Raw genomic sequence first — 123,720 nt, 5'->3', positions numbered from 1 at the left:
ACACACACAACAACCACCCACACACAACCACCCCCCCATACACACCCCCACACACACAACCACCTTCACACACAATCACCCCCACACACACACAACCACCCACACACACAACCACCCCCCCATACACACCCCCACACACACAACCACCCACACACAACAACCACATACACACAACAACCACCCACACACAACCACCCCCCATACACACCCCCACACACACAACCACCTTCACACACAATCACCCCCACACACACACAACCACCCACACACACAACCACCCACACAAAACCACCCCCCCATACACAGCCACACACACAACCACCCCCCCCCCCCCACACACACAACCACCCCCCCACACACACAAACCCACACCAACCACCCCCACACACAACCACCCCCCCATACAACCACCCCCACACCCCCCCCCCCCATACAACCACCCCCCCTCCATACAACCCCCCCCCACAACCCCCCCCTTCACACACACCACCCACAGCACACAACCACCCCCCCCCGGGGCAGCAGCAGCATCACCACCATCATCACCACCACCATCATCACCTCATCATCACCACCACCACCATCATCATCACCAGCATCATCATCACCACCACCACCATCATCATCACCTCCATCATCACCACCACCACCATCATCACCACCACTATCACCACCATCACCACCACCATCATTACCACCACCACCATCATCACCACCACCACCATCACCACCACCTCCACCAGCCATCTGAGAGGCGACAAGGAAAGGAAGTGGTGGCTGGGGTATGGTGGTGTTATTATTGCGGGTGAGAGAGAGAGAGACAAGAGAATAAATAATAACATCACAACGCAGCAGCAGCAGCGACCCTGCTTGGATATCCGCCAGCAATAGCGCCCGGAGCTGGCACGGCGTCAATTCTTGTCTCGTTTAGCGGCGGCGTTTTGATATTATTGGTGCGGGCATCGTAGATGTGGCTGTAGGAGCGGGCGATTCGTGGTGTCTTTGTGTGTTGTTGTTGTTGTGAGTGGCCGGGACATGCGACATTAAAACAACGATAACAACAAAGGAGGGGGGGGGGGGGGTAAACAACTCATGGTCATCCACCTCTGGGGAGGGGGAGGTGGTTATCTTTTTTGTTGTTGTTGACAGCTTTGTAAGAGTTTTTGTTGTTGTAATACAGAAACTGCTGTAGGTTAATTGAAATATTTTAAGGGATGGGGGGGGGGGGTTATCTTGTGGCTGGTATGGAGAGAGAAGTGTTAAGAGAAGTAATATTTAATCAAATCCACCGACATTACACAAATTAAACTCCGTGTGTGTGTTGTGTGTCTTTGTGTGTGTCACACGCAGAGTTAAGCGATGAACAAAACAACAGCAGCAGCGCCACAGCTTGCGTGACCCCGTCACATAAACCACCATCACCACCATCATCATCACCACCATCACCACCACTACCACCATCATCACCACCATCATCACCACCATCACCACCACCATCATCACCATCATCACCACCACCACCATCATCACCATCATCACCACCACCACCATCACCACCACCATCACCACCATCATCACCACCATCATCACCACCACCACCACCACCATCATCACCACCATCACCACAACCATCACCACCACCATCATCATCATCACCACCATCATCATCACCATAATCACCACCACCATCACCACCACCATCATCACCACCACGACCATCATCATCACCACCACCACCATCATCATCACCACCACCATCATCATCATCACCACCATCATCACCATCACCACCACCACCACCACCTCCACCACCACCATCACCGCCACCATCATCACCACCACGACCACGACCATCATCATCACCACCATCATCATCATCACCACCACCATCATCACCACCACCATCATCATCATCATCACCACCATCATCACCATCACCACCACCATCACCACCACCTTCACCACCATCATCACCATCATCACCACCACCATCACCACCATCATCACCACCACCACCATCATCACCACCATCATCACCATCATCGCCACCACCACCATCATCATCAACACCATCATCACTATCACCACCACCACCATCATCATCACCACCACCATCATCATCATCAACACCATCACCACCACCATCACCACCACCATCATCATCACCACCACCATCACCACCACCACCATCATCACCACCAACACCACCACTACCCAACCACTACCCCCACACCAACATCGCGTTTCGCCGCCGTCTCTTCCGATCGCCACCAACGTGGCCGCCGCTGTCCGGGGGTGGTGGGGGGTTAAAAACAAGAGAGAGAGAGAGAGAACGAGAGAAAGAGAACGAATCCAGGGAGCCACCGCCACCACCTCCACCCCTCCCTCCTCCATCTTCATCCCGCCTCTGAACATCTCTCAGCAGCAGCAGCAACAACAGCAGCAGCAGCAGGAGTGTGGAGTAGCAGCAGCAGCAAGAGAAGCAGCAACAACAGCAGCAGCAATAGAAGCAGCAGCAGCAAGAAGAAGAAGAGAGAGGGAGGAGGATGAGGAGGAGCTGAGCTGTGCGAATCGTCGCCGTTTCGCAGCAGCAGCAGGAGCAGCAGCATCAGCAGCATCATCAGCATCAGGAGGAGTGTGGAGTAGCAGCAGCAGCAGCAACAACAGCAAACAGCAGCAGGAGGAAGAAGAAGAGAGAGAGAGAAGGAGGAGGAGCTGTGTGAGTCGCTGTTTCGCAGCACCACCACCACCACTGCTTGTGGTGCTTGTGGTGACGCTGCTGCTGCTTGGCAGGGCTCGCCATGGCGAGCTGCCAACAGCAGCGGCCACGGCGGCTCCCAAACCTCCTCCTCCTCCTCCCCACCACCACGGGGATCCCACCACCACCACCGCTGCTGCTGCTGTTGAGACACATGCTGCTACTGCTGCTGCTTCGGACAGGTGAGACGACGATGGGACGACGATGGGACGGTGAGGACGACTCTTGACTCTGTGGGTCGTCGTCTTCTTCTTCTTCTCCGTCGTCGTCTCGATTCGCTGTCTGCGTTGCGCTTCTTGGTAGCGCCGACTTTGACAAAGCACGGAGACGTGCTCGCATACAGCAGTCTTGTTACATACTACTACAGTACACACACACACACAACTATACAGTCTATACACAACAATACAGTACATACACAACAATACACACACAACTATACAGTCTATACACACTACTACAGTACACACACACATACTACTATACAGTCTATACACACTACTACAGTACACACACACAACTATACAGTCTATACACAACTATACAGTACATACACAACAATACAGACTTTACACAATACTACAGTACACACACACAACTATACAGTCTATACACAACAATACAGTACACACACACAACTATACAGTCTATACACACTACTACAGTACACACACACACAACTATACAGTCTATACACAACAATACAGTACACACACAACTATACAGTCTATACACACAACTATACAGTCTATACACACTACTACAGTACACACACAACTATACAGTCTATACACACTACCACAGTACATACATACAACTATACAGTCTATACACAACAATACAGTACATACACAACAATACAGACTATACACAATATTATACAGTCTATACACAATACCACAGTACATACACAAGACTACAGACTATACACAATACAGATTGCAGTCCTGACACAAGACGACAGTCCATACACAAGACTATACAGTACATACACAATACTACACAATCTATACACAAGATAGGTACAGAGACTTATCCAGCAGTCAGATTACAGTCTATACAGACTGCAGTGGGTACGCAATGCTTGGAGAGAGGGAGTATGTGTGAGTGTGTACACAGTGCTGTGTGTGTGTGTGTCTGTGTGTACACGATGTGGTGTGTGTGTACACAGTGCTGTGTGTGTGTGTGTGTGCACAGTGTTGTGTGTGTGTACACAGTGCTGTGTGTGTGTCTGTGTGTGTACACAGTGCTGTGTGTGTGTGTGTCTGTGTGTACACGATGTGGTGTGTGTGTACACTGCTGTGTGTGTGTGTGTGCACAGTGTTGTGTGTGTGTACACAGTGCTGTGTGTGTCTGTGTGTGTCTGTGGGGAGCGGTGGTGTAGCGGTTAGCGCGCTGCGCTATGAACCTGGCGACCCGGGTTCGATTCCCGCTCACGGCTAACACCAGTGACGATTATCTGAACCGGTCCTGGGCCTCCCCTAGGTCGACTCAGCCTTAAACGAGTACCTGGTGCGGTGTGTAAACATCGCCACTAGGGAGACAAAGGCGGTCGGGCGTGGTGCTGGCCACCCACCCCCTCGTGTGCCGTTCCGGCCTTCATAGGTGCTCGCTAACAGCACTTGCCCCTACAGTCTGTTCAGGCTATACGGGGGATCTTTGTCTTTGTCTTTGTCTGTGTGTACACGATGTGGTGTTTGTGTGTGTGCACAGTGTTGTGTGTGTGTACACAGTGCTGTGTGTGTACACAGTGCTGTGTTTGTGTGTGTGCACAGTGTTGTGTGTGTGTGCACAGTGTTGTGTGTGTGTACACAGTGCTGTGTGTGTACACAGTGCTGTGTGTGTACACAGTGCTGTGTGTGTGTGTCTGTGTGTGTACACAGTGCTGTGTGTGTGTGTCTGTGTGTGTACACAGTGCTGTGTGTGTGTCTGTGTGTACACAGTGCTATGTGTGTGTGTCTGTGTGTGTACACAGTGCTGTGTGTGTGTGTGTGTACACAGTGCTATGTGTGTGCACGGTGTGTTGTGTGTGTACACAGTGCTGTGTGTGTGTGTCTGTGTGTGTACACAGTGCTGTGTGTGTGTCTGTGTGTGTACACAGTGCTGTGTGTGTGTCTGTGTGTGTACACAGTGCTGTGTGTGTGTCTGTATGTGTACACAGTGCTATGTGTGTGCACGGTGTGTTGTGTGTGTACACAGTGCTATGTTTGTGTGTACACAGTGATGTGTGTGTACACGATATCTATGTGTATGTGTACACGATGCTATGTGTGTGTGTAAACGATGCTATGTGTGTGTGTGTACACAGTGCTGTGTGTACACAGTGCTATGTGTGTATGCACGGTGTGGTGTGTGTGTACACAGTGCTATGTGTGTGTGTACACGATGCTATGTGTGTGTGTGTACACAGTGCTGTGTGTGTACACAGTGCTGTGTGTGTGTGCACGGTGTGGTGTGTGTGTGTACACCATGCTGCGTGTATGTACACGATTATATCTATGTGTGTGTACACGATGCTATGTGTGTGTGTACACGATGTGATGAGTGTGTTGCACGCACTATAGTCGTGTTCTTTGTTGGGATAAGCTCGCCAATAGCACAGCAGCGACTCGCTTCCCAAGTGGGTCCAGCATGGAAGCCTTCACTTCCTTTGTCTCCACGTGCAGCAAGCGTGCGGGTCGTGCACGGCACACGTGTCGTCTCCATGTCGTGCACAACACGTGTGTCTATGTCGTGTGTCCTTGTTGTTGTGTGTCCGTGTTGTGTACGGCACCGTCTCTCCTCGTGGTGTGTGCTCGTTGTAACCTACTGCTCGATGTTCCACATTCGTGTTGTACTTTGTCCCCACACTGGTCCAAAGCTAAAAGGGGAATCTGTAATCGTATCGTCATGTACCGGTGGTCAGCATAGGGCAACTTCTATGCTTCCCCGTGTGTGTACTTCCTACACACACACACCCCACCACCACCTTCGCCAACCCCGCACTGACCAGCGTGGATGAAGTATGGTCAAATAACTCCCCGACGAGACCTGCCCTGCACCACCAAGGGGCAATGACATCGAGCATTGGATTGACAAAAGGGCTTCACTGCATGCCACTGTAAAGACCTATATCGACAGTATAATATAATGTTGTATACCCACAACGGTGTAGGAGAGAACGTGTTTACATAATGTATGGGGACACTGGCAGACAGCACCATGCATACTAAATCAGGGATCTTTATGTGTGTGTGTGCTATGCTGTGATCTAGTGCATGTGCATGGAGATGTGTACACGTGTGTGTATGTACACGTGCAACACTATGCATACTAAACCATGGTTATTTACGTCTGTGCTTTGGTATGTGTACACACGTGGTAGTGCACAACACGTACACGTGTGCTAGGGAGTGTAAGGTGATACGTGAAGACCTTTGTTTACAAGAACAATACTTGCCTATGAGTATGTGAATATATCCAAGTATGTGTATAGTACAAAGTATATCCTGGGATGAAGAACGATGTACACTGGACTTGATGGACGTGTTGCTGAACTATTACAGAGCGGTGTGCATATGCAGTGTACCATAATGTCACTCCCACAAAGCCTACACATAGTGTGTATATATATTCACTCTACACGATGGTATGGACCAGTACCTTGCCATTAGGTTAGGCAAAGGAAGTTCGTTAACAACCGATGGGTTCTTGCTTTACTGCCCTCTACTGCCCGCCACGTAACCCCATCACCCTTTGTCACTGGAAATTTCTGACACGTTTGGGCCCTCCGTGGTTACATAAGGGTGGCAATGCAGCAGGCAGTGTGCGTGTGTGGCTACAATGCATACAATCGTGGACATATCCTGTGACCATGAACCGTTCATATATTAAGTCGCCCTATATTATTAGTATTATTGCCCAGAAACGTGCCCGGCATTTGTCACGTTTCGCAAGCTCAGCAGGGTTTTAATTTTGTGTTGAGCCTGGATAGTGCTTCGATGGGTGGGTGACTTCACAACAATGCACACATGCACAGGGCTTGTTGGCGTAGGGGTTGTTTGGTGGCTAGGAGATGTTATCTCCCTCGCTTGGTATGCAGGGGGGTCGTGGGTTCTGATCCTGACCCGGACGACGATGCCTGTGTATTTGTAGTTTGCGTGTTCTCTCTTTCTCTCTCCATCTCTCTCCTCGTGGTCGTGTGGATTTCTCTCCCGGTTCCGGCCGGTGTTTCCATCCACATTTCAGAATCGTCATTTCAACTGGAGGAATCCGACGAGATGTAAAACTTCTCACGGACAGGAGCTTTTCGTAGATGTCCATTTAGAAAAATGCGTTTAGATGATTTGGCTGCTACAGATTTCCACATGATACGCCACTTCCTTGAGTTGGCATTTATGGCCAGGTCGCTAATGAAACAGACTGCTTAAAAAAATAGCAGAGATCAGCGCAGCAAAACTTGATTATCCATGCACTGACATTATTTCAATGCTCCCTAATTCACTTTGCTCCCCCCCCCCACCACCACCCCTCTCAACATAAAGTATCGTGAGACGACCCCTGCCGGCCATGTGCAGACCCCCTCAACCAGCAGTGGATTTTACACGAGGGCCCTTGTGCATAGTGCCACACACCACACACCACGCCATGGTTTGATTTGAGTGTGTGCACGGAGGAGCGGTGGCGCAGTGGTCAGCGCAACTGCTGCTACGAACCTGCTGTCACACCGAGTTCCATTCCCGCTCACGGCTATCATCGGTGTCGAACATCTTTAACCGGTCACTGGCCTCCCAAACAAAAAAGCCAAGCGTCACAAAGACAGCGGATGAGTGTGGTGCCGGCCACACCTCCCCATATTTGTGCCTTGTGCTTCCCATGATCCCTTTTGTGCCTTGTGCTTCCCATGATCCATTTTGTGCTTTTTGCTTCCCATGATAGGTGCTCGCGAGCACAGCACTCGCCACAACAGCCCGTGGAGGCTACACGGGTAATGATCTTTTGCCGGGTCCCCTATCTGGAACTCTTGCTGCGTAAAGGCGGGAACACCACATGGGCTGCGAAAGAGAGAAGGAATATAAATAATTAAACTCGTCTTTTGTTGTGCCCGATGCTGCTGCTGCTGCTGCTACTGCAGCAGCCCGAATGTCCGTGTGCTTTTTGTGTAACCATCATTTGCCTTCCCCCCCCCCCTATCCCGCTGTGCATAAGTCACGGCTGAGCTATGGCCGCCTGTCTAGCAGTGGATAAATCATGGTCGACGATGATGGCTAATGATGCAGATGTCCACATGCTGTGCACACGTGCTATTATTGTGCGTTGTTTCATTTGCATGTCATCTTCATTAGTCATGATCTATTCTGCGGTGGATGGATGATGGGAATGCATAATGTTGCAGATATTCGGACGCATTACAAACGTGTTATTGTTGTTGTACATGGGTACACACCGTTATCGTTAGGCATGGTCTATGCAGCCGTGGATAGAGCATAGCTGAGGATCACAATGCAGATATTCACATGGTGTACGTGCCGTGCGAACATCATAATCATTGGCCATGATCTATTTCGCAGATCATGACTCGTGATTGATGTGTATTTAATACAGTGCTGCGGTGCACACGAATGATGATCCCATGCTAATGTGCATGAACTGTGTGTGTGTTGAGGCATATTTCTGTGTTTTCTTCTCCACCCCTCCATGAATTTGGTCATGGAGGGGTTAGTTGACCGTATGTCACTCCACTTGATGCTGGTCAGTGTGGACTGAAGGCGTGGAGAGCACAGATGCACCTTTCATTAGCACGGTTGGCTACGTACGGCGCAAAGGAAGTTCTACTTACATGTCGACGGGGGTGCCTAGAAGTACAGTGCAACAATGGATTTTTCTGCACTGAATTCTGCTGCCCACAACACAGGCCTGCAGGCCCTCATCCAGCAGTGGATTGTCAAGAGGACTGTACATGTGCATGCATACACGCACCGTCTTCCCAGTCACGCCCATACATCCACACACACACCCACACCAAGAGTACACACGCATGTGTACACACCCTACACTTATATAACTGTATCTGTAAGGGATGGCTATTATTGCTGATTGTGCTTAATGTACCACTGTCGTAGTGAATTGCAGTCGGGGGTTTGTATTGTCCGCTTTGCATTGTGTCGATGGTTGCGCTGCATAGGTGCTACGCGCCGTGTGTGATGCACAAAGCCCTGCGTGTGCTGACCCACTCGCACTCTTTTGTTTACTGATAGCCAGCCTCATGCGAGTGCTGCTGACCACTTCGACTCACGTTGTTCTCTCCAGGGGCTGAATTTTGTCTCTCGATATTTTCCGTAATGCTGCTAGGTTGACTTGGAGGAGGGCTTCTTGGCGTAAGGCACTACTACCAGTACAAGGTTGCACCCATGAAATAATAATACGATTGAGCCCTGTATTTGGGAATGCCGCATTATTGAAGCATATCATAGAGGCAAGATAACACTGGATGAATGTGTTGTGCCAATATATTTTCTCGAATGGCTTTACGGACTGGCTGAGTGGAAATTGAACACTGTCTCTTTCCCCAGCCCATCTTGGTGGTGTCTCAGGTTCTAAACCGCTGCCACGACGTTCATAATTGACACTGATGAGGTGGTTACGAATGTGGAATTGCTTTATTTAAAAGGGGAAACAAAACCTAAAAGGATAGTACTGCATTAAACAGCCCACATAATGGCATTTTATGGTGACCAATTGGTACACACCCATAACAGGGAGAAAATAGATACATTTTATTTCAAAGCCTCCACGTGTCTCCAACGAATCTCGATACATGTATGAAAGCTTTTTTATACTTGTCCAACACAGCCAGTTTGATTTGATGACGACATTCCATAATGCCTACACCGAATGGGAAATAAGGTAATTAAAAATCAGTGGGCTATATATAAATCTATCACCCGTTGTTATGGCTCGTTTTGAGGTTATTGTTGTTACTATTGCATAAGAGCTAAATAATGCAGTATGGTAGTAACACATGCGTGTGTATTTGAGCATGTCGTATACAGTACTGTACTAATATTTCTCCATACGTCTGTGATTTGGGGTGGAGTACTGGTTGGCATACGGTTCTTCCTCCACCCCAGTTCTTCCCCTGCCAGCGTGGTGAAGTATGGTCAAACAGCACAGGAGACGTGGAGAGAGAGAGAGAGACACGGAGACAGCCACAGAGACACAGAAACAGAAATACATGAAGCTACACACACACACAGATGCATGGTAAAACTGAGATATTCTCACACAGACGTACCTATAAACTATTTTTTTTTACCAGGTAAGGCCCACTGAGCTATATAGCTCTTTTTAAAAAGCGACCTGGCCACAAATGATAGCCCCAATGAAGTAGCTTATCATTTCGAGGTTTATAGATGCCGAATACTCTTAGAGCATATTTATGAATGTGGAGGGGAAAACCAGAGGACCCGGCGAAAACTCTACTCAGCCATGGGGAAAACATGCAAACTCCAAATATACAAATGCCAGGGTCGGGATTGAACCCACGACCTTCTGTGTTCCAGGAAAGGTAGATAACATCTCGCCCATGACTAGATGAAGGCCTCCCAAAGCTGTCTCTCTCGATCCCGCGATGTCATAATCCACTAAACACCTGCATATGAGGTCTGAGTCGATGGGCCCCTCTCTATGCGAGTATATGGGTCTCTATATTTTTTTGGGAGCGCTTGTGCATACTTGATCAAGTGCATGTGCCTGTGGCTGTATGTGGGATTATTAATTTATTTCAGGTAATGTATCTGAGCAGTGGCAGCCCTTTTGCAGTCTATTACTTTCACAAGACCCATAATATAGTCTTGACAGAGTGAAAATCAAGAAGGCTGCAGCAGCCAATATAGTTTTGGAAAATAGCTTTAGTACAGTGTTGTAAGCTTTTTGGAAAAAAACATTTGCCTGGTATTACATGTCTGGATATGTCAACCAAAAGTAAACCAGCATGAATAGAGATCTGCAAGAAAAGTGTGATCGTGCACACGTGTGTGGTCTTATGTGGATTTGTATGGTTTTACATGTGTACTTTGTCCATAATTTTATTAGTTTATTTAACGTGTGTGGTCTTATGTAGATTTGTATGGTTTTACATGTGTGTGGTCTTATGTGGATTTGTATGGTTTTACATGTGTACTTTGTCCATAATTGTATTAGTTTATTTAACGTTTATATTTAATCAGGTGAGAACTAAAGAGACCAGGATACTACATTTTGCAAGACTGATCTGGTACATTAGTCTGCCATTCAGGGGTATTCATTGCTATGTCTAATTCCAATTGAAAAAAATAGTGACAATTTTTCGAATTTGCCAAATTCTGGACCCTGTCTCCGGGATGCAATGGCCTACTCCTGCAAATAACTTCAGGGGATCTTTAATGCCCACTGTGAAGCAAATGGCGCATAGTACTGCTGTGTTATGGTTATTACAACCACAGTATTAACCAGGGCAGTCGCTGGATTCGAAGTGGGAACTTTGCAACAAGCAGCGAACATTGCTACCGCTGGGCCGTGTCGCCACACATATTGTACGTTTGCTTATGCTAGTGCAATCTTAGAAATCCTGGTTTCTGGGCAGCACATTGGCTTTTGTATTTTTGTTTGAAAGGCGTTTGTAAAGGTTTTGTTTAGTTTTTGATCTGGTGAGGAAATATTGCACTAAAGAAGGCATTGAAACCATCACATTACAAAATGACAGTGCTTACACTATGAGATCTCTTTTACCAGTGGCAAAATATAGTAGTAGGTTTTTACCATTTTAAACTGGTACAAAACTGACACCTTTATTCAAGGCATCATGTTTGCAATAACCACAATAATGATAATATTATTATCATTATCAGAGTTGCTTCTTTTTGTTTGCTTTTTTGACTACTTGTGTTGTGGTTATTGCAAACATGATGCCTTGAATAAAGGTGTCAGTTTTGTACCAGTTTAAATGACAGTGCTTGTCAGTAATTGTCTTTATATTTGAGTGAATATAGTAAACTGAAATGAATGTGTTTTGTAAAGGCTTCATCATCCAAGTTAACATGTTTAAAGTCAGTGTCTCCATATTCAGGCCTGCATTTGGCTGGGATCACCTACGTTAGTGCCCCTGAACCTGGGGTGGAAATTCCACATTCATCTGGACAACCACTGGATTTCCCAGGGCATGTACGGAAAAATGAAGGGCTTGGTCACCCTGAACCAGTATTTGAACTTTGGACTGCCACAATGACATCTGCGAGATTAAATTAATGTAAATATGTATTTTTACAATTTTTATACATAGTTTGTATAAGGCACATAACAGTGCATCAATTCATTGTTTAAAATCAACCTGTTATGCTCACGATATTGCCATTGAATCATTCGTGTAAAAATCTATTCCTTATATTTTATGAAAAGTGTATGCTGACTATATGTTATTGTTTCATTTAGGCATATGGAGCAATAAAACATTATACAAATAAGAATAATCAACGAGCTGGTAATAACAAGACAAACAAAATCAGTTCTTAGTACAAATCATGACTGAACAGTGACAGCTCATTGAATTGACGGGGATGTTTTTGATGTATATGTATCGCATGCATAGCATATGCACATCGACAAAGATGTTTATGACATCAAGGAAGGCATCTCTCAAAAGCAGGTCCCTTGTGTGACCATTGTACTCTGCAGATAAATACATCTGCACGAATAGCTTTTTTCACGGAGCAGTTGCATAAGAAGCAATTCAAGTGCGACCGACATTGTGATTAATTGGCTGTCCCTCCCCCCACCAAGACCTTCTTTTATTATTTATTACGGTAATTAAAGTCGGATTAATCACCCTCATCGTCTTTGGCTGACGGTGGCCACAATGTGTGCGCGCTACACCGTGGAAGCTCATCGGGTGACCTCTCGCCACACGCTGCGGACACCGCACTTCATTTGACCTTTCGGCTTGGTAAATCGATGAATCTGGAGACACTGAAGTCTGGTGCTGTTTTTCGTGCCATTCACATATTATGCGACCACCACACCGCGTCACTGTTGTGTACATTTTCGATTATGGCTCCTGTGGCAAGTTGTGGAGAAGATAAAAAAAAATCCAGAAATTGCGATTAGAAAAATTGGACCCTCCATTGTGTTTAAAAGCAGCTAATTTTTTGCTGTTTATCTTCGAGTGCGCCATTTACATCCAACAATTATGGCACGTAGCACGTAGGTTTGCGCAGCCACTACAGTATAAGCAAATAATAGTGTACACATTTTTTTTGCTAGCTGACTGGCTCGCTGGCTTTAGGGGACAGAGAGACCATTGGTCACGTCTAAAGAATCTGCATGTTGCTAGTTCGAGTAAAAATCCAGGAAGTAATTCTGACTTCATTCTGACTTCTTGGATTTGTATTCTGACTGCCTCGATTTTATCCTGATGATGTTTGACGTAGAGATTGAATTGCTGCATTTCGTTGTGAGAATTGTCCTTCAACTTACTGGTGAGCTGAATCAATAGTGATAAGAGGCGCGTTAAACGCTTGCACTCGTGACAATTTCGTTTTTCTTTGGCTACGTTGGGTGGTGGAAGGGCTTCACGACACTTTTTGCCCGATAATTGCGTGGCCTCTCCAAAAACCAAAAAAAATCAACGATCAATTTCGCCATTGTAATAGTTTTGATTGCTCCCTTGCCGGAATTGGTGTACAAATGTAGGCACCAATGTAACGGTTTCCTTTATTCAAACGCAGCCTTCTGTTGACAATTGGCAAGTGCTACGGCTTGTGCCTCTCTCAAGTCTAATTGCTTCATCATTAACGGGGTTTGCAGGAATGAGTGCTCTTAGTCTTTGTTTCTATGCATTTTTTTTGCTAAATCCAGATCACGATGGACCCGTTTGTGCGTTTATCACAAGATGTTAGTGTGCTAAATTAAAATATACTGTAAAAAAGGTATTGATGCCGGATTTATTGGGGAGAAAGCCTTTCTGATTATGGGGGTGCCTGGCATACTGCAAATAATGAGTTACTAAATACGCACATTGAAATGTCAATATTTAAAACGTAATAACACTTCAAACGGCACTGCTATACGATTAAGTCTGAGGCACTTACGATGGCCATGAAGCGGAGGTGGAAGCCCTGACGTTTACTAGATGGGGGAAGGTCAAAGAGATGTTTTGGACAGGTATGACGAATGCATTTATTTGTAAAATAAATGTCCAATATATGTGAAAAACAACCTTACTGACCAGCATGAAGTATGGTCAAACAACTGCTGCGACTGACACACTATGCAGAGGCCTTAATCGAGCACTATGTTGACAAAGGGCTGTAAGTTATTATTTAGTAACAGTAGTTGGTAACCATAGTTAGCTGCCATTGTTCATACTATTCGAGTAACATTTTACCGGACTGTACTTTCAGTACATTACTTAAAATGTGCCGCTTCTCAATGCAAATGCAGCATTGGATAAATATTGACACAAAGAGGGGAATATATAATTGTAGGAAATTTTCACGGGAGGTATTAAATGAACAATAACAGCCCGGCAAAGGTTAAAAAGGCAAAGGCCTTTATTGTTCTTGTTAATAATGCAAGCACTGTGTGCCCCTTGCACAAACACTGAGACGTAATGTATAGCACGTGTGTATGGTTTTTTTTCTCTCTTTCCACCGATGAATCTGACCAAAATAGAGAAAAAACCCACCAGGAAGCATCTTAGCCCAGTGAAGTGGATTAGGCTAAGAGTGATAGCCGCGTGTTTTGGGGTTGTTCGTGGATGCGTGGGGCATGAGAGGCAATTCTGGATGAGGGAAGCGTTGCACACTCTCTGCGGTGGCATTCATTCGCACGCACACCGTGCTCGGCATTTAGCATTTGGAGTTCAGAGCCCCGGTGGAGAGGTTGAACGCAGTCGGTGCTGTCATTGTGGACACGTTTTTGCAACTGATCAGAGCCGTGGCAATGCACTCGCTGCCAAGCTGGTCACCAGGGGCCTGGCACTGGCTAGTCAACCCAATTATCTGAATCGCACTACTGGAGTGTACCGTTCATAGCACTGCCCAATGCTGATATGAGAAGGAGGCAGCAAAGAGGTAAGCTCAAGCTATGTCTTGCGTTTGTTACTTTCCGATGTGCTGTTGCTCTGGAGACGGCGAGATCGACAATCGCTGTTTGGTCGCCGCGTTGATAGCATTGGTCGTGATTTCTCACTTAACGGAGTGGCCCGTGTGAATGCTGCCATCTTGCAACTCGCTTTCCTATTGTTCACGTTTAAATCGCTGTACTCTATTGAACTGATAGAACAGTACTGTTTCTCCAGTTATTGTGCTGAAATAATTCAACGTGTTACCATTTCACACCTCCGATTAGCATTCTTGGCTACGTACGGTGCAAAATAAGTTTAACATACATACATTTTTTGAGATTTTTGGTTGTAACATTTGAAAACTCCATATATCTAGTTTACTATTACATGATATGAAGTAAAAAAGAAGTAAACTATTATCTATGCTCATGCAATCATTGGATCATTGGGTATATCAATTGGCCCTATAGACTTCCCAAAAAGTGGTCCTTGTTTTATCCACTCCAGAGGAATGACGTTTTGTGGGTTGACAAGCATTTGAATTTTCAACCTTTTCATTCTGAGTTGAATGCTCAAACTACAGCCCTTGTTGAGTTGAATGCTCTCATCCATCCAGTTGCCCAAACCAATATAGTGAGTCTCTGAATGTATGTGCAGTGATCTGTGAACGTTTTTCCACCCTAGTATGTGAAACGGAAATGTCTGAGCGTGGTTCTATAAATCATCAAAAGTCAACATATTGCTCACTGGAGACACGTCGATAGTTTTCTAAATAAACTACATGCCCATTGTGTTGCCTTTTGACCGTATGATTAATAGGAGATGTTCATCTCCATCCACGGGCTAACAAACGTAAATAGCTCCTGCTGGGAAATGTCAATGCTATCAGACTCAAGGGATACATGCTTAGTGAAAATCTCTCTGCGTCGATGGTAGTGATGTCTAACTAGACCCAGTGTGGAAGTTATTTTGAAGCACAATGAAGAAAAGTTAGCTCCTTCCACCGAGTTGCACCATTGTTTTAGTGCAATTGTTCTAAGGGATGGCAGCAAATTGATTTGCAGAACTTGATCACAATATTCAGGCACAGGAACTTTGGTAAACAAATATACTACATCTAAACTGACAAGCAAATCACCTGGAGATAGTGAGATGTCCTTAATTAAAGATACCAAGTGAGCTGAGTTAAGTACAGCTGAGGTGGTCTTACCAGTGAATGGTTGTAAGGTCTCAGACAGAAATCAGGCCAGTTTGTAGGTGGGTGAGTTAATGGTGGAGACAATAGGAGGGAGTGGTGTACCTTCTTTATGGATTTTGGTACGCCATAAAATCTGGGTGGTCGAGCAGCAGAGGGTTTTAAGGAAAGCCGCTTGGTTGGTTCAATTAATATGTCGAATCAGTGATGATATTGTTGGTTTTCATAACCAGGCGGTTGGTAGGATCTCTATTGCTTTTGGTATAGCTGCCATCATTAAGTAGGCCCTGAATTTTGTTATTGTATGTGGTTTTGTCCATGATGACAGTGGCATTGCCCTTGTCGGCCGAGAGGATGACTATGCCATCTCTCTTTTTTAGTTGAGAAAGCTCAAAGCGCTCATCTTTGCTGATGTTGCTAATATGTGTCTTTGCGTTTTTGAGGATTGCAGCGATTTCCGATCTCAAAACCATCACCTTGCCATACATAGCAGGGGTCACCAAAAATATTTCTAAAATCATGAGCAAACACAAGATCCAGATTCAATTCAACACAGTACATACAATTCGTGATCTGATCCCATCTGTGAAGGATGTGATCCCTGACATGCAATACCCCGGTGTCTACAAACTAAGTTGTGTCTGCGGCAGTAGTTACATTCGCGAAACTAAGCGACATGTCTCGGACCTTCTTCGTGATAATAAGGCAGATCTGAAACATGGTAGGACCACCACCTCAGCTGTGGCTAATCATTGCTTTAACGCTGTGGGCACACATGAAATAGATTTCTCTAAGACGAAGGTACTCTGCAAACCCACTGGCTATCAGCAAAGATTCGTCCATGAAGCCATCCAGCTATATAAACACAGACACAATTTCAACCAAGAAGATTGGAAGGATGTTATTAACCAGTTTAAGTCATAACTGGCTGTGATGTTTCCATCCTACCTGCCGATGTTAACAGTTATTTTCGACTCTCTGAGTTACATTACCAGGTTAAATGTCTTTACATTAACAGGCTAAATGTCTCCAAAACACAGCCACCAATGCTCGTTGGCCTCAATGTGGTGTTGGTTTTCGGTTTTCCTACATTGACATGCTAATCTCTCACAATACAATGGCCACCTCCACAGCTTCGTCGTTGTGGAAGAGCTCAGCTCTCCGATCTTTCATTTACATGTAAATTTAATCTCTAGCCCCGTTCACTTCGCTTATGACCCTTGGGCTACACCCATCTCAAACCTTTACAGCACCCTGCCTCAGCAGCGCTCCCGCTATAAAAAAAAATTCCTGCCTCAGTAGCTCTCCCGCTATTTTTTCAGCTGATGACGATTGCTTATGTTGCGATCGAAACATCGTGATATTATATTATTTTTTTATCATTATTTTTCTATCTACGTGGCTTTACCAAAAGACCCAAAGAATATGAATTACTGCAGTCACGAAAGCTTTAAGTCAAGATTGATAACAATAGTTTCCCCACTGATGTATTTGAGGGATATGTACGGGGGGGTGGGGGGTGTGTGTAACCAGAGCACCCAGAATGCACTTGATCTTGTCAAATTTTGCAAGCCAAGCAGACCGGAGCCTGGATAGTGCTGGGAAGGGTGGGAACTGGAGAGCAGTGCAGCAAATCCATTGTTGTCTATGCTCCCATGTCTATGATGCACCCTGCCCTCACCAACCCCACACTGACTATTATGGTGAAGTATGGCCCATTAACCCCATGGCATAGGGGGCCCTCATATAGCAGTAGATTGACAAAAGGGCTGCACATGGCATGGATTTGTCAAAAAGATGATGGAAATACAGAATCTGAAGGTCATTAACTCAAATCCTGACCAAAGGTCGAATGACCTCACCATCTCTCAAGGGTTTAGTACAAAGTAGGGCCACTTTGTGAAAAATCAAAAGTGGTTGTCCTGTGCATAGACTGGCCCTGCCACAAGAATGTGGAATGTTCACCATTGCTTGAGGGCCATCGACAGCACTGCTCCCAGCAGAGTTGAAAACATTCTCTTGTCTTGTTTGTGTTTTTTATGTTACATTAAGTAATGGGCATCTGCAAATTAGAACAGTTGTCTGAAATGATTGTTACGTGCCATTCTTATACACTTATTCTTTTAACTTTAAAAGTTTTATTTTAACACACGAGGGGTGTGGGCGCGGAAGTTCACTGCTCCGTCCTGTGACACGCTAGTAGGGCATGGTAGTTGAGTGCACATCAGACTTCATTTGGATTCCCAGCCATGGCTAACATCAACTGAAATCTGTATAACTCCTGACCCCACCCCTAAAGACAAAGCAAATCTGGCTGTGACGGTCCCACCTGATGACGGAGACTTGTGTTGCCTCCGAAACGTCGTGATTTTTATTTTATTTTTATTAATTGTAATTTCATTTTTTACCTACGTGACTTTACCGAAAGAACTAAGAGTATGAATCCTTGCAGTCACGAAAGCTTCAAATCTAGAATCACCCCATGTAGCCTATTTAACAGACTGATGGGGCAAGCGCTATTGGTGTGCACCTAATGATGGCCAGAATGCCACACGAGGGGTTGGGTGGCCAGCACCATGCCTGGCCACCTTTTGGATCCTTTGTGGCGATGTTTTTTGAGGCGAAGTGTACTTAGGAGAGACCCAGGACGGGTTCAGATAATCGTCGCTGATGTTGGCCGTGAGCAGGAATCTTAACTCGGGTCGCTGGGTTCGTAGCGCAGCATGCTTTCAGTTTTCATTTATTAGGTATAGCCCTGTGAGCCATTCGGCTCTTGAATCGGGTGCAACCGCAACAAACAAAAAACAAAAACATGAACAAGAAAACATCTTAAAGTGACTATGTGACTATGTGCAAACAGAAAATCCAAGAAAAGACAGCAAAATATTGCAGAAAAAGCAACCTACACCAACGTTGTGTGCAAAATGCTAACCACTGCACCACGGTTGCCCACCACCTCCCCTTCACCAACCAGCGCTGGACCAGCTTTGTGAAAAAAGCTCAATCAACCCCTGCAACCAACATGGCAGGAAGAGGCCTTTATTCAAACAAAGGACTCTAATCAATTATTACATTTTATTTCTTGAAGTAATGTTTTGGTGACATTGCATATTGATTTTTCGTGGAACCCAGGATGGATGAGACGAAGCTTTCAGTCTGGTAGACTGGGTTCCCAACATGGTTGGGGAAATGGAGAAATGAAGTTTATGGGAACCATTACCTTGGTAGCAGTGATTGAAGAGTGATTGCGCAACGTTAAAAAAAAGACCGAAAGTTATGCCGCATAAAACTTTCTTCGCTGTGCATAGTCTAGTCCACCTCCGGCTCATGGTCACGAAAGGAGACGAGTGCAAAACATGCACGCTTGGGCAGTGAAAATGCTGATGTCAACATTTCAGACTTGCGGTGTCAAACTCCCCTTGACCGCGAAACATATGTCAACGATAAAACTACTCTTGTTTGGGAATATTACCCTGCGCACCGTTTTGTTTTTTGAGGAAAACAAGCTGCGAAGTGGGCTTTGTGTGCACCAGCATTGCCAATCGCATCACTCTTAAAAGGCTCTGCCCGCTGGATATTTGAAACCATCTCATGCAGAGCAGCGCAATAAAACTACCCGACTAGCATTTTGACGTCTTAGCAAAAGGGGGTTCGTCATCCCGTGAGGTGAGGCCGTTCACAAGGGAGAGCTCGTGCCGCCTGCCGTGGAGATGGCGATCTGCTGCGGGAGCCACGGTGATTGGCCCCCATTTCAGTCACAGCACCCCCCCAACCCCGAAAAATGGCATGTTTGTGTGTGCAGGGGGTAGCGAAGAAGTGTTTTAACGAGCCCTTTCTGTTCCCACTAATGTGTGGTGGTTGGAAAAGTAAACATTCTTTTCCATTAAATGTGACATTTTGCTGCTCTGTGTAATGTTGAGTGGTGGGGGTGGGTGGGGGGTACTTGTGTGTTCAGGCCTTAGAACGGTGGGCAACATTTGCTTCCTGATGAACCTTATCCCAGCCATGTGCAGCCTCAATGCTGGCTCCCTGTAAAATCGCACTTTGCGTCCATGGAAACAAGCTTTTGCGAAATGCCCGTGGTTTTTTGAAAACAAGCGTAATATGTATCGCGGCAACCCTTGACCTTGTTTTAGGGGGTGGTGGGGAGGGGGGCCATACAAAATCTCGGACACAGTCATGTTAAACAAACTTTTAAGCAAATATTAGAGGCTAAACCGGCACAAAGTGGGGCTGAGCATTCAGCAGGGGGGCTTGACTCCCTCCAGCCCCCACAATGCTCTGGTGTTCGATTGGCTGTGTTTGGTCATGAGAGCAGATTCGTCACATTCCTGAACAGATAGGTTTTGTTGCTGCCATTTGCATAATGAGCTCACCATTTAGTTGACTGCTCCCTCCTGTGTGCTGCACATGCATCCCGCTGCCTTGTCCGCTCAAGCTGTGGTGCCCCGCATACTGATGTTTGCACGTGCGTAAGACAAATGTAATTAAGTATTAGCATTATTCCATTTGCATGTCCCCCTTACTTCTTTGTGTACGAGGTAATTCATGCAGCGTAGTAGTTCGGTGAAATGGCATCGAAACGATGTTCACCTAAAAACACAAACTCCCAGGTAATAATTGTTGCTGAAATAACTAATTTTGCAACAGCTGCCTATATGTTTCAAAACAATGCAAACAAATGTGGCCCTATTTACTTACACTGCCCCATGCATTTCGACACTCGGAATCAGATGTAATGTTCGATGTTTGCAGGACACTGCGGGACAATGTTGGTTAAACCGCCCTCTATTCGGACGTTCGCTCGATACTCAAACCACCAGAAGAACATCAGGGGAGTGCAATTTAGGGGGCTACCAGTTGAGAGGTTTTCTAAAATGGTATCTGGGCAGCCACGGTTTTAATAACATCGTTTTTGTTACTGCCCGGCCCGCAGGGCCCCGCTGCCTTGACAGCTCGCTGACACGCAGTGGAGATTTGCGACGTGCGACTACGGGCCCTCAACAAACTCGATTTCATCCCCCATTTTGTCCCGTCGGAGGGAAAGGCAAGGCAGGGCCAGTGTTCCTCACAAGCCTACCCTGGCTTTTGTGGGGGGGAGGAGGGTCAAAATCCCCTGCTAGAGCAGGAACTGTGGATAAACATGTCAACTGGGGGTATTGATCACATAACAGGGCCCGGTGCCTTGCCTATGAAGGGGATGGGGAAAAGATGGTGGAACAGTTTAACGGGGGGGGGGGGGGGGGGGGGGGTTCTCGTGTTGCATTATTGATCACCTTGCAGGCTGAAAACTGCAGATAATGAGGCTGGCCACAGCAGCAGCCGCACAGGGAAGCGGGGTGCTGGGGAGCGATGTAAAATAACTAATGACCCCAATTCACTTGAATATTTGCGGATTGGGAACAGTAAAATAATCGTTCATAAATCTCAAAAGTCTGGATCGTGCAATGGCGAAGGTTGTAAACGGTAAATAAAAGTTTCCATGGATTTTGTAGCCACAGGCGCACTGCTAGAAGTTTTTTTGTGGACGTCGTCGCGAACGCACCGTGGTGCTACACGTGAGGTTTGTTTGTCTCGCCTATCAGTTATGTAATGCTGGAAGACAAGCCTGCGTATTCAGTCATGAAATTTCAGTCATGAGTATGATATAAATACTGCTTAAACCTCGTCTGCTTTGTTTTTTTTTTGCTCTAGCTTGCTCTGAGCAGTAAAGTGCAGCAGCACATTCCCCGAGCGCAAGGGCTATTTCAGTTTATTTTTTAAGAGCACTATTTACTTTGGGGTTCTTGTTATTATTTGAGTGAGCTATTGTTGCTGCTTTCCTTGCCAGTTGGGAACGTGTGGTTCCTCCTCGTGGGTAGGCATGCGAGGCTATAAATGTGCACAGCCAAGCCATGATGGGGGTGAACCCTCTAAAGCCTGCAGCTTAAACAAACAAACCCACTCCGGTTTGATGAGGCCACAATTCAGAGCACGGCTTTAAAACATCTCTGAACTCTTGCCGTTTTCTTTCTCAGTGAAGCAGAAATCCTTGGGCCACTTTTCTTCAGTCACGTTAAAATTGCAACGGAGCGTGTTTGATGTAAGCGCTGCTCAAAGTTGTAACTTCTTATTCCCACAAAGTGCACCGACTAGCAACTGCTGCAACCGCATGCGGTCCAACCCGGACAACTGCACTTGAAGGTGTTTGATCTGTCCTTTTTTTTTGCCGTTACAATTTCAAAGTGGTTTAAGGAAAAGAAAAGCACCGTCACAATCTCGCTCTTGGTACAATTTGACATGTGTTGTTGTAAAAAAAGTTATGTTTCCCTGAAAGTCTTAACAAAAGCTTGCTAGCTATTACAGCTTTGTGGAAACAGTTGCGGAATTCCTACAGTATAATCTGCACTACAATAATATCATTTGCAAGTCACGTTCCGTGCTTCCCCCGAAACATGCGAGCTGAGCATCGACTCGCGGATTCGCGCAGATTCTGTAGCACAAATCTGCCACTACCATTGGCCTTCTCGCTGGACTTGGATTGGACGTCCGTGTGTTGGATGAGCACATTACACTTGAAGCAACATGTGAAACTCCTGACTTAAAGCTTTCGTGACTGCAATAATTAATATTCTTTGGGTCTTTCGGTAAAGCCACGTAGATAGATCAAATAATAATAAAAAAATATCACGACGTTTCGATTGCAACACAAGCAATCGTCATGAGGTGAGAAATATCGCGGGAGAACTGCTGAGAATATATGGTGGGAGTGCTGCTAAGGTAAGGAGTTATTAAGGTTTGGGATGGGTGTAGCCTAAGGGTCAGTGGGAGGGGCTAGAAATGAAATTTGCATGTAAATGTAAGATCAGGTAAATCTTGACAAACGAAGCTGTGGGGGTGGCCATTGTATTGTGAGGGATTAGCATGTCAATGTAATAAATTTGCATGTAAATGTAAGCTCGGAGAGAGCTCGGAAAGAGCTTCGCCACGTGGAGGTGGAAAAGGATGGCAAGCCGCCATTTACTAATACAGCTAACGGTGGCTGTGTTAGTGAATGTATCTCGGAGAATTGAAAATAACTGCTAACATAGGTAGGTAGGGAGGGAACATCACAGCCAGTTATGACCTAAACTGGTTAATAACATCCTTCCAATGATTGCTCAGTTTATACCCATCTTCTCAGTTGAAATCGTGTCTGTGTAATCAGATCTGGTAAATTTTGTCTTTGTTTGTGTTTCTTCCTTGTGATGGGACTAAGTGCCATGAATGTTGAGATTTATAAGGGCACGGGGTGACCAATAAAGTCTGAATTGATCGGTAATAAGGTAGGCACTAATAAGGGGTTGACAGATATGCGCTTTCTTTGCACGTTTGGTCGGCGCTGCATTATATGCCTCGAACGCTATCCGTAACCCATTGTGCTTTTCATGTTTAGTTTGTTGTCCTTCCCCCACACCTTTGATGAGCACGGTTTGCTGAGTACGGTCAGAAAGAAGTTCAACATAAATGCATAGCAATTTATTCTGTACAATCCTACTTTCTAAAGTTAATATGATGTCTTTGTTCGTTCATTTATCAATCCGCTTGTCCTGGTGAGGGTCGCAGCGGCAGCGTGTTGGTTAGGGCGGTCCAGACATCCCTTTCCCTGGTGACAAAATCTGGCTCTTCTTGGGGATTTCCCAGGCATTCCCAGGCCAGCCGAGCGACATAGTCCCACCATATTCTATGGTTCTTTCGGTAAAGTCACGTAGATATAAATAATAATATAAATAAAATAATAAAAATAAATATAAAGTGAATAAAAAAAGTAATAAAAATATCACGACGTTTCGATCGCAACACAAGCGGTCGTCATCAGGAACAGTGAGGTTAGCCTCTGAGGGCAAGCTGTTGAAAAGGTTTAGAGATGGGGGGGGGGCAGCTAATGTTAATATAGGAGAGGTCTCCGACACCGGCAGTAGGTCTACACCAATCAAAGAGCTGTTTATAAAGGTTTAGAGATGGGTGGGGCAGCTAATGTTAATGTAAGGGCCGACTGGCTGTCAACAAAGATTCGTTCATGAAGCCATCCATATATACAGACACAGACACAATTTCAACCGAGACGACGGTTTTAAACTCTGCAATCATTGGAAAGATGTCATCAACCACTTTGGGTCATGACTTTATTTGTGTTTTCTTGTCCACCTCCACCGTCAGCAGTGTGGGTGTGTGGAGCGAGGTGCAATGCTTTTATTTGTGTAGACCTACTGTCGGTGTCGGAGATCTCTCCTACATTAACATTAGCTGCTCCCCCCCATCTCTAAACCTTTTCAACAGCTCTTTGATTGGTGTAGACCTACTGCCGGTGTCGGAGACCTCTCCTATATTAACATTAGCTGCCCCCCCCCCATCTCTAAACCTTTTCAACAGCTTGCCCTCAGAGGCTAACCTCACTGTTCCTGATGACGACCGCTTGTGTTGCGATCGAAACGTCGTGATATTTTTATTCTTTTTTATTCACTTTATTTTCATTTTGATTATTTTATTGTTATAATTTTTTCTATCTACGCGACTTTACCGAAAGAACCATAGAATATGGATTCCTGCAGTCACGTAAGTTTTAAGTCAAAATTTATAGTCCCACCAGCTTGTCCTAGGCCGGTCCCGGAGTCTACCAGGGGGCATCCTTACCAAGTGTCCGAAACACCTCAACTAGCTCCTCTCGATCAGGAGGAGCAGCGGATCGACTGAGTCTCTCCCAGATTACCGAGCTCCTCACCCGATCACGGACAGTGAGCCCGGCAACCCTGCGGAGAAACCTCATCTTGGCCCCTGTGTTCCTCTTTCTTTCTCTCTCTCTCTCAGTATAATCTCAAGCGTGCACCTCTCCGTGCTCACCACCATCATTATCCCCAAGTCTCCCAACTTCCTGTCAATAAACCTCATGTCCAGATAAGCCCTGACCTTGAATAGGAATCACTCTGAATTTTTAGGGATCATCCCGAGTGTTTTTGCTCGTCACTATTAGTTTTTGCTTAAATATGCCATCAGATACTGGTGAACAACGGCCAATGTTCAATGATCTTGTTTCTGCCAAGCACGGAGGAACACAACATTTACACTATACAATATACTGCATAGCCGTTAATGTACTTTAATTATTACAGACTTTAATTTACAGTATACTGAATAAAATAACTTATTTCATAGGGTATTCTCTGGATTAAAGGCTACGCTTGCACCATTCTGACTGGCCGCAGAAATAGGTAATTATTGGGCCTGCAAAATTGCACAGAGTATGTTCGTGCATAACTTTCACACATCACGGAATGCAGTGATAAAAAAAAGGTTGTAATTAAATAAGTGGAGTTTGCACTTGATGTCTGAAATTTATGAAATCATGTTCGGTGGCTCTTTTTGCACATGCAGCCTGGCATTGTTGCAACCAGAAGCTCTCGGCAATCGTTTCGCATGCCACAGGAAGAGGAATCTGCTGGAATGCATCCATCCTGCTGTCATTGTTAACGCTGTTTTCTACGTGGACTCTGGAAAAATTGTGCTAGCATCACCTTGACGGTACATACAATGGCGAGATGTTAACTCCCTCGCCTGGTATAAAGGAAGTCGTGGGTTTGATCCCGGCCATGACGCCTGTATATTTGGAGTTTGCATGTCTCTCTCCCTGTAGTCGAGTTGATTTTTCTTCGGGTCCTCCGATTTTTTCCTCCGTATTTAGAAACGTGCGTTGAGAGTGTTGGGCTGCTATACATTTTCACATGATAAGCCACTTCATTGGGTGATGAATTGTGGCCAGATCGCATTCTGAAAAAGAACAACCTATCTCAGTGGGCCTCACATGTTAAAATAAAAAATAGTTTTGTTTTCGTTGAATTGATGTAGGACATTTCCGCAACGTTAATGCTGCTCCATTAATTTCCATTTGGAATATTTTATGAAAAATTAATTTGAATGCACCACCCCCCCCCCCTGCCCCTTTAGTTGCATGAATTGCTCGGGCAAGTACTGTTAGCGAGCACCCGTTAATGGGTTGTATTGTCGGCATCACACATTGCCAGCTGTGCCTTTCTCTCCACATTGTGCTGTCATTTACACACTGTAGTCAGGGTACTCGTTTCAGGCTCGGGTAATGTATAAGAGCCCTGCAGGCCACAGGTCCACACGCCAATTGCTCTTGCTGCTGATGATAGTCATGATCCCAGCTATTACACCATCCCCCTCCATATGCAAAGACAAAGATCCCCCTGTGTAGCCTTTAGCAGACTGTAGGGGTAAGTGTTATTAGTGAACACCTATGACGGCCGGCATGGCACACGAGCGGGTGGGTGGCCAGCACCACGCCCGACCGCCTTTGTCTCCCTAGTGGTGATGTTTACAATCCGCACCAGGTACTCATTTGAGGCTGAGTTGAGCTAGGGGAGGGCCAGGACTGGTTGAAATAATCGTCACTGGTGTTGGCTATGAGCGGGAATCGAACCCGGGTCGCCGGGTTTGTCGAGCAGCGTGTCAACCACGGACACCCCCGCTCCCCATATACACACACACAGACATATATAAACACCGTAAACACAAGTGACACTAATAGTCACAACTTGATGGCCTATAGTTATTTTAACCGTTGCAATATAGGTGATTATTTTTCCACAGTCGTGAAAGCTGTTGTTTTTCCTGGAGATGGTAATGACATTATAGCATCTTGAAGTGGCACGTTCGGTTGCACCTTTGTGTACCCTCGCACCGCCACTTGTTTACACCCTATGGAGGTGAATCAAATGATGAACGCACTGCGGCACTGTTGCTGTCAGGAATTATGTGTTTTTAATGGAACGAAAGAGTTTGCACGAGATTATATGTCAGGAATTATGTGCTTTTAATGGCACGAAAGAGTTCGCACGAGATTATATTTGCGTGTATAAATGCAAAAGCCAAATCCGTTTTAAGTCGTCTGGATGTTTTGGTTGGCTTCTACCTAGGGTGTTGGGCTAAACACTTTTCAAAAAACATACAGTGGAGTTCCCACCCACACGTGTTTTATTGTTATTTCACTTATTGTAACAAATGTTAAAACATTTCTTCTATGAATTCATGCTTGAATTATCTTTTGACATTAACTTTGGACTTTAAATATATATATATTACAGGTATAATGTTTTAATATTCATCAGTGATGTTTCGTCTCAATTTATTCGGGGTTCTTGGTTGAGTTTTGTAAAGAACGGATTTGAGGTGACCCCTACGGTATGAAGAAACACATTTTAATCATGGTAATAGATACAATATTCACTTAAAGAATACACTTTAAAAAAATTGTGCCAGTGTTGGATTGAATTAAATAACCCCATGTATCGTGACTTATGGGGCCACCCTGTCTATTAACACTAGGCTATCGGTAATCTACATCTAATGCAAGTTAAAGTGTGTTCCGGCTCAAACGAGCTGCTGCCAGAGCTCAACCCCATTGACAACACTGAGCCACTGGAGGAAATTCCACGTTGCTTGTGGCAGGAAGCAGTCTCTCCGTGGGATAGCCACTTTTTTTTTAATACAAAACTAGCGGGAAGTACCCCGCATTGCCCGGGTCTTAAAAATATTTCAAAACTACTCTTAAAAATCTAACAGCAGTGCGTACTGACTGTGGTGGTACCTGCTATGATTACAGTAGTGCATACTGTGGTGGTACCTGCTATGATTACAGCAGTGCATACCGACTGTGGTGGTACCTGCTATGATTAGAGCAGTGCATACCGACTGTGGTGATACCTGCTATGATTACAGCAGTGCATACCGACTGTGGTGGTACCTGCTATGATTACAGCAGTGCATACCGACTGTGGTGGTACCTGCTATCACTACAGGAGTACATGCTGACTCTATAGCAGTATTTATCGACTCTATAGCACAAAGTACTCACCTGAGAGAGGCGTGGTGAGGCTTAGTCCCGTGGAGAGCCTCCGGCCTCGCCTAGATTGTCCAGCCGGCCGAGGTGGCATCTTGGCAGGCTGGGGCTGGACTGCTACCCCTGACCCCCCCCCCCCCAGCCACGATCTCCCCGGCCGCTCTGCAGTAATATCTACGGCCTATAGTGGTAGCATCTAGCGACTGTATAGTAGTAACTGCACGCATCGGGGTGGGGGGGGGACATCACACAGTGAATAATTTACCTGAGCGTTTAGTGTATTTTTATAGCATTTTTAACGCGAAAGAAAATGTCCCCCTCACTCCCACCAAAGGCGTGCAACTTGGCATGGGCCGTCCCCCGCACCAAAGGCGCGTGAGTTGGTATGGGCGTGCACGCGTCATAACCCAAATAAGTAAAACTAAAGCGCACAAAAATTGTACTAAATCGCTAATTAAACTAATTTAAAGTTGACGGATGTGAAAAAGGAATAGCGCTTGCGTACCGCGGGGCTTACGGCGTGGAACCTGTTTTTTTACGTTAACCCCACCGTTGGAGAGGCAAATCGTTCACAAGCGTGCGAACACACACAAACCCACAAACAAACCCACAAGCTTGGCGGTGTTTCATTCTTCACCTGACGACGGCTGCTTGCGTTGTGGCCGAAACGTCGTGAGAATTATTATGTTTATTTTAATTATTTTATTATTTCCCTTCTACGTGACTTTACCGAAAGAACCAAGAAGATGAATCCCTGCAGTCACGAAAGCTTTAAATCGAAATTTAAACCCACAAACAGACAATTTTTGCCTTTTATATATATAGAAGAAAGATATATACACGCACTTTAAACATTTCTACACATAATATACTCCCTTTAAACCATTTCTAAAGGAATTTCGGGCTTATCACTGTGATCTTGGTAAGCAGCTTAAGAAGGGTAACGCTGACAAGTACAGTAATTGCGGAGTGGAATTAACAAAGTGAGAGTGATTTTTGTATTTTAACTTTAGAAAGGAGATTCATTAACAGGGCTCACGTTCTATCAAACGTCTCTTGGTTGTGCTAGTCTGGTTGGTCTTCAGTATTCCAAATGAAAGGTTCGATCGCTTTAAACTATTGACGTTTAGCGGTGTGGCGGCAGTGCCGTGCCTCTTGTAGACATGGTGCTACTCGCTATGTATGTCGAATTTCTTTGGCACCGTATGTAGCCAACCGTGCTAATCGGACGTGTGTTGGGAAGGACAACAAACTTAACACAAAAAGCAGTTCTACAGAAGTTAGTTTTCAATTTGGATTCAAAAGTGCATAGCTCCAGTGGCTTCCTAATATCGGAAGGAAGAGCATTTCAAACAGCCACAGAAGCGCATCTGAAAGCGCGGAATGCAGTGACCGACTTTCTTCGATGGCTAGCCAAAAGCCGCTGCGATGATGACCGGAGTTTGCGTGGTGGTTTATGCTCCTTGACGAAATCAGCAAGGTATTGGTGGTTCATTTGTGGAAAGCACTTTGTGTGTAATGAGTGCTACCTTAGAATGTATTCATTCGGCAATGGCAGCTGTTCAGTGGTGGCGCCGCTGGTTCCACCAGCATCCTCTTGCTACTGACTCGCTCCCCCTGAGGGCTACTTTTATGTGTGATTGACATGTGACAAATGCAATTGATGCACGAGCAACATCCAGAAGTTGGATAGGAAGCCGATTGAAGTGACTCCAGAAGTAGATCTGTGACATCATTTGGGGACATTCCTGACATGACTTGATGCTCCGCTGGCAGGAAGAGATAAGGAATGTACTTCATTAGTTCCATGACATCACTAAATTGGGGTGCAATTGCTGCTAAGAATTCAACAACAGAAGGTAGAATAAAAAAACTAATGTTTTTTCCGCGTTTTATAAACGTGCATCACATAGAATATTAACGGCTCCGACCAAATCCCATCTTGTCAGATCTCGGAAAGCTTAGCAAGTTCGAGCCTGTACAGTGCACAGGAGGTTTTTCTTATTATAGACCGTGTGTCACTTTGCAGTGGGCAGCCGAGAGCGGTGCAGCAATCTCCCAATGTGCCGCATGCTCAACTTTTTTTTTATCGCTGCATTACATGATGTGTGAAAGTATTGCACGAACATACTCTGTGCAATTTTGCAGGCCCAGTAATTTCCCATTTCTGCGGGCAGTCGATCCCTGCCTCCGATAAACCGAACTGACCGGCGTGGTGAAGTATGGTTAAATAGCCACCACGACCCACAATGGTGTGGAGAGGCCTTCATCCAGCAGTGGATTGACAAAGAACGGTATGTGCAATGATTTCATTGGCAATACAGTATTACTCCGGGGTTGCTTCCTGTTTTGGCAAAAGTCAATTTGTTACACTCAGAAATGATGGCAATTTCCTGTTATGGTGGCATGCATATTTTGAACGGCCGAAATATCACACGAACCTGTAATGTTAAAGCCTGTGAGACTGGTTAAGATTTCAAAGGGCAAAACTCGCAGGGGTACAGTGAGTGTTGAGCAAGGTGTGAGTTTACTCGGATGCATATATAGCCTTGTAATAATGGCACAGCTGCAAAAACAGTGGGTAGCCCCCTCTCACGAGGCATTGAGTCCTCAGTTTGCTAAGCAGATCGCACATCCATTGCTGCAATATTTCTGAGTGTTGTGTCATTTGTTCAGAAGTTTTGGTGTAAAATGCCACACGTGCGGCGGCAAAAAAATACAGAACACTGCATGTCATCTTACGAGAGTATTCGTTCATAATATGAAGAATTTTGAGTGCAATAATGTAACACACATGCAACAATTAATGTTTTGCTCTGCACGCTTGCTCTAATGATGTACAAGTGCCGCCTATGCTCAACTACATGTGCACAGGCAGGCAGTGCTTTCGGCCTGCTGTGGGTGGCTATATAAAGCTCTTAACCCTAGCCGACTTCACATGTGTAGGGGTACTTTACTGAAAGGAGCACTTTAAGGAGGTCTAGAGGAATATAATGTCTTGGCTGAATGCACTCCCCCCCCCCACCTCTCTATGCTCTGCTCCTTACCCATTCCCCCTGCCCCACCCCACAAGCTTTTGTCCCCCCCCCGCCACCCCCGGGACGCTACATACCATGCCCTGGCCACCACTCTAAAGAGGACGTTAGCCTGCCATCGTGGCTACTTGTAGACTCTTAAGTTGATTCGTGATACGTTTCTAAATTTAGGAAGGTGAGGTGGCGGGGAGCGGGAAAGACAGAGAGAGATGACCTCCCAGAAGCCCACAGCCATAACTGGTAACAAAAGGGCCAGCGTGAAATGTCGGGAGGCCATCTACACCAAGGGACGGGGTCAAGAGCACGGTAAGAACTTGGGGCCGGCTCCGATAGCATCGCGTGGAGTAGGAGCGGCACAACCCGCGAGGAAACCGCGATTCTTTGAAGCACCGCATGCCTAAATGGGGGCGACATAGCAACAGCTGACGCACAAGCAGCCGGCATGGGGGGTGTGGGTGGTGGCTTATTGACGTGGCGGCCAACGTAGGTCACTTGCAGCAATCATTGGGGGGGGGGGGGGCAGGGGAGCTTTTCCCTTAATGGATCCGGACTCCAGAGTGCAAGTTGTCCCCTTTTTAATCAGCTATGCCACTTTAAAGGCATTCAAATCGTTTGCACATTTTTTTTTAATGGAATGACAAAGAGGTGTTTGATTTAACGCGCAGGGTATTGCAGCTGCCGCTTGGAATCCGAATGTGGACTTCAGGGCCTCGGCCTCAGAAGATCTCTGGGTTTGATCTTGCACGAAGCTCATGGTGCACGCGAAGCCGCATCCACTGCACAAACCATGGCAGTCGATGCGGTTACCTGATGCACAAATGGAAAATTAAAAACTTTTCAGCAGTGTGCGACTGCGGTCATCTAGAACGGACCGCCATGCCGATCCACAAATACGAAGCCGACATCACAGCGATACCACTCCGCTGCTCCTTACGCGGTTATCCGGCTTGACCACCTGAAATTGTAGTTGTTGCTCTGCATCTACATCAGCCGTACGAAAGAATAAGAATAAGAATGGCCTCGGCCACACGTTAAATATTCCTTAAGGACCCCGTACTTGTTCTCTGCAATACCGATGCCTTTGTCTTGTTGTTGCCGTGCTCACGCGGCACCACGAATCTCCCTTATAAAATAGCCAGGGAACTGGCTGAACGGCATCACCGTCCGCGTCGCTGTGGGGTGGGGGGATCATCAGGAGTTCCTGATGATCGTCCCCCCTGATGCCAAAACCCAGCAAAACTAAACTACGGTGGTGTTTTTACTTTTTTTTTGGACCACCCTTCTGCCAGATGTACGGCCGTTGGTGCGCAAAGAACTGTTAAAAATGCAAATTGGTTTCGGCAGAATAAAATCACATTGACCGTGGTGCCCTTGTTACAATTTGGCACGTGTAGAGTAAAATATCAATTGTTTTATCTAAAGTCGAAACAAAAGAGTTTCAAGCTTTTACAACTTTGTGGAAATAATTGCTAAACCTGTCTTGCAGAGTTAATAGGAATGTTACATTCAAAGATAAATGTGCTAATCCTCACCCCCATCGCGCCACATATGGAGTGAGATAGAATTACACTTCACATGTGTACTCAGGATCAGTTTCCAGTAGCAACACGGTATCCCGTGTCTGCTTAATTTATTGGTTTGTTGACTAAAATGTGTTTCTGCTCGTGAGTGCTATGCCGAGTATGATGTTGCAGGCCTGTAATGTGGCTCGTTGTTGTGAGGTGGGTGATTGTGTGCCAGGCACTGACTTGCACTCCCCATGGCCTGCAAAGTGCAGTACAGAACGTAGGATGAGAATAGGGTTTCCCCCTTTTTTCTGGCAACAAAACAGGTGTTGAGATGTAAAAACACCAAACTGAAACCTTTTACAAGGAATCATGTATGCATTAACCACAATACTTGTAATCAGAATGCAACCAAAAAACATACTCTGATAATATATGCATTGTCTTTGAAACTGATTGGTCTGACATCGTTTGGGACTAGGCTCCAAAAGAAAGCTGTCTCTGGTGTGGACCAATCTGTTTCAAAGACAATGCATATATTATCAGAATTCGTTTTTTGGTTGCATTGACTACAAGTATTGTGGCTAATGCAGACATGATTCCTTATTAAAGGTTTCAGTTTGGTGTTTTGTTGCCAGAAAAAACGGGGAAAACCTCTTCTCACATTTTGGTACTGGCAAAGGAGGTCCCTTATCCCCTTGTAAGTATGGATTTTCTCCAGGACACTCACATTTCTCTTCTGCATATACAATGAAATAGAAATTAATGGTTCGACCAAACATCCCAAAAATAGGCTGTTATTAATATCCTATATTAATGTTTTTATTTATTTAAAGAGTGGGGTTTTAAATTTGTTTATCGCCAGATTACTTGTGGTGGGGTCAATTGTTGATACTCCCAACTCTTCCAAGACATCTGGCCAGCATGGAAGAGTAGGCCAAAAACCATCGAGCGGCTCTCGATCACCTTCCTAGTGGAGGCCTTTCTGCTGGCAGAGACGTGCGCAAGACTTTTCAGGGCTGTAACTTTCCCTTGTTCTTTATACCATGTTCAAATTCAAAATACAAGTGTCCTCCCCCAGCTCAAACAATAAGTGGAGTGTTGGAAATTCTGCTTCACAAAAGTCTGAAATATTCCCCACCCTGGCTCAGTCATTCAGAAAGAATGTGTGGGCACGGTGTGATTGAAATGTGCACGTGGCCAACTGAAGCTCTGCTCTTTTGCCGCGGATTCCCGTAAAGCACGGCGGTGTAAAGCCATCACAGCATTTCTCTCTTGTAAATTGCATTTAACCCGACATGCGTGTACATTATTGTTGCTGTAATTGCGTTTTATTCCGTCATTGATTCTCGCAGCGCATACAAAACTCGCGGCACTAAATTGCGGCTGTGCCAGATAAACTGACTCAAAGCGCGAGGAGCCGTAGTCTAAAGTACTGCACCGGTGACCGTTATTAGCAGAACAGTTAATAACGCATTAGCTGGCTGAATTGGCAACAAACTTGCTTTGTGTGCAGCTGCTTTGCAGGTTGAAGGACGTGTCTATGGGAGCTTGTGGCCTGTGGTTAAAGTAGGTAACGGAGTGTTGGGCCTTCGGATAGCCCAGCGGTTGGCAAAACTGAAACTTCCTCAGTTTTTACTGGCGGTTTGGTCGGCCACTGAGACAATTTGCACAGTTGCATTCCTCTCATCCCCATCATATAATTGTAGTGGGACATTTTTCAAGCAAGTTTAGAATTAATTCAAAATAAGCCATTGTGTGTGATTGTCCTGTGACAAGCACATATCTGAGGGTGCTTTACGGTCACACGTGTGTGCCGGTCAGGATTTACATGAGTGCGAATTGGTATATCTGTACCGCATTTCCACGACCAATGGAAATCCTGCTGGCTCTGTTCTCAAACCGGGCTGCCCCGCGAGGCTGCATTGCCGCGCCAGCCCACTCGGGCCGACCTTAACCCCAAGTCGAGCTCGGCACGTGAGATGCAAGGCACGGCCATCAAATGGCGCCGCATACTTAGCGCCAGGCCGGGGCCAAAACCAGTCATGTGATGTCTTCCAACGTCAGTTACGCTTTCTGTCTTTTATGGTTTTCGCTAAGTTCTCACCACTGAACAATGCAAATTAATGAAAGGCCAACTCATTCATACATTTCTGAACATTAAAAAATTACATAATTGCCAGTAAAAGCCCCCAACCATGAAGCCAGTTTGTGTGACGTTTATGGTTCAATTCCCACAAATGCTGTAATGATTGGTAAAACTCCACAATGTTCTGTAATGCACGTTACGTTGTGCTGTCGAACAAGCTTCATTTGTCGGGAAGTCTGTCACAGCACTGGAGTTTATATTTTTTCGTCCAGAAAAGTATTCTAACAACGACTTATGATGTTGAAAGTAACCTGTTTACGACCTATGACCTTTGACTTCGTGTTGAAAAAACTCACCTAGCGCTAATCACAATCCGTGATGTGCCACCTGACAGACAGCTATTGGTAATACATACAGAGATTGTATTGCATCCGAACGCTGATGGTGGATTTTGAAGCCTATCCATGCTTAGGTCATTCATGCCGAGTGGTTTCATTAACGAGTGTCAGGTGAGTTTTGGTTGTGGAATAATTGATCAGTGTGTTTGGTGAGTGGTTTGTAAGTGTGTCCAGTGAGGGTCAGGTGATTCCTGGGAGTGTGGAGAGGGCGATTGGGCAAATAATTAAAATATAATTACAGGCATTGCAGTCAACCACTTAATCATTTTTTCTTCCCCCCCCCCAATTATTTAACCTAACGTAACTCATAATGACAACATCCCGAGGCCTTGAGCTCCATTACTGGACATCTGTGAAATACTGGACTTTTGTGAAAAAGAGCTTTATAGCTCATCGGATTCCTCCAGTATGAATACATATCGTGATTCTGATCGTGATTCGTATGACCCCTCTTAGCTCTATGTGGCAAGATTGCGGTGTCCAAACACACACTGTTGTCGCTGCGTTGATTTGCAACGGGAGATCACGCTTACAGCTCTCGGTGCCACGGGCGCTATCGTGTGCAAGCTCTTGGCACGTGCGCCATGCTGTTCGGCCTCTGGCATAGACGGAGAAGTACAGCTCTTTCTTGCCCCTATTGTGGCCCTCAATGGTTTGTGAATGGAGCCGTCCTTGAGAGTGTTGCGCTGCTGGCTGGCGCACCTCCTGCCCTGGCGGAAGCCACCACCGCAGTGTGGAATTGCGCTCTCACTGCCAAGGCCACCACATTCATTTGTGTTCAATGGCCCGGCCGTTGATGTGCCAATTATTACACCGTGAAAGTGGTGCGCGGAGAAAATGTCTCTCTATTACCCGTATTACCGTTAATTGATCCAATCTTTCGAGTATTTGCCAATGCTTTGGGTTTAAAGCCATCCGTTGTACTCGGAAAATAATGAAATCGTCCACAGTTGTTGCTCTTGCAATGCTCATGACATTTAAATGCATTCTGTCAAGATTTGTGCGCTGGCCCCCATGTGTAACCCCTCTGCTAAGAGAGGTCTCGCGTAATCCTAAGTGATCCAAATTTAATAAAACCTGTTGAGGGATTTTCCACTTTGAATTTCACTTGTATAGAAATGGACCGTATTGCTTTGGAATTCCCGAGACCCTAAATCGCGTTATTTATTGCATTCATGTTCCGGCCTTGCGCGTGGCCGTATTTAATGCCGCCAGGTCTTTGCCGCGGAATTCTGCCGGAGTGTGCAAGTCCCCCTTTTTACCCCGTTTTATTTTTTCAGCTCTGCGGCTCGGCAAGTACAAGCTGAACAAGTTCACCACATCGCTGACTAGAAAGCAGATCTAAGCTTCTGTTCATCCAAGCCCGGGGGCAGCACAGTGCTCTGAATCTGTGCGAACTAGGGGAGGGGGGGGGGGCCTCCCTCTGTGCGAGTCATGTGCCACTAGGCTGCCAGCTGACTGAACAGCCCTTTAATCCATTCACAGTTTTCTTTTTTTTCCGGAGTGATTTAGAAATCAAGCCTAAATAGGATGAACAGCTGTTGGCGGGTTCGTAACCACGCTGACGGGGTTAAGAGAGCGATCGGGGAGCGCCAAACAATTGCACGTGTGCACTTCGGAGTCGAAACCTCATCGCCCAGTGGTCCTGACTAAACCCCACAATCCTTAGTCCCCTGGTCCTTAACCCGATCCGCAATCCGCTTGCCCCCGTACAAACGTCGTGCCGCGCGGAGTCGGCTGTCATAAGTAAGCTTTCCACGTCTACGAAAGAAGACCGTCAGTGTTAGGAAAATTGTGCACTCGGGCCCAATAGTTTCATCGTCAGCCGTGATAACTACTACTGCTGGATGAGAGCATCTGCACGCCACCATCATCTCTCGCGATCCTCCGATATGGGGCTACACTTAGCACTTGTGCACGAGCTGATTTAAATCGCACCATCGTGGTGTTCACAAAACCTCAATGTGCGTATTCACCAATGCCTCCAATATTGATTACACAGTCTGAATAATACGCTTGCTTCTGCTGTCGCCACTCAAATAGGTCACTTGTCAACTCAACATCCCCGCTGCTCTCTGTCCATGGTAAACCCAAGCTGGCGACGCGGTGAAGGGAGCGCCACAGTTGGAGAAGCTTGCCTCAAGCCAGGCGTGTTGCTGTATCACATTACTCCACATCCTTTATTACTCAATAGGTTGACGCACAAAATTCCGCTACAGCTCTCAAGTCTTGTCATCTTCCCCCTTGATGTCTTTAACAACACTGGTTGCAAATTAACAACACAATGGGGCTGATCGATGTCGCTTGGAAGAACCGCTACGGTGTCCGTGGTGAGCCCTAAGGGGCCTACTCCATGGCACTGCCTGCCCATTGGTGTTTGAGTTGCTACGGTGCCCAGTTGTTGTTGATATAGTGACATCTTTGCTACAGGATGAGTGTCACGGTGGGTGGGCTTTGGATTGATTGGTGAGTGTGTTACCATTGTCAGTGTGTCTGGTTTGGGTGGTACACTTGGCCCGTGGGTAGCACACGGAGTGCACAACCCCAGCACGATCCCAATTCATTTTCCCCCACTTAATTTCTGTCAAATTTCTGCTGAGAATTTTTTATTTTGGATTCAGTTGATATGCGAAGAAAAATCTTGTGATCGTGCGCATACATGTTTGCGTGCAATAAGAAAGTCCTTCAACTTGCGGTTTGGGTTATTTATGTACCATATTTCACCAAACTTGCCCGTGTAGGTTGATTACGGGGACAAAGATATGGCGAGATTAGAAAGCACAGTACAGAAGATTTTGCTGTACTGCCCTCTGCTGCCCACTGCATAGCCCTGAGGCTATAACATCTTTGCGCGCACAGTGGTATTCCAATCAGAGAATAGTCAGGCCAAATCCTGCTTAGCTTCCTAAATCTTACTGTATCAGGTGCGTTCTGGGTAATGTGGTCTCGGGCACATTGTTATTTTGAGTATTCAGTCTTTGTCAATGTGGGAGTTTAAGGAAGTGCCTGGAGAAAACACACGTGCCTTGAGCTGGTCGTCAACAGTTGGCTTCTGAGAACATGGCTTGGCAAATCCACGGCCTGCTCTGATGTTCCGACCTTGATACAAGGGCTTCTCACCTGATATCTAAGAGCAAGTACAGCAGAGACCGTTGCTGCTGATATATAAATTTCTTTAAAAGTGAAGACATGGAGTCCTGTCTGTCTTTGTTCAGCTTTTTTTCTACGTTTGCTCTGTTGAAATAAAACATATAATTTAAAAAATAGGAGATGTAGAATACATCCAGGTGCAGGGAGAATTTGAATGATGTCCATAGGTGCTCACTCAGTGTCGCTGCGATCAGAGATGCAGAGAGTGTCCCAACTGTATGTCCCGGGTTCACACATCTGAAGAAAACAACACTCCTTCTACATTCCTCACTTAAATGGGTGCGTGGGCGCATACGTGCAGACGCGTTGTTTGCATTCATTCGAAAATATTCCCATCTCTTCTTAAACACGTCGCATAAGCTGCACGCACTAACGCAAAGGTCCCTCATTCGACTGAAGTCTGTTGTGACATGTGCTGTTAGCGAGTATCGATATGTAGGGTGGCATTGTGCTTGAGTTGGTGCTTAACAGTAAGAGTTTATAATTTGTATTAATTACTGACAGATAATGCTCAATCTTTCAACAAAAAATACGACTGGCCAAGACAGCCTCGTGCAGGATGGATGAGAGTAATGCATCTGTAGCGAGTCCAACTGAGTCGCAGATGTTGTACCTTTTAGAGGCAACATATTTATTTGTAACATGTAACACAAGAGGTAACTGTCCCTTCACCTGATACAGCCTAGGGTGGTGACCACCCAGCTAACGACTCTATACAGGGGAGTTACTGCCATGAAGGGTCGGGCCCTCACTCGGGTCCGCAACCACGTGGCTGCCCTGTAGAACGTCCAGCTTGAGACGTACAGCTTCCAGCTTGTAGACGTAGAGCTTCCAGCTTGTAGACGTAGAGCTTCCAGCTTGTAGACGTAGAGCTTCCAGCTTGTAGACGTAGAGCTTCCAGCTTGTAGGTGTTGAGCTTCCAGCTTGGAGATTGCAGCGACCCCGGGACCCGCCTTATATCCCCCTACGGTCGGGGCCGCTCCGCCCTCGGCCCCGCCCGCCTTCTGGAGCCTTCTAGCTCCCTCTCGATCCCTCTCGAGAGCCCTCCCTGGACACGTGATCACCCCCTCGTCCCCCCACCTGGGGGCCTCTCTGTGGACACTCTAGATCACGTGTCTACGGGGTCAAGCAGAGTGCGATGACCCGGGGCAACCCTGCCCTTGGGCTGACACTCTCCTACTCCTTCTCGTGGGAGTCCCCACCGCACGCTATGCGTGGTGCCCGCGCTATCCAACGCTCCCCAAGCCCCGCTAGGGCTGGTACTACACCCGCTCACAGGGTGTACGCGATGACGGTGCATCGCGTGCCATGGCCCTCTCAGGCCGGCACCATACAGGGACATCCCTGATGTCACTACACATTTAATGTCACCCCCATCACGGCTCGATTCAGAAATATTTTTGGTCTGTCCCATTTGTTTTTATTATCCTATATAATTTGCATAATTTACAATTAAATTTACAATTTTTACACAATTACATCTATGTAACATGAGAATAGAATATATAGATAAATACATTATTTGTGACATGCCTAGCATATGACTACCATAAAGGACTCCTCAGCATGCTATAGCTGACCACAGTGGTGACCTATCTTCTGTTGGATGGTTTCCCAATTATGTTGCCATTCCTCATAATCTCACTCCTGCCCATGAGCTGATCTCATACCATAGCTGGCCCTGGCTCGCTGATGAGGCCTCGCATGGGTGAAACCCATTTGTGCTTTCCATGCTCGACAGCCCCCCATAACCGCGGACTTCAAGGCCTGCAAGCCAGAAGTTTGAGTGGTGTTTGTAGAGCTGTACCTCAATGCTCTTGAGTGTAGACATTTCATTTTCTCGGGCAGACCATTGCCCTATTACACACTCTCTGCCTGGCGGAGGAATATGTCCGATGCATTGATATCACCATTTTGTTTACTTGATTGGAATGAATCACGTGATATGCTCTCACACCACTGGTAGTTTTCAGTCACATGACACTTTAGTTTTGACTTAAAACTTTCGTGACTGCAGGAATTCATATTCTGTGGTTCTTTCGGTAAGGTCACGTAGATAGAATCTATTTACGTGACTTTACCGAAAAAACCATAGAATATGACACTTAAATTTGCCTCTTTGGGGGAAACCGTTTGGTGTATTAAATAGTGAATGTTGTACTGCCTGTAAATATATTGCCAACCACAACTAATAGATATTGATTCACTTGATGCATTTTCTGCACATCAAGCCATTTGACAAGTTGATTGGCAAAGCAAGTCCATTAAATAAGTAAACCCTTCGCATATTTTTTCCATATATTTTTTTGCGTGTTATCGTGTCTTGGCCATTTGTGTTTTACATAATCATAATAATATGCCAGCTGTGTGGTTTAGTGAATATATTATTTCTGGAATATTAATGAATGAGTGTGTCCATGGGCAAACTGGATGCAATTACAAATGAAGAGATATATTGGAAGACGTGGATAGTTACACACTTGAAGATATTTTGAGCAGATTTCACCCCCCTAGAATTTCCTAGTATGCTTTCAGTTTCTGGTCACCGCACGCAACGGAGGACCCGATCGCCATCACGGTGTCGGCTGCATTGACAACTCACATTGAGTGTCGTCGCATTGCACACTGGCCGGTAACCCGTGCTTGTCTCGGCACGACTGCGTGCCACCGACATCGAGCCATGCTGGGTTTTGAGCTATGAGGGGGAGAAAAACAAGTGACCACACAACAACCCCTAGGTCATTGCCAGATGTCGGGAATTAGTGTAACTGAGGACACACATGCTGCGGAAAAGCTCTTTGTGGGGGCACTACGGCTGTGGCTTTGTACGGACAGGCTGTCGGTTTATTTTTCAGTGTTTTATATCCACTCTCGAGAGCTTATAAGTGAAGCCGTTTGTAGCCGGGCCCGTGCGCAGTGAAGGTTGCAACCGCGACTTTTTGACCCGCGCCGTACGGGGAGTTGAAGTCACTCCGCCGTGGCGGGTGATTGGTAATTTGCGCATTGGAAGTGGAGCGGGAGCCTCGATTCCCCTTGATCCTCGTGCTTCTCTCTGACAGTGATGCTGCACTGTCACCCACAGCAGTCGCACTTAAAACGACAGGCTGCGTTTCATCCAAAACAAGAATAAGAATTCGCACACCTTCTGATGTTGAGTTGAACGTTCTGCCACGGCGCTAAAGTAGACGGCTAATACAATATACACAAAAGTGACCTTTGAACCCAGTTATAGCGCACACTGGGACAGTTCTCTTTGTGAGAAATATTTGGGGTGAAATGCAACAAGCATGCTCTGAAGGAGGGCCAGTGCCCAATACATTGGTGTCTATATTTTTAGGACAAATGGCATTGTTATTGATGACGATTAAGTTTTGTGTATCATTCATGTACGCAGAGATCTGCATCACATTGTGGCCGCAACAGTTAATAAGGGTTTTGGCATCACCTGGCCGGGTGTAATGTCTCTGTGGCATGACTTCATGCTGGAGGCACAGGGGGATGAATTAATGTCAAGTTGAGCCTAGCACATGAGGAAGCAGTGGAAAGTAAGGTAACGCTTTACTGTAATAATATGGGTAATCTGTTATTAGATTACTGTAATGTAGCACTTAACGGTTGTTTACTTTTATGGTTCATTTTATTGTATGACTGCAATGTTCATTAAATGGTTAAAATAATATTCGTTTTTAAAGAGGTCCGTTATTGCCCCATCAGGATGAGTTGATGCAAGGACAGAAGTCGCTAGTGCATGTTGAGCAGTGGCAGGACAGTACTTTGATTAATGAGGTTAAATATAAATATGTTCAATATAAGTTAAGTCGACCTATGTTATTTTGGAGGAGGTAATCCGTTTATGATATTTCATGATACAAATTAAGAGATTTTGTTGAAACCTCCAGTAAACGCTTATCAGAGAGTGCTTGTAACCCAGTAATGTGCACAAGAATTGGGCACACACACATTCACAAAGACACGGACAAAGATCCCCTTCATAGCCTTTAACAAAATGTTGGGGAAAGTGCTGTTAGCGAGCAACGATGAAATCTGGCAGGATGCAAAAGGTGGTGGGTGGCCAAAACCACGCCTGACCACCTTTGTCTCCCAAGTGGTGATATTTACACGCCATACCAGGCTACTAATTTATGGCTGAGTCAACCTAGGGGAGGCCCAGGACAGGTTCAAATATTCATCAGTGATATTGGTCTTGAGCGGGAATCAAACTCGGGTAGTACACTAACCACCACTATTATTCCCCACACACACATACCCGCACGTTAACAAGCCTGGTGATTATCACCGTGCATTCCAAGTTGCACACGTGCACTTACAAAGACATTCCAGACATGAGCACCAACTGTGCATTAGCACCCTATTAACAAATGGTTTATTTAGTATCTGATTTTCTCCCAATTTCATTCAACTGGGAGAAAAGCATGTAATTAGATGAAGATATTTTCATTCGGCCCTTGAAATGGGGACGCCTTGGAAGTTGGCATCGCAGAACTGCTTCAGAAGTTCTTTCAGTAGCTTCTTGCTCACGATAGTACACATTTTAAAAACTGATTTTACAAAGGTAGTCTGCCCCAAGAAATTCATTTTTTTATTGCAACCACACATTGCAAATGTCTAAAGCGATTCTAATATGTATGGAGTGTAATATTTTAGATATTTATCTATTGTTTCATAACATATGGATTCATCTTCTTGGTTCTTTCGGTAAAGTCACGTAGAAGGGAAATAATAAATAATAAAAATAAAACCTAATAAAATAATTCTCACGACGTTTCGGCCACAACGCAAGCAGCCGTCCTGTTCTTCACCTGAGGACGGCTGCTTGCGTTGTGGCCGAAACGTCGTGAGAATTATTTTATTATGTTTTATTTTTATTATTTTATTATTTCCCTTCTACGTGAATTTACCGAAAGAACCAAGAAGATGAATCCCTGCAGTCACGAAAGCTTTAAATCAAAACATATGGATTATTTATGGAATGTGTTGAGGCTTTGTTTGACACGTGCGTGAAACTGCCATCATCATCTTAGCTTGGATGAAAAAGTTATTTTATTGTGAGTACATATGACACTGTGCTACTCACAAGCGTTTATCCATTAATAACAATGGGGGACAAATGTCAGTATTTTCATCTGAGTTACAGTCCTAAGTAGTTGATATTTGTTGATATATTATACCCAAAAAAAAATCCACTTCATGATTTATACAAATTATTGCCCAAAATGTTTCAATTGTCAGGAAAAGTACCGTCTAAATTCTTGGAAATGTGCCTCCGTGCTAAATCAAGTGAAAACCTACATTTTAATTGGATGACTTTATTTTCGCAGTTTTATTGGTGACCGGGTTAAACCCATCAATGCGATTTAATAATGAACGGCTGAGACCCAGATTAAAACTCAGCAGTGCCAGCTTAGTGCTCTGATTTGGCACTATCCCCCTGAGCCACCCATCCACTTCCAAGCAACGTACTCACTCAGCGCTTGCTTGATGATTTCTGATGATGGTGCCTGTTTTCATTTTAGCTTGCAGCATTTGCCCTGAACTACTATTGATTTCCTGCTGTGCCATACTGGATGCTTTGCTCGAACAAAAAAAAAGTATTACATTAAACACGTTATTCTGTTTTCAGACTAGGTGTATTTATTTTTAATGTGCGTGACTTGTCGAGATGTAAGCATAATGCAAAATTAAGAGTTGATATGCTGACTCTGGGTCAATTTGGCTCCATCATCATCACCCTCATCAGCAGCTTTCTCTGGCATTGGTAAAGTCAGCACCACCTGGTGAGACAGCGATTCTAGGGATAGACTGATCCTTGCCAAAATAATGTGGAATGTATGTTGTGTGTTTTCTGTTTTGTTATTTTAAGCGAAGGTGCGAGACCGTGTAATTTGAGTGAATATTGTCATGTAAATTAGGAATCGTGACATATGCCTAATGCAAAGGTCGTAGTTCTTACACCATCAATTCCATCTTCCACATCCACAGTTCATCTCACAATCCCACACAAAGACAGAGATCCCCAGCATAGCCTTAACAAACCGCACCAGGTCCTAATTTCAGGCCGAATTGACCTAGAGGAGGACCAGGACTGGTTCAGATAATCCTCACTGGTGTTGCCTGTGAGTGGGAATCGAATCCGTATCGCTGGCTTCATAGCCCGGTGCGCTAACCGCTGCACTACCGTTGCTCACACACACATCTGCTATTCCGCCAGGCCCACGTGTTTTTCTGAAGAGCACACGCAGCTCTTTGCGTTGTCGTGATCCGAGGGCCACTCGGTTGCATTCCTCCGCACGTTTCTGTTGAGTGCATGCGCGCGCGCGTGTGTGTACAGGGGGAGCGCACCGATAATCAGAGGAGCGTCTGAAAATGATCACTGCAGCCCTCGTATTGACGCGCGGCGCGATGAATAATTGAAGCGGAGTACTTTGTACTCTACTGGGAACTCGGCGTTGGCCTCTGGTTGTTTTGCAACAAACTGGTGAGATGGGGAGCAGCGATGGCTCATTGTGCTGCGCTCGGATGTTCTCATCGATTTCATACAACATTAAATAAGAGCAGGCTGCACGTGCCCTCTAATGAAACGGCTGCATCTCCAGTGTGGTGCAGTGCGAGTCGCCGGCGTTTATTATCCGTTGTTACTGACGCCGACGGCGCGAACGTGGGTGATCGAAGTAAAATTAACAGAAAAAGGTTACGTGTTTGCACCACTGTGGTGCGGTATAGCACACGCATGTGTGTTGATCAAATGGGATTCTAGTCGGCGTTTGGTACCAAGTTCAGCACTTAATAGCGTGTGCACGTGCTACTGAAACTGGAATCCAGTCAGTGGCAAGTGACAGGAGGCACATTTGTTGTGAATGCCACTCCAAGTCCGAGTGCCGGAACGGATATAAGAAGTTCGCCCTTCTCTCAAAGTCTCCATTTTGCCGTCTCCCTGGGCAGCCTCTCCCGAGCAAGTACAACACCGCTAAAGTTACCCATCGCACATTTCCAGGCCATGAATAAGTGATGGTGTGTGCCACGAAACACAATGTCTCTGCCATCCTCTCAATTATGCTGAAGGTACTGGGAGGAAGGGACGACCTGCTCTGAGAATGGCAGTGTGCATCGGTAGGCACGGTGAAAGTGACTCCGTCAACACCACGCGCGGCAAAACCTTCGACGCTCAGAAGCCGTTCTCACACGAAAAACACAACAACCATCTCTTAAATGTTTAATTCGACACGAGTGCTATTTTAAAATGAGATAACGGGCTTCAGTTTACTGCCATGCTCAAGCTCGGTGTGAACATGCAGATCATATTTGTTGGTGATCGGAACATATTTTCCAAAGTCGACGGATTTCCAATGCGACAGGCGGGGACTTCGTGTTTGGTACGGTGGGGGACGTGAACTAAAAATCTAATTATAAAATGACACGACTGAGCGGGAACCTTGTTGGAAAGACATTGATGGGTTGAGCATTCGTTTGGGCTGATTGTGCTATTTCCATATTAATATGAAGCGGATGGACCCTGTGGCTGACTCAAATCAACAGATTGTGAATTCAAATCCCAATTAAGTATCGACTTATGCTCTTATCCCTCGGCTTGAGCAGGGAAACGCTCGAACTTTTTGTTTACTTTTGACACTGATTGTCACGTAGACCGATTTACCTCTCGTCACCGTCATCATTCACCAATAGAGTCACCAGCAACTCTCGTGGGTGACAACGATGTGCGATATACACATGGACTTGTTGATGGGCCAGTCAACAACGACAGCGATATGCCACAACGCCACGCACCTCGCCATGCACTCCTTCCGTTATGAAGGGACACCACAGACAGTGACATTGATATGTGTGCACCAGTCGTGGTCTGTTGAGACCTGTGATTGCTGAACTTGGTAGCTCTTAGAGATCATCTAAAATAAGGTGGCAGGGCAAGGCCCTTTAGTTGTTATGGTGTTTCTCTGGCTCTGGAAATATATTTCAAGTCATATCAGGAATGATGGCAAAGTTAAATAAATAAAATGAGTCAACTTATTTTTTGCTTGTATTATCAGGTCAATTAGTTTTTCAGTGATGACATCACTCACATCCTACATATGTGTTCTGTGACATCACCACCGCGCGCCAGCAAGCCAGGCAGGCAGGCCACCAGCCAGCCAACCAGCCAGCAAAATAAAATAAAATAAATTGTATGAAGTGCCCTATGCAGCTCTGCATGAGGAGCACGCTGTACAGTATAACAATCGAGATCCTCTTGCGCTGCATCGTACACCGCCGTCCACCTTCAACTCTTCTACCTTTCCCCATCGTCCCCCGTCTGTTGCCCCACTGCAGGGCCGTGTGGCAGCGTGGCGGAGACGCGGCAGTGCGTTTACTACAACGGCTCGCTGGGCTGGGACGGGGAGGCGGCCGTGGCCTCAGAGCTATGTGATGGCGAGCGGGACAAGCGCCAGCACTGCTACGCCACCTGGCGCAACTCCTCCGGCACCGTGCGGCTGGAGCGCCGCGGCTGTTGGCTCGACGACTTCAACTGCTACGACCGGTGACTGCCCCCCTCCCTTCTCCCCCACCCCCATGCGACCCACTCTCTCTATCGCCCCGTCACCTCGTCATGTTAACACTTTACCGCTTCGATGACGTACGCGTACATCATCAGTTTTTCTTTCAATTCCGTTCTGTTGACGTACGAAAATAAAATAACTTTGGCACAGTTTGGCGCCAGCTGTCATAGAGTGTGGTCGTGTCGCTACCGTTCCCTGCTGTGAGTAAAATGTCTTTTAAATACAACGTCGCTATGCCTCTCAAAAACTCCCGCTGAACCGCTTGCGCGTTCCGTGATTCAGCAGTGAACGGGACCCACCCAGTAACTTGCAGTTGTCTCGGAGCGGGAAAATGGTTAATTGAAATTCGCGCTCGCTATGTCATGTGGAACGTGTTTAGCAATCGGCATTCCCTGCACCCTCCCCCTGGGGGTTGCAAGTTAAGAGCCAAGTGTGTTGCGACTCACAACAGGTGTGGTTGGCAATATAAGCCAAGGGTAGCAATTCCACATTCCCGCTACGTACGGTGTGAAAAAAGTTCAACACACGGAAAACACATACAGGAACCGTTACTGTTGAAAGTTTCACAAAGCGAAAAAGCATTTGTGTTTATCCGGAATGAAACGATGCGAGTGTTGGTAAGCGCTCTGTGCTGAGAGATCCCGGCAATCTGGGTTCAATTCCCAGCCGTGCACATCCGCAGTGGCGGTGTGGTGTTTGAAACTGTCCTAAGTAATTGGCGCGATTTCTGCGGAGAACCACCAGGGAGGCAGATATGTCTGGGCATGATAGTGGCCACAACTACACCCTCGTGTGCCCGCGGCTCAGCGAGGCACCGCCGTCTTGTGTGTGGGCGTGCGCGTGTCCCTAGGACGGAGTGTGTGGAGACCACCGAAAACCCGATGGTGTTTTTCTGTTGCTGCAACGGAGATTTCTGCAATGGAAACTTCAAGTACCAGCCCTCGTTTCAGCTCCCCATTGAAGGTAATGCCATGCGTGCGATAACTTCACGATGCCAAAGCCCAACGTTTACGTTTCGGAATAGAGGTTTCTCTCCTCTTGCGTAATAGGTTCCTCAAATGTTTGTCGAGCAAAGGGTCAATTTATCTTTGCGTGTGGTTACAATGTAGCCATTGTAATTGCTGAACACGTCTATTTATTTATTGAGCTCCCTGAAGCGACTTTAACACCGAAGTCTCCTGCGAACACCGAAGTTCGCAGTTCGAATCGGGCAGGCCACTGCGGTGCGTATGAGCTGTAAAAAGACACGCCATCTGCTTCACGGTGGACGTTAAAGATCCATGTGACGTCGTTCCAAATAAGTAGGCCACTGTGTGCTGGATTCATGGTCCAAATCTGCCGAATTTGACAAATGGCCTTTCAAATTACTCAGTCAGGTTTGCACACGGCAACATCGCTTCGTGAAACGCAGCACCTTCCTTCGTGATAGCATTGCACGATAAGAACAATCTCACCATTACCAAATTTACTAAGTTATTATTGTTACAGCTGTCTCGAAAGCACATTGTGGGTGTGCAATGGAGTAAGTGGCCCCCTTCAGTTGAAATGTGAAATTTGTAATGCTGACACGGGGCCCCCCTAGGGAGATGAGCATTATCCATTGCTCTTTGTAGTGTGGAGACACTGACATTTGATGCGTGGCGATGTATTCATAGTCGTAGTCATCGCTCTCCAGGCTTTTTACAATGTGCTCGTGCCGTCGAACCCCACTTGCGAGTTGGACACCATTGATCCGACGGAGTTACACCGTGCCACACGCTGTGCAATACAACCGCCGCTGTCCCCCCTCGCTGTCACGCGTGCGTGCTTTACAGCAAATGTTACTGGAGAGTAAAATTTGCACGGGAGGGGCGCGGAAGGACCCCCGTTCAATTCGAATCGAGCCAGCGCGCATGCCATTTAGAGCATAAGTGGCGATCGCTTTCTCCGAATTTTGCGTACAAGCAACGAAACCCCCCGAGCCGAACGTTGTTGAAATGTTCACGTCGAATGTGCCAGCCCTGTTGTTGAATGCGTTTTGAAACTGTTTCAGATGTACTTGTCAGTCGTTGCACTTTTTTTCCCCCAGTAACTTTGCCCAAAATACAAGAAGAATTTTTTTACAGAGAGCATTATATTGATGTGTACAATACACGGTTGCAGTTCATCGGTTTCAGAAGTATTCATGTTAGACGTTTGGAAGGTTTAGTATCGTATTGCTTCGTGGATCATCGTCCCAGTTGTATTGCTGCTGTGTTTCACATGTTCGACAGGTTGACGCTGTGGTAAGAGCACTTGACTCATGGTTGGAAAGGTCCAGGAGTTGTAGTCCCCCAAGGCATCGACTTTACTCCATCGTTTTTCAGGGGTCGATGAATTAAATAACACTCTGTGGGCAAATAAATCACGGTTGCCATCGTCGTCATCATGAACAAACTTACGCCCACCATTGGAATGTGGAATTTCCACAACTGGCTATGAAAATGAGCAGAAATTGTTGCTCCATTTGCATGAAACGTATCGCGTGAAGTTCTCGTGATTTGATTGTGAATGCTCAACTGTAATTTTCAGGGCGTGGGGGTGTCCTTTCCAGTTCACAAAAAAAAAAACTGAAGCACGACTCTTTTTCCCTTGGGTAGAATGGGGTGCCACGGCGGCGAGATGTTAACTACCTCGCCTGGTATACCGGAGGTCATGGGTTTGATCCTGATGCTTGTGCATGTGGAGTGTGCATGTTCTCCCCGTGCTTGAGTGGATTTTCCTGGGGGACCTCTTGTTTTTTTTCCCACCATATTTATAATCATGCGTTTAGATCAGGGGTCCCCAACCCTCGGGCCGCGGACCGGTACCGGTCTGTGGCCTGTTAGGAACCGGGCCGCACAGCAAGAGGTGAGCGGCGAGCCCGTGCGTGGCCCGCCCATTATTTTATTATTTACCACTTCCGTCCGCACCTTTTCCCGCACTGCGCACTTGGCTCAGTCACAGTGTTGGTAAGCCCACGAGCTAACCCCTAGTAGCCAGAATTAGTAAAAAAACAAACGTCGCTGGAGAGCTTCTTTGAAAAGGGGGAAAGACCCAATGATGACCCCCCCCCCGCCCAGTCCGTGAAAAAATTGTCTTCCACGAAACCGGTCCCTGGTGCCAAAAAGGTTGGGGACCGCTGGTTTAGAGTATTTGGCTGTTATAAATTTCCACACGATGACAAACCACTTAGTTGAGCTATAATTTATGGCCAGATCGCTTCTGAAAAATAGCTTTATCGCTAAATGGGCCTTACCTGGCAAAATAAAAATTGTTTAGTTTTAGTTTAGCATATACAAATCCTGGGCAACTCTGTGACCCCGAGCTCCCACAAATCCATTACGGGAAATAATTGATGGCATTAATAGACCTCTGCCAAGCTGAACGTATCTAAGCACATCCACAGTAACCAGTGCTGTGTGAATATACAATTTGTGAAATAAGGTTACTGTTTTGTTCTTCACTAAATTATCCATACTGAAGGGTTATTGAGCATTCAACTCTAAGTCGTTTCCTTATTTAATGTAGCACGGGACATTTGTCGTATTCATTGAGGCAGAAGTGTTCGTGAGGTCCTTGTGAGAGGCTGGTGATGCTGGCCACCGGCCCTTCCCTGTCCGAATCATGCGCCGGGCTGCACAGTGACCTCTTTGTTTGTTTTCGCTCTCTGACTCATGCATGTGTCATTAATAGCGCCTTCTTCTTGGTTCTTTCGGTAAAGTCACGTAGAAGGGAAGTAATAAGTTATTATGTTTTATTTTTATTATTTTATTACTTCCCTTCTACGTGACTTTACCGAAAGAACCAAGAAGATGAATCCCTGCAGTCACGAAAGCTTTAAATCGAAATTTAATAGCGCCTTCTTTATCTTTGGCTTTTCCATTGGACATTGGTGACCTGTGTTTATTCCCGGTCTAGGCCATGCTTGTTTACGCGACTGCAGTTTTGCTGGGGCAAAAAGGTGGGTCGGGGGAGGATAGAGCATGCTCTGTGGGTCTTTCGGTAAAGTCACGTAGATAGAAAAATTATAATAATAATAATAATCACGACGTTTCGATCGCAACACAAGCAATCGTCTTCAGGTGAAAAAATACGGCAGTCCGCCTAAAGATATATTTTATTATATTATTTTATTTTTCTATCTACGTGACTTTACCGAAAGACCCAAAGAGTATGAATTCCTGCAGTCACGAAAAAAAGTCAGGATAATTCATAACTGATAAAATATCTGCTTCATGACATGTGAGGTTTGGAATGGATGTAGGGTTGATGAATCATGTTAAGATAATGTGTGTGCGCTTCCAACTCGCTGGGGGTAACAGTGTCTATAAGGGGTGGTACATGGAAGAGGTTCGTTAACATTTCTGAGTGAAGTTACAGTGAGGGAAAAAAGTATTTCATCCCCTGCTGATTTTGTACGTTTGCCCACTGACAAAGAAATGACCAGTCTATAAGTTTAATGGTAGGTTTATTTGAACAGTGAGAGACAGAATAACAACAAAATCCAGTGGTTGCCCTTTGGACAGACTGGTCCCTGCCACTGGACTGTGGAATTTCCAATGCGAGCGCAACGTCCGCCAACAGAGATGAATGCCACCCAACGCTTGTTTGACTACGGAGGGACCCAAGATGATGACTTGATGAAGCTGGTTGCTGTCGACGCTTGGACACGGCGCGTGCCGCATTGTAGACTCCGCAAGGAGTGACTAACCCCATATCTGCATTTGTCATCAATATGCTAAATTCCTCTGTTTATATGTAAACTCCTTTGTCAAAGCTCTCTCCTCCTCCCACCCAGCTTAAAATACGCTGCTAAGCTTAGCAGTGTTCATTAAGACGCTGTCTTTCCGACAGCTCTTTTTCTTCACCGGAGGGTGGCTGCTTGCGTTGTGGCCGAAACGGCATGAGAATTGTATTATATAAAACATTTATTATTTTATTATTTCCCTTCTACGTGACTTTACCGAAAGAACCAAGAATATGATTCCCTGCAGTCACGAAAGCTTTAAATCGAAATTGCAGACTCTTATCGTCGCATGGGTGGCAGCGGGAAACAAAATGAAGCTTGGGTTTTTTGAGGCTTTGGTAGCAGAGGGGGCCACTTCCAGGCTTGCGGTGGAACACACAGCAGCACTGCAGAACGTTATGGTCAAGAGCCGTTGTTATCAACAGTCACCGTCTCCATGCTTCTATTGTCCTGGATAAAGCCCGGTGTCCTCTTGCAAAATCGGCGATGAAGGTCTGTAGAGATGGAAGATTACTCTGGAAGCTGCTAATTTTTCTACTAAGTCCCGTTGGCAGGGTTAATACATTCACCCGAAGAAAGTTGGCGTGCATGACCTCACGTGAGCTTTTGGGCAATACTCATCTTCATCGGTTGGCCTGAGCCACTGGTGGCAATTCCATGTTCCTATGACAGGGACTATTTTCCACAAGGCAACCAAAACTGACTTCCTGCCAGGTTGTGTAGCTTTACCAGGCATCGGCAGTTTAACGAGACCGATTAATGAGGATGATTTTGGTGATGGGCTCGGTGAACCCTGGGCGGGATGTGAACTTGATGAGCTCACGATTGGGAGCCTTGCCGTTACACCATCTGTGTGCTACATCACAACCATGAAATTGTGACGATCGCACTCGTACTGTTGAGTGCTTTTGTCGTCACCATCATTATCTTTTACATCACCTTATCAGAACATCCATTTTGTGTATTTCTGCTTTAATCAGTGTGCGTAGCAGTGGTCATCGCAGCTGGAAGCGCTGCCCGCCAGTGGTGGAAATTCCACATTCCTTGGTGGTGGCCAGTCCCTCTACAAACAAAACCGATATTAGTTCCTGCAAGGTGGCACTCATTTTCTCGACAACGGAAGGTTTAATTAATTGAGTCAACCAGGTGTTTGAACTCGTGAACTTTTGACCGCAGCGCCAATTGTACGTGCGTATGTTTAACTTATTTCGCACCGTACATCGCCAGTTATGCTCATCGGAGGTGCTATTAGTTAGTGAATATGGTTAGACCCCGATTTACATTCTCCCCCCTTTTTACGTCATTTTACAAATACGTCGTCACTTGGTTAATACCGTGACCTGATGTTCCTCACCTCAAGCTACACTCACGTGGCTGACGGCATCTTCCGTGCTTTTTCGTATCTGTCACCTCGGCATTCGCCTCCACCTACCCAGTAAATCGCTTTGCTTTACGTCGTATAAGAAATGCGTCGTCGCACCTTTCAGGAGCTTTTGACACAACGATGACACTATCTATTTGGGTTCATAGCGCCCTCCTCTGGACAAAGAACCATCTCGAAGCGCCACCTGTCTGCCGAGGACCACCACGATTATCGTCCTGCGATTATTCGCACGTCCACGTGGTGCGAGTGTGTGAACACACTCCCACCACGTCCACGTGGTGCGAGTGTGTGAACACACTCCCAGAGTTCTTTTCCCATTCCCCAAAACCTCCTTTCAAATCGGACAACCGGCTGCGATCCCGTACAGATTAACACAGCAGGATGCCACACAGAAGCAGCACCTGGCAGAAACGTTTGGTGTTTTTTACTCCCCCCCCACCACCACATTCGCGTACGTTGCATTTGCAGCATCGTACGCGAATGTACATTATCAACATATCGGCTATTGAAAGGTACCGTATCGGTCACACAGTCAAAGCACGTTGGAAGTTAGGATTGGTGGATCGCGTAGACTTGTGGAACTCCCCACATACCTGCCGGGCTGCATGGGGTGTGCGAGGAGACGGCCCGTACGAAGACATGCCGCGTGATCGACACTTAACGTTAGGATCGCGCGGTACGTCCCGATTGCTTCAGAGCCCTCGTTGTAGCCTTTGTTTAATATGGAGATGAACCAAGCGCATTGAGACGCGTGAAACAGCCGAGATTGGCTGTGGGTTCTCCAGTCTTATTTGTTTAAACAAGGTGATCTCAGGACCAATGTTTACTTATCTGAGTGCCATCAGCAGGGTGGAGTGTAAATTAAAAGTGCAGTACTGAAATATCTGTCGATTGTGTTGATGTGATTTGGGAATGTCAACCGGGTCTAGAGTTTGCCTTTTTTAGTAAATCCTGGAAAATAATGGTCGAGGAGGCCCATTTAGTCATGAAATACATTTGATTTTGTTTCACTGATGAAATGGGTAGCTTTCCTCTTGAGTTCATGCATGTAAATTAACTTTGATTTGTGTGGTGTTTAGTAGTGCCAATGGAAATTACGTTATTTATTATCCAAGAAAGAATTCTGTGAGTCCCATGGTACTTTTAAAGGAGGGGTTTTTTCTCACCCTGTTCAAACAATTCCTCATAGGGTTGTTTTTTTGTTGCACAGAGGAAAACGAGAGTTACATGATTGACCATAGCACCTGGACTCTTTATGGGATGACTGCCAACCGTAAATTGAACTCAAAGCCTTCCGGCCCATGGGTGCGTGGTGCTCTGACCACTGCACCACAACCGACACTGGCTGTCAGACTGTAACCTATTGCTCGTCATAGAAATGTAGAATTGGCATCGGTTACTAAGTCGGCAGCAGTGTTGAGCCACCTTCTCGTGCTCCTTGGCGCTGGGTAAAACCGACGAGTTTCTTTAACCCTTGACATTTTATCGCTGCAGTAATTGCATAAGATTTATGTGTTTCATTGTCACAGTTATCCTCTGGTGGAGATAGCCGGGCCGTTTACGCCAGCGGTATCTCGTAAGTGTCTGGGAAGGTATATTCTAGTGCCCTTAATTCTGTGTTGATTCCACGTTAACATTAGAGGTTAACTGGGATGTAAAAAACCCTAATAATTTTCACCGTTTAATTGCCCTGTAACATCGATTTCGTAATTACATTTTATTGCGTCATTTGGTGATTAACCTAAACTGTCCGTTAAAATGAAATCCGAATACGGAAATGTATCCAGAACTACCCTCTCTATTGAATTAGCCGAGCCAAGCTACATTTTATGTTACAATTTTCTTTGCCTTCATGAGGATAAAACATTATTCCCATCACAGACTCACGAGGAATTACCACCAAAATATGAACAATGCCACCAAACTGCGGTTGAAAAATACGTGGCGGGTTTCCCCCCCCCCCCCCCCTTCATGTACAGAGGCCAAAATCTGTGAAGGAAAAAAACACATGATGAGTGACGGACACTGGGACTGCTGCAAACTAACCACAGACTTCCGCCCCCGAGTTTCAGGGAGACCCAACATGCAATGCCGTATTTATTTTGGATCAAATGGAGCCTACAAATTTCTGATCATATGTCCACTCAGTAAACATCAAACATCAAACCTGACCGAGTGAAACTAGACTCAAGCGAATATAGTGGCTCTGTTCCCGCAATCTGTTTCCATCGGCAGTCGTCGGCATGCTCCCAAGTTTGACATATTCTCCCCTTGCCCAGCACTAAGAATCGACTCAACCGAGATGTTAACAGGAGCTTGCCCTGCGGGGCGTAAACACGTGTCAGTTCTGCATCACATCCAAGCATGTGACCAACCCCACGAGAAACCTTCATTGATGTTTATTTGTGGGATTTGATGCGCAAATGTTTAACAGAACTCCTTACTAGAGTGTTAAGTTTAATAACAACACTTTTTTTTCATCACATCCAGCAGTTCAGGGGGGGGGGGGGTGGCGTTTTAATGAACCAACTTGCCTGGCTTAGGAATAGAGTCACGGCCTCTATTCCTGGACACATCATGGGAAGAGGAGTTATCACACAATTCCAGAAGAGGGGAGAGCAATCTGTAAATAAACTGTCTTGAGCGGTGTATTGTTATGAAACTGACAATAACTGGGACTTGTCATCTCCCGAGAAGACTTACAGATTTCCCAGAGCAGCTACATCATCAAACACACGACGATCATGGGAAAACTAGGAGAGATGGCAGCCCAACTGTCAAACATTGCAGCAGGGTCACCGCATGACCACTCGGCCGGCATGACGGCATGTCGAGTGGATTTTCGTGTTTTCAGATGCGTACGCTCACACCGTTTATACTGCTCAGAGCCGCAACGCATAGCCGCCCTTGAGCCTGGCGCCCCCCTCCCATCCTCAGGCCTGGCGTCCAGGCTGAGGCCAGAAGAAATGGTGCGATGTGACTTGCACTTGTGCTCAGAGTGCTCAGTGATCCACCTATTAATCTATTAGCCACTTACTTGTTAAAATGTCTCATCGTCATTCCAGGGTTGATGCAATTCACACAACTGCAGCGGTAGTTGTCCTATTATTATAGGGCGACTGCTCCCCTCAATTGGAACGTGGTATTTTAACACTACCTCATTCATGCTCAACTCAGCAGGAAGATGCTTGGGCTCCTAAGCACATTTGCTCTGTGATGCGTTTTCAGGTTGTACCTTGCATTGTTGAACATGATGTCCGACGTTTTGCTCCACATGCTGGTGGCTTCTGCAGGAACTGAACACCCATCGGAGAGCCAGACAGAACAACTGAAAAAAAAACTACTCTTTTCCCTTTTGTGTGGATAACTCCCCACCCCCGATGATCCATCTCCAACAATGTCCCATTGCCCGAAGCGTCGCCTGTTATATATTGAATCCTGTTAAGGCCACAGAGTTATCGATGGCTGTGAGTTTTCTGTTAATTGCGCTTGTGCATCCCACTGTCAGCGCAGCACCAGTAATATCACCAAATAATTGACGATATTATTATTGCAATTGCGTTGTTTCATGCTGCCGCCGCTGCTGCTGCTGTACCGTTGCGGTGAACATTACAGCACATTGCGCCTGGGCGCTTTGCTGTCTCCAGATTCCAAGAAGCCTCCGGAGCCGCCCCCGCTGGGCAACGTGCTGCTCTACAGCATGGTGCCGCTGCTGGGCGTCTCCCTGCTGCTGCTGCTCGCGTTCTGGCTCTACCGCCACCACGGGCTGCCCTACGCCCACCACGAGGTGCCCACGCAGGAGGTGGGCACGCACGGCACAACCCCCTGGGGCTTGCGCCGCGCCCACGTGCGCGCCTGGTGGGGGCAACCGATGGGCGTGTCCACCTCTCTTGAGATACAACAACAACAAACGGAGAGATAATCATGGGAAGAGGAATCTATCGCAGCAGCGTACCAGTTTTACCGACGCAGAATATCTCGCAGTTCCAGTAGAGGGAGAATACGTGTAAATGCATCGTATTGAGGAGAATATTGTTACGTAGCTGTCAAAAAACAACAACTTTTTACTGCGCCAGGAAAAGACTTGCAGATTTCCCAGGGTTATCGACCTCTAAAGAGAAACCAGGACGGATGGCAACCCGAGTAACTGAATGGGGGGGGGGGGGGGGGCTCCTCATTGCCTCTGTGCTTCCACTGCACAGGTGGTGGAATTGAATGTTGAGAATGAGAAGACCCATGTGCATTCATGCGCCCGTGTTGATGGGCTGTTGTTGCCAGGCTGGTTTTCCTTGAAAGCTGCAACTGGAATGTGTGCGTGATTATGCAGGCGTGTGCGTGCACGTGCGCGTGCTTGTGTGTGGTTGAGGGCAGCAATGTCTTCGTGGATAGTACGCTGTGTCGCGAACCCGGTGACCTGGCTTCAATTCCCTGCCACAGCTAACATAAGTGGCAATTGGTATATGAACCAGCCCTTGGCCTCCCTTAGGTCAACACAGCCTTAAACGAGTACCTGGTGCATTGTGGAAACGTCAGCGCCGGTGCTGATAAAACCAAGTGCTCGTGCGCCGTAACTGGCCTTCATAGATGCTCACTAACGGCTCAGACAGTCTGTTTACAGTTTAACACATAGGCCTTTGTGACCAATATTATCCATGATACAGGTTTGTTATGTTAAATCGCGTAAATATATAAATGTGTCGTTGAACCCGCCACCACTCGACACAGCCAATTAGTAAGGGTTGTCACGTTAACAGAATTCGTTACAGCACTAACCAGTGTGTTGGAGAGCAAAGCCATTGCGAGTGGCGGCCTTGTATTTTGTGCACTGTATTATGATCCTGGTGAGCTGAGTTTAATACTCAACCGTGCACGTCAGTGGTACTGGTCGCTCCATCCGGCAATAATAGTTTGCTCATGAGCGGTGCTTGCCCTGCCTCTAATGCTCATGAGGCTAAACAGGGGGATCTTTTGTGCGTGTGTGTGTTGATCTGTGTGGGGAACGGTAGTGCAACTGTTAGCGCACTGCGCTCCGAATCCGCCGACCAGAGTTCGATTCCCACTCACGGCTAACACAGGTAACGATTATCTGAATTGGTCCTGGGCCTCCCCCAGGTAGAACCAGCCTCAAATGAGTACCTGGTGGGATGTGTAAACATCGCCATTGCGGAGACGAAGGCGGCCGGGCTTGATGCTGGCCACAAAACACCCTCGTGCGCCGTAAACGGCCTCCCTAGGTGGTACTCGCTAACAGCACTTGCCCCAACAGTCTGTTGATGCTATGAGGAGCGGGCGGGATCATTGTCTTCTGTGTTAAATCTATGTACCGTGCGGCTAGCTGTGTATGTGGAGCCTAACCAGCGTGGCGTTCGTGTGCGTTCGTGTGCGTTCGTGTGACCTCGGGGCAGGATGTGGAGGCGGCCCCCGCCTCTCCCCTCCTGGGCCTCAAGCCTCTGCAACTGTTGGAGCTGCAGGCCCGCGGGCGATTCGGCTGCGTCTACCGTGCCCAGCTGCCCGGCCAGGAAGTGGCCGTCAAAGTTTTCCCCCCCGAGGTACGGGTGATGGCACCAATCCCACTGCTGATTGAAGCGACAGGCTCGTTTTTTTCATCTATATTTATTAACGCTTTTGCAGCGTTCAGATTTTTTTTATCAAAGAATATTTGGTCGATGTAAAAATTTTTCATCTATATTTATTAACGCTTTTGCAGCGTTCAGATTTTTTTTATCAAAGAATATTTGGTCGATCTAAAATTTGGACGTGATAAGCCACTTCGTCGGGCAATCAGTTTGTGGCTTCTGAAAAAGAGCTACGTCGCTCAGTGGGCCTCAGCTGGTAAAATAAAAAATAGTTTTAGTTTTGTTTAATATCGCGATTTAACTCAAATTATTATTGAGCGGTATGATTTTATACGTAGGCTTTCAGAGCAGTATAATTGGCTTTCAACATCGGTATGCAGGGAAGGGTTTAAATATCGCTTCGATTGGGTAGAGTTGGCAAGTATGTGTTTCTTAAGCTCGTGTTTTGTCATTCATGAGCTCACGCACATTTGTTCATGAGCTTGCACAGGACAGAACAAGTGACTATGCGCGGACTTTTGTGCTCTAATACAGACTCCCCATGCGCTTACAATGTAACGCCCATCGAGGCGGCTTCGTTGCTTTCGGTGGCAATCAAAGTGTGCTGAGTTAGCACCATGCTAACATTCTGGGTGATTGAACACATTTACTTAATTGATTGTAATGATGATCAACACTGGCCTGCTTCTTGTCAACACCTTCACATGGGGTCTCTCTGGTGTCAGATTCATCACGTTGGGCACGCTTTTATTAGAAAAAAATAAAATTGTAGTTAATTTTTTTCTTCTTCTGCCTTTCACTTTTAGATTGCAACATCTATTGTACATTTTCATTCAGTGGACAAAGAAGTGAAACACTGAAATAATTTAGCCGTCGAGCCCATGTGACCACTTGCTTGTGTGTCGAGTGAGCTGACTGCCGAGCTGTTCAGCCCATCCACGAGGACAAGATCACAATCTGGGCTTTTTTCTTTTTTGGGGTGAGCAACAAATTAATTGGCTACCATGCACTTTTTAATGCAATAGCCGATTGTTATCTGATACCGAGGTAAGCGCTGTCATCTAGAGTGCTCAGCCGTCGTTCGGAAGGTCGCAAGTTCACATGCAGGTCGGGGAGTCAGCCCAGCCCTTCAGCTCCAATGCGTCAATAGAATGGTCACACTTCGTGCTGGAGGTGACATTGGCCACCGTACGGATAGAGGCCTCGGTTAATTGCTCTGCAAATGTGCAATTTGACCATTAGCTCAGGGCTTCCTGTATCAAAGAGTCACACAGTGGGTGGGGGGAGGTTTTTTTTCATTTCTTGTTTGAGTCATGAAAATTATTCTATTGCAGTTAGATGAAATAGCTACTTGCTTTGTGGGAAAGTCACAGAGCGAAATTCCACCACCCGGTTCAGGGGCACGCGTCGCGGTGATGAGCATCATGCTTGTGCCGATTGGAGCGCGGAGACGCGTTGAGTTGTCGAGCCGTTCATTGCCTATTACAATTACTCGTGCTTGGCTGTGTCGTAGAGTTAATAAGCGGGGGGGTGTGCAATTTAAATAAATATTTGCGGTGCAAGTCAATCTAATAAAGCGAAAGAAGAACTAATATTTCCACGCGTTGCGCTCACATCATCATTCCCGCGTGTGATCTGGGCATAGATATAGCATTGTCAGCTTCGCGGTAAATCCGCGTCAGCTGTGCACGTGACTGGCAGCAGCGTTTCACTAATTGCATTCCAGCCCCGAATAAAGGAATGGGTGTAGTATAAAATAACAAATAAAAAGGGTCACGCTTAGTTATATTTCATCGCTTTTTTTCTCCCCTCTTCAGCTTGAGCTGCTAAATAAATAAATGGTCTGCCACTCTGGCAGCTGTGCCAAGGTCGTTGTGAGGAATACCGGCCTCTCCTCGTCCGAGAACCCCCTTTCGCTGCGATTCTAAACCATCCCATTTGGCTCCATTTTGACACAATTATTATAAACCAACCGCCATCGTTGTGACTTGAGCTCGGTATGAAGTTGTGAAGTACAGGAGAGGTGGCCTGATGACCCTCACAATGTGCCTTACAACGCGAAAAATACTTCGTTTTTTTTTCTGCCGTAATGTGGTCTGGGCGAGTTCTGAGGGAAAACATTTAGAAAATTTAGCATTTAATATTTGCTCTTGATTTTGCTAGATGTTTTTTAAGTAATTAAATTCATCAGTTGCTTTTCACTAATGATTTTGTTGTTCTTGTTGTGTTAAATGAGGCTATTTGGACAATTCTGAGTGTGTTGTGTTATTTGTTGCAGAGGGAAAGTGAAATGGGCAAAACAGTAAAAGTGACCACGAAATTAATAACATGAGAGAGTGTGTTTTGTAATGGTCGTCTCCCTTTATGATCGCATGATCATAAAATGGCACGAGTGGATCTGTCTGCATAATTCACTCCCGCGCTGCCACATCAAATGTAGCGTCGCCTCAAGGGCTGCTTGTTAAATTGCTGCGTGAGGTAAGGGTCCGCATTGCTCTATAGCACGAGTCACTTAGGAGGGCAATTATACGGCTGGTTATACAGCACCCACAGGCAATCCCATATAAGCATTCTATGGTTTGTCGTTAAGCGTTCAACGATCAGGATTAAGCCAACACCACTGAGACCAGGGTTCAAGCCTGGGCAGCCGCCCAACAAATAAACCAGGTCACTGGGTATGTAATATCAATGGTATTAGTCCAGTAACTGATGATTGCATGAAATGTTGTACATGAATCAGATGTTTCGGAATGTTTGGCCTTGCACCAACAATAAATACAAGACCAGAGATTGAATTGCAGCAAAGCTCTATTCAAGAGGCATGAGCGAATGTGGGATCTATGGGTCAACTAAAGCGACACTCAAAGGTAGTTCCTTGATATTGTCTTCTGGGGCCATTCCCTGACACAATGTGATGTTGCTTTGGTCACCGTGAGGATGATTCTGTAACGGCCACATTGTGCACGTTCGAGTGAGCCCCACTGGAGGTGGAATTTTGGGGAGAAATTAATTGGGGGGCAAAGTTGGCCTCAAGATGAGAAAGAAACGGCTCCACATTTGAATTATAGCAACATTTTCTGTAAGAGGAAAGAAATGATGAGCGTATTTACGGATAAGTGGGATTCTTAGTAACTGCAGGAATTAACCGTACAATTTTAGCAGCCGAGAGTATTTCGGATAAAGCCGTGCAGCTTACAATCAGCCTGTCAATGCACTGTATGCTGAAGATATAATCTTAATAAACGTCCGGACAACAGGGCACAGAGATGTAGAAGTAGACCAAATGTATTACCTCGCCTGATGTGTACAGGAGGTCGTAGGTTCGATCCCAACCCTGACGCACGTATATTTGGAGTTTGCATGTTCTCCCTTTGGTCCCGTGGATTTTTCTCCAGGTCCGGTTTTTCCCTCAACATTTCGAAACATGCATTTAGCGTATTTGGCTGCTGCTGCGTGATAAGCTACTTTATTGGGCTGTCATTTGTGGCCAGGACATTTCTGCAAAAGTGCTATATAGCGCAGTGGGCCTTACCTGGTTAAGTAGATAGTTAAGGTAAGTTAACCTCTAAAAAAATTTGACATTCACTTACACCGCTTCGTTGCTCTGTTGCTAACGGTCGCTTTGTTTTGTTGTTCTTTCCCCAACGCACGGGCGTCATTCCCCCGCAGCACAAGGCGTCGTGGCAGAACGAAGTGGCCATGTTCACCGCGGCCGGCATGAAGCACGAGAACTTGCTGCAGTTCCTGGCGGCTGAGAGGCGTGGCACGGGCCTGGACTTCGAGTTCTGGATCATCACCCTCTTTCAGCACAAGGTGATGCGCGGCTCAAAAGGTGGCCCACCGCTCGTCTTATCTTGACGAGATTTATATAGCGTGGGCGAGATGTTAACTCTGTCGACTGGTATGCAGGAGGTCGTGGGTTCGATCCTGGCCATGATGGCTGCTGTATATTTGGAGTTTGCGGTGTTTTTCTCCCCGTGGTCGCGTGGATTTTTCTCCGGATCCTCTGTTTTTACGTACACATTTAGAATCAACACGCGTTTAGAGTATTTGGCTGCTGTAAATTCCGCGTAATAAGCCACTTCGTTGAGCTCTCATTTGTGGCCAGGTCGCTTCTGAAAAAGACCGCTCTAGCTCAGTGGGCCTTACCTGGTAAAATAAAAGTAGTGTAGTATAGCAGTGCCTTATTCCCAAGGCCCTTTACAGCAATTATTAAATTGTGCGTAAGATGATAGTGATTTAAATAAAGTGTAGGGTTAACCAAAGTGGTGGTATAGCTATGGTGACAGGAGAACAGGCGGGAAGGGTTGGGGTGGGGCTGGTTGTAGCTGGAGGGCGGAGGCAGGGAGTAGCAGTAGCATGATGGGCTAGGGGGAGAAGTGATGGGGGTCGTTTTAAGGGAGGAACGGAAGCAGGTCAATGATGATGATGATTGTTTTACGTGCAGTGGGAGCAAGAAGGGAAAAGGAACGAAAGCGAGGGACGCACAGAGCTCTTTTCTGCATGCGTTTCGCTTCCGTGACCCGTGCACGGTGTCGCCAATTCCGCGGCTGAGAATTGAAAGTCGCCAAACTTCAACTGACGCGGGGGTGTGCCGTCGTCGCTGTTGTCACCACGTTCTCCCCGCGGTAATCCGGCCTCCTCCGTTGCCGTCTCAGGGCTCGGTGGGCGACTACCTCAAGGGCAACGTGGTGACGTGGAGCGAGATGTGCCACATCGCCGAGACGATGGCACGCGGACTCTCCTTCCTGCACGAGGAGGGCCCCGACCTCAAGCCGGCCATCGCTCACAGGTGCCGCTGTCTCCCACATCTTCTCTCTCTCGCTCGGTCGCTCACGGTGACAACGCACACGCGGCACATTGTAGGGTGCATGCTGGCAGGTTATACGGCCACTGCTATAATTGAACGCTGGAATTCCAGAAATTGCAAAAAACGTTTGGAATTAGGATGTCGTCACTGAGCTTTGTTGTTGTCGTTGGGAATAAATATTTTCGATTTTTGAGAACCAATAGGAATCACAATTACACATCTCACTTTGCCTGGAATGACCTCACGGGGCTGAAGTGATGTCTTCAGTCTTGATTTGTATTTTTTTTACACTATTACCTGGCTGGGTGGTGGTGTGGTGACAGTGCTGTCCAACTCAATTGAAAGGTCACAAGTTAATATTTGAGAAAGTACAATGGCCACACATGGGACTGTATGGCTGGACAGTCATGTTTGTCGTTTGCAAATTTCCTCGAAGTAGTTGTTTATGCATTTTCTAAACATAACACGTCATATTTCTTCTCTGGCTGCTTGACCCCAACATGCCTGAGTTCAAGCCTAGCGATTGGCTGACTCAGCCCATCATCCCCACTGGCCCCATATGGGTCTCAATAGTGGTTGTTATACAGAGAGACTGGTCCCCAGCATAGGAAGATGGTATTTTTACCTGAGGATCTCCAGGAAATATTTGTTTGAGCATGATTCTTTTGTATCCCTTTCTCGTTCTGAAACGTCTGTAAGTTGCAGGGGTGGTCCCGTTCACCGCTGAATCTCGGAACGCGTAAGCGGCTCAGCGTTAATGTTATTTCAAGAGGCGTAGTGCCATTGTTTTTAAAGACATTGTCCTCACCAGAGAACTGTAGCGACACTACTGCACTCGAAATCATAGCTGGCGCCAAACTGTGCCACACGCCCTCCCGCATGGCCTTGAGGGAGCCTCGGTACAATGGCCACACATGGGTGTGATGCAGTGGACAATACAGAATAATAGATTGTGGACTGTCTATACATGTGGATATTGAGCATTATTCCTTTCCAATACTCTGGTTTCCTCCCGCATGCATAACACTCATTAAAAAAAGAATGGGCCCAATGTCCAAATACAGGACCCTCCTGAAAAAGAGTCTTGATATTCACGAAACCGTTCCTGGACAAAAATGACATTTTAATACAATCGTGGAACGTACAGTAGATACGTCTATAAATGTGTTTGACGTTTTATTTCCAATATTAAGCAGCTCAGCACATTGTTGCGTTTGGTGCAAAAGTCTTACGTAAACCGCTCTCACCGTCCTTGTGCTCTTAATGCTCTGGCAGAGAAAGTATTAGATTGCGTTTTTTTTACACTAATTATCACCGATTAGAAACACGGAACAATAGGACCCTAGTTAGTTTTTTTGCGCCTCGTTTTCAGTAAAAAAAAAAACCTAAATTACTATTACCGCTGCTCAAAGATAACAGTGAATGACGTTTAATTAAGATTGTTCCAAGTTAAAGCTGCTTTCCCTGCCCGAGATGGTTGTCACATTCATGTCCGTCTTGTCCCGAGGGCTGCCTTTGTCATCTTTTCCACATCGTTAAAATTTTATTCTTGCAGATCGAATCTCTAATTGGCAATCGTGAATTTAAATGTGTTCGGAGCTTCTGATGTTGGTTACTGCACTCCAAATTTACTTACTACGATTTTACCATCATCTCTTTCTATGTTAACGTATATACGTGAAGCTTTTTGCAAGGCGTCAAGTCTGCATTAACCACACAAACTTGTAGCAAAACATGCAAACAAATGTGCTCTGATAATATTTGCATCGTCTTCAAAACTGATTGGCCTACACCTGAGACAGCCATCTTTATGGCCTTGTCTCGCGACCACTGTTAGACCAGAGAACGTCACAATACGAACAGTAGAAAAACAATACAAGTATCAGAACATATTCTTGGTTCTTTCGGTAAAGGCGCGTAGAAGGGAAACAATAAAATAATACAAATATAAAACAATTATTTTATTGTTTCTCTTCTACGTGACTTTACCGAAAGAACCAACAATATGAATCCCTGCAGTCACGAAAGCTTTAAATCAAAAGTATCAGAACACTTACAGCTCAGGTCGTGCAAGTTATATCTTTGGGACCTTTTTCTTCCAGTATTCAAAATTATGAAAGGGTGAAACCTTTTCTTATTCTTCATTATTTTGCATACTGGTAAAAAGGCCCCATAGATATGTGATACTTTTTTTAGTCGCCTTGTTTGTCATATAAGCTGGCTAGATGTCTCTGGCTGGAGCACTCGAATTTTTTTTTTAATAACACGAAAGCATTACATTTGAACACCCAAACCGATTTCTATTCTCACTTTTATGACCACATGTGAGGCTGTCTACCATTTTTTGATCCTCGTCACGAGCTACGCGTCGTATCGATTCCGATGGCGAGCGATTGTTCTCCATGTCTGCAAATTGCCGTCAATGAAAGTGAGCCTTCGTCGTTTTGAAATCCGTCTCAGTGGAAAAGAACGGAGGACATTTCTTCCAGTGAATAGTAAAGCAGTGGCCGTGTGAAGTGAGTAGGCGCTTCAGGCGAAGTGGTTTATGGAAAAAAAAGCTTCACCTCCCCTCCCCCTCCCGCACCTCTCTCTCTGCAGGGATTTCAAGAGCAAGAATGTGCTGCTCAAGAGCGACCTGACAGCATGCGTCGCCGACCTTGGCCTGGCCGTCAAGTTTGAGCCTGGCAAACCACCCGGGGACATGCACGGCCAGGTGTGTGGCCTCCCCTGTGCCCCCCCCCCCCCCCACGCTGCACAGCTTGCTGTGGGAACCGTGCATTCCACCGCTTATTTACGTTCCTGGACACCGCTTGCGTCAACTGTAATCCTTACTGTGCTGGCAATTCAGCCGGGGGGGTGGGGAGGGGGGGTCTCTCTTACGATGGATGGGGGCAGCTTTGCAGCATGTGTAGCTGCATGCTCTGCGTGTGGTCAATGCGTGCGTGTGTTTGTCTTGTGCGTACATGCGTGCGCGTGTTCATTGTACACACACCCAAATGGGTGGAGCCGTAGCATAGCGGTGAACACGCTGCGCTACAAACCCAGTGACCTCGCTGCAGCGAGCCTCCAAGGCTGATTCTGGACTTCCCATGGGTTAACTCGGCCTAAATGAGTACTTGGTGTGCAGTGTAAACATCAGAATTTGGAAGGCAAAGGCAGCCAAGCGTGATGCTAGCCAATCCATCCACTCGTGTGCCCTGCAGACCTTAATTGTTGCTCTCTGAGAGCAGTTTCCCCAAACGTCTATATAAGCTATTCGTGGGATCTCTTGTCTTTACGTTGTATATTGCTAGGATAATATCACCTGCCCCCCCCCCCCTATGGTCTATAACTAGATGGGGAAGACCTTTGTGTATTTGTGAATGTGTGTGTGTGTGTGCATATTTGTAAGTTCGTCCGCTGTTTGTGAAACACACACTGCACTACAATCCGGTTCACTTCCAATGTTATGGCATTTCTTGATTAGCGATGCGATCTCCAGCCCCTGTCCTGGGTCACCCCGAAGTAATCGCGGCCTTTGAATGAGTACTCGTGCGATGCATGATCATTGGCACTGGTTTGACAAAAATCACCGAGTCGAGTTAGACCTCGCCGCACCGCCACGTTGCGTACCACCCCCCGGGGTTAATGGGTGCCTAGTAGCAGCACATTGCCTCCTCCACTCTGTACAAGCTGCATGGGTGATCGTTGTCCTTTTTTATGTTAATTACATCTGCAGTGGAAATCCTCAAATTAGCATTCGGTTGGCAAGCTTCTGCCTGCGCTTTATAAAAAATTGATGTTCGCCAAAAGAGCAATTTTATTTGAAATATTTTGCGTGCGGAAGGAAAATGGAGTGTCGGAAGAGGGGAGAACACTTAAACTACACGCAGAAAAATAGCGAATATAGATCTAATCTACAGAGTTCAATATGCACCTACCAATGAACAGTTTAAGTCCTTGAGTTGAGGGAGTCAACGCGGCCTAGCAGCGAGCAGCGTGTTTGACCGACTGGACATGAGGTTAGAAAATTCCACTCACAACTTTGTTGCGAGTTCAAATCCGGGCTGACCGTGTTCAAATCCTCACCATACTCCATTGTGGACTATCATCCAACTGGGTTCAATAAAATAAGCAACACTTTGTGACAAGTCAATGGCAGTTGTCCTTTGAATACGCTCACTCCTACCACAGGACAATTGACTCTGTACCACCGGCTATATTGGAAACGAATTTCTTCAGAACTGCTTTTTGTATTTAATTTGTTTTCCTTTCCCCACACCTACAATTAGCACGGTTGGCTACATACGATGCAAAGGAAGTTCACCATGCGTACATACATATGGGCACACCAGCACTGCACCAACGAGCATTGCCGCCCCAGGTGTCATTTGAGCACGGACACTCTTTACCTTTGCACAGGGAGCAGCGGCAGTTTACCGAAGGCATAACCATCGGTAAAGGCTGGCTTGGCGGTATGTATGGATAGCATCTTCTAATCATGGGACCTTTGAGCAGCAACTTCTCTGTAATTAATTGCTCTTGCGTCATTCCTCTTCCAAACCTCGCCTCTCCCTTCAATCCCCCACTTAAGCCAACAACTGCCTCCCCCTTCCACCTCATGTACCCAACCCCCCTCCCCGCTGCCGCCCACGGCAATGCATTCATCAGCCAAGATTAACACGTGTTTTCGCAAGGGAAGCGAACATGACACCGGATAATAAATTGCTTGATTGCGTTAGATATCTTCGTGCTGGTGGCAGAGCTAATGGATTATGATGAGGGGTTTAATTTAAATTGTGGGCTTCCATGTGTGCCCCCCCACCCCTTAGCCCCGGCCCCCCCCCTGCGATGGCCCGCAACCCTCCCCATTTCAGCGATGAAATTTCTGAGATGCTCGCAGGCGTCTGTTCCCAAAGTTACGAGGATGATTATTAAATATGAGTGTTGCGCAATGCTCATCCCCATTGGTAGTCCCGGAACCAGCGTTTTAAATGCCATATTCCTTGGAAAACCCAGAGCTCATGTTTGTAAATGTGTCGCCAGGGAGAGCTCTATTTGCTAGTTCATGTTGCATACGTGTACGTTCAACTTCTTTCGTACCGTACGTAGCCACCCGCCTATGCACATCCCGCATTCCAATAGTCATGGTTGGCTACGTGCCATGCGAAATCAATTCAACACGTGTACATACATACAGCATTTAGTCGTATCCCAGTCGAATCGGTATGAGAGCCAGATGCTGTATGTTTAACACGTAGGCTTTCGCGACCAATATCTATAATAGGGGTTTTTTGGGTTAGATCGTGTGCCCCCAAAAGTCATATCTACCTATCCTTACTTCAAGAACGTCGCGCGCGTTAAAGGTTATTTAGGTACATGGCCCACCAGGCCAGACCACAACGCAGCAAACAAGACGAGACTCGGGGAACCTGTCAAGCCATGCGCGGTTGTTGTACTCTTCTCCCACCCGTTGTCGGAATGACGACTAGTGGTTTTTTCCCCTTCCTCTGAAGCAGAGATATTGGGTGGCGTAGCAAAGCCTTGTTGTCATCTGTGATGCATCTCTGGTGTGAAATATGCCTTCGGCAAAATCTGCCTTCTGCAATCCAAATTTAATGAGTTAGGAGGAAGAAAACAACGAAACATTGTTAACAAGTTGCCTCATAATGTGTTTGGAAAAAGTGTTGTTTGATTTTGGCAGAAATGGGTGGGAAAAAAATCCAACAGCTGGACCCCTACTACTACGCACCTGCCCACATTGCAGTGTTTTGACCGTATTCTAAGTTTGAAGCATATTTCCTTGAAAGGCATCAACATTGTGGAGGTCACGGGTGGCTCGTGAGGGGTTCAGAAACGGGTGTGCGACGTATGTACTTCCAAGAAGAAAAAAACGTCCTCGTAGGAAAGTGCAATAAAAAAAGGCTATTACCCACAATGTCGCCTATTATACAGATGGTGTATGTTAAGGCGGTGTTATTGACGAATGTGTCGGAGTTTTTTTTTTACTTGTAGGAGAGTCTTGTATGTTCACTGGCGTTCGAGCGCGCACCGAGTGTTTGTGTTGCCCCCCTGGCCACACGTATCACCCTGTTCACCGATCGACACACGCAGCCGACTGGTCTCCGATCCGCCGGCATTAAGGCCCCCAAAAAATCTCCCCGCCTCAGCATTTCTCCTTGGGCAGATTTACTGGTGAAAACGTTTTCCAACTTGGAGGGAAAAGCAGCGTCAGGCGATTGAGCTCTTGACGCCGTTCAATGCAAACGCAGCCGCATTACCACTGGGGGCGATGAGGGTGGCACGGTAGTAACAGCAAGAAGCGTCTGGTCCGATTGCCAACTCGAGCGCCTTTCTACATGGTATTTGTATGTTCTCCCTTCTGTATTGCATGGGGTTTTCTGTGGGGTTCTCTGTGGCCTCCCATAGCGGAAAAAACCCAATGTAACTGGTATTCATCTTCTTGGTTCTTTCGGTAAAGTCATGTAGAAGGGAAATAAAATAATAAAATTAAAACATAATAAAATAATTCTCACGACGTTTCGGCCACAATGGAAGCAGCCGTCATCAGGTGAAGAACAAGTCTGTCGGGAAGACAGCGTCTGAATGACGAAACGTCGTGAGAATGATTTTATTATGTTTTATTTGTATTATTTTATTATTTCCCTTCTACATGACTTTACCGAAATAACCAAGAAGATGAATCCCTGCAGTCATGAAAGCTTTAAATCGTAACTGGTATTGTCCAAACATACCAATGCTCCAAAAATGATCTGCGTATTACTCAATTGGGATTACACACAGCAGCGGCAACATCGCCTCAGACTGCCAACGTCTGGCCGGACCCTTTTGAAAAAGAGCCTTAAGGCTTTGGTGAGTTATTGCTGGGCAAACAAGTGTTCATTTGCATTGATATTTTAAGTTCTGAATATTTCTGTCGTTTTTAATTACAATTTATCCAAAATTAGAGCTTCGGCATATATCATATTTCGATTTAAAGCTTTCGTGACTGCAGGGATTCATCTTCTTGGTTCTTTCGGTAAAGTCACGTAGAAGGGAAGTAATAAAATAATAAAAATAAAACATAATAAAATTACATAATAAAATAATTTTATTATGTTTTATTTTTATTATTTTATTACTTCCCTTCTACGTGACTTTACCGAAAGAACCAAGAAGACATATATCATATGTGCAGAGAAGAATTGTTTCCACTACCTCGTATTTATCTAAACAAGCCAATATTGTAGAAGTTTGAATTTCACCGTTCTCATCAGCAGAGTGTTGCTTAAATTACTGGTGCGCATGCATGACTTATTGCAGTCCTTCCGGCAGAGTGGCTTACCTGTTGTGTAATTGGCCTTCGGATTAGACGTGTCCAACGTTCACCATTGGATCGCACATCAGTAGGGTTGAGCACCGTTCATTGCCCCTTTGACCTCGAGTCCATTATATTACATTGGAGTCTCATTCAGCACTGGAAATATCGGATACAGATTTATTATCTCTGCTAAAAGAAGGCTACGGGGTTTGAAATCAGCATATGAGCAAAATGAAGATCGTGGACAAGGAGTTGATCAAACAATGTATACGTACGCATGTCTGTTGAACCTCTTTTGCACCGTACTTAGCCAACCGTGCTGATCGGTGTGGGAAAATGTCATGGAAATCCATGCTTGGGATTACATTGAGAGACAAAGGGAGGAATGCGTGCAAGCAGGTTAAAGGTGTACTTGTGAATGCTGAGAAAAACGTGGGCTTTGCGCAGGACACTCGTCAACCGTAGGGTGGACAGCCAGTGGTCGGGAATAACAACAGAATGGCAGCCACGGGACGGGAGGAGGGATTACGCCAGAGAGTGTGTCTACTGTGGACGTGAACCGATACAATCAGCTCGTGTGCAGGGGCAAGGTGGATTATTACATAAAAAAACGTTAAGAGATGGGTACGGCTTGGGGGGAAGCCTTCATCCAGCAGTGGCTTGATCACGGCTAATGATGGCGACGATGATGATTCGGCTCAACTGTGCTGTGGCCGCCACTCTGTCTTCCCTGCCTGCAGGTGGGCACGCGCAGGTACATGGCCCCCGAGGTGCTGGAAGGGGCCATCAACTTCCAGCGAGACGCCTTCCTGCGTATTGACATGTACGCCGTGGGGCTCGTGATGTGGGAGCTCGTGTCCAGGTGCACCGTGGCCGACGGTGAGGTCTCACCCACACCCCGCCCCCTCCACCCCCATCCCCTCCCCCACCGTCCCACCCCCCCCCCCATTGCCTTCCCCCCATCGCCCCCCACCATCCCCTCCCCCCGTCACCTCTCCTTCACCGCCACCCCCATTTCGAACAGCTCGGCGTGCTCTCCGTAATCGGCGAGCACGCTTGGACACCGCGAGCTTTGACCGCGTGGCTGTCCTTGCGACTGCAGCGTGGCACTAAAGGACGCGGTTGTGGTCTCAAGTTGGGAGTGTCGTGCAGCCCTATTGAGCAGTGGAGTGGCCCTCGCTATCCATACCATGGTCACTGTCAATTTACCATCAAATGGTGCTCATTTTATTAAGCACACAGGGATTATGGGCTGGGTCTACTCTGACCGGCACTTTTAACTCGCTGCCTTGTGATTGTGAAAGACGTTGGTTGCACTTGTGCTTCATATGATGGGAGTCGTGTCTGACGCTGCTTTTGAATCCTTCGTTTTGAGGTTGGATTGTATTGGTGTGAGCCTGCGTGTGCGTGTGCTATGTACACACAGCAAGTTTGTACAGTAGGGGGCACAGGTGGTGCATCTGCCAGTTATCTCAGTCCCGTGACCTCCTGCCGGCCGGCGTTCGACACTTCACGTGGCTTTAACGTGCACATAGCCTGGCACAAGCGCCGTGGTGACGTCACCGCCACTTTGTGGCGAACGGCGGTTGTTGTTGTTGCTTTGTACAGCGCCTTGCGACATCCGGTTGAAAGGTGCTACAGAAGCGTGAATTATGATATCATTGAAGACAGCCACCGAGTGAAAGTTTTCTGTGCGACTGCTTTAAAGCGTGTGCTTGGCTGTGTGCGGGTGCGTGAGCAGGCCCGGTCGGGGACTACCGCATGCCGTTTGAGGACGAGGCGGGACAGCATCCGTCGCTGGAAGACATGCAGGAGGTGGTCGTCAACAAGAAGCAGAGGCCCGTGCTTCGTGACTGCTGGAGGAAACATCCTGTGAGCGCTCGCTCCGTTCACTTGCCCACGCGCCCACACGCTCCGTTGGCCTCTCTAATCAGTCGCTGGGATATTCACGTCTGCGAGTTTCACCGCAGACAAAACGATGTCGAATTTTGAGCGATGTATGTATGTTGAACTTGTTTGGCACCGTATTTAGCCAACCGTGGTGATCGGAGGTGTGGGAAATGTACCTAGCTATTCTAGGTATGTGTGACAAATCCTCCATCAGTTTCACTAGGTGCAATTATGTATTTGTCGACGGTAGAATAGAGGTTTCTTTACCAAGACCAGAAGTAGTCGTTTATGGCCATACCATGCGTGACACGATGCTATGCGTACTTTTGGAAGTCCTCAAGCACGAATATTCCTCTTATGATTCCAGTCAATCGAGGCAAATTATACCATATTCTTGGTTCTTTCGGTAAAGTCACGTAGAAGAGAAACAATAAAATAATAAAAATATAAAACGATAAAATTCTCACGACGTTTCGACTGCAACACAAGCAATCATCATCGAAAATTATACCGTGAACACACAAACTGTCGTTTATCTACAATCACTCCAGTGGGCTCTCACTTCGGTAATTAATGAGCTTCATGTAAAAAAGTTAAACAAAATCTCAAAAATATTTTAAACAAAAAAAAAACGTTAACTGAATGAAAGCCTGGGTGCATGCGTCTCGACGTGAGTCTGTGGAGAGCGGTGGCATGGTTAGCGTACTGCTCTACTAACCCATTAGCCCAAAGTTCAATTCCTGGCCACGGCTAAGATCAGTGGCGAGTGATACCTGAATCAGTCCTGTGCCTCCCTTAGGTGGACTTAAATGATTACCTGGCTTAGAGTATAAACATCAGCACTGGGAGTGCTAGCCTCATCACCCCCTTGTGCACCATGTCTGCATTTATAAGTGCTCGCTAATTGCCCCAAGAGTCTTTGTAGGCGATCAGGGGGATCTTTGTGTATGTGTGTGTGTGTGTATGAGCACGTGTGTTTTGCATGCATCCGTGCACATGTCTGTGTTGGAACGGTGGCGCAACGCTGAGCACGCTGCGCTCCGAACCCGCCGCCCTGAGTTCGATTCCCGCTCACGACTAACTCCAGTGATAATTATGTGAACCTGTCCTGGGCCTCCTCTAGGTCAACTCAGCCTCAAAATGAGTACCTGGTGCGATGTGTAAAACATCACCAAAATTGAAACAAAGGCGGCTGGGCATGGCGCTTTGGTTAACCAACTCCCTCGTGTGCTGCGCTGGCCTTCAAAAGTACTTGTCCCAAAAGTCTTTAAAGGGTATATGGGGGAATCTTTGTGTGCATGTTGTGGCCTTTGCCTATGTGCACTCGTCAATGCCTGTGCACTCTGCGCTTTGCGTGCTGCCCGCCGGTGGTGTCCAGGGCCTGTCCCAGCTGTGCGAGACGGTGGAGGAATGCTGGGACCACGACGCCGAGGCTCGGCTCTCGGCCGGCTGCGTGGTCGAGAGGGTGTGCCACGCGCGCCGTGTCGCAGAAGCTTCCGGCGTCGCCACCACCACTACCTCCACCAGCAGCACCAGCAGCAGCAGCAGCAGCGCCGGCGATGCCACCATCACAATCATGGTTCCCTCGGCGTCACCTCCGAATCCTGAACTGCTGCCCGGCGCCGCGAGAGAATCCAGCCTCTGAGCCCAAGCCGCGCCGTCGTAGCGTCAAACCGGGCGGCACGAGCAACACGCGGGAACTGTAAACACTCGGGCACCGGTCATCGGGAGCAAGGGGGAGCAGTGAAGAACGTGGGGACAATCGGCGCGCAGGTAGCCGCCGGTGTGCGCTGGTTGCTGCGTCTGTCGGAGTCTCAATTGCTAGAGAGTGGGGGGGACTCCAGGCTGGGTGACCATTGTGATCTGAAGGTGCTCAGCGTTTGTGGCTGTGCAAAAAAAAAAGAGAGTCATTGACTCGCGTTTGCGTCCGTGCACCGCCTGTGCAAATGGGGCGCAAAGTATTCCGACCGTAGAGAAGTGACGGTGTGTCGAGTACACATTGGCAGTGCTGTTCGAAAATCTTGATTGGACCACGCTTTGGAGGTGCATCATATAAGCGGCCACAGGAAGCGATTTAAGATGCGCTGCGACTCCAACACGCCACAGTGCACCCGAAGCAAGTCATTCGCAGATGGACTCTGTGTTCTTCACTAAAAAACATGAATGTACTGCTTTGAAAGTCAGATACTGCGTTTTAACGTTACTCCTCAACTGTGCATCGAAATGAGTTTTTTTCAGGACACTTGCTTTCCTTTTACAGATAAGTGCTCATTGGCAACGGTGTGTGCTCTAGCTACAGACATGAATTCATTAACGAACGACTTCATGAACGACTTGAAGACAACCGAAGGGAAAAAAGACGCCACTGCCAAACAGAAATCATGAGCTCCACTGCAAGAATTACAATACTTCTGGTGTTGGTGTCAGCATGCATGATGCTATTGCTGTAACAAATCAGCAGGGACACCATCAATAATATAAGCCATCTGTTCAGCCAAAAAAAAAGCATTATAAACAGGTACAAGTTCATAATTTTTTACTCCAGTACAGCTGTAATGTGCTCACCACCTCCGCCACTTGCGAGGTTCCCTCCCACATCGTGCCGTACGCTGTGTGGAGCCTTCAAACCTCCGCATGCCATTTCATCTCAGGAAAAAAAAAATGATTCTCGTCGCTTGGGGTACCGTTGGTCTTTGTGAGCTGCAGTCCTGGATTGAGCGTGCAAGGGAGCGCCCGGGTAGGCGGTCGGTAGGCGGTCGGCAAGCGGATCGCAGGTCTCACGAGCCGCCGACCCCATCTCGGCCACGCCGCATTTATTTTGTTTTCATCGGTGGCCCGTTGTCTCGGAGCAGTCGTCGGGTTTTCAGTTGGGAGTTGAACTCCGGCCGCTGCTCGAGGCTGTCAGGCTGGTGTTTATGACGAGCGCAGTGCAGGCGAGAGACGTCAACGATGTTGTTCAGGAGCGAGCGTTGCTGGCGCAGGCAAAGTGAATGCTTCGGTAGGCGGCGATTGCTCCTTTGCAGAAATGGCGTATCTGCGAGGAGAACCTGCCTTGGTTTGAGTTTTTCATTTTTTTTATGCTGTCTCTGAATAAATCGTGGAGCCTCTGCAACTCTTAACACTTCCTACCAAATAGAGTCTGATAGGGCAGTGCAGCATTTAAAGAAAGAAAAGGTGTGATTCATGTGAATACAAACAAAATGCCCGTTGCTGTCTCTTGTGAAACGGCAGGCGTGTGGCTTGTGCTGTGAGACTGGATTAAAGAGTAGGCGACGTTCTCAAAGAACATGCCTTCTGCTGTATCAATGCCGCGCAGCAAAAAATATATATATACCGGTAATTGCACCGATCGAAACATGAAGCCGTGATTATTGCGATGTCAGGTGCTTTAACTGAACTGCGTGCATTGGCTCCCAGGCTCAAGTGACGTCTGAAAAACCTGTTACAACTCCCCATCACTGTGCCTACGATTTGAAATTGTTGCGCCCCCCCTTTTTGAGTTCGGATGAAAAAAAAAATCAACCGTAATGTGAATATTTTATCGAGGTGATTTTTCTTTCATTGTCGTTGTTAAATTATTCTTTAGTCCGGGTGACCACCCACCCTTCGTTCCGCCATGGAGCGTATCGCCGGCCTCTTGTCAAGCCACCGAATGTCAATGCTGCTTTGGAAACTTCCACAGGGTCACTGAGGTCAAACAGGGCACTTCACACTCAACCGCCACCTCTTCACAACCAGATATACCTCATTTTTTTAAAGTTTATATTTAAAATACCTGTATTTTAGTACTTTATGCCGTTTTGTCCGACCTTATTCTGTTTTTATCGATACTGTACAGTTTTTAGTTCCAGGTTTTTACCGAGTACAGTATACCTGTTGAGAAAGTACAATTCACGGCGGGATTTGCTTTCCGTATTTGTTGTCATTATTTTCGAGAGAGTGAGTTATTGTTTTTGTTCAGGTCGTCTAAATTTTTAAAGCTTCCTGACCATCTCTCCCCCCTCTGTTCACCTGTGATTTACCCATGGCCTTCCGCCCCAGGTCGTTATTGAAGTTTTTCTGTGCGTTCACCTGCCCGGCCAGGTCGCCGTGCGGCGGTGGTCATTGACTGTTCAGGGGTGTTGTGTACTGCGCACCACGTGCACTCACACAACGGAACACACACGCACACACACCCCCTTACACCGAGAGAACATTTGGCAGAATGTTCAGCCCTTGCCTGCAAAGGTTCATGGTCGACACTGAATTCGCCGATCGTTATTCAGGAGTCTTAAGCGAGTGTATCAAAGCGACACAGTTTCGTTGATTTTTGTTGTTTCGTTTCAATTTTGTGGAATGCATATATTTTACGTGTATAAACAAAGTAGTCGTGTAAGCAAATTAAACTAATTAAAGTATGAAAGTTAATGTAACCTTGTTTTGAAATGGACAACACGTATATATGGTGACATGTTAAATGTTAATGATAGTGAATATCTAAACTGTAACTTGCCAAGAGGTTTTGTTTTGGAATAGACAGCTGTGGTTAAAGTGAATGTCGAAGGACCCTTTGCAGACTGTGGATATTTTCATTCGTGCTCTGCTGGCATGCAGATGCAGGTGTCTTGATCATTTCAAACCCTAAAAGGTGTATGCCTGTGTACAGTGAATTGTTTTTACTTTCTTAAAAAAATTCTTGCAATACCTCAGGCAGGTAAATAGCATTTGTATCTTTGTATGTAAAGTTAATTGACGGCGCTGGTAGTTTGTACTCGTGTCGCTATCGAGGCAGAAGTTGTGCTACTGATGTTCTTGTAGATAAATCGATGTCATGGTGTACTTTGTCAGTTAGATATCAGAAACCTCCCGTCACGGAGAGCCTCGGTCGTATGGCGACTCCTCTTGGCGAACGGACGAGTCCACGGGGTGACCCTGGTGGTCGATAATTACGCGACACGGCCCTCCGTCTCCAACGGGAACGCTTCTCGTTGGCATCACGGTGTGCCTGCCGTGTAACGAGGATGGCACTTCGATTCACCCTCAAGCCCCGCACCCTCGTGTGGATTGCTCCGATTGCCGCTTTAATCAACCTAACGCGGAGAACTCTTAGAGGAGTTATTCAATTGATTAAAAAGTCTGCTCCCTTGCTTAAATGAGCAATGGGGGAGTGGGTGGAGTGCTTTTTTCCACTTGCCCCGAGCCATTTGTGCAAATGCCACCTTCCCATAGTGAAATCCAATATCTGTATTCCGTAGCATGACCACTATTGACTTCTCACGAAAGTTGATGTGAACTTCATCAACCCCAGATGGATGACTGGCTAAGTTAACCCCCCCCCCTTCCCAACCATGAATTAAACTCACACCTCTACGATGAGTTGAGAGAATGAGTCGAGCACTATCCTCCACTGCACAGGCAGGTGCCACCCCCCCCCCCCCCACCGAGGATTATTTATCTCGTGCCCTGCGCGCCAGCAGTCGGGGTGGTTGTAAATGGAGAACACTCGCCAACTATTTCCGTCCGCTGCGTGCGAGGTGGAGCAACACGCTTAGTGCTCAGTGACGGGGAACATTTACAACTGATTGATGCAAATAGACGTTAACGTTACAATGGACGGTGCAAATCAACATTGCATTCTAACAACAAAGTTGACGGCGGACAATTAGAAAACCCTTAACTCAGTGTTTTGAAAATGTAGTGCGTATTAAATGATATCGGTTGTGCACACGTCCGCATAACAAAGCGTGCGCAACGGTAAATCAAATACGCGAATAAGCAACATTTATATTCTGCCTGGATTTATAAAACTTGCTTTCGCCCAGCTGGAGTCTAACCAGGTGGCAACAGCACAATGTGTGCTGTCACTTCAGTGGAACGGACGATGCCGCCAGGGGTGAGACATCAAGCCAGATTGTTGTCGGTCACTGCTGAGTGGCATCCGACGAGGACCTCGACAAACTCCGCTGTCGTAACCCTGTTCAATCATCGGAATAGCGCGTGTGGTGCTATGCAGTGGTATAGCAAAAAAACGCATCTGGACATGTTGCACCGGGTTTTATGGGAAAGTGTCAGGTCCTCCACCTTTCCGTCAGCATGGGCCTTCATTTCCAGGATTGGCCCCTTTAAAAGTGGATTTATCGCCAAGGTTTTTTGGTTCATTGAAACCTCTTGCAAAGGCCCTCTGCGCTCTTTTAGAACACAGCAAGAGAATGGACGGGGAAGGGATTTCAACAGATTCCAAATCAAACTGTATGAGGGGTGTCGGTAAAGCTGTGTTAAATTGTAAAAAAAAAAATCAGCCCACGTTATGGCTGTACACCACTCACTTTGGCCCAATATTTATTTTTTTCTCCAACGGGGAGCACGAAAAGTTGCCGTTATCATCGCCTATTCTCAACATAGGCACGTCTCCAATTAGGGAGTCCATTCTTAATTTTGGAGCTTTCGTGACCGCAGGAATTACTCTTTGGTTCTTTCGGTAAAGTCACGTATAAAGATAAAATAATAAATTAAATAATAGCATACGGGTGTCCATATTTGCTTTTGAAATCAAAATCTGGATTGGAGCGTTGCTGTGCCGCATGCAACGGTGCGACTGTTCCCACTCAAGCGAGCCTCTCCCTGGAACGCGTTACACCACATCGGTGTTGGTGTTGCCAGGTTGAGAGTAAAAGTCGGTGGAGTAAAAGCCCTAGATACACGGATTTTGCTGGGGAAATAACCTCTAGCTCTCAAAAGCCTTTAAAAGGACATCATCGGCTCAAAATAAGCAGTCCAATAAACAAAGTCACGATTGCAGTATTTACTTGGAGATACGAGGGGTGTTAAAAGCCCTCGACAAGAAAATTTATCTTTAGATTTTTACACCTCTTTCTCAACATAATCCACGTGGATACATTTTTCCCCATCCATGTTAAAGCCTCAGAATATCCTCATCATAAATTATGGTTCTTGAGCCAGTTACCAACAGTTGATGTCTGTATGTATGTACTATTGAACTTCTTTCGCGCCGTACGTAGCCAATCGTGCTAAATCGGAGGTGCGGGGGAAAGGACGACAAACCAAACACAAAAAGTAGTTCTTGATCAATTCGTTTTCAATCTCGATTTAAACGTGCTTGGCTGAAGTGGCTTCCTCATATCGGAAGAACATTCCAAACGGCCACAAGTACAACTGAAAGCGCGCGATGCAGTGACCATCTTTGTTCGATGACTAGCCAAAAGCCGCAGCGATGATAACCGGAGTTCGCGTGATTTCTCCTTTATCTAAGCTGAACCACGGGCCGGCGTAGTATTTCCATGATTGTGTACATGGTCCAGGTAATTAGCTCTTAATAATGGCCTGTGGCGTCCCTAAATAGAGACGCCGTGAAGTTGGAGATTTCGTAGTTTCCACGAAGGAGACCTTGAGTCCAGTTCAAAGTAGCGCGCACCCGTCTCATGCTCGGCAATAATGCAGGACAAAAAAAGTCGCGAAACATTCATCGGCACAGTATTCTGGTGACACCGTTACTCTTCCAAATCCAGAGTTGTTGCTCTGATGGTCATCTCAGCTGTGCCCATGCTGGTGCCCAGTTTATCAGCGATGTTCTTCATGGTCAATCATCGGTCATATTTGCTTCTACTGCATCAGTGTTATGTTCGATCAGTACTTTTACTGGCTTTCCAGACATGGCTCAGCTGTGCTTTTCCGGCCACATTTTTGGTGCCGTTATATGATGGTGTATCCTCCCGAAGGCTCCAATTTGACCAGCACAGACAATTAAAGTCAATTCTTTACAATCTTCAAACGTGAAGCATGTCTCAGTGGAATATTATTTCTCACGTCACATGAACTGGGAAAACAATCTAAGCACCAAAATAACTCTTTGCAGGTCAGGCCGGGGACTTTTAGAATTCTCCCTCATACCTCAAATATCCTACTAAAACTAAAGTTCTTTGACCATCTCCAGGTCTAAAAACTGGAACAATAAACAGAGGGCAGGAGTGGTTCTGGTATATCTGTTTGCCACTTTCTGTTCATGAATATTTTAAACTTGGCCCAAGGCTCAAGTAGATGAGTTACAGGGCATTGTAACACATCACTGTAGATGCTGCAGCAGAAATGTATATATGTATGTGTATATATAAACGTCCGTCTGGGTAAACATCTATTGCATAGTCATGATGATATATATGCTGTAATTCTTTTTTTAATCCTGTCATTGTAGGTGAAATATAAATGTACGAAAAAATATACTGAACTAACATTGATTGAAAACATTGTTGAGCGTGCTATCGCCAACACAATGTTCGTGTTAAATGTCACTGATCTTATGCCACACTAAAAAGAGGTTGTTTCCAACCAAGTGCTGCAAAGTTATCCCGACAATTAGGCAGCATATTCCAATTACAGCATATATATGAGTATATGTACACTTACAGTAGAGCCAAGTTGTTGTTAGCAAACATGTCATTTTTTTTTAAACGAAAGGCCATTTAACAAAAAAAAAACTCATCACAGGTAAATATGCCTTACATTTTGATCTTGCATCCAGTAAGCTTGCCTTACTGCTGCTGATGGTGAACCGTTGGTGCTGTGCTCTAACACTGGTCTCATAACCACGGCGTTCGGGACAATTCATGCCCCGCGAGAGGGGTCGATTGTCGGAAACAAGCATGTTGTGCGGGTAACGATCGGATAAGCAAGGTTCTGCTGTACAAAGATCCCCCGTGTAGCCTTAACATGCTGTTGGGGCAAGTGCTGCTAGCGAGCACCTATGAAGGCCGGCACGGCACACGAGTGGGTGGGTGGCCAACACCACGCCCGGCCGCCTTTGTCTCCCTAGTGGCGCCCCAGGGGAACTCAATTGAGGCTGAGTCGACCTAGGGGAGGCCCAGGACCGGTTCAGATAATCGCCACTGGTGTTGGCCGTGAGCGGGAATCGAACTCGGGTCGCTGGGCTCGTCGCGCAGCGCGCTAACCGCTCCACCACCGCTCCCGTTCTGCTATCATGCGCACAGACACACAGACACACACGCGTACACACTACAACGTGAATGTTTATGGCAAAGAATGAGCTGCAGTTTGTACATTTATCTTAAGACAGGTACCTTCTCTTAAGTGTTATCTGACAATTTTAGATAAATGTAAACTCATGCCAAATGTGTTTAAAAAAAGAAAAAAACGATTTCTACCTTTGAGATAAATTAGCTGCAGAAATGGGAAATGTTGGCCCTCAGTTGAAAGCCGTCCATCTTTGTTGTTTCATTTCCCAGCATTAATGAAAAAGGGTTTTGGTGACCCGATGATGAATGTATTTTTTTTCTTATTAGTACCGAACAATAAACTTTTGTATTTAAAACGTTCTGACCTTTAAATATTAATAAAAAAAAAACATCTTCATGTAAAAAAAAAAGTTTGGTGTCTCCTTGCAGTGGCGCACTGCTCTCCTTTGATGGATGCGAGTCAATGGTGGAAATGTCCCATTCCTATGCGAGAGGCCAGTTTTGTCCAAACACGAACTGTGGTTCAAAAGTCTCAACACTCGCCCCTGGCTTTTGCTCAGCCAATGTTAAGGCCGTTTTGAAAGTTGTCTGCCCAGTGCAGTGCACGGCAAATCAGCGCGTCTGGGTAAGCTTGCAATTGTTCAGCATGAGTTTGCATGGGTAAGCAGAACTTGACCGAGACCCGCTTTGAACAAAAACCATAACTTGAAACGGCAAAATAGACAGAGGGTTGGGCCCATAAGTTCGGACGCATAGTTATTTAATTAAATGTTTTACAAATGTTCAAACTGACTGCCATTAACGTTACTGCATGCATGAATTCTTTTTTGAAATGCATCTAAGACTAATATATTACAAGTATAATCTTTTAATATTGTTTCGTCTCAATTCATTCGGTTGAGTTTTGTAAGCGACGGATTTGAGGTGACCCCACAGGAAGAATAAAAATGAAAAATATTAACTTAAAAGAATAAACAATAACAATGTTTTACTGGTAGGAACCTCCTGGTTGTGTCCGTCCGTCGTGCATCAAAAAATGGGAGGGGTGGGGCTGGGTGGAGAGGGGCTGGTCACCCCGTGGTGCCCTTAAAACTCAACGTTTAACCTACTCACGCCGGCTTGTGCCCGCCCTCAGTCGGGCATATTTGCGGAATACACCACGCCGCCGTTGACCCTGGCCATTGACCGAGCAACCCAACGTTCCTACCAGCTCCCTCCGCAGGAATGTGTTTTATGTGTTAAAATTGATGTATATACCCCCTCCATACGCCTTGTTTGGAGTATCTCAGGCAAGCAGTGGTGTGGGACTTGAGCTTGCAACTTCGTATATCGCTCTAAAAAAACCGCTGCTTACGCACGCGATAAGCCACCAACACTCTGCTAATTACCAACTACCTGCAGGAACTGTGGTCACTCAGCCTGGCACCACCATGGCTTGTGATTGGTTGTTGCGTATTGTTTCAAGTCGTGTGGTGTGCATGCAACGGTTGTTGCATGGTGGATCGGGTCAATTTACATGCAAATGCTTGTGGCATCGCCAGTGGTGTCACTTACATTTTCATACTCTTTGGTTCTTTCGGTAAAGTCACGTAGGTATAAAATAAATCACGACGCTTCGGGCACAACACAAGCGTCCATCTTCAGCTTAAGGGGGTGCCCAAATATTTGATGTCTCGCACGGTCACGCCTAGGGTTTATATCGTGGCTCATCTTGCCTAATCACATCATTTAAAAAAGTTATTTTACGAGGTTATTGAAGCCATATCTCATGGTGGTTGTCAAGGCCCCCCCCCCCCCAACTCGGATGTGAGGCACCTACATCACCCATCGCATTGCGTGCAGCCATTGCTTGGGTCCTGCTGCATGTGTCCAAGGTGAGATGGGATATTTAGACAAATCCTTATCAACCTTTTTTTTCACGTGCAGATAACTGCAGTTCCTACAGGATATGTAACTATGATGCAGATATTGGCAGTTCACCAGCATTAAGCAAGCCTGACTGTTGATTAAACAAGTGTTGCAACCAGTCCAGTTTTCCCATCTTAAAATAATGCTATTGAAATGATACATTCAGCAGACCATGCAGCTGATAAGTTGGGTAAGAAACGTGATTTTTTTTTGCGGAGATGCATACGTACGGTGCTAAAGAAGTTCAACATATGAAGGATTTATCATGCAGATAGGTCAGTCATCTACTTACTGCCATCTACTGGCCACCCCTAAGCTCGGCCGATGAGCATCTCACCAATGTCACGAAGCAAGTCCTGTTGCAGCGTTTATTTAGTGTTAGAAACACAGCACGTTATTTCATCGGAGTATAAGTTACTTTAAAATACTTAATGAATGGCAAAAAAATGTGTGAAGGCGATCACCACTTTACTGTGCACACACTGAAATAGTGGCAGCCCATTGCTCGCTTTCACATTCCCATCAACTCTGCAGTTGAAAATAATTTGCATTACTGGCTGAAGTAGTTTTCCAAAAACACGGAATGAAAGCATGGCCACGCAACAGGAAACAAATAAACACAGCAGACAAATCAATTAACGATTTTTTTCTTTTCTTAGCAATGACCCTTCTTCAAAACAGAAGAGCCACTATCCGAAATGTTAAGCCTACTGTGTATACTTCTGTTATAAGGACCGTTTGAAATGGTGGGGAAATCTCCCCCCTCTCCAACCCCCCTTACCCCCCTCGGGATTTCTCAGGTGGCCGTTTGAAAGGGTGGGAAAACTCCACCCCCATCCACACCACCCCGGGGTCCTTCAGGTGACAGGTGCGTCAATGCAGACGGCGGCGGCGAGGGGTTTTTCCCATCTCAACCGCTCCGTGTGAACTTCTCGCCTGGCTGAGCGTGCGACGTGGCCACCCCGGATTACGAGCGAGCCCCTCCGCAAGAGAGTCCATATTCTCGCCATCGCCACGGGGCGAGCTTGAAGCCAGCTCCAGTACCCGCAAGCCGGCAGTCATTGTCGCTCTGGAGGTAGAGTCGCGGTGAACAACGGAGCCACCAGGAGACGAGACGACAAGAACGCCGAGACGAGGGAGACGCCCCCCCCCCCCAACCCCTCTCCGAGCTACCCGAGTGAAGAGGTGGCCCACTGCCGCACGTCGGTGGGGCATTGTGGGTAGTGCTGCAGGGCGTCCGTCAGCTGCGAGTCGTGGACCAGCAGCCGCATGAGCTGGTACTCGCGCTGCACATGGCCGCTGCCCGCCCCGCGCCCCCTCGGACCTTCGGCCGAATGCACAAACTCCATCTCCTGCAGGCGCTCGAAGGCCTGGGTGCGAAAGTGTGCACGCGTGTTAGTGTCAGGGCACCGGGATTGCGTTTCAGCTGTGCCCGTCTGCGTCGTGCGGGTGGCCTGCATTTCAGTGGCTTAGGTGCTCTGGCAGTGTGGACCAATTTGTTTTTTTAATCCGTCCAACAAGCTCAACTTTGGATAAATGTTGATCATTGTTAGTAAAAACATTCCATCCTGAAATTCCAAAGCAGAAATGTATCTTGCACAAACAACATTTTTTAATGCTACAATGCTACAATTAAGCCAAATATCTTACAAGCATGTCAAGCCAGTGTCCTCCCGACTCCAATTAGCAGAGAGGTGACACTCAACTTTGTTGAGAGCAGTTAGCCAAGAGAGAAATTCCACATTCACATGGCATCGGCTGGTCTACCCCTAAACTGCCCATTCTCCCATGCACAGGCATGCTTAATTGCGCTACAGATTAAGTGCTCACTCGCTTTCCCGCACTCCTATTCAGTGAGTTTGGGCAGGCTACATCACTCGAAGGCATTGTTGACCCAAAAGGTGAGGCTGGTGTCATAACAGCAGCCAAAGGAGAAACGAGCCAGAGGATGTCCACAGTGGGTGTGGAGCGATTAGAATGGGAAGAGAACTCCTCACCAACGAATTTGATTACTCAAGAAAAAGCGATCAAGCCCATTTCCAAATAAGCACCTGCGACATCAACACGGATCGGACGCCGCACGTAAGATATGTCAACAGTGACGACTTACCTTCATTACCACTGCCTTGTTGTAGTTGTACACCGAGTGAGCTTTTCTCTGGACAAACTTCTGGTATTCTAGGGAAGGGAAACAATGAGAGTTGCTTGGGCCTGCTGATCAAAGTCACGTGGGCTTGCTGATCACCTAAAAAATGCCGAGTACCGCGCTACAATTGGGAAACGAAAATTTCAAGTTAAATCGGGCAACAATCATATTCTATTTAGGATTTATACAGCAGTGCCCTTTTCAGGGCACTTAACAACACAAGCCGACGGCGGTACACAAGGGGCAAAAGGGGAGCAAACGGGTGGGGTGGAGTGGCTGTCAGCGATAGAGGTGATGGAAGGGATGGAGGGACAGGGGCGAAGAATGGAACTGATGTTGTTGCAGGGGTAGGGAAGGAGGAATACGGTGGAGTGCGATGGTGAATGAGGGTGACAGATGGGTGCAACGTGGATGAGAGGCAGCGGGGTATGCGGTACACGTGTGTGAAGTGGTAAGATAGGTGCTATGGCTGGGCATGGATGAGGGTAGGTGAAGGGTGGTAGGGGCAGAAGTCTGGTGGCCGAATAGTTGAGCTGATTGTCAGTCACAAACATTCAGTTAACCAGGAGATTAAATAAACCCATCGAGACGCACAAAACATCACCACTTTTGCAAGTGCACCTCCATGAACGGTCTGCAGTACACCGACATAACTATCACTGTAGCAAACGCTTGTGTAGGGAACATATAAATGTTGAACTGCATACTTCTTCGTGTTTACCATCATCATCAGTCACAAATGAGCCATTGTTGGATGAAGGCCTTCCCCCAGGCCGGTCACCATCTGTTACAGTCCCACGAAGTAACGATCCTCCCAGCCTCGAGACAAGAGCTGATTTCATCGCTTTGTCTCCGTGGTGCAGCACGTGGTCTCGGGCGCGTTACCTCCCTTCCCAGCCTGCCGTGTCGTTATTCTGGACCACCAGCCGTATCGACCAACAGCGACGTATACTGCCCAAGTCACTTGTTATCTGGGGCACCGCGCTGGCAAGATGTTATCTGCTTCGCCGAGTATGCAGGAGGTCATGAGTTCGATCCCGTTCCTGATGCCTGCTGTATATTTGGAGTTGGCATGGTCTCCCGGTGGTCGCGTGGATTTTTCTTACAGGTCCTCTGGTTTTTCCCTCCACCCATCGAGAGTATTTGGCTGCTATAAATTTCCACAAGCCACTTCGTTGAACTATCAAAGAGTTTAGTTTACTTATATTTTCATACCATTAAGAAAGGTGGACTAGCAACAAAAAAAACACTGCACTTCAGAAGACTAACCACCACGAGGACAGCACTTCAGTACAGTTGACTGTACATGTGATGTGCTGACCCTGCCATGAAAGGAGGTCAGCCCTCAGCGGGTTGAGCGAGGAGCAAAGAAGCAAGATGACACCATCAGGGCTGCCTCTCAGTAATTGCCTCCATTTAAAACGACGTTTAAAATGTCTGTTGCTCCTTCCTCCAGTTAGCCCACCGGTGCGAGCTCAAGAAACCCGAGCTAAAGATGACACAACCCTCAGGGGCTTGTGTCAAGCACACAGCCTGTTCGTTCAGGGGTCACGGGGGAGGTCAGGATGCCCTAAAGGGTCGTAGCCACATCCATGAGTCTTCTTTCCATAGATTGGAAGCGAGGAGGCATGGGCGTGAGAGCGATGTTAATGGACGATGTGGGAATTTTTGTAGATGGTTGCGTTGCCTGGGGGAGTTGTCAACATTATTCATGAGTTTAAACAAATGGCTGTGTGGCTATCGTTTTGGTGCCAGCTGTGATTTCACTAAATATCTTGCCACCATACACACATTAGGAAAATGTATGTTGTACATACGTGGATGTGTACACGAGCTTTAACTTTTAGAAAAATTATCTAACATTGACGGTTGCATTGAAAGCCAAAATGATCGTCAGAAGATTACATGGCAATTACATTTGTTCACTGGAGATCTTTATAGAATTATAAAAAATAAGTGTTCCAACATCACTTGAAATTTCGTAACTTGTTCAGGAGGGAACTGCATTGCGATATTTGGAAAATTCGTTTTCGAGGAGTGCTTTTTAATCCAAATGAAAACCTGGATCAACTGGATAAACTTAACTTGTATTTAAGGGCTGGTCTTTTGGAATTTTTCCTCACTTGATGCAGTAATTTTACCTGTGACGGTCCCACCTGATGACGGAGACTTGTGTTGCCTCCGAAACGTCGTGATTTATTATTTTATTTCTATTATTACTTCTATTAATTTTATTTTCAATTTTTACCTACGTGACTTTACCAAAAAAGCCTAAGAGTATGAATCCTTGCAGTCACGAAAGCTTCAAATCTAGAATGGATAAACGTCTCTTACGCGAGGAACTCGTTGTTTGTACATGATGAACAGATGACGTTCTCTGGGTTATCCACAATTAAAGGCAGCGTGTCTGTGTGAAGGCAGTGTGTGTCTTGGACAGTTGATGCTGGTGATTTATGATACAGATTCGTTTCCTTTGGCTCGGGAATTCCTCATAAAACTCGTGCCAGATCCCCGATGACTCCCAAGTGCGTGGACTGCCCATTTACATTGAGACACATTTACGCATTCCATTCATCAACACCAGTCTGGCCAAGTGATGCTTGTGGAGGAGTGGGCCTACCCCAGGAGCGATAGCGCAACGGGTTAGCATGCTGCGCTACGAACCCGGCGACCCGACTTCGATTCCTGCTCATGGCCAACACCAGCGACGATTGTCTGAATCAGTCCTGGGCTTGAGTACCTGGTGTGATGTGTAAACATCGCCACTGGGTAGACAAAGGCGGCCGGGCGTGGTGCTGGCCACCCACCCGCTCGTGTGCCGTGCCGGCCTTCATAGGTTGTCACTAACAGGACGTGCCCCTACAGTCTATTAAGGCTATGCGGGGGGGATTCTTGTCTTTGTCTACTCCGAGATCAAAGCTGGGCTTGGAAGAAAGCAGGATGTGGCGAAGAGCTCTTTGAACACAAGACAGCCTCTCCTCCGGCACTGCAGGTGCTCGCTGCTTACCGTTGAAGACCATTTGGAAATTGAAGGGCTCTCCATCGTATATGTCATTGAGGTGCTTCATGGCGATGATGAGACACAACTCCAGCACGGACACCCCTGAAGGGAGGGCACAGAGCTCAGGGTTAGGCCATGATCCCGAGACGCACAATGGCCTTCTGTTGCTATGGATGCCACAGTTTTTTCTTTCTACATCAATATTTTTTTTGTCTCTTTTTTTCAATTTCGTCCCCATTGTGCTATTAATTTTTATTTCACAGGACGGAGGACCCATCCGGAACTCTCGCGGAGCGGTGCAAACCTGGTGTCAGAGAATGACCTGCGGAAGCGGATTACACAGAATTACTTTTGAGGTCGCGCAGTTTGGGCCTCGATCCACACATCAGAGGGCAGCACTTTCCCACCTGGCCTGCTATAAAGTAACGTGCATTTCGTAAGTAAAAGTAATATTTTCATTCTCAAGAGCTGGAATTCCACGAAAGTAAGTCCAGAATTAAGTTTAAAATGGTGGTTTTTGTAGTCATTGGTGACTGGGATGAAACCATCAGCTCACTAATCTCAAGAACCCCGTTTAACCACGGGTGGCTGCCCAATACCGAACCCAGGGACCTCAGCGGTGCTGGCTCAGCACTTTTCACCTCCGAACCACCGGACGCCATCGGTGGCACCACTTAACAGAGTCCTTGAAATTCAAGTCAACTAAAGCCCATCATCAAAATCCCTACAGGGTCAATAAAATGGCACCACTTTGCAGGAAGTTAGTAGCATTAGTCCTGTCCTGTAGATGGAATGGGCAGCCGCTATAGGGCAGAGAATAGCGCTATCCCGATGCTCATTTGCGCAGGAAATCACTTCGACTGTCTTTGAATTGCAGCCGACAGCACACTTTCACAATTCCCCGTTAATTTAACCAGGCACCTTATAAAGATACTGTGACACCGACCAAGAGGATGCCCGGCTGCCTGTACACACGTTACGCATTCGATCCAAATTCGTTTACCTTCTCTGCGATGCAGAATTAAGATCCCGTGATCATTATCAATTTGTGTTTTTTTTAAAGCTATTTTCACGCGTGAAACTGCTTCAAGGCTCGTGCAAAACTGTAATTAAGTGCCACAAATCGTGACAATGAACAACGGCGACAGCATCACATGGCAAATAAAAACAACAAATGTCATGCTGCGTTAGGTCTAACACAGCGAAACAAGACGACTTCACGATAGCTATAGGCTCTGTCAGTAAATTCCAGTGCCTCCATGCTGATATGAGAATAAGGTGGTTAAAATTTCCTAGTTTTATGTGAACAAGTGTTGGCTTCAATGAAAACAAACATAACGACAATGCCAGTGTACTTTATAAAAGGGTATTTGTTCGTGCAAACGCACATGTAATCTTATATGAATGTCACAAGTTGAAAGCTAGCGGTGCCTTGAACCGTGCCACTCGTGAAATTCAGCGGCGAAGCCGCTATAGGACAGGGTGCGGCCTCAGGGCCCCATTGTTCTCGGCGACCCAGCTTCACAGTGACGCCACTTTCCCCCTTGCACTGCCGAGCCGTTTGCCATGCACCAAAAACATAACGTCTTGGAATGACAAATATTGTGAGTTTACAACAGCTTGCTTTTATCGTCAGAAGCCCATGGGAGCTATACACTTAAATCTAGATTGAAAACTAATCTCTTTCGAAGTGCTCTTTGTGTTTTGTTTATATCACGGTTGGCTATGTACGGTGCCAAAGAAGTTCTATATACATCCACACCACTGGCAACATCGGCCACGATTAACCCAGTGCCGGATGAAGTCGTCGCCAAGCAATCCCCATCCCTCACAGTCCTGGGATGCAACGATCTATCCGGAGCACGTGCGCCAATGTAAATCGCTCCACCTCCACGATGGGCGCCTCGTCGTCGTGCAAACCGGTAACGGCGAGTCGAGCAGCCATTTGGACCCTCCGAGGTCATTCTGTTGTTACAAATACATTTGCTTTACGCTATCTTACCCGTCTCCGCCCAGCTACCTACGCCGCCTGAATTCGCTCACGCGGCGTACGTGTGTACGTTGAACTTCTTTCGCACCGTACGTCAGCGACCGTGCCAATCGGAGGTGCTCATGATGAGCACCGTTTGCATGCCGCTGCAGATCACCTTGCAGGAGGTTGGTTACAGAGTCGGCTGTCAGCAGCCGGCTGGCCTCCTGCAGTGCAGCGGCGGATATCCTTGGGGCTCTCAGAGTCACTCGGCTCAGAGCCAGCATCTGCGAGAGACGTTCGGGAGCGGCACCAACACAAAATTAAATTAGTGACAGTAAAAAAATAATCGTCAACTACGCACCGTTTATTTTAGTCTGTGATGTGACCGCAAGTGGACGAAAATCATCGAGCGTGGCGATGACTACGACTGCCTGCGAGAGACCCGAGCACGACTGACAACGACCAGAGGTAATTATCGCATCTGAATGAAGACGCATACAGGGGTAACTAATGTTTTAGAGACTGCAGCACCTCGAGGGAGACCAACATTGTTAATTGGCTATATATATGTAAAGACGTATATAAAAAACCGTACCGAGTTCACCGATTGATAGACGTGGAGGTGAGCGGGGGGGGGGGGTGAATTGCACACACTTTCATACCAATATTTAATAACTAAAGAGTGCTTTACAACACATTTTGATCACGGAAGTCGACTTGACCCAGGATAATTGTTTTTAATCCAGACTATGACGGACTGAAATAAATTGTGCTGGTACACAGTGATTTGCTAAATAGGCAGCCTCTGATAGCAGAAGATTCAAACGTCTTTGAAGCAACCGAGGGCAATCGTGCACAGAAGAATCTTATTACTTTGGTTATTATATTCTTCACACGAACTAATGTTGATTTGACCTCCAAATAATCGCATATTCCTGTCAATGATGGCTTTCTAATGCGATCTAGTGAAACCTCTGCTAACCAGACTAATTGGGAGAGCCCTGGGGTCAAGTCAACTGATCAGTGCTGCTAGCTGCAAAAAAAAAAATAACTATAACCCCATGTTGCTATCGATGTATGATGCATTATATTTATATTTCTGTCAATGTATTAGTCTGTGTAGTGTGTGTGTGTGTTACTGTACAGATCAACAGATCGAAAGCAGTTACGGTGGTATGCCGTGAGCCGTGTACCGTACTCGGATTTGAACTAAAGACTTCGGCATTGCCAGCCCGGGACTAACTTCCAAGCCACCTGGCCACCTCAATATTCCCAACTCGCAGTTAAAACGTGGCCATGTGCGAGGAGGTCTGCTCTGTCCCCTCTGTGCTAGCGCGGGTCTCACCAGTATCGCGTGGAGAGAACGCACGTCTTTGCTCATGAAGTACTGATTTTTCAACACATCCCTGACCGCCTGGTTCTCGCTCAGCATCTGCAAGGTAAACATCGGCCTCGGTCAAGTCTGGTAAAACAAAAACTTCAGTTCACCAAAGCGTTGAGCGGAAAGAGACAAGAGCTAGATGATATCATTTAAGTCAGTGGTTATGCGGTAATACCTGGCTCCAGCCTCACGAACGTGAGCAATTCACATTTGCAAACGTAATTTGTAACTTTGATCATTACGTGTGTGCCCATAGTTCAATGTTAGCATGCAATTTTATTGAGGGACTACTGCTGTGGGTTATCTTGGTGTGGTCTGGGACCGTTTTGTTGTTTTTGCTGCCTTGCCGAAGCTTGATAAATCGGACTTATATAATATAATCTTACCTATACATTTTGTATTCATTTATATTTAGTGATTTTCTTACCATTTTCTCTATCTTGCACGCCTATTGTTTTTTGTATTTTTTGCTGATGTAACTTGCTGCCCTGCACATACTGGACATCTGTGAAACAGAGCTTCATAGCTCATCGGATTCCTCCAGTGTGAATAAAGATTCTGATTCTTAATTGCTTACGTGTGAGAATGAGAAGGAATACACTCATTCATCTTCGCTCCTCATGTTTACCTGTCTTTCGGTGTGTGTGTGTGTATAAAGGTTTTCACATTCCATTAAGTCCTTCCAATGTTATATCACTATTATTTTGGTCGTCTGTTGGAGAGACAAGGCCCTATGGTACATGTGACATTTCTACCACTTGCTCATTTTATTATGGTAGGCACTTTGGCTTTGTTTCGGGACACTTTTTCAGTGGATGCGATTGTCTGATATTGGTTAATGTCTATGGTAGTCGTGGCTGGTTGTGGTGATGCGTGGAGGTGATGGGAGGTGGGTGGTGGTTGTGGGGTGTTGCAGGTGAATGTCTGTGACAGTGGTGGGCTGGTTGTGATGTCGCGTGGAGGCGGCGGGTGACGGCTGTGGGGTTTTGATGGCGATTGCGACAGTGGGGGACGGGGTTGTAAGCGGTGGTTGAGCCGCTGCCGGTAGTGGCAGTGGAATGTGGGCGGCCATCTCGTGGGCACAGTATAGGAACCACCAAACCCGTGGCCACAAAATGTGCTTCATCCTCTGCACGTGCCATCTCCATGGCAACCTCACAGCAACCTCTCGTTTGCCTGGAAAGCTACACAATGGGACCAATTAACCACGGCTAATTGGATTTGTACCACAAATGAGCTTCCACTAAGATTGGAATTATATAGTCAGGATAATATATTAGGCGGGATAAGGACGCACACTCCCACACAATCTAAATAGTCAGTAGGGTGTGACATCCCCTTTAAATAAACGAAAAGGGTCAATACGTTGCATATTCATCTCAATGTAATGGCTGTCAAGATTTGTTTTCATTTCTTAGACTTGCAGTGTATAATGCAGTGCTGCATTTATTAATTACAAATTGCATTATATGGCATGTTAAAATGTATTGCCTTCTAACTCATTGTTCACAATCTGCACTAAATTATGGCCTTCACACATAGGTTTGTATGTTTGTTGAACTTCTTTCGCACCGTACGTAGCCAGCCGTGCTAATCGGAGGTGCGCTGCACGCCTATGGCAGGGTTTTAATGGTGGCTAAGGGTTATGTAATTGCGGATGCAATTGGGAAGAGGGGTCTCTACAAACTGGGACAATGACGAGAGGCAAGAGTCGAATATGAATAAAGACACAGACAGGGATAACTCATCGTGTTTTAGAGTCCAAAAGTTATTTTAAAAACGTGCCAATTAGTTACTCGTTCACCGCACTGGTGTTGTGGAGAGTAAACCCACAACAGTTACAATGAGTACGCCGTTTCACTGGTTATTACAACCAGCTTCATCACGCGAAAGCCTAAGTGTTAAAATGCTTTAAAAAGACTGCAGCGCACTGAGGAAGACCAAACATGGTAATTGGTTATTTATATGTATGTACGTGTATAATTATAAATATTTAAAAATACTTTTTTTAAAACACGCTTTAGTGAAATGTACCATACTCGTAATGGCAAAACTTCACGACTCCAGGAAGTGGCCACAAAACTTGCCATAACGTAAGGGGCAGTGGTGATTTACAGCCAACGTCAGTTGTGCGTGGATAATTAGACCGAAGCCGAAACATAACATAAAAAAATCATGTAAATTTTTTTTTTTTAATAGAATAAAGTATTGTCATCAATATGACATAAGTATACCAAGTTTGCAGTCGATACCACATTACCACATTGGGAAGTGGGTTAAAATTGAGTTACAAGATTTGAGGATACTCCGACAACAACAACAACAGACAGTGAGTTCATAGAAAGCGTGTAATAAAAATACGTACCGAGTTCACGGATTCGTAGACGTGACAGTATGGGGGTTACGTGTGCAGGACAAGAGTGCAGACTGCCAGAGACGGTCGTTGAGTGGGGACCTAGAGATTGTATTGTAAGAGTGCACCGGGGATGTTGGATGCTGTCTGTGCAACACGGTCAATGTGGGATTAGGCAGAAGTGACGGCGGTATATGGAGGCATCGGTGCCATGGGGCATTATGACCTGTCGACAACGATAACGCTCTGCATGTTTTTTTTAGGGTTTATGATTCGTGCTGATTATTTTCTCGATTACAGACCCCGGTACAAATTGTGTTATAACCATAACTGCAATTTTACGATGTTTACACCGACCTTTTGTGTTATTTCAGTCGGAACTATACCGCATGCCCAGTGTTAACGCGCACCAAATGCTTATGTAGGTGGGTAACGTGACTCTCAAGGATTCTGGCCACTTCAACTATCAGTTCACTCAGTTCAACACGATTTTTTTTATAAGCAATGCAGTGCATTCATGCTGCCTAATGGGATGCCAGCACTGAGGGGGATGAGAAAAATGTGCTCCTGTAAAGTCGCACAAAGGCCAGTGCACTCTGACATGTGCCACATGCTAAAACGAATCTATTTAATTTTTTTTACCAGATAAGGCCCACCGAGCTGTATAGCTCTTTTTTAGAAGCGACCTGGCTATCACGAATGATAGCTAAACAAAGTGGCTTATCACGTGGAAATGTATAACAGCCAAATCCTCTAAAACACGTGTTTATTCTAAATGCGGAGGGACAAACCAAGCACAGAGAGAGAGACGTACAAACTCCAAATATATAGCAGGAGTTCAAGGTCGGGATCGAAGCTACTACCTCCTGCATACCGGACAAGGGAGTTAAACATCTCGCCACCGTGCGTCACCCTCGGGTGGTCGGGCTCCGCAAGCCTCACCTGGACGCTGTCGTTCCAACTTTTGGCGAAAGCGACGTCCGGAAAGGCCTGCGGCAGCGTAAGCGTCTGGCAGAACGCGGCGACGTAGTCGTCAAACTTGGGGCAGGGGAAGACGTGGATCTGCCGATGGGAGAAGCGCGACTTCACACGCTTCTCCAGCAGCTCCAGCACATCCTGTGGGCGGGGGCCGCAGGGAACTCGGCGTTAGCCACGCGACGCGCCCACGGCAACCGGGGCCGGACGGGGTGGAAGGTGGTCGCGTCCCCGGTGGGATCGTGAACTTCACACATTTCCAAGGCCTCATTCCACATGTATCCTTTGTGCACATAATTTTATTTTATTACCATGGACTATGATTGAACACATTTTCCTGTTGCTTTTCCTTGCCAGTATGGGTCACGTTATGTTTTAAAGATATTTATGGCTGCTGTTGACTTAAGAAGTCTCCATCTTTTATTGTACTGTAAACGGAAAAAAAACTTAATCAAATAATCCTGCTGTAAAAATTTGATAATGCTTCTTTTGAACTGAAAATCCACTCTTTGTTTTACCACACCTATGCACAGCTGTGGACGTTCCCATGGTCCCTTGTATTCAACTCGACCGCAATCCTCTTTTAAACCTTTTTATGCAACGTACATTTTGACCCCCCACCATAGGGATGTGGAATTTCGACTGCTGGCACAACACCGCTAAATGAGACGAGCATTGGCCAGCACCCACCTGTGTGGGAATACAATTCTACTTGACTTTAGTAACTCGCCCGACAACTAACCCTCAAGTCAGCAGAGGCATTCGAGTTGTTCTGATTAAATACATTTCAGTCAAAGTGTCTCCCTGCTCAAACAGGAACGAGGGCAGTGCTCATCTCAAATTCACAGCCATGAGTCAGCAGTGGAAATCACACATTTATCTTGCAGGGGCCAGTCTCTCTATGGGAAAACTAATGCTAAACACTGTTATCGAGCTTCATGAAGCCTGCGAGCGAGTGATTAACCAGAAGTCGGGATACGTGACGCTCAGCAGTGGGCCAAGGCGGTTGATTAATCAGTACGTAACTGAGCCCAAGGCGCGCACACACACACAGCCAGACCAGCTGAGAGGGCCCACTTCCCACTATAGCCAACGGTGCTCCAGCAACCGTCGGATATCTGTGAATAAAAATCTTTCACCCACAAACTTCCTCATCTGATCGAGCCTGCAACAGCGGTTGGTTAATTTTAAGAGACCGTTAAGCAAATTGCCATGCGGGTTTCCTCATCATTAGCACGCTTGCTATCAAGCCAAACACATTTAAAAGTTTGGTGATTTTAATTAAATTCAATAGGTTCCTGCATTTCCAATAAAACAAGATTCAAAGTGGTCCAAGGGTGTCCACTAGAGGGCATGCTAAGCCTGTGAGAATCCCCTGAAAGTAAATGGAATTTTTGTTTAACACGATATCCTGCAGGCATTGCCTACGGTGGAATCGTGGAATTCAAATACGATTCCTGCAGCAATCACCCGGCACTTACAATATCGAGTGCATCTAGTCAAATGCCCAGTTACTTAAGATAATAAAAATGTTCAGCAATGAGCTGCATAAGTTGTGAAATTATATTGCATAAGGATTCAATTACCGGAAGGCTTTAGGGCTCATGAAAGTTAACCATTCGCAGCCAGTCCCCGACTTACAAACACCAGACTTACGAAGCATGAAACACACGAACGAGCTTCCATAACTTATACATTTTTAACCGTCCAACTTGCAAATGTGAGCTCGCACTTGTGAACCGAACCGCAGAACTATTTGGTTCAGCAAATGTACAATATTTATTCTTAATTATAAGTTTAACAATGCTTCCATTTTTTGTTGAACTGTAACACATTTCATAACACTGACCGTTTGGGCATTTAAACACAGTGCATTATTGCATTCCGATTTTACGAACCGTTCGACTTATAAACGTGGCATGTGGGTAACATGGACATATTTGAGTCCTATTTAGGCATATTGCTACGTTGTGTTCATTATGGGGCGCATAAATGATGATTGTTTTCTTATGGCCATTTTTAAAATCGTTATTTACGTATTAATATTAATCTTTTATTTGTTTTATTTGATAAGTATTGTTTTTTTTTATTATCTGTTTAAGGGACTGGCTAATTGATTTGCAGCATTGTGGGATGCAAATGCATGCATGACGCTATGTAAAATGAAACTTATTCTTTTTTTTATCAATTTCTGTTTTCCAAAGGCTCTCCACCGTGGCACCACCCCATTCTCTTCAATGTGCCCTATTCTCTTCAGCGATCTTGTCAATGTCTGCGGGCACGAAGGCCGAGCTTGGACAGCACTCGGATGGGCAACTACTATGCACGGGGCGTTGTTGTTATAGGGTGTGTCTACAGGGTGGGCAGCAGAGGGCAGTGCAACACAAACTGCTGCCTTGTAAGTCTATACACTGCCTATCTTCACCGACTGCCCAGGATGGTAAAGTGTGGTCAAATAACCCCACGGAGTAGGGAAGCCTTCATCTAGCAATGGATTGACAAAAGGAGATGCTGCACACGTGTATATATATACACACCCATGGTGTCCACATAGACTCATCAACACGACTGCAGTGAACCCATTCATACAGCTTGGAGGACAAAGGTCGGGGCGCCACAATGTTGCGATGTTAATTATCTCACCTGGTGTACAGGAGGTCGTGGGCTCGATCCCGACCCTCACGCTTGCATATTTGGAATGTGCACGTTCTTCCTGTGGTCGTGTGAATTTTTCTTCGGGTCCTCCGGATTTTCCCTCCCACATTTAGAATCGATATGCGTTTAGAGTATTTGATTGCTAAACATTTCCACGTGACAAGTCATTTCTTCGAGCTATCATTTGTGAGTGGTTCGCTTCTGAAAAAGCTATATATAGTTCAGTGGGCCTTACATGGTGAAATAAAAAAAAGCATAAAACACACGTAAACATTTGTAATGCATTCACAACAGGACTTACCAAGCGGCATGTGAGTCCCACTACAGCAATGGGCGTCTGGGCAGACTTTGCCACGTCGAACAGGTTGTAGAGGAGTGCCTGGTTCTTGTGCTGGACGAACAGATCGAACTCCTCCAGCACAAACAGTACGGGGCGAGTACTGCTCCGCTCGCCTGCACACGACACAGTTTATTGGCAACGTACGGTGCGAGAGAAGATCAACATACATACATAGCATACAAACCCAGCTCCCGGTTTCCAGTTGCCATACCCACACGATGGCAACAATCTAAATCAGTGTTCTTCATTGCAAGGCCCGCGGGCCACTTACGGGCCTTGGTGGCCTTTAGTGCGGCCCTGACAATACTCAAATGTAAAAATACCCCCATCATGCTGTCAAACCCAATGGTTTCAAATGTGTGGCAGACCTCACACTGATGTCTTATCAGCCAAAGTGCCACCCCCCCCCCCCCCCCAAAAAAAAAAAAATATGTAAAGAACACAATTAATGCGTCCGATGCAGAATGAAGATCGCCCCATAACCAGTTGTCAGTCATGAGTGTTGTTTGACTATACTTCATCACGCTGGTCAGCGTGGGTTGGTGCATGGGGTGGTCCGGTAAAGCTATCCATGGCCGGGAATCAGACCCATGTCACCCGATTCGTAGCAGTCTGCAAAGCAACGCACTACTGCTCCACACCACCTCACACAATGGGTGCTGCCTAATCCCAATTTAACTTCAGGGCTGCATTTCAATCTAATAGGATGATGGCTTGCCAACTGTAGAGGAATAAACGAGCGAATCAAACCCAACGAGAATTTTAACACCTTCCGGGCAGTATAATTCACTCCTTTGTCATATTAAAGCTGGTCATTTTTTTTTACTACGAGTGTGCCACTATTTAAATACATCAAGCTTTCATTTATCAAGAGGGACCCGAGACAATAGTTCACGCTTACCGCTTTTTAATGCTGTCAGCAAAAAGGTGAGATTCTCCGCAAAACTCCCCTGGAAGACAATTGGTGTACAACCTCGGGTAAGACACTGTTCCACACCTTGGCAACTTCCAATTCCCCAGTCCCCCCACCAGCCAGCCTGGTCAGGGAGAGCTTTAGCAGTTAAAATACATTTGCACTTACGGCACGATAGAGCCGAACACTAATAAAGCTCAAATTGTGCAAAACGCACTCCGACTCAATTACTTAACGGCTATTTGACGAATCACACAGTGGAGCAGCGACCGCGGGCATTTCAACACTGGCCCGGCACGCGGCATTGCTCGTACAATGAGAAGGACGTGGGTGTAAAGCTCACAAACACTTTGTCCCCGACTGTGTTCTCCAGCTGAAGCTGCCGCGTGATTTCCTCGAGTGAAATGCGGTCGTCCTTCTGCAGGAGGCCTGGACGACAGCCGAGCGCACAGCACGCGCGTGAGTAGAGGCACACCTCGTGGCATTAATTACTCCGCCTGCGGCTACACGCGCATGCACACACAGTGCGGTGAAAGCACCACTGCCACATTCACAAGCTGCACACTGCATTTGTAATTGCCAAGGCAATGATCCCCCATATCGCCTTTAACAGAATGTTGGGGCAAGCGCTGTTAGCGAGCACCTATGAAGGCTGGCAAGGCCCATGAGGGAGTGGCTGGCCAGCACCATGCCCCCGGCCAACTTTGCCTCTCCAGTGGCGATGTTTACACATCTCACCGGGTACTCATTTGAGACCGAGTTGACCTAGGGGAGGCCCAGGACCGATTCAGATCATCGTCACTGGTGTTGGCCGTGAGCGGGAATAGAACTCGGGTCGCTGGGTTGTAGCGCAGCGTGCTCGAAGCAGAATCAGAATATTTATTCATACTGGAGGAATCTGATAAGCTATAGAGCTCATTTTCACAAATGTCCAGTTGGGGCCGGTAGGTACGTTACAACAACAAACAATACAAAAACATTACAGTAGTGCCAAGTACAATAAAGGTAAACAAATCACCCACAACATACAAATAAAATAAACCATCCCATTTCTAGCAGGCAAAGCCCACTGAGGTATGAACTTATTTTTCAGCAGCGACAAAGTGGCTAACCATTGCAGTACAGCTCAACACACACACACGCACACTTTGTGACAATATGAAGTAAACAGGTTTGGTGGATTGTTTAATCACCAAAGTAATGTAACTTTTAATCCATGGACCAATGGGCAAACTCCATTAGTATGCTTTGGGTCTTTTGGTAAAGCCACGTAGATAGAACAAATATTTTTTTATTAGTTGTTCTATCTACGTGGCTTTACCGAAAGACCCAAAGAATATTAATTCCTACAGTCACGACAGCTTTAAGTCAAGATTTTAACTCCATTAGGTCCAGCAGCTTCCTCCACAGTCATTAAAGTTACAACCACTGTATGAGCAGTAAACAGTTTTTCATCCTCAGTATAGAAGGGTGCCCATTTACAGAAATGCGGACTTTGCACGACCGACTCACGGCAACCAAGCAAGGCTGACTTTTTTCAACGGTTTTACTTAACTTGATTCCTGTGTCGTGGTCAAATCGTCGTCAAATCTTGCAATCTACATTTCGTCCACTTCCCACTGTTCAATCAATCCCCAATGTTGCACACGTACTCAGATCCGGTGACAATGCATGCCTGTATCAAATTCGGCATCAATTAATCAATTAATTGCCTCCTTTAAAGCAATTAACATTTTGTATGGACGACTTATTAATTTTATACATTTGTGGCGGTCAAAAACGCCGCGGTCCCTAAACTCTGGAATCGCCTCGCCCAAGAAGCAGGCGCCACGTGTCTCAGGCGCACCTGCTCCAGTGTCAACGAGTTACGGAAGTAATCAATGAATTCAAGTAAGCGCTGATGTGGGAGCAGGCGCTGCATCATTGACATACTTCTTGACCGTGAATAAAACCGTTTTAAAAAAAACTTTTTTTAAGGAATTTATTATTATATTCTTGGTTCTTTCGGTAGTCACGTAGAAGGGAAATAACAAAGGAATAAAAATACAACATAATAAAATACAAATTTAATGTTACTTTATTATTTCCCTTCTACGTGACTTTACCAAAAGAACCAAGATATAAATCCCTGCAGTCACGAAAGCTTTAAATTGGAGTTTATTATTCTTATACTAATCTGATGGGGGAGGCACTATAATCATGTAGGTGGTCCTCCAATGCAGGACATTCAAATTTTTCCATTGTGATATTTTGCTGATATTGGACAATTCCTACCGTATGTAAGAGAAAAGAAGATTGCCCAGAGAAACCCATGACGATGTGCATGAACCCAATTCAGCGACACATGTAGATGAGTACCACCCACCGTTCAGATGAACCTGCATGAGGTTCTCTCGGATGGAGTTGTTTTCCAGCAGCTCCTTCAGCACGCCTTTCAGAAGCTGCAGCGGCAAAACCAAACAAATTAGCACCAAGGACCAGCCGCTAAACACCAGTGGGAAACGGTGAATGAACCAACATGTTTTCCCCTGGATATGTCCTTCTAACCTCTTTGCAATGTCCACATAGCCTGGAACAGTTACCATGTACCTATTGACATCGTCCATTAAAGGCAAATTCAACATTTTCATGGCAAGGGCCAGCCTATCCAAAGGACAAACCCAGTTGTCAAAGGTGAACCAGGTTGCCCCTCAACTGGGAATTGAACTCGCAACGCCTCCTGACTGCGTGATGTTTGCCAACACGACACCACGCAACTGCATATACTGGGCCCCAATCCTCACGCGAACAACTTTATTTCAATAATCACAAGGGCCCTCACCATGGATTTTCCCGAGCCACGGGAGCCGACCACCAGCACGGAATTGCCTTCCCCCTGTGTGGCCGTTCGTTTGAGCATCTCCAGCAAGTGCCTGCCAACATGCACACAGGGACATGGGCAACGAGTGCCATTGCTGCTCAATATTGGGCCAAAACTCAATACAAGTCAAAGACAAACGTGATTCCCTGCTCAAATGACCATTGCGGCGGATCTCATCTCCGATGGAAACAATTGGTGGAAATTTCACGTGCCCAAGGCAGGTGCCAGTCATTGCATAATAGGGCAACCAATGTTCATTTCTCGCAGTAGTTAATCATTTTATTAATCCTGCAGAAAAACCTCCGAGAAAGATTTGAACTCGAACCCGGAGCACTGCACCTTTCAGCCAGATCCATAACGTCACAACAACTCCTTGTGAGAGGTGGAGGGCTTCCCGCATTTGGGTGGCCTTGTTTAAGCCCCATCAATTGACAGCTGAGGGCCCATACGTTGCCTGGTAAGAGAAATGGTGTCAATCTGTGCTGAAAGAGCCTGAGTTTCACAAAAATAAATACAACTCTCTCTAGTTGTCTATCATCTATTTACACACAGATGCAGCCCAGCATGAAAAGGATTATACTCATCTGCCTGTGACAGCTAATTACTACTCAGTCACTATATTACATTTTACGACTGAAATGGCTCCAGCCATTAACGTCAGGAATATTCCTAAGCACTGCTTAAATGAAGACTCAATTTGCACTTAGATGTGCAAACCTCGATCGCTAATCGCTCTGAAAATGGATTACACAGCATCTTTCTCAAGCATTGCTGCTAAATACAGAAGACGAACGAATGCCTGTCATGAGGCTGTGAACGTGTCACTTGTAATGAGGTAGCCTTGCAGTCGGAGGCGACTCCACAAACGCAGTGGTCTTGTACACCAGGGAAATTATGCCGCTTTGATTAGGTGAGTGGAAATCTGGTTGGGCTGTTAAATTTCGTGATGAAATGCTATCAAGAGCAGGTGTTTTTCTATTCAATTGAGCTCGATGTACATTTCAGGATTTAAAAAAAAATTATTCGAGCTGCGTATCGTGAGATGGCACCCCAGCGCCATCCAGCTGAAAAGAAAAGAGCACGAATAAACGGCAAGATGATGCATGCGCAGTGCCTACTTGCGTTGGGGCTCCATGTACAACGGGATGCCGGTGAGCGCCCCATGGCACAGTCTTTCTCGCAGACACTTGTGCACCTGCGGAGCGGTGGCAAGTAACAACCACCGCAGTCACAATCTGCGCAGTTACACATGTTGACAGGGCATAATAAAAACGACGACAGAGGCGATTTGCTTTACACGAGTGAACGTATTCTGAAAACTACAGGAGGGAAGTAAAAGTTGACATAACTGGTGAACGTTACGAGGAAGGACTTGGGTAGATATTTCCTAGAGCGGTGCAACCTTTCATGTTAAAAATGTCCCACCGAAGTGGACATCACAGAGCTACTCCTGACAGCCCTTAAAGTGGACCTTTGGTTTACAGATCATATGGGTATCCCTTTACCATCTGTTATGATTTCTTCGCTTTACAGTTAAACCGATATTTTGGCACAACTTTCCAACCATGAGTCAAGCACAACTAGCCATCAGTGCCATCTGGCTGGATAGAGACAGCAAGCATGTGGTTATGATACAATGCCAGAATAAACATTGTGGTAGTGCTGACCTCCGACACGCATTGATCCAGTGGTAACTCAGCATTTTTATTCTTTTTCTTGCTCATGGCAGCTCGTCCGGGCGTTCACCCTGAAAGTCGCAGAATTAGTGTCAGTGATTCATCGTATAATCCAGAAACATAGGTAACCCCAGTCCTTCTAAACCAGTCAATTCCACATTATATTTGCTACTATCACCGCTGTTGCCACAATGGTGTTTTATTGAATATGGAAAAAGATGTGATAAATAACGTTCCCAGTAATTATCACCTGCAATGAAATCAATCAAGCCAAATGTGACAAGTGTGCTGTGGTGAAGTAATCACTCAAGGTGTGTGCACGTTTTTGAGCGTACTGACACTGGGATGACTGTCATAATCAAGCATTGTCTTGCGGTCGCAACACCCATTGGGTTAGAGATGCATGAGCAATAGCTGTTCCACTCACGCACTGTACTGTTCTTACCTCGTGTCTCAATATCATCACGTTATTCGTTCACGTCCGTTTCGACTTAGTATGTTTTAGCATGTAATGTATGCTAAAAAAAACGTTATTCTTTTGAGGCACATTGGTAATGCTGCTTTTTCATGATTAAGTTCAGCGTTCAAAAATCAATCCGACCGATTTTCCTGTAATAGCCGTCCTGAGCCCAAATTGGCATCATCCTTTGGGCCTTATCACGTCTTTGCATGGGGATCATTGATAACCAGAAACAAAATCTGCTCCGCTTGTTACGCTGTTGGCAGTCTTGACAATGCTGTTATTTAAGCATCTATATACACCAGCTAAATACTCTACACGGAAACCCCGGAGGACAAGGAGAAGAAACCCACGCGCCCACGGGGAGAGAGACATGCAACTCCAAATATACAGCAGGCGTCAGGGTCGGGATCGACCTCCTTGTATACCAGGCGAGGGAGCTAACATCTCCCCACCACGGCGCTTATGTACACATGAAGCAGAGCCAGATAGACTCCCAGAGGCCACGGTGGAAGTAGCGGTACCAGCAGTGGCCGCAATTACCAAAAACTAAGCGATGCCCTTCAGATTCCCGAAGCACGGGAGCAAAAGATAAGCACAAACTCTTTGCATACGAAGAGGCGAGCGCGCTTTGTGAATGCAGCGATGCAATCCGTTCACGTCTCAAGTCAACGAGCGGGTACCGCGCAAGATCACAACGCATGCACAAAAGGCGCTGGACGGCTTCGAATTCTGCTCGCGAGTGACGGGGGTTAAACAGCCGAGCAAAGAGCGGCGCATGTTCAAGTTCATTTATTAGGTATAGCCCTGTGAGCCATTCGGCTCTTGAATCGGGTGCAACCGCAACAAACAAAAACATGAACAAGAAAACATCTTAAAGTGAATATGTGACTAAGTGTACCGTGAGGATGGCGGTGTGCTCGCCGGAGCCGAGTTCCCACCTGGGAGCTACTGGCGCGACCTAGAGAAGTCGGCTTGTGGCGAGAATACCCCCGGTAGCGTCGGCGTGACAGCACCGTTACCACCGTCACCACTGCCACTACCACCGTCACCACCACCGCCACTACCACCGTCACCACCACGGCTGTCAGCAATTCATCGCCAAAGTCGCGTGTCAGTTTCCCGCGCTTTTTACACTTCCGGGTAGCGACGTCACCAAGCGCGAGGCGCCGCTCGCTGCTGGACCAATGGGAGCGCAAAGCGTGGCCACGTGACTAGACCCTGGTTGGACCCGACGATTATCGATTTAAAGCTTTCGTGATTGCAGGGATTTATATTCTTGGTTCTTTCGGTAGAAGGGCAACAATAAAATAATACAAGTAAAACAATAACTTGTATTACTTTAGTATTTCCCTTCTACGTGACTTTACCGAAAGAACCAAGAATATGATCATCCGGAATGTTTATTCAAACTGGAGGAATCCGTAAATACATATTTTTTTGTTTGTTATATTGCGTTTAGAACGCGACACGTTCGTGAAAGCCAACGTGTGTTAAAGTGGAGGAATCCGATGAGCCGAAAAGCTATTTTTGTCCAGTAGGGGGGGGGGGGCAGACGTTACAACAGCAAAGCAAAAACACAATCATAACAAGGCCAATTTACCCGAAACGTCGCATCTTATGTATTTTGTTTTTTTATTTTAAGGCCACTGTCAGTGACGAACATGGTTGTTTTTGTTTTTTCTTGCTTACGCACCACTGCCAACGCATCAACAGCAGCAGCATCACCAGATGATTCGTTTAAACATCTCAACCGGTAACGGATATCCATTGTAATTTATATGTATTCACGTGAAGGGCTCACGAGTAACGCCATCACATCTATGCCTCTATTTAAGGAACGAAACAGGAAGATTTCCCCACAAATCTGGCTGCCGCCTGATGATGCCGGTTGTAATTACTGCCGAAACGTCGTACTCGGATTGTAAATGTTGCAGTGGGTTTACTCTCCAATACACAACCGGCTGGTTGCTGTGCTAGTAACGAATTGGCATGTTCTGTTTACGTTACAAACTTTAATAATTGGCTATGTCGGGTGGTGGAGGGTTTAACGACACAACATTTATATTTACGCCTCTTAGAGATTCCTCTTGTCATGGAGTCCCGAGCCTCAGGGTTGGTTGCCATGGAAACCGGATCTCTGATTCGGGACCCGGATCCCCCCGCCGGTTGCTATGGGAAACGCCTACCCCCTCTCCCCCAGGCCCCCACCCCCATGCCCCCACCCCCTCTCCCCCAGGCCCCCACCCCCATGCCCCCACCTCCTCTCCCCCAGGCCCCCACCCCCTCTCTCCTACCCCCTCTCTCCTACCCCCCTCTCCCCCACCCCCATGCCCCCACCTCCTCTCCCCCAGGCCCCCACCCCCTCTCTCCTACCCCCTCTCTCCTACCCCCTCTCCCCACCCCTCGACCTTCGTCACGCCCCACCCCCTCTCTCCCTTACCCCCTCTCCACCATGCCCCCACCCTCATTTCCCCCAGGTCCCCACCCCCTCACCCCCTCACCCCCTCTCTTCTACCCCCTCTCTCCCATGACCCCTCCCCCACGCCCCAACCTCCTCTGCCCTCACGCCCCTCCCCACGTCCCCTCCCCCACGATCTCACACCCCCCCACCCCCTTTTCCCCACGCCCCTCCCCCAGGGCCACGCCCCTCCCCCCACGCCCCACCCCCCTCTCTACCACGCCCCCCACGCCCCCACCCCCCTCCCCCACGCCCCCACCTCCTCTCTACCACGCCCCCACCCCCCTTCGCCCCGCCCCCACCCCCTATCTCCCAGGCCCCCACCCCCTCTCTACCACGCCCCCCACGCCCCCTCCCTCCACGCCCCACCCCCTCTCTACCACGCCCCCACCCCCCTTCGCCCCGCCCCCACCCCCTATCTCCCAGGCCCCCACCCCCTCTCTACCACGCCCCCCACGCCCCCTCCCCCCACGCCCCACCCCCTCTCTACCACGCCCCCACCCCCCTTCGCCCCGCCCCCACCCCCTCTCTCCCAGGCCCCCACCCCCTGTCCCCCGCAACTGTTTCCGGTCCTGCTCGCAAGCGGTCAATATGGCTGAGCTGTTCCCCAAGCTCCGTGTAAGACTCCGCGACGCACGCGCGTTTCATGTCGACGGCCTCGGGGCGAGACGAGGCGCGGGTTTCCTCGGTAGCGGGGAGACGCCGGGTCCGCGGGGGAAAACGCGGGCGGGCCCTGTGCTCCCTGCGGGCGCCTCGCTGGGTCGGGCCCATTCCACACTCAGGCGAGCGAGCGCCTCGATGTGGATGTGGGCCCTCGTGGTCTTTGCCGCTGTTATTGTTTTTTTGATGTTATCGTGGTTGACGATCATAGCGGGGCGCGCCTTTATAAACTCGTTCGCGATGCACGATGCGTTTCGTGGTGGGCGAACGTTGCGCGCTCAAGTGTTTTTGGTTGAATCGTTTGGCGGGTTGGTTGGTGCCATACGCCAACTTGGATACCACAGGGACAGTAATGAGGCCTTCACTGTCGCTTTACCTCACCCACCCCGTGTCGCTCTCAAAGCTCGCATTTTCCTTCTCTCCCAATCTCATCCCCATGACTTTTCCATCTTCGTGGTCTCCATATGTCCACGCTCACGTGAATTTTAATTTACCGTGTCATTCTATTTCTCCCCCAAAAAAGGTGAATTGCTATAAGCGCATGCTTTCGGACGTGGGACAACATTGTGTACTGTATGCATTGCATCTTGTGGTTTCGCTTTGTGCGCCCATGATTTAGAACGCATACAGCGAGGGAAACCTCTACTCGGCTATCAGTCATCTGACTGGGTGAGAAAACCTGGTCGATGATTAATATCGTATTGAACTGACATTCCAAGTTATATTCCCATCCTTAATTTTAAGCTTTCGTGACTGCAGGAATCCATACTCTGGTTCTTTCGGTAAAGTCACGTAGGTAGAACATTTTTTCTATCTACGTGACTTTACCGAAAAATAATATATTTTTTTCTACCTACATGACTTTACCGAAAAAACCAAAGAGTATGTATTCTATTTATCCCATCCTATTTAACAAATTATAGTTTTATCCATAGACTAGTCTGCTATCAAAACTGTATTGGAATGAGTGTACAGTATTACTAATCTGGCTAAGGAAGCATCAAGAAGCCTTTCTTTTTCGTGCAGAAGCCTTCTTTAAAGTATGACCTTATCACAAACTTTCAGAGTTTTGCTGGTAGCTTTATTTTTTGGCCTCTGCTTGGAAACTGCATTTAAAATAGCAAAAGTCTTCAATCCCCTCTCACTTGCCTTGCCTTCCCATACCTATTTTATGTTAGTTTCGTTATCTAATACATTGCATGTGTTTCTGTTGATTTGAAGCCTATGCTTCCTGATGGCTTCAAGTACAAGGTGGTCAGTTATGAAGATGGTCCTGCTGAGCAATTTTGCTCAGAGTTGAGGGTGTCAATTGACAACAAAGACGCCACCTTGGATTGGATACGAAAGTTTGAAGCCACATCTATGGTGACCTGGAGGATTCGCCACACATTTCCTGAAAGTGGCCGTAAGAATATCTTTAAGGTACGCATTGTTCATCTCCACTAAGTTGAATAAGTTAAACTATAAAAGTAACAATATTTTAACGAGGAATTTACATTTCCTATGAAACCAGAGAATGCCTGTGCATATGAGGAGATAACTCAAAAGTCCAAACCGACTCTCGTCAGAATTAAATTTTCTTGTCTGCCATCTCAAAGTCTTATGAATTTGGTATGATCCACCGACTCTGTTTATATCTGAATTACATGCTTGTGTCTCCATGTCTGCTGTTGCAATCTTTGTTTTGCAACATGTACATCAAAACATAGTCCTTTAAAATAGTATACCAATTCTATGGCATGACAAGCACATCTCACCAATCGGTGCACTTGGATATGTCCATGTGTTTACACCAGTCTTGCACTCAAAAATGTAAAACAACTTTTTTAGGAACAATTACAGAATTGGACCAATATTAAAATACTGAATATAGTAGAACTTATGGCCATATTTGCATAGTGGTGATTGTTAATGTATGCAAAATGTGCTTTATGGTCAATTAAAAATGCCCATTTAAAGCTTCATCACATAAATATATAGTGCTGTTTATTATTGCCCATACAATAGTTTGCATTTTTAAATATGCAATTGTTTTTTGCCACTTTGAAGCGGCTAACACTTACAATTATATTTCAGAACAGTTATCGTTGCCAGCACAAGACTAATGTAAGGCGAAGCTTGGATGCCAAGAGGACTTACAGGACCAAAAACACCAACTGCCCTGCTGTGATGACCGTCATTCTGAAGCGCTTAATGGTGGTGGGAAAAAGCAGGTGAAGTGTTTTGAGGCTTTTATTTGCTATTTTTAAAGAAATATATTAACCATTCAATTAAGTACTCCAACCGAGTGCCACCTTGCCAGTTTTATTTATTTTCAATCAATATCTACGAATAAAGGTCAACATGTATAATAGTGGTTAATAGTTTAATATGGATGTGTAGTACTGGGAAAATTGGACAAAGCGTTGTCTCTAATTGCCTAATTCTGCATTAAAGGTCCAAGGACAAGCTGTTGCCAGACTTTCCGCTGGTGGTGAAACTTACCTTCAAACACAATCACCCAATCAAGGCAGCAGACACCCTGAAATACCGGGACGTGGCAAAAGAAACTCGAGAGAAGTTGCTGAGGCTCTTCAAGTCGGGCTACACACCGTCGGTGGCACGCGACATGATGCAGGATGACCTACAGTTGGAGGCTGCCGATGAATACAGCCTCAAGGCATCTGACCGCTCGGTCTGCCCGGACATCAGCTTCTGCTTCAGGTGTCTGACCACGATGCTTTGTTAGGGGGAGGATGGTTACGTATGTGTCTCATTTGAGTGTAAGGCTGTGATTCTGTTTGCAGCGTGACTTCGTACAAAGTAGTATTTATTTTGTTAACCAAAAGGGTAATGCTCATTATTTTGGTAATGTAGAAAATCTTATTCGGTCTGTTATCTTTTAGTATATATGTACTGATTAAATACTTTCTTGTTTAGGCACATTGATTTGTTCCAGTTCATTATCAAATGCAGTTTTCTAAACACCCTCCAAATGTGCTTTCGTGAGGCTCCTTATTTCATTGTTCCGCTTTCAGTATCTTCCCTAGATATTCTGTTGTCCAGTTTCCCCTCTCTGACTTTATTTAATTGCTTTATTAATAGGTGATGATTTTGAGAAAGCAACTCATAAACAGATCAATGTTAAGATTGTTTTAGAATCTTTGGGAAAATTTACTTTTTTATATTGAGACCTTTGTCATATTACTACATTTTATTAGCTATCAGTTGCTTTATCCATGCTCAAAAACATGCCATGTCTTTCCACAGTTTGTATTACCAATCATTCCAGAAGGTTCGCCGAATGAGCACCGGAAATGAAATGCTGCAGGATGTGTTGAGGCGTGCTGACGAGTACAACCAGGAGCTGGGCAAGGAGTGCGTCAGGATGCAGATGATCGGCGAGCAGAACTGTGTCATCGCCGTCTGCACTCCCTTCATGGCACGCGTCCACACGTTGGCACAGGCGGCAGACGTGGCATTCGTTGACTCCCCGGGTGGAATGGATCGTCGGCACTGCAAGATCTTCATCTTCCTGGCGCACTCGCCCGTTGGTGGATTGCCCTTGGGCTGCCTCATTACAACCTCTGAGGCAGAGGAGGTCATCCTCACGGGCCTCAAGCTGCTGCAGTGCCTCTGGCCACCCAACGCATTCTGTGGGAGGGGCCCGTTTGTTGGGCCGCAGATTTTCATCGCCGACGACACCAAGGCGGAGATGAACGCGATTCGAGGCGCCTTCCCCGGCGTGCCGCTGCTGCTCAACATCTTCCATGTGCTGCAGGCGGCTTGGCGCTGGCTTTGGAACCGCATGGGTGAGGTCCCGATGGGGCATCGCTCTCAGCTCTTCTTCTGGGTGAAGCGTCTGATCCACGCCGAGACGATCAGTGACTTGACGGAGCAGCTGCAGCTAGCTCTGCAGTACCCACTAGTGGTGGAGCACACCAGATTCCAGCAGTACATCACCAAGCTGTTTGAATGGCAGAAGGAGTGGGTCCTGTGCTGCATCACTGGACTTCCATCACGTGAGGCAGCAATGAGAATCCTCAAAGACAAAGTACTCTACAGGTACAATCTATCAGTATTTGACTTCATTTTATAGAGATGTATTTAATTATTTTGTGGAATTGTACCACATAGGGGTTTTGCCTGTCTCATTCCTTGTTTGTTATGTCTGGATGGGTGGGTTGACTACCTGGCCTAATAGGGGATTGCTCACTGTCCCAAGGTGTGAATTTTAGCTGAACATTTCAGTTAGTACAGGATTCTATGCATTTGCGTTTTGTTTATAATAGCCTTTATATGAACTCAATGACATATCCATTTAAGATGTTTATTTTATTTGAATTTACAGGAAAGCACTTGATACCATAAAGTGTATTATTACGTTTTAAATCTAAATTTGTTTTTAAACTTTTCTACTGTCAATACTATTGACAACAGTTTAATATCCAGTTCGTTTCCACTTTTACGCTGGATCCAATATAATTTGCTGCTTTCTTTGAATTTCCTTCATTGATCGTGAATCTGTCTGACTTGTAACTGCAGGACCAGGTCCTTGAACCTGCCGCAACTCCTGGACTTCACTGTGAATCGCATGAGCATGTACTACGAGAAGCGCATCTATGAGGTGTGCAACGGGCGCCTGGAGCACGCCGTCCTCAGCTGCTACGACCACCCAGGGGAGAGTCTGAGCATGGATTCAATTCTGCAGGCATGTTCAAACATGAGGGCACATGTGAAAACATAATGCCAGTTCAGAGCTGAACTCTTCACTAGTTATGCATTCTGGCAAGTGGTTCGAAGATAAGTGATGTAATAATGTTCGACTTTTAGTTAGGGTTACAAATCGTTGTTTGGTGTTGATTTCATGCTCGTCTTATAATCAGGGAGACGAAATGTTGTGCTGCATCCTTGCAATAGCTGTAATATCTGTGTAACTATTGAAACATGTATTTTGCTTGAACATTTATGAGAATGTATAGACTTGGTATATTGAACTAATAATAGATTAAACAAAAGTTATTAACATCGTAGGAAGTCAACGGTGTCATTATGTTTTATTATTTTTAGATCGGACCATCAGAGTTCCGCATGCCAAGCACCACCAAGCCCGATGTGACGTTTGTGGTGGATACAAGTGCCTCCTGCTGCAGCTGCAGTTCTGGCATCAGTGGCGGGCCTTGCAAACACCAGTATGCCGTCATGAAGAAGTTTGGCGTTCAGTGCCCCAGCTTCTTGTCTGTTTCAGCAGAAGCAAAGCAGCAGATCTACAGAATTGCCACTGGTACGTACTTGAAAGGTATAGGAAGGGCAGTATTTAAGATTCAATTGACATTAACATTGTTGGGTGACCAATCCATGTCAAATTATAGAGTTGGTATCATTGAGAATCCTGGCTTAGCATTCCACTCAGCTACCAGGTAGTGAGACCATGGGCTCATTGTATTGACTAAGATGTAAAAAAGCCATTTAATACATTCTGAATTGGCTCTCTTTCTTATGCCAGCTTGTGGAGTTACCTTTTTGAAGACTAAATGGGCACTGGATTTGCCTGCGATTTAGTCTAATCAGCTGGGTGGTGCTGTTTGGGCTTTTGACATTACGCTGGCAAACAGTGCTAAATGCTGAGACTGTCATTGATTCTGAGCACTTTTTTTCATCCCACCTATCTAGACTCTGTTGGACCTCATACCTCCATCTGTCAAACATCTCCCACATCCATCATTTCCTTACCCCAACTATTGCAACTCGCTCCCCTACAGCCTCCCAAATTACCTCATCTCCAGATTCCACATGATACAAATTGCTGCTTCCAGACCGGCACCCATTACCTACCCCACATCACAATACTTCAATCCCTCCACTGATATCCAATCCCGGATCAGGTTAAAATTAGTCCTCAAGATCCTTGTCCCTCTCCACCTCTGCCCTAATTTCACAGTACTCCCCTCTGTGTACTCTCCATTTTAGCAACCAAGGATTTATTTCGAAACCCCTCTCGTCAACTTTTGAATCAATTAGAGGTCGCAAATTTTTCCCTGATGTCACCATAGCCTGGAACTTCCTTCCCTCATTCCGTCTGGTGTTGACTCCCTGCATCTGTTTATGTCCAAGCTCAAGACCTTCCTTCTTCTCTCTGTGACTACCTCTCTTTTTAAAATATATATTCCCATCGTTTTTGTACATCATCTTCAAACGCTGTCACAGCTATATAATCCAAATTGTAATATAGGAAGGCTATAGTTTAAAATCCAGGTTAGGAGCTAACTCTACTTGTCATCCCTCAATGCCATTACAATCTTGTGGAAAGCAATAATTATATTTGTGGAAGTAAACATTTTTCATCTTATGGAAAAATCAGCCCCCACCATATGAATGTGGAATTTCATATTGTCCATTAGCTATTGGTATTGTTCATCAAAGCAAATAGTAACCTGATTTGAAAAGTTATGAATGCTTGTGATGTCACTTATAAGTTACTCCAGATGTTGCCCGGTTGCCTTAAGGAGATGCATGGTAAGAACCTGTTGGTTCGCTTTATGTATAGAGATTCATAATACAAATTCAACAAAAATATGCTTTGTAGTTAACATAACTTTGCTAAAATAGATGTGCTTAAATTTAACACTCCTATATTATCCTGATTGTCAACATCTATGATATCTCACTGCTGAATTGGTCTCAGTTTGACAAGTTTAAAACAGATGACAGGCACTCATAAGTAACATGTATTCTATATTCTTGCTATTTCAGACTAATTATTTTTCTTGTCAAGTAGGAAAAAACGCAATGTCTCGAGTACAATTGCAATATAAATCATGCAAATGGTCATCACTGCCATACCTAGCTTCCCTTTCATACAAAAAATAACTCTTTAAAAGTGATTAGATAAATACAACATTGCTTTCTTCAAAATTGTCAACTTATTTGAAATGTTTCAATGTGTTTTCTCATAACTGAACATATCCCAGCGTACTTCTATCTTTAGTGACGTGTAGCTAAATTTCATATTTATTGCTTTGTGCAGTGAGTATAAAAGTATTTTCCACATTAGAAATGTACACTTAAATAAATGTGCTCTAATGTGTTTTGCTAACACGTAAAATAGCAGATGGGCAACTGATGCATGTTGCTGCTTTTTCTACATGTGCTTAATGCACCCTGCAGACATGCTTTTAATGCATCAGCAGACTAATGCCTACTTACTGCCACAAACTGCTGATAGCAATTACAAAAAACTGAACTATTTAAAGTGAATGAGAGAGTTAAATATAATTGGTTTAGTATTGTAATAAAATCGGCAATCTGTGTTGGCAGGCAAATCATTCTGTTGAGTTGGAACAATGTATAAATTTTTCAGTAACCTATTAGCACAATGATTATCCAAATTATAGGTTGAATATTGTACTTGTATAATTTGTCACATTCTGATCTACCTGACTCTTATTTTTTTTTACCCTCTTATGCATGGGTATTCTGCATTCCTCAAATATATTCCTATTCACAATAAATGCTGAAGGAGACTGCTTGAACATCCAAAATAAAAGCTTCCTCAAAGTGTTGTTGATGGTTCAGACTGTCCTGGATAAAGGGCCATTTATGTTATGAAAGTGGTTCAAATATTCTCCACCAATTCGCAGTCCTGATTCACTGGTGCAGATTCCACATTCCTTTTTTGGTTGATTAGCCTCTGTAGTACTGCCACATTACTTCCTTCGCTCAACCCCAGAGTTGATGGGCCGAGTTGATCCTAAACTTTGATTTGAAGTGTATAGTCTTGCTCTGCCACATAATGACTGAACCATCATTATACGGTTGAGAACTCTGAATTGAAAATCAGGGTAACAAGCTTTGCATTTGTGTCCCCTACAATATCCTGTCCATTTAAACCTGCACAGCAACATACAATGGCCAATGACCTTTAATGCCTTCTGTTGCTTGCGCAGGCTGTGCTGATGTACCGCTGGAGTGTTTCACGGTCCTGCAGTCGCCCACCACGTGCCACGTGGAAACGGAGACGGCAGCGTTCGCCGAGACTCCGGACGCTTCGCCCGTGGATGGCATCAGCGTGGTGGAGATAACCCAGCCGGCGAGCCCCACCGTCGTCACGGTGGCACACGGCGAGCTGCTGCAGTTGTGCTACCAGATGTTCCTGGAGAAGTCGGGCATCATGCTGCGAGATGATCCGGTGAACGGCGGCGCCGCCCTGCAAGTGTTCCTCGAGGGTCTCTCTAACATTCACACGGGCGCCGCCATGGTGTCCGCCCTGCGCAACTTTGGCAAATTCAGCGCCGATATGTCCCAGTGGTGAAAGCTTCGGCGCTCGCCCCCCGCCCGCAGGTGTTGCGTGGTTTCAAGGGGGCTGGAGTGCGTCAGACTTCTGTGTCGAATTGGGAAGAAGATGGAGAGCTCACAACGATATTAAAATACAAGCATGGCTTTTAGTCCCATCAATAATAAAATCTCTGCCGTGTTGATTATTTGGAAGGAAGTGCGGTTATTTGTAAGGATGACTTTTGTTATTGTCATGTTTTTTAGTTATAGCTAACAACCGTTTTAGTAATGGGTTTCATTTGCATTTTAAGTGCAAGTGAAAGGCTCCCATAATGAGCTATGCTTTAGTGGTATAATTGCCTGGGTGTACAAGTTGAGTTTGCATAGCAAAGTGCTATATATGTGCTGAAATTTGTAACAAGTCATTGCTCTGAAGCACTTGTAGATTCTATTCTGTATATGCATTGGCAAGATTATTACCTAATATGTAGCCTTCGAATTGGAGGTTGAAACATTGAGAACTGGAAATTAAAAGCAATGTAGAAGCAGGCTTCCTACCATGGCCCAGAATTTGTGGTGCTAAATTTTTCGTTATTTCTTTTGTTAGCAAGCCAAGATACCAGAAACAACTGATGCCTGTAGATTTTATTTTGCATAGAGCACTAGTAACTCAGCGAAGTAGCCATGCATTGAATCCTTGATTAGAATTGGTTATCGTTACGATGTATGCATCAAATTGTGCATGAGAGAATCGGATTTACATTTTATGCCAATTTACAAATGTTACTTTCAGGATAATGACGATAACAAAACTAAAGAGACAATAATGAAAATATAGATTATTGAATCACACAACAATTCTGAATCATGACGATTCATTACGTTTCTTGGTAGGGTCTGGGGTGGTTGAGTAAATTGTGACATGTATTCTGCTAACCCAGCACAACAGTACATATGTAATTAGCTAAGAGAAGCAACTCCAGAATGATGCCAGCCTTGTCTAATCAGGTGGGAACCCTGAGTGATGGAGATCTTGATACTTTAATACGGAGTACTAATATTCATCCTGCCAGGTGATACTATGTAAACTAAAACAATTAAAACTATAGAGCTTTTATTTTAGCAGGTATAAGGTCCATTGAGCTATGTAGCTCTTTTTCAGAAGCGACCTGGCCACAAATGTTAACTCAACAAAGTGGCTTATGTGGAAATGTATACTCTTAAACTCATGTTTCCAAATGTGGAGGGAAATTTACACGACCACGTGGGGAACATGCAAACTCCAAATATATCGGGGTCGGGATTTGACCCACGACCTGTTTAGCAGGCGAGGTAGTTAATATCTCTCCACCATAGTGCCCCATGTGGTGATACGTACACTTAACTCGCAATCAAAAGGTTACGAGTACAAATCTTGGACAGAGGTTGACCTCGCCTATCATCCCTCAGGGATCATTAAAATCAGTAAATTTAGTATGGATTACATTTGTCAATCAGGACAGAATCTTTAACGCTGGTTTTAACGACATGGCACCCTTTCATAAAGTACTGTTCAGCACCCTTGTAATGGCCTGCCATATTGCGGCGCTACATATATGCTTACTGCACAATGTAATACTGTGCAAATGGCTCCCTTACAATTTTGGCAAACCAGTATTCTGTCATCAAATGTGAACCTATTATTAAGTGCGTACATCTTAAAACTTCCCTTTTACAAATATGTGGAATGGTCATGTTAGCATCATTTTTTTTTATTTGTGATGTAAGGCAATATTAATTTATACTGCTATAGGATTTTTTTGCTGGTGTTCTATTACCAACTCTACTTGTAGGAATAGCCCTCAATATTATTAGAAGTCAATGTTTTATCACCCTTGGATCGTATGTTAAATAATGAAAAAGTCTGGTTGCCTAATCAAGAGTAACAATTATTAAACGTACCATTTATGAGTAATATGTTGGGATATTTGCCATGTAGGTTTGTTTTTTGTGGACTTCAAAAGCTTTGATAAACTTAAGGTTGATAAAATCCAATACATGTACAGCATCAGAAACAATAGTGCAAAAAAAAAGTTCCACCTGTGTAAAATGCCATTTTTATTGTACTATTCTTGGAATAAAAAGTTTCAAGTTCCATATATGCTGAAATGCTCTTGAACTGCTTGTACAGGTGACCTATATTGAAGTTTACCTATAATTAATTGAAATTAAGCCAGAACGTACCTAACAAATACAAGTTAAGTCCATTTTAAATACATTTAATAACCAGCATCGCAATGGGCATCTGGGTGTTCAAGTGCTGATGAAAGCATGTGTTCATCAATTCCCCTTGACAGCATGCTTTTGTCACTTGGTAAAGCTACAACAAAAAAATTGCAGTTTTAAGAGATTCCTATTCGGGCTATGTTTGTATCTACAAAGATTGTGGTGTTGAAGATGGAGTAAAACTACATAATTGGTAACCTGTTGTAGGTAATCTTCAAAATTCTCACCTTGTGCACTCATAATTTATTTTTTATTCTCATTCTCCCCTGCTTAAGAGTTTTTGGTTTGTGTTACATTTAAGTTTTAAACGACAAAGTGGCTCATGTTCTCTTAGTCCTGCATGTCATTTGTGGGACATCAGTGGTGGTCTTAAATTGTGTGCAAACTAAGGTAGTCAAGCTGTTATTAATCATACTATAAATGAGTGCTTATGTTTTTGCATTGTACAATTTACAAAAAGCAGTTCCAAATTGATGAATAGCTGATTGCATCAAATTTGTTTGCAGAAAGGCTTATCCAATGCAAAGTGTAAATTGTAAATATATATTGTATTTTTATTATCGCTTCCACGAATACCGCTTGTCAAATTACTCACATCCCACTGGATTTTGTGTTTTCCTTAAGGAAAATAAAATATTGTCTTCATATTTTTGTTGGTTATTGTCAAAAAATCTCTTATTTTAAAATTGTCATTTTCCAAGGTTCATTGGAAGAGTAAAATACACCCCATTGTGGCTAATGTGAATGGACATTTCAAACATCAAATATTTTGAATGAATTTTTTCTACTTTAATTTACTTTAAAGATTAATATTTAGATGTAAGTAAATGGTGTAATGCTGAGCGCAGTATGGTTAACGTACTGGTAACAAGCTCTTGATTATATGGCATTGGCAAGTTGAAACAACATGTCATTGCATCTTTAAGTCCTCGTCAAAAGTGCAATCGTCCTTGCCTTAAGTGAATGATTTGACCATTATATTGTTAAATAAATCTAATTTAAACATGTTCAATTCAGACTTAAAACAGAAAATACATCCTTATAAAATGTTCAAAGAAAGTAGTTTTTTTCCTAGTTCATGTAATTGTATCACCATGCTTGACTGGTGAATTTTTTTGGACAGCATATTGACAGACCCAAGTCTCGTGGAAACATGAACATTTGTATTGTGAAATGAAGAATCAATGGCTTTTTCAATGTTGGTACACAACTTCCATGGCATTTTAACAAAGTTGTTACGAATCAAGAGTTTCCATGGCATCACTGAGAAATAAAGTTATTTACTGTAACATGTTATTTTTAATACAGACTGCATCTATACTAAGACTCGGGTGCTCCTTTGAAAATCGGAAGATTACTGTTTTTGATTAATCGCAGGTTTTTATTGTGCATTGATAAACAATTGAACGCAGGAATACCAAAATGTCAAGATTAACTGATGAGAGCTGAACACGACTATTTCTTATTTTTAGAAAACGTTGCTTTCTTACCAAATACATTGGGATACATGACTTGGTAATTATTTAATACTTGTATATGTTGGATTGCATTTAAAATTAGCACTCGTGGTGGGCCATACAGTTGATTTAGGAATGAGAAATGTGCCTGTCTCCGTGCCCTCAACTGGCTACCCATCGCCAGTCATGCCATCTACAAGATCGCCTACCTCTGCCACAATGCCTTCACATCTGCCTGCCCGCCGTACCTTTCTTCATTATTGACAACTTGCAGCTCAGCACACGGCAGATGCCTGCGCAGCGCGACTCACGGCCTATTGATACCAAGATCCAGTCTGGAACGCAATCCCTCTACACATTCGCAGCATCACCTCAATCGCCTCCAAGAGAGACTTAAAAACTCACCTCTATAACCACGTGCTTTCGAGCGAGTGAGCTTGGCTCTGCGCCTCTTGAGTTGCGGCCGTTATGTCTGCAAATTTGCGCGTGTTATAAATTGCATTATTATTTAATGATACATTTATCACCCTTTATCACAGGTATTACATGTAGCTTGTGGTGAAGGCCTTAAGAACCTGAGGCATTTAGATTCCTTTTCCCCTCTGCTTTTGGAGCAATTTAAATAATGCTGAATTGCAAACTAGCAGGAAGAAGTCGTACAGCACACAATACACAATGGTTTGCGATGCTCATGAGTAACAAATGACAAGCATTGTGGTTACGCTGTGGCACGTATAAATGTGTTTTGTTTCATGAGGATAGTGCAGCTGTAAAAAGTGAAGCCATAAGGACAGCAACGCATTTACTTCCCAATCCAGCCTGGCTGTGACCCAGTTCAGTCCATTTTAGGAACTGACGCATTGCTGCCTTAACACGAAGTGGGACGTGGGTTTAACATATTCCGTTCCGAACCCTGTACTATAACCTTCAAAGATCTTGTTGGTGAGCCTGATAATATTAGTTCACTCAAAATTATTGATTAGAAAATCTTCAAAATTCCTCAATTGCAATTTATATGTTTGTCACGTCATTAAACTTGTATACGGCTCATCGAATATTATGACTTATGAAACATTTCAATTGACAGGTCAGTTATTCTCCCACATGTGTCGTGAGTCCAACCGAGTTCCAGACGTTCTTCCTTTTATAGGCAACACATTTATTTGTAACACCGTAACACAAAGGGGTAACTGCCCCTTTACCAGATACAACCTAGGGTGGTGACCACCCAGCTAACTACACAGGGGAGTTCCTGCTACGAAGGGTCAGACCCTCACTCGGTTTCCGACCACGTGGTCCCTCGTAGGACGAAGCGCTACGAGCTTGAGACGCAGAGCATCCTGCTTGGAGAACGAAGAGACCTCGGCCCCTCTCAGGACCCGCCTTATATCCCTCTACAGTTGGGGCCGCTCCGCCCTCGGCCCCGCCCGCCTTCTCGAACATTCTCGTTCCCTCCCAACCCCTCTCAAGAGCTCTCTCTGGACACGTGATCACCCACGAGTCCCCCCCCCCCCCACCTGGGGCCCCCTGTGTGGACGTTCCTGATCACGTGTCTACGGGGTTAACCAGAGTGCCACGACCCGGGGCAACTCTGCCCCTGGGCTGACACCCCCGACCCCTCGGGGGAGCCCCCATCACACGCTGTGCGTGGTGCCCGCACTATCCCAGTGCTCGCCAAGCCCCGCTAGGGCTGGTTTTACACACAGCCACCCACGCGGTGCTGTCCACGATGTAGGAACATTTAACGGCACGACCCTTCCGGGCCGGCACCATACAGTGACATCCCCAATGGCAACATAACAGAGCCCCTTTATTTTTGTAAAACAAATTCCGAGTATATATCAATTTGTACAATGTACATTTTACACAAGCTACGTAATGGTGTCCCGGAATTTAATTTAATTGCATGTCGGCTATGGATGCAAAACAACGTTTCCTATCTGGTTAAAATTGAGCCCAATAAGATTTTTATACTACGCATCAAGCATTGAATTCCTCTTTTCATAGTGCCTGCCCATTGCTGCCTATCCACTGTTTGGTGAAGTGACCAAGAATGAACGACTGCCGATCATGAGAATATGTGCTGGCCTATGTTAGTCACGATCTGATATGGTCATGCTATGTTTGGTGAGGGACCGGAGGGTCAGAAATGCGGCGAGTTTGTGTTCACGTGACCAGAGCTGGCTTTTTCAGGTTTGGCCACACAATGCCTTTGTACCGATGACACTACAACCAACCTCCCCTTATAAAAACCCGGCAACATTCTCATCATCTTGCATCTGTGGAGAGACCTCTATCTAAAACTTAAAACGGTATTCAAAATTGTACACTTTGTTCCACTTTATTTTAAATGCTAAGCTGCAAAAATAAATGAAGTGATCCTCGTCATGTACATTTTGTATAAACGTGTGAAATATTCAAACTTAATTTCTTTTCAACCCATAAATTGTGAGTTTTAACCATGAAATCAACACACAGAGGTGCTTCCAACACCTCTTTCCATTCAATTCCCTTGAGAAAGTCCCTTGGCTGATAACCTTAAACCTAACTTTAGGTATATGGTGGTCATTTTACATGTTGAGCAGATTACATTATTAGCTAGCAGTGTTTACGTATCCCGTTTGATTCATTTTGTATGCTGAGGATACGACCGACCTTTTAAAATTATGTTACTTAATACAATTAACAGATCACTCCTTTTTACGGCTAAGTAGTATTGTCTAGTTTTGTCACCTTTGTGGTAGTGTTGTGACTATTCAATTTACTCTTCATCCCTGTACACTAGAGGCAACCAATGTTGAGATCCCACAAATTGGTACCCACTTTATCAACCCCAGAGGGATGATGGGCTGTTAAGTCTACCTATTGTGAGGACTTGAAATTCAACCTTGAAATACAATGCAGGTTGTATGGCTCGCACAGTGTGACTGCATGTCAGCTTGAGTGTCATATGATCTCGGTTCAGGCAGGCTGCACAGCTGATAATCATGTGATGTTTCTCACGGTTGCACATGCTGGTTGCGCATATTGTGTTTCACCTGTTTGAATGACCTTAGGTGTGTATCACACTCATGCCGCATCACGCTGAGACCACTATAGTCTGGAGCAAAGTAAAAATGTGCAACACAATGTATGCATTTCGTGTCTCCTGCAAGGTTCTATAATAAGATAAGTGTGTCTGTTCTCATACATAGCAACAATACCAGCATCTTAACCTAATCTTAGATATGCTACGATACAACTTGAAATACCGTGCCCTATTAGTGCGTGTATTGTTATTATCATTAAAAGCTATCTCCCAGCTCAATAAGGCATTGTTGGTGGCACTAAGCCAGTTGTGGTAATTTCCACATTCCTACGACATGGGCCAGTCTATCCCAGAAATGACCACACTTGACTTTTCACAGAAAAGGTACTCGCTTTATTGGCCAAGGATAAACTATATAGGTGTCATCGATTCCCCACTGGGATTTTAAATATTTAAAAAATGCCAATCTTAAGCTTAAACCACTGCAATAGGCAGATTATTCTATCAAAACTGCTACCCATCAAGTGTAATTAAATACACCACCTGTGACCCTATACGATTGTCAACTCGAACGTATGTCATGTCATGCCATTTTCATGCAGTATATCAAAACATGGCATTGAAAAAAGGTTATTGTAAGTGTTCAAATTTTTTAAAACATGTTCCATATATAGAAAATATTTTTTTTATAACAGCAATTAATGTTATTAAATGCACTACAGTAAATGTATATAGTATCGCTCATATTGCACTGACATAGCCATTTGATTTGAGAGGGTATTTTTTATCAAACACATTCTTATTATTCTACGAGTTGAATAGACATTTTGTGTATTATAATATTAAACACATTGGTAGACACTGGGTATAATGAGATAAGTCACATTCATACATTACTCTGTTAGCCATATACATTTTCAAACGGATTGGTAAAGTGCGTTTTACATGACATCATGCCACACATGTGGCTTCCTCTGTTTCCATACACTTTAAATGATTAACAAACACAGGTTTTTGCGTAGTCACTATAATGAAGAACACGGTATGTCCCCCCTGGTCTGTTTGCCCCCAGATGCTAAAAGCATCACAGAGGCTACACAACAACATGGTCAAACACGAGTTTTGTTAAAAATATGTAGCACGGGTCAAGGGCCAAAGCTACACCCTACCCCGAAGGTCTAATAACTTTGAAGACAAATAAACACTTTTGACCTGTTTACTCCCAAGGCAAGTGTAATCTTCTAAGGAATAATGGATTCCATGACCTTAATTGTAGTAATTATGATCGCGTCGTGTAGCCGTTGAGGTTGTGGGTCATCCCGACACTATAATAAAAGCTATAAATAACCATAGCCCACAGCATTCTCCACGACCAAACTTTTTTCGTGAGAACAGCCACCGTTTAAAATTTCCAAGACATTTTGGAGGCTAATGTTTATAATGCAATTCAAGTCTATTGCAAATATATATATGTATGTGGTGTATACTGCAAACCAAAACTAATCACGAGCGACTAAGTAACGTGAAAGGAAGCCGGATAGCAGTTCAACATATAGTTTATTCGGAATGTAACAATTCATTAATTCAAATTTAATGGCTTATTACTCTCACGATGCATAGATACATTGT

At 45.8% G+C, this 123,720-nt stretch overlaps 3 protein-coding genes across 11 annotated transcripts; 2 read left to right on the top strand and 1 right to left on the bottom strand.

Annotated features, from left to right (window-relative positions):
• The first annotated feature begins 2,395 nt into the window (after positions 1 to 2,395).
• Positions 2,396 to 79,734, top strand: LOC133345881 (activin receptor type-2B-like). Of its 2 annotated transcripts, none has more exons than XM_061556952.1 (11): positions 2,396 to 2,940; positions 46,428 to 46,635; positions 47,505 to 47,617; positions 56,433 to 56,572; positions 58,191 to 58,334; positions 62,031 to 62,174; positions 63,020 to 63,153; positions 65,770 to 65,884; positions 71,212 to 71,350; positions 72,213 to 72,343; positions 73,740 to 79,734. In XM_061556952.1, exons 1-11 carry the CDS (start codon positions 2,802 to 2,804, stop codon positions 74,004 to 74,006), a joined length of 1,674 nt encoding a protein of 557 aa, XP_061412936.1. In that variant the 5' UTR covers positions 2,396 to 2,801; the 3' UTR covers positions 74,007 to 79,734. The 2 variants fall into 2 exon arrangements, with proteins under 2 accessions (XP_061412936.1, XP_061412935.1); XM_061556951.1 differs by having other exon boundaries at positions 2,404 to 2,940; positions 56,433 to 56,587.
• A 2,550-nt stretch (positions 79,735 to 82,284) lies between these two features.
• ORC4 (origin recognition complex subunit 4) lies at positions 82,285 to 106,155 on the bottom strand. Of its 8 annotated transcripts, none has more exons than XM_061556953.1 (15): positions 106,040 to 106,155; positions 103,499 to 103,578; positions 102,950 to 103,026; positions 102,171 to 102,285; positions 101,793 to 101,883; positions 101,337 to 101,412; positions 99,315 to 99,400; positions 98,960 to 99,008; positions 98,020 to 98,171; positions 95,031 to 95,204; positions 91,700 to 91,786; positions 90,530 to 90,638; positions 88,389 to 88,484; positions 85,346 to 85,413; positions 82,285 to 84,605 (listed from the first exon to the last, which is right to left on the bottom strand). In XM_061556953.1, the coding sequence occupies exons 2-15, from the start codon at positions 103,531 to 103,533 to the stop codon at positions 84,405 to 84,407; spliced, it is 1,416 nt and encodes a 471-aa protein (XP_061412937.1). In that variant the 5' UTR covers positions 103,534 to 103,578; positions 106,040 to 106,155; the 3' UTR covers positions 82,285 to 84,404. The 8 variants fall into 8 exon arrangements, with proteins under 8 accessions (XP_061412937.1, XP_061412941.1, XP_061412939.1 ...); XM_061556957.1 differs by lacking the exon at positions 106,040 to 106,155 and adding an exon at positions 105,664 to 105,999; XM_061556955.1 differs by lacking the exon at positions 106,040 to 106,155 and adding an exon at positions 104,869 to 105,098.
• Positions 106,156 to 106,956: 801 nt separating this feature from the next.
• Positions 106,957 to 118,251, top strand: LOC133345880 (uncharacterized). The gene is made up of 8 exons (XM_061556950.1): positions 106,957 to 107,046; positions 108,310 to 108,510; positions 109,165 to 109,301; positions 109,525 to 109,791; positions 110,338 to 111,132; positions 111,613 to 111,778; positions 112,138 to 112,351; positions 115,014 to 118,251. Exons 1-8 carry the CDS (start codon positions 107,020 to 107,022, stop codon positions 115,376 to 115,378), a joined length of 2,172 nt encoding a protein of 723 aa, XP_061412934.1. The 5' UTR covers positions 106,957 to 107,019; the 3' UTR covers positions 115,379 to 118,251.
• Positions 118,252 to 123,720: the final 5,469 nt, after the last annotated feature.

Source organism: Lethenteron reissneri, chromosome 23 (assembly GCF_015708825.2).
Source record: "Lethenteron reissneri isolate LAM-NWPU_2019-01 chromosome 23, ASM1570882v1, whole genome shotgun sequence".
NCBI lineage: Eukaryota > Metazoa > Chordata > Hyperoartia > Petromyzontiformes > Petromyzontidae > Lethenteron > Lethenteron reissneri.
This window is presented reverse-complemented; position numbering and strand designations above follow the sequence as displayed.

Bases quoted from the DNA above. Each gene is read 5' to 3' on its own strand.
- LOC133345881 (XM_061556951.1), top strand. From the start codon at position 2,802: ATGGCGAGCTGCCAACAGCAGCGGCCACGGCGGCTCCCAAACCTCCTC. The intron at 47,618-56,432 runs GTAATGCCATGC...TGCTGTCTCCAG, and splicing joins GTTTCAGCTCCCCATTGAAG to ATTCCAAGAAGCCTCCGGAG. The intron at 65,885-71,211 runs GTGTGTGGCCTC...CCCTGCCTGCAG, and splicing joins CCGGGGACATGCACGGCCAG to GTGGGCACGCGCAGGTACAT.
- LOC133345880 (XM_061556950.1), top strand. From the start codon at position 107,020: ATGGCTGAGCTGTTCCCCAAGCTCCGT. The intron at 107,047-108,309 runs GTAAGACTCCGC...GTTGATTTGAAG, and splicing joins AGCTGTTCCCCAAGCTCCGT to CCTATGCTTCCTGATGGCTT. The intron at 112,352-115,013 runs GTACGTACTTGA...TTGCTTGCGCAG, and splicing joins GATCTACAGAATTGCCACTG to GCTGTGCTGATGTACCGCTG.
- ORC4 (XM_061556953.1), bottom strand. From the start codon at position 103,533: ATGCTGAGTTACCACTGGATCAATGCGTGTCGGAG. The intron at 102,286-102,949 runs GTAGGCACTGCG...TTCTCTTACCAG, and splicing joins TACATGGAGCCCCAACGCAA to GCAACGTATGGGCCCTCAGC. The intron at 101,413-101,792 runs GTGAGGGCCCTT...TTGCCGCTGCAG, and splicing joins GTGGCTCGGGAAAATCCATG to CTTCTGAAAGGCGTGCTGAA.